We start from the raw sequence: 121896 nt of genomic DNA, 5'->3' as shown, positions 1-121896 counted from the left end.
ATTACACAGGGCACTCACAGTTACTATTTATAGTTAGGGGATGAAAAAGGAATTTGATTGCGCTAATACAACTTTAGTCTGTTGTTTGCGACGCATCATATTCAGTATGCAGGTTTTTAAACAATTTTTGAGAGACATTTAGAAGCGTTATTGAAATTCTAACGACTTTGGAAGCAAATACCTTGCGATTTGCTGTGATCCGCAATGGAAAGCTCAATGAAAACTCTTGATCACCGTAATAAAAAACCTTGGGTATGTTTGTTCTTTTATCATGTATGAGTCATATTAACCTTCTTGCATTACAAGGGATTCACTGCTAGTAAGAAACTTTGATAGAATAAGAGTGGAAGTGGAATATCCTAAAAACGCATGACTTTCAATGGATGTATAGCTAGTGGACACATTACGATCGGAAGTTACGGAAGTTTCGTAGGCCAAGCGAAAAACAACAAACTGATAGATTGTCGCTTGAATTCAGAGAACCATCGATTTTATGATGTCCGAATACTATCATTGTGTATTGTTGCTCGAAAACAATAGCAAAAAGGGATGAGAGTTCGGAAACTTTGGGTCAAGAGTTAGAATAATAGGGGCTCATTTACTGTCTTTTGAAGAAATTCTATCCCACAGATTCCAAATATACATAAAGTACTTTTCACCTTCACCGTCTTTTTATCATCAAGAAAGTTTTCTGTCCATTTTAAAAACCCTAAATAAATCATAAAATATTCGGATTATGGGTCTCAGTATACAACAGTTCTTACCCTTTTAGTTTAACCGACATCCGTACACTCCAGAATTCGCATTAGTGGGCAACATATTCTTATATAAGGAAGACCTGTCTGATTACTTGTTTGGAATGCAAATAGTTTACCGCCACTACGCATTATATTGCATTAGGTTTCACAACCCCAACTGTAAGAAAAATAAATTTTTAATAAATTCGAACTGGATTTATTTTTCGGTAAGTAGGACTGAAGAAAGTCAGCAAAACTTACATAGTTAAATAGCGCTGTCAGAAAAAGTTAACAGTCATGAAGTCATGTTAAATACTTAGAGAGTTAAGTTGAAAACTTATCTTGCAGCGATTTGTTTACAAATGGAAAGTATATGTACACCAAATGTGGTTGTAAACTGCATTTAATTTTTATTGTTCTATACGGAGGCTGTAAAGTTGGCCATTGACGAGAATAAAATGCTGAAAGTCGTAGTACTTTATATATAGAGTGAGAGTAGTATTGTTCGTGGTTTGAAACTACCAAACATTAGTTACGATGAATACTAATATGCACTATTGAGATCCTAGTTTTAATAAATTTCATAATATAAATGAATCGATCATAAACTGTCAATGTGTCTTTGACAATCTACGAGTTAGGCTGACTGAATTTGGTTTTAGTTAGAATTTTGGTTGTCATGAGTTGCTGATAAACATTACAAATGATTTTGTATATATGATTCATTTGTATTTATGTTAGTTGTATTAGTTTCTCTAGTTTTACTTCATGATGTCGTGAAGTCATTTCCAGTCAAAACGATTACCTGAAAAAGACCTACTAAGAGGATCATTATGCGCTATAAGATATTTTTACTAGCAAAAATGTGCGCTTTGTAGTGGGTCTATCTTCGTCAAAAAAACTGAGCAAAGGAAAAATGATATTTCATAGTCTTAAACAATAGTGGATTTTTCATTTCACCTGATCATCAAAGAGAGTGTTCATATACTCGTGAGACTCAAGCATGAGTTTGCAACTGATTTTCAGGTTGTAGTGCTGTCATAATATTTAATGAAAACAGGTCTTAAAAATGCTTTGTTTTTAAGATAAAACGGGTAAACCAATAACATCAACGTTTCTGGAAACTAATGTTATGTCCTCAGGAACTACGAAACTATGTGGAAATAAAACATCGTCCTATAACGTTTATATTTAGTAACAGTAGTCCCCACTAGAATAAAGTTAATAATCTGTTATGTATTTTTGGTTAAACTACTTTATCAGCATTTAAACCATATCTACTGCGTTTATTAATGTATACTGTTTTAGCGAGTGGGTTATTGTAGTCAAACCAGTTCTCTCAAATTTTTTGCAATAAAATACTGTTTGAAAGAATGGTAAATAAACTGTTGAAGTAAACATGTGTTTGAAAAACTAAGATGTCACAGATTCTAGTTAGAACTCATCGCATATTGTCTACATTTACTAACAACTCTAGAAAAATAATATGTTATTCAGCATTTTGAACATGTTTTAATGTAAGCATTGAAAAGTTGCTCGGAAAAATTGAACCATCTTTAATATATTTTTGAATATATACCCTTTTAAGCCATATTTAAAGCAAAGTGATTACTAAACATTAATGCCAAATGAATATATATTTTGCAAATATGGGAAACAAGCGTAAATTAACAAAATAATCAATGTAAAAGTTGATCGATTGAATGTCATAGGGTTGCACTTGTGCATAGTGAACAGATCAGGATTTCGCCGCATATGTAAAATAATTACTCGGTGTTTTATTAACCGCTGCCAATTCATACTAATTGGGTGACTGCTGTAGGTCATGTTAGCTTACCGTGTTGTATTTACCTCTATTTTTAACTAACTTACTTAATCCCAGATAGCACATTGCCGTTATCCTATGTCTCATTGGATGATCTTTTACTCAAAGTTTCTGTAATTTATTCGGACTAACCAAACAATATACTCCATTTACTACGAAAACTGACAGATTATTTTTAGAATACAGTTGATGGAATTGTGTGCTTAGCACGTGTTTCTAACCTCATGGATGCAAAATCTTAATTCTTGACTGTTACACTTTTGATTAATTCACTACTTGCAAGTGAAGTATTTGGCTGTATCTTTCACTTTGGAGAATATGATATAGAACACTTATTGCTACATTACGTTACACCAATCCATGAAATCACTGTTTGTTGGGGTTTAGGCATTTATTACTAGTGGTGACTGAGCACACCGGGCGAAATAACTCAGAATCAATCTCAATGGACCAGAAATGTCTATTCTCCATCTTTACTTAAATTTTAAGTTTTGAAAATATACTATACTTCCGTTCTTCAAGTTAATTCTTTCTTTTCAAATCATATTGTCTGTTCTTAGTCATTTTTTACGACCACTGATTTTTCTTCTACTGCTACTCTAACATTTTTGTTGTTAATCTCATCTTCCTGCAACAATGTGTTTTGGCGACTTAAACTAATGGACGTGTATGCAAGTCTCTATTTTTTGTTACTGACTGGAGTCATCTTGCTCTTATTTAATTTTAAGTGCATAGGGATTTTATTCATTTACAGTAATAGCTCTATAAAAGAAGATTTGATTATTCTACACAATGTTTAATTTAGAAATTTAAATATTTAATTTACCAAGTTGTTGAGTTTTTAAATACTAAACAAAAATACGACTTTTGGCTAAGAAAATGGTAATAAGAAAACATCAAATTGTGTTTGTTATTACGTCTTTATAAGAGTCAAATTTGTCTGAAATCCTATGAGTTTTTGGAAAATTCCCAACTTACAAAGACCCATAGTGCTGGATATTGATGATAAACATGGTATCTAGCTTAAGTAAATAGCTAAAACTGCTTAGATGCTTTATGTAAATTTATTTGAAATCACAGTAATTAAAACATGTTCTAAACAGCTGTTCTACCGAACAATTCGAATTTATTTTCCACTGATCTTAAAAACAATTGAAGTTTCGTACATTTCAAATATCCTGTCAGTGACTGGTTGAATTTTAAATAATCTAACATTTTGGAGAAACTTTATGCTCATAACTCTCTGTGTGCTGCAGTGTAACTTATAAAATGTCATGGTGCTTCAAATATGTGTCATATTTTTACTAGACATTCCGAAAATGGTCATTATTAGATATAAAATAATAGTATTTTCAATCTGGGCAGTTGATTTTTCTGAAAACATTGATTTCAATATTAGCTGATTCTTCTAAGTGAGGCACGTCGTATCTGTGACCAGTGGAAAAGGTATCTTACAACAGTGGTCTCTAACTGAACGTTAGCTGAAGTAAATCTCCACATGAAACTTATAGTATGGACTGAGTTTTGTTTCAAAACGCATAATCTCATGAACTACCTGTTCGTATATCAATAGTTTTCATTGTTATTCGGTTTTTCCTTACAACTGCTTTTCATAAATTGAGATTTCATTGAAACCGTTTTTAGGCCGATTTAATCACAGCTTTGTTAAAATACTTAACTAGGTAATTTTTCGGATTTTTTATTACTTGACTAATAAAAGGTTTAGCTAGAATAATCAGGATAATCACTTACGTTATCAAAAAGGTGAATGTAACAGTATGATAATCTAACTTTATGAGGTAAATTGGCGGCTTACTTGAACATCTGGGCTACCTGTTTCTACCCTCTAGATATTTCAACAAGTGATCTGTTTCTGCTAGTTCTAAAACATCATTATGTTTATTAATTGCACAACCTAATAAGGTGCGCTTATGAAAAGTTTACAACCTTCCCCCATATGAGTTACAAAAGGACATCGTGGTTGCTGGCAATATGCAGCGAAAAGAAAGAACATTATTCAGGTGTCGACTCCTGGACTGCTAACTTCTAGCTGGCGACCACTCAATATTTATTGTCAGGATCGACCAAGAAGTAAGAAACGGAAACTTTTTGAAATACTTTGTGCTGAGAATTCTGTACTGTACCAAAAATATAATGTTGAATAAAGCCAATAATAATAGTAATAATAATAAAGGACTCTTATTCAGGTTTAGATGACCAAATGCCTTAATTTTATGTTATTTTAAAAAAAAATTATCTTGCATCAAGTAGTTTTCAGTGTTTTGCAACATGTTATGTGTGAAATAAGATTTTATGTGAGCCAACGATAATTATTTATAAATATGCTTTTCAACTTTATTTTCCATCATAACTTCCATCTTGTATTCTCATTGTATTATAACTAAGGGAATTGTTAAAACATTTGTTATCCTACTCAGTCATAAAAGATGTACTCATTTTATACAACGGTTGAGTATAGTTATTAATAATTAGTTTCTATGCTTTCATGCACTAGCGTGAAATTTCTTTTAAATGACATTTTAGATGTCTTAATTAATGTTAGGCTTATTAGATATGTTAGTACATATTGATTTGTTGAATCTAAACTGTAACTGATAGTTTATACTACTCGTCGAAATGAATTATCAAGTTAGTTGATGTAATGAAAGCTTCATAACTCATATCAATATTGGTTATACAGCTAACGTTTTACAAATTTCTTTCAGGTGCACAACTTGACAACTGTTTTCCGTCCAGTATACGTCGTTATGTAGGACTTATTCTCTGTATTCTGGATTTATTCTTTTTTGGAGGATATCACTATGGATTTAATTCCCTAATTGGTATTTACAAATCCTTGGGTTTATTCGCTTACAACTGCACACAATCTGGTTGTATGTACGACGAAGATATGTTTGGAATCAGCTTTAACGTATGGTTTGTTTCACATTTGTGCCTCATTACATTGGCCGGAATATTTATGGATAGAGTTGGATTGAGACCTTTAAAATTGGTTTCGACGTTAGTGTATGCTGCCGGTACTGTTATGTTTGCTTTTACAACTGGCAAAGTGGCACCACTTTTCTTTACTGCTGGTGCTCTGGTTGCACTAAGTAGTATATGCAGCCTAATTTGTAATCAACAAATTAGTTCAATGTTCCCACATTTTCGTGGAATATGCATATCACTTATTTCCGGAGCCTTTGATTCGAGTACAGTTGTAGCGTATGCTGTATCGAAATATCACCCCTATTTTTCACTTCAGTGGTCATTTATATCTTTATCAATAGGTTCATTTATTATGGGTTTGTTCATAGCAATGTTCATTCTCACTATGAAGTCAGTAGATATGGAGAAATTTGCAAAAACTGAAGTAACGAAATCAGTTTTTCAGTCACGAGTAAGTAAAAGTTTATTATTGTTTAATCATTACGTATGACTATGTTATTAAGTTCCTACAATTGAAATATTATCGTCACCTGAAATCAATGTTGTCACAAATCCAGACTGCAAAACAACATGTTAATATTCTGTTTTCGTGAACTGGTTTTGTATGAAATATCAAAAGTATGGTGTTTAGGCTACGTGCAGGTCAGTTCGACAAAAAATAAGGTTTAAGCGACTCTATGTTCTGTCTTTTTAAGATGATGTTTAATATGTATAACATACAAACATTAAGATCTGACATGCTTTGCATCTCCATCCACCTTTCGTTCCAGAATCAAGAAATTTATTTAATCGTTATACGGCTAGACGAAAACTGAGTTTGTTTCCATTGTGTTATTTATGATAGAGGATGAACACAGTTTCTTCGCGCGTTGGTTATTAATAACAATGAGTGATTTAAGGATCATGTACAGGTTACTCGGAAACTTTATTAATTCTTAGATGACCAGTTTTACGATTGTTTATAATTAGATTGTGTTTATATGTTTAGAATTATTTCATAGTTTTACCTTTGTCAAACTGATAACGACATTTTATAGAGCTTTTGTTTCTTATTCAAAGGAAAGTTGTTTGGAAGAATCATCATCAGTTGACGTTGACAAAGAACTGTCGAATGTGATTGATGAACGTTTCCCAACACTGAGAAAATGCATCTTTTCAGCTTCGTATGCATTGATTAATTTATGGATTACTCTTGGCTTATTTCGTTTTGCCATATTCTTAAGTCAGTTATACAGACAACTAGTTCATTTGTTTCCAACAGATAAAAAACTAGTTGAACATCTGTTAGAAGTGTCTTCAGTTTTCTCAATGTGCGGCTTTTTCGCAGCACCTGTTTCTGGAGTAATTATTGATTTTTCTTTGAGGTGTTCACGTGATAAAGTGGCAAATATACTGATTAGTAACAAATTCAATGTATCTAATAGAAAAATGTATTATAATTACATTTGTGGCTTAGTACCTGCAATGACAATAATGTCCATATTTGCTGTTATTTTAAGTACAATGATGTTTATTCCCAACACGGTTGCAATTTATACAGCATTTGTCTGTTTAGTTATTGTTCGATCAATAATGTTTAGCGCATATGTCAGTTATTTGTTGACAGGTTTTCCAATACGTTATTTTGGCACATTAAATAGTATTTCAAGTGTCATATCTGGTTTATTCAGTCTGTTACAACATATTTTTCTGCACACAAGCGGTACTGTGGCTAACTCAGTGTCGATAGCAGCGTCTATCGGTTTATTTATTACACCTTTTGTACTACTGATGTTAAGACGTTAAATATGTTTTGCAAAAGGTTAATTTATGGGTTTCTGATTTATTTATTTCAAATATTTTACAAAATTACCTATGATTGTTCCACTTAGCTTTTGTTTTTGTTCCACTTGCACATATTTAATCAAATGGTTCATCTAATCCTCCCTCCCTTGATGCCCACTTCCAAAACTGCCCATTTTTGTGCTTCATGAGAGCATGAATTTTGTGATATTTAATTTTACTTTTAAAAAAATATAAATAAGTGAATGAGAAAAGCAATAACATTTTGTACCGATCTCTCTGGGATTTCAATTTAATTATCGTACTGCTTACGTGATTTCTAACCAATTATTCACAATATTTTTCAGCCGAAACATATTGATGGGTTCAATAAACATTGTTTTGAAGTCTTTATCACATCAACATTTCAAAATAACTTAAGAAACGGTCTCTCAATTTCTTTCGACCTCATGCAATTGTGTCACGTTCAGAATAATCAGTTCCGTACCGAACGCTTGATAAACTTATTCAGTATAAACTAATACTTACTTACGCCTGTTACTCCTAATGGAGCATAGGCCGCCGACCAGCATTCTCCAACCCACTCATGCCCAGGAACTTCTTTTCTGCTTCCATACAACTCTTGTTCATTCTCCTCATGTCTATCTCTAGTTCCCGGCGTAATGTGTTCTTTGGTCTTCATCTTATCCTTTGGCCTTGAGAATTCCAAGTGAGGGCTTGTCTTGTGACGCAGTTGGGTGCCTTCCTCAATGTGTGTCCTATCCACTTCTAGCAATTCTTCCTAATTTCTTCCTCCGCTGGGATCTGGTTTGTTCTCTCCCATAGTGGGTTGTTGCTAATAGTGTCCGGTCAACGGACCCGAAGTATTTTGCGTAGACAACTGCTAATAAGCACATGTATCTTCTGGATGATGGCTTTCATAGTTCTCCAAGTTTCCACCCCATACAGTAGAACTGTCTTGACATTTGTATTGAAAATCCTGACCTTGGTGTTGGTTGACAGTTGTTTTGAGTTCCAAATGTTCTTCAATTGTGAATATGCTGCTCTTGCTTTACCGATCCGCGCCTTCACATCTGCATCAGATCCACCATGTTCATCAATGATGCTGCTCAGATATGTAAAGGTTTTTACATCTTCCAAATCTCCGTCAAGTGTGATTTGACTGTTACATGTTGTGTTGTATCGGAGAATCTTGCTTTTCCGTTTGTGTATGTTGAGACCTACTGCTGCTGAGGCTGCTGCCACACTGTTCGTCTTCTCCTGCATTTGTTGTTGCGTTTGGGATAGAAGGGCCAGATGGTCTGCGAAGTCTAGATCGTCCAACTGCATCCTAGATGTCCATTGTATCCCGCGCTTCCCTTCAGACGTTGACGTCTTCATGATCCAGTCGATCACCAGGAGAAAGAGAAAGGGTGTGAGTAAGCAACCTTGCCTAACACCGGTCTTCACTTTGAACGACTTTGTCAACTGTCCTCCATGCACGATTTTGCAGTGTAATCCATCATATGAGTTCTGAATGATATTGACTATCTTCTGAGGCACGCCGTAGTGTCGAAGAAGTTTCCATAGTGTTGTTCTGTCCACGCTATCAAATGCCTTTTCATAGTCAATGAAGTTGATGTAGAGTGATGAATTCCATTCAATTGATTGTTCCACAATGATCCGTAGAGATGCGATTTGGTCTGTACACGATCTATCCTTACGGAATCCTGCCTGTTGGTCTCAAAGTTGGGCGTCTACGAAGTCCTTCATCCTGTTTAGCAATACCCTGTTGTAGAATTTTCCCGGTATTGAGAGAAGAGTGATGCCCCTGTAGTTATCACACTTGCTGAGATCGCCTTTCTTCGGTATTTTGATCAGGAGTCCTACTTTCCAGTCTGTTGGTACTTGTTCCTCATCCCAAATCTTATTGAAGAGAATGTGGAGTATCTTTTCAGTTACCGCTATGTCTGCTTTCAGTGCCTCTGTTGTAATGTTGTCTGGTCCTGCTGCTTTGCCACTCTTGATTTGTCTGATGGCCATGCTGATTTCTTCAATTGTTTGTGGGCCAACATCGATTGGGAGGTTCGTGAGTGCTGCTTTGATATTGGGTGGGTTAAGTGGGGCTGGTCGATTCAAGAGTTCGTTGGAGTGTTCTACCCACCTGTTTCGTTGTTCTTCAATGTTGGTGATTACCTTGCCTTCCTTGATTTCAACTGGTTGTCCTGGTTTACGGTGATTTCCAGAGAGTTTCTTTGTCGTGTCATACAGTTCTCTCATGTTTCCTTCTCTTGTAGTCTTTTCCGCCGTCATTGCTAAATCTTCCACATATTTACGTTTGTCGGTTCTGATGCTCCTCTTCACTTGTTTGTTTACTTCCGTGTGTTCAGCTTGTGCCTTGGCTTTCTCTGCTCTCGTTCGACTGGTATTGATTGCTGCTTTCTTGTTCCTCCTTTCTTGAATCTTATCCAGTGTATCAAGAGTTATCCATTCCTTGTGATGGTGCTTCTTGTGACCCAGGACCTCATGACATGTTGAAGTGATTGTTTCTTTGATCCCCTTCCAGATGCTCTCCATGCCTGTAAAACTCAGAATTGATAAATTATTTACATGAATTGAGACAGTTTTAAGCATCAAGTACAAAATTAGTAAAGCATGTATAATACGATCAAGTATCAATTTATTATTTCAGAATTGCCTATTTATGTGACATCTGTAGAGGAACTGACCGAAAGCGAGAGAGATAATTAAAATGCAAGACAAATATTAATCCGAAAAAACTGAAATGACAATATGCAAATAAGAGTAGACGAAAATAACACTTAGAACCAAGTAATATATCGGATGAAAAAATAATCACAACCGTTATGTGATGTTTTACTTCAGGCTTTCTTTTTGAGTAGCGACCATAAATGGACTTCATTCAACTATTAAATATTCTCCCTTTGGATTTGTCATTGACGGCATAACGAGAAGTATATAACCAACAACGTTAATTATATGTCATCTAGGTCACTAGTCCCAAGCACTGTAATGTGGTCTCAAAGGGCATTACAACATTGTTGTACTCTTCAGTCAATGGCGTGACCAATAAAACAGAAACAGAACTGTGTAGGCACTATTTGTTTAGATGCCGAAAGTAATGGAAGGATCAGTTAGGTAACAAACGAAGTCTATTCACAACTGATACAATTAAATTGTAAAAATATCGAACGTCAGTGTGTTACGTATACAACATCATGCAAAAAGGAGAGATATGATATTTTACTATAGTTATAAAAATTGTGTGTCAATATACATTGCATTAAGTGATGCACGATTACATAATTTACACAACAGATCGATTTTAGTAATACAGCCTTTTAAAACCAGGAAGCACTGGGTAGCTATCTCATCACAGTATTAGTTTACTGTGATATGCATTCGCAACTACTCTAGGGTTTGGACCCTGAACTTCGGACAGCTGAGTTTGAGTTCACGGGTTTAAATCTCTAATTTCAGTCAATTTAAGATATTGTGTGATCACCATCAATACTTATTATGTAGCTTAAATCATACTGAACATGTTTAGAATCCACCAATCATAGGTTTTTATCAGAACTCTGCTAACCTGATCTCGAAGTTTTTCATCAGTGAACACATGATTATTATTAGTTTGGGATTTAGAAAAGTTGATCAGCTTGCAGTAAATAACTAATATTTACGAATCGCTCTCGCCTTCAATTCTTAGAATTATCAGAGGTGATCTTTCGCTTAGAACAACATCGGTATGTACTTTGCGTTTGCTTGAGGAGCAAGTCGTATCGTCGACACAAAACCAGGTATTTAGAACGTGTCCGAGAACTATTCCAACTGGCTGTCAAAAACATCACGGCAGTTGTAAATTCTGGTCACGGTGTCCCACTAGAATAATCTTCTAAAGCTATCCATGATTAAAACCATTGACTCAAAGAGGGTACATCTTAAAAACTTACTGAATAAAAAAGCTTTGACAATCCACCAATTCAAGCCTAATATATATGTATAAGCGCTATTTGTTCAATCCCTCATCCCACCAAGATCTTAATCACTCACTCATTCTTTTATCCATATTCATCAAGTGAACAATTATGTCAAAACTGTCTTCACCTCAGCATTTTTCACTGGCTACGAGACCATTAGACAACCTCTTCTCAGCATTTGATATTTCCGAATGGTTTATGATATAATTCCACTCTATTTTCTAACCGACTACCATATTGTCTTAAATAAATATAAATACAACAGTATAACTTCAGTAAATTATGTTTACGGAAGCCAAATTTTCACTGATTAGTTTTTGTTGAATCAAATCGATAAACTTTCAAAAACCAATTTAATGTTTTTTCCTTGAAATTTTACACCAGCTTGCAGTAAGAAAAAACAACCAAAATTGTACTGATGTGAATTAAACACATGTTTTTATGTTTTTCAGTCTTCAGAGAAAATAACAATAGTGTGAGTCTGATTGAGATATTTTATCAGGGCTTCTTAAATAAACCATAATATTTTGATAACAATATGTGATTAACATAATAGTAGTAACTGTTATAATCTTTGTTGATTTCTTGGTAAAAAAGAATTTACGTTTTTAAACCAGAAATTCGTCCATGATAAATTATTTCACTGAATACAGTATAAAATTCACTGAAAGAGTTATCAAGGGAACTTAAATAATAAACAAGATATATTAGTTACTCTTTCAGATAAAAGAAACTAATTTCTGTAGGTATGAGATAGTGATCGAGAAATGATACTACCCATTTGTGTTAGGTTATCGTTTGCTTTCTTTTTTTTTCCTTACTAAAGTCACCATACCTCAATAGGTAACCTATCATAAATGTTTCTTGAAATCCTCATAAAAACAAGAGAAATCTCAAATGTAATGGAGGCCAAAAACCAGCATTTTACAAAATTATAAAAGCACAATAGTTAGGTTTATTCACGGAGAAAAAAACGCATTTATGACGAATTATATATGAACTGATGATAAGAACTGTGTTGAAAAACAAACATTTGAAATCTTAATTTGCGGACAGAATTCTTCATGAAAAATAAATCGAAGTATTCAACGGATGGAGAACAGTCGCGATGAGGTCATTCTTACGACAATAGAAAAACTAAATTAAAACTTTTTTGTTTGAGGCTATCATGACCAACAGATCAAACATATGAAAGCTTCAGATGCATATGTGCGGGGACTCAAACTATACAAATCAACTAGTCTATCGTGACAGTAACAACCTAACAAAATGTTGTTAGTGTATATTCCTTATTTAATAGAAACAACACTTCCTATAGCAGTATTATTTCACAAGAAAATAAACAAAATCAGGTTATACCTATTTCACAGTCAAATTACTATCCTTACAGTTTCACCAAATGTCAACTTCCACTAGATAAGAATCTTCAAAAATAAGAAAACAGATAATCTGATTGTATAGGAAAAGCGCTTCAAGTCATTCCTAGAAAAATAAGACATTTACTTAATTTAAAATATAATAGTCAAAGGGATTTGACAGAGAAGTAAGGCATTACTAACACTATTTAGAAAATAAATTTGGTTTACTGAGAGAAGTAACAGAGTGAATATAGATGACATCTCATTCACATATACATCAACGAAAGTAGATTAGAAGTTAGATGATGCTGTGTATCATTGTTTTAACAATGTGTGTAGGAAAATATGATTTCAATCTGGGATGTCCAAGATGTAGGTTGACATGTACATAAAATTGTCTTTAGGACTTTTGATCATAAGCCGCGATTTCAGAACAAATTAGTTTAAAATTTATGAAGAAGTTTAGAAAGACACTTCCATTTAAAGTTAATACTGAAAATGTTGCTTTTAAGTAGTAACAAAACTTTCCTTATAACATCTACAAGTGTAACGTGTTGATGAAAAAACTTAATGCAAGGATAATTTAAACTGGTGACAAACGAAACATGGATGTTGTAATCCAGAAATAATATTTTATAGGCAACATATGGTGAATATTGGTTTAAATGTACATGAATTCGTCTACAAACTTACATTAGAGGTAAATGAAGACTTTAAAATAAAGTTAACATAATTAAATAATTGAATTCATATGTTAGAAGGAAAATGAAGGTGGAATAGCCTTTTTAGATGTTCTAATTACAAGGAGAAAAGACAGGTCACTAAAGCACTTAATAAAATTGACACACTGAACAATTAAATAACCTATTTGATAAAAACCGTCACTAATAAAACACAATACCTAGATCAGTTAATCTTCTGGATAGTTTTTGCAAACGTACCAATTAATTGGCAAGTTATTTATTACATGTATGACGTTCTCCAGATACATCTCTTTAAACTGGCCATCCTTCTCATCAGATAATCGGTACAGAACAAACATCATAATTCTACCTGTTCAGCTAATACTTTTCTTGTCAGATTCTCATCCTTTACATTATTAATATATAGTATAACTAATCAACTGACCGGTTCCTCCATCATTACTGACAAGGAGCTATAATAAGAAATTACTTAAACCAAACAACTTTCTCCGTTTGAAATGACTTTGATACACTTTACCATAGTTCTTTTTAACTTGTTAACTAAGCTTATCACAATTTCGTCTATGATCATAGTCTCCTAATATATACTTGAAGTAAGATATTGAACAGACAAAACAGTAGAAATATATCATTTTCATTTATGAAAAAAATTCACAGAAATTCATTCCAATAAAGATGTGAAACATACCGCTACAACAAGAGGCCTCCTCGTGACGTTTCTGTGCCATGGGAGAAACCTCATGAGCTAAAGTGGGAGGTCAATGGAGATTGGACTAATCCACCACTTTGTTGCAACCTGGATTACTCGAAGACTCTCACTTCAAGGCACTAGAATCGTAAAAGGCACTTGTTTCTGCATGCTTACGTATATGAATTGCGTAAGTTCAGTTTGGGTCTGTAGGTTATATCCGAAGAGTACGTTTTGAACTTGGCTGGAATAAGCTAGAGTAGACAGCCTTCTATATGGCAAATAATGGCCTGTCATATATAAAAAAGAGATGTAGCAAATACGAGTGAAGGAAGTGGTGATCATCAGCTCTCCCATAAGAACACTCATCCCTATGTTTATGCTATAATGTTATGTCCTTATCGCCCGTTACTTATTATGTTTTAAGATCGATAATTAGAACAACGACGTACTGACCAGACCAATGACTCATAAACCAAAATGAACAGCCTAGGGTCAACTTTCAGTTCATATAGGTCCTCCGAAATAGTGGCTTCTCGCCGGTTCAGTCCAGAACACCAATATCAGCTACCGCTATATAAATCATGTATTTCAGATATACGCAGTTAATATACAAGCAAATGAGACCACATCATACCATAAAGTAGAAAATAACAATTATACAAGATCAGACCAAAAGTGGCTGTGAGTGTGAGATTCTACAACTAATAAATTTGGAATAACTTGAGAACGATGAATCGTATAATAGTAGTCAATATATAAAATAGAAGCTTATAATAAGAGGAATATGAATATATATAATGCATAAATAGATTCTAACAGTTACTATTCACTTATTCTTCGTCCAGATATAACAACCAATATCCCTACGAAAACATAGTCACGCGATAGTTTTATGCGCTTAAAAAACGACAGTCCTTCTAACAAAAGAACCAGTAGGCATAAGAACTTCATGGATAGTACACCATACCACTGTTATAAAATAGGATTTGCTTATAATAATTCTTGATTTCGAATCATCTAAAATAACACTTAAACAATTATGAACTCTCTCACTTATTAAATTTTGATTATTATTCTATTAGTTTAATGAAACAAACAATGAAGTTAAAATCAATTAATGTAACTGATATTACAGATTGTAGCTGAAACAATTATTCATAAGAGTTATAGGTTAAATAAAAAATATTTATCAATTTATCAATCATACTATCAATTGTCATTTATCTTTCCATTGAAATTTCGACGAACTTGAGTTTGTTCAAATTCGTCCCCCTTTAATTATAATGTAACGAGTATATATATATATATATATATATATATATATATAGAATATTTTAGTAATTATCATAATGTATTCTTAGCAATAAAACATCTTACACTGAGTTGAATGATTTGTTAGAAATTTACTTTAATTTGTAACTTGTCATCATTTTCACTTTTTTTCTTTTCTTTTTGATTTCATTATTATTATTATCATCATCATCATCATTTTTCGTCTTACTCTTGTTAATCGTGTGCATAATATTACTGATGCGTTTTATGAAAACAAAAAAAAAGCGAAGAGAAAAGGAAAGAAAATAGTATCAAAGTTGTATGATACAAATCACATAAACACGTTTTTTTTTGTTTAGTTGTTTAAAAAATTTAGTCGCATTTATATTCTATAGATGAATTATTTCGCATTTACAAAATGATTCATTTGAAAACAAAACAAAACAAACAAAAAATTGGGAAGTTTTGTTAAAACGTACATTATAATGAATAGATAATAATTACATTATGAAAAATATTATAAATGTAAGCTCCTTTTTAATCATTCAAATATTCCGTTTGTTTTTAGATAGTTAACATTTTCAATTTGACTATTTCAACTGTATAAAATAAACTTTTAATCATTTTATATTCTTACATCTTGATCTATTGATAAATGTAAATATAACGAGAAGAATACAATTTACAGAATAACACGAATTCATTATTAGATTTCCAGGCTTTTCATCAGCCACAAACGACTTAAATGTATTTTTTTTGCGTTAATATTGTCGTACAATGTGTTGACATACCATGATGAATGAAGTTTAGTTTGAAATGAAATAAGAAACTAGATGAAGAAACAAAATATTTAACATAATAGTTAAGACCGATTGGTATATCTATATTGAATATAGAATAATAGGAAGAAGGGGATAAGGTTATAAATGAAACAATGAATAAAAACAAATTATTACCAAATGAGTGATAATCAAGACATTCAGCTGACATGAAATGAAAATTAACATCGTGAATAAATGGCTGTGGAGTGCTTAGTTGTTTTTTTTAGTGTTATGGAATACAACAAAGAGATTATGTAATTGACTAACGTTAAAATTATCTGTTTTATCATGACAACGAGCGGTTTATCATACTTTTTTCGTGCATACAAAGGTCAGGTCAAAAGCATTTGATGGCGGTGACTTCTGTAAACTAGATTAAAAACGATTTTCACGGCTTGCTATTTCTCGTAGACGATTTTGTGATATCTATATTGCGTCGACTATCTATTAAATGCCTAGTGACATCATTGTTATAAATATTTTCTTTTAAATACAACTTTTAGAGAATATGTTCAGAAAACCATGTTAATGAATTTGTTTTCAGTCATTTCTATGTATTTACTCTCACAAGTACATAAAAATTATTAAATACATTTGAAGGTGAACTTAGAATGCTGTGGATCCACTGTCGTTTCGTTCGAGGTACATTTGTTATCTTACACTAAAGATAGTTGTGCTTCAAGCAATCTTCTTTTCAGTGCTGTTTTAATTTTTGTATTAAGTCTACTTGAAACCTTTCCAGCTTTGGATGTAAGATGGATAACGATAGGTTTTTGGCTAACCAGTTTTTTATTTAAAACTTTCCATAAACATCGTTCCATACTTCATGATGAATTTTTTAGACATCCATTTTTATGAGACAATCACCAATGTTTGGTATTTCTCACTGAATTTTGAATCTTGTTCGCCTTGATTTACTTAACATTACAATAGATATGGAATACTGTTAATGTGCTATATTGGCGCACATCCTATGACTAAAATATTATTTTAACTAAATGTGCATTAATCTAATTTGATAATTGGTTTTTCATAGTGTCTCTAATAATTAGGCACGGATAAATAAACAAAAATACTAGAAATATTGTTGAACTTGAAGTTTAAAAATAACTTGCTCAGTGATATTCATAATTGTTCTCACTCATATTTTAACTGCATAGAGTCCCCAGTGTGTTGTTTGAGAAATGATGTCTATAGATGGAAACAAATCATGTTTTATGTCATATTTTGAGTAAGTTACAACATTCAAGTGGGTAGAATCTATTCTGTCCTCAGTGGTTTTATATAAGTACGGGGATAAACTCGACATTTTCCAGTCATCTAAATGTATCATGGTCAGTAATTGCGGTTATGTTTTCGCTTATTTTGTCACTCAGTTGTATACATTTTGGAATAATTCACATTACAGAATTATTTGGAGGTATGTCTTTTTTATGTTGAGATTTTTCTTCCGTTATGACTGATTGCTTTACACCTAACACGTCCGTACCATGATGGAGTGGAATTTTAATCGTAGAAAACTTCACATTGTTCATGTGCGCTAGGAACGAAACACCCCGATCGAAGCTGCTACCCTTCCACGGTGTGGGCAGCCGGGAAGTGACATCAGCCCTCATACCCGTAACAACAAAGAGACCAAGGTGGTCACATTCAAATCCTTCCTACACCTCCTAATACCTCTCTTATCTCCATGACTAACCTTTCTCACGTCTCTTTATCACCTCGCACCGCTAGGGCAAACGATTCGAGTACGTGGAACGCCATTCCTGGTCTCCTGAAACCACGCTCTAAACTATACGTAGGAGCTTTTAACGTACGAACACTTTGCCAAATAGGACAGCAGGCTTCCTTAGCTAAAACTTTAGGATCTCGCGCCATCGATGTGTGCTGCGTTTCCGAAACGCGCATACAGGACCAAAGTAGCGTCATTCATTTGACCTCACCATGCCAAAATAAAGAACCGACTCGATTTACGCTTCGTGTATCTGGAAGCCATGATTCTGCTTCCCGTGGCTTCGCCGGCGTAGGTATAGCATTGAGTCCTAGGGCAGAACTAGCTCTCTTAGACCAGATACCAGTAGACAGTCGTTTGTGCGCTGTCCGACTGAACGGAACAGTAAGAATCCGGAAAGATAGGGACACTCGTCGTTGCCTCTTCGTCGTCTCCACCTATTCTCCCACTGACTGCAGCTCAGATGATGTAAAAGATGAGCTTTACAGAAAGCTTTCGGACCTTCTCCGAAAAGCTAAGCGCTCGGATGTAGTAATAGTGGCCGGTGACTTTAATGCTCAAGTAGGTAAACTAAGCGATAGGGAAAGACACCTAGGTGGATCTTACGGTGTCGTGGCTCAAAGAACAGATAATGGCGACCGTCTGTTGCAGCTATGCTCAGATAACCGCCTGTTCCTTGCAAATACTAACTTTAAGCATAAGAAAAACATCTTTTAACATGGCGACCCGCTAATTCGTCCCAACGTTGGACCAAAATAGATCACATCGCTATCAGCCACCGATGGAGGGGCTCGATAGAAGACTGTCGCTCATTCTGGAGCACATGCCTAGATTCAGATCATGCTCTAGTGCGAGCGCGTATTTGCTTGCGTCTTACTGGACGTAGGAAAGACGCTGCAAGGAAACCTCTTAGGGGCCTACTTAATGATAGTCAAGCTAAGAGTATATTTCAGGAACAACTAGGCAAACAGTTAGGCAGCCATTTATGTGATGCCCACCCCGATGCAGCATGGAGTGATATTCGAAAAGCTGTGGAAACAGCAGTGATATCTGCTAGTAAGGTAAACCACAAGGTTAGGGAGCAACACTGGATCTCAACAGCATCTATCTCACTGATAGATGCTCGGAAACTCATTCCACCTGGCTCTGAACATAATGAGGAGCGGAGTCAGCTTAAGCGCAAGCTGACAAGAAGTCTACGCAATGATCGCGAACAGTGGTGGGTAGCGAAAGCAAGAGAGATGTAAAAGGCAGCGGCAATAGGTAATAGCAGACAATTGTTCAGACTCGTTAAGGAAACCGGAATTAGGAACCCGACCATTAGCGAAACAATCTCAGAGAAAGATGGACATATTATTCATTCTCAATCCAGGAGATTGGATCGTATGGCAGAACACTTTAGGGATCAGTTCAACTGGCCTTCAGCCACACTTCGGTTTCCCACGATCTCCAGTCAACCTGAATGGCAAGTTAATGTAGGTCCTCCGTGTCTTTACGAAGTTGAAAAAGCCATAGGAAATCTGAAACGAGGGAGAGCAGCAGGCCCTGACAGGTTTACTCCTGAGTTTTTTAAGGATGGTGGTCCAGTATTAGCAATGAGGTTAACCGAGGTCTTAGGTAGAATTTGGGAACTGGACGTAATCCCATCTGACTGGTCTCAATCACTGATTGTTCCAGTTTTTAAGAAAGGACAAAAGTCCTCTTGTGACAATCACAGAGGAATCAGTTTGACTAATATAGTGTCTAAAATATTAGCTTCAATAATACTTCGACGCCTAATCAAAGCTCGTGAAGAGCAGATTAGAGAAAACCAGGCCGGTTTTCGACCTGGACGTGGTTGTATAGATCAGATATTCACACTACGTCAGGTTCTAGAACACAGACACACATTCAGACGCCTCACAATGGTAGTATTTCTCGACCTTAAGGCGGCATTCGACTCTGTTGATCGTGAGGTTCTATGGCAGTGTTTGTCACTGAAAGGAGTACCAAAGAAGTACATTAACCTTATAAAGGCTCTCTACTCGAACACAACTGGTAGAGTAAGAGCTTATGGCGAACTGTCATCATAATTGATTACCTCAAGTGGTGTTCGTCAGGGCTGTCCACTCTCCCCATTCTTGTTCAACTTTGTGGTCGACGTACTTTTAGAGATAACACTCTCCTCATCTAAATTTCCAGGGGTTGAACTTCTACCGGGAGGTTCACTTGTTGACTTAGAATATGCAGATGACAGTTTTATTTGGTGAAGACGCTGACAAAATGCAGAGTCTTCTGACCACTCTAAGCAACAATGCAAACATGTTCGGGATGCGATTTTCTCCCTCGAAATGCAAAATGTTGCTTCAGGATTGGGTTACATCGACACCCGAACTAGTGATAGGGAGTGAAGTAGTTGAGTGTGTCGACCGCTTCACTTATCTTGGGAGTCTCATCAACCCTTGTGGTCTGGTGTGTGACGAAATCTCAGCACGGATACAGAAGGCTTGACTAGCTTTTGCCAACTTGCGTCATTTATGGCGTAGGCGAGATATCCGTCTATCAACCAAAGGACGTGTTTACTGCGCAGCAGTTCGTTCCGTCCTACTTTATGGCAGTGAAACATGGCCGGTAAGATTAGAGGATATCCGTAGGCTACTAGTATTTGATCATAGGTGTCTTCGAAACATTGCTCGTATATCATGGGACCATCGAGTAAGTAACACAGTTGTTAGGAAACGGGTACTAGGTAAGGATGGCAAATCAATTGATGAAGTAGTGAAACTTCATCAGTTGAGATGGCTGGGACACGTGTTACGTATGCCCAACCACCGACTGCCTCGACGTGCTATGTTCAGTGGTATAGGAGTAGGTTGGAAGAAAGCTAGGGGCGGCCAAACCAAAACATGGCACAAGTCCATGAAGTCACTGACAAGTGAACTGAGTCATGTTGGTAGGTGTAGACTACCTGGTTGGGGACCACGAGATGATAGCAACCGATGGTTAGAGACCCTGAATGACATGGCTCAAAATCGTTTGCAATGGCGCAGGTGCATCCACTCTCTGTGTTCCCCCAAATTCTAATCTTCTGAATTCTTCATGTCCCTTTTTTTCCTCTTTCCAAATTTATTTCACTGTATTATACTCTTTAAATAACTTCTCCAAACCCTAATCTTCCCGATTACTGCTTATACTCTTATTACCTCTACCACTACGGGATTTGAATCGACCACTGCATCTCTGTGCTAATGTGGTGTGGCAACTCGAACTGATGTACGTACGTACGAAGTTCTACGTTGTTACTGACTGACTGAGGAACGAAACACGCCCTCCATTGTGGATTACGATAGTGTAAATAATGATTCCCGTTTCATTTTGATTATTCGCCAGGTGCAAGATCAAAACTGCGAACGAGAGTGGAACTTATCGTCATTTATAGCATCATATTCTTCACTGTTCATTACCATGTCAAATCCACATGGGTTATTTCAGCTTCCACATAAACCGATTTATTTATTCCTTTTGAGCCACATTTTGACGTTGTCAGTTATTCGTTTATAACATTGGCTTTTTTTATATGAAGTGTGTTTGTATCGCTTACTCTATTTATCACACGTTTGTAGTTTATATTTGTCTTTCTTTAAATAGTGAGTCACGTTTTATCAAATGAAGTTGAGGTTCTTACCTTCTTCGCCTCGCCTAGCTTTTCCGCTTAATGTCTGTCTGAGTAAATGAATGCCTGAAATAAGTTCATTCAATTCAATCCGTATTTAGCTCATTATTACCGCTGTTGTACAAACGGGGTTGGCATTGGTGTAGTATACAGAGTTAAATGGAGGGTTTAGATTCATGGCATATTTATTTGTTCTTCCAAATTGGAGTCAGATCGATGGGCCACTAAAACCCAGCAATAGACAAAAAACCCTAACTTTTATTTCTGACATGTGATCAATAAAAGTCTAACTGATGGAGACAAGTATTATGCTCTTCTACATTTTTATTTATTCAGCATTTGTAATTCGAAAAGTTCAATACAACTTATTTTGTTATTTATCCATTCTCCATTTCATTATTCAGTTCAGTCAAATCAAACCGAATTTCCAATCCACACGCAGTTTTTTAGTACAAGTCAATAAAAAAAATTGAGAGCACATTTAATTCATTTATATACCTTTGATGTTAATCTTTGCCTATAATGTCAAGATTATTTAGAAACATACGTTTTTTTACCCCACTTAATTATTCCGCCTGTTGAAATATTCAGTTAAGCCAAAGACATAAAATTTGTTTTTAGTTTTACTTATCAAATGAAGATAGACGTAATTAAAATTGAAGTGACAGTTTTTTACTCATTAACAATTAGGTTTTTCACTGATATTTTTTCATTTACCTAGTGAACAGTGCTTCATAGTTTAAATATGTGTAGTACGTAATTTCAATCAAATGCACATTTAGGTTCACAAAAAATATCTATTTAACGTACGTATAATTGTGGTGTATATTACTTATGTTGATATAAGTAGTTTATAACACCAGTCAGAAATGGGACATCTGATGGCAGAACGTTGGGAAGATCAAATTGAGAACTGAAACACAGTAATTGTAGTGGTAATGAAGGGACGATGAGGTTTGAGACAACTGAAGGAATATTTGCAAATGAAGTATTTTATTTGGGGTTCTTACATTTTAGCAAGGTACTCTGTGATCTCGTCTTAAAATACACTAGTTGTTCTTAACTTTCTTCTCATTCATCACATAACTACCTGCCTATTTTCTGTTCTTTCGTTTTGTATTTGTTGCTTGCAACCGGGAGTAGTGTGTGGTTTATTTTTTTCTCTTGGTACACTTGTTTGAAACTATCTACAGAGAAATGCATCAATAGCGTGAAGACATGTAGATCTTGTAAAGATGACGTGACATAAGATCTACCTCAAGGTGTTTCCGTGGATCTTTATGCTTAACTGTGGTTTTTATTGAGATCGTTAAAAATAAGCTCTTCAGTTAATGATCGCATTCAAACTTTTATTTTTAGAGCACAAACGATTGTGTAAACGTTTACTGTGGTAAATTACTTCACTTAGTAGTTGAATGACAGTACTATCACAGGAATGACTTATTGATGAATATAAACCAGAATGTTAGTTTTGTGCTAAAGGCTTTTGCTTTTAAAGATTCCCAGCATTTTATGATTGAAATGAATCACCGTAAGTAATAATATTTTATACAGGTATGCTATTTGAAGTTATTTTATTATTTTCTACAATAATTAGAGAAGTGACAAAATTAACAGATGATGGGGGTTGTTGAGGTGTCGATTGGATTTTTTCATTTGTAAGCGTAGTTTCTACGCTGGGAATCAATATCAAATTAGTTAACTCTATAGATCATTGCACCTGAATTGATCATTACTTATAGCTTACATAGAGCTAAAAGCGAAATGGATATATCGTAACCAACGTTTCCATAGTATAACTCTCAGTAATCTTTTAACAGTTTGGATCACGAGTCGATCTAAGCTGGACTACCATTTAAGGCTCGGAAGCACTGGAAGGCCGTTTCGTTCTAGTATGGGACTGTAGTGTAGGATGCTATGTCAAGCCCATATAGCTTATGCCAGCTTCCGGACAGGACAATTTATTCATCTTTCTTGAATCACATTTTGCCCTTGTTAATTATCCGTTTAACAACCTTGACAGTTTTTATATAGGCGTATATGTGTGCACTTCTTATCCTACTGTTATATGTATGTAACTTATGTTTGTGACTCTAAATATCGGTTCACGCTTGGTAAAATCGAGCTGGCTCACGCGCCTTCACACCGTGCACAATTTCGCTCACTTTTCTTTGTTTCTCCACTCGTTTGTCTGGATCAACGATTGTATGAAATATGTCCATTCAAAATCCATTCTCGTACAGTTCCATCATATTCGTTATATTTATACTAGTTGACTGAGAATAAATGAATTAAGAACTAGAATACTGATATTCATGAATGTATATGTAAGTACTTGAATTGACTTGCTTGTACGGCAGTAAGAAACAATCGAAGTAAAGTATGACTGAGTGTACACAAATGGACTGGGGAAATAGTATTATTTGGGTAACATCATGATTAGACCTCTTTTCATTTGCTTGAATGTCACTAGCATTTAGAATCACCAGCAACTGTACTACAGTGGAAATAATGAATTGAATTGTAGTAATGCATTTGGCAGTTACATGACCAATACATTATACACAGAAATGAAAATAAATTTGTGCACGTGTGTCTGTATTATACACCATAGTTTTTCTGATAACAACGTTGCAATGTTTACTTCTAAACACATTGTTTCACTACACAGTACGCTATTTCCCATTCTATAAAAAGGTATTCCGTGGGATAATGTTATGTCCTCTGGAAAGCTCAATATACTATTGCAACTGCATCTTTTGCTCTTGCTTGACAGACATTGACCAAAATATTGCAAACCGATGTCAAATATTTAGTAATATTGTAGTGAACGAGAACACTAATGAGTGCAATCGAACGTCCTTGAACACAAAATTACAGAATATTTAAGTAAAATCTGAGAGCCATACAGTAAATTCTTCATTTGCAAAATGTCCCAGACATTACTATTCCTTTGTTTTCACACGAACCACTCTATATTCTCTTTTATTTGACCTTCTTAACCTTCCGCCGTCAGACATTACACTTCCGATTGATGGTGCATACAACTTATATCTGTTGACATCAGTAGCACACACCACAATATGACGTCTATCTCGGGGATTAAAGCGGATAAACTACTTTTAAACGAGGTTACGCATTTTCTATCCACTGAAGGCGTTATTAAACTGTCAGAGTCATCCTAGACAGCAACAATCTGAGTCGTTACATACTACGACGCAGATGTAGTGTAATATGAATTCTCAGTATAACAAATTATCCAGATAACGTTAACACTAAGTAACATGAATTTCACTGTCTCCGAATAGTTTTACTATACACTATAAGCTTGTCACATATGGCATCACATAAATGTCATAATCATCCATGCGCGTTATTATTACCTTCCCACATTGTTGGTAATATGAAAATCAGTAATTAGGGATTATTGAACATTGTTAATACAAAACGTACTCTCGATCGCACATAATCGTGAAACATGTTCATATGATTCAGTTTTCTAGATGGTCGTCTGAGTATCTGTATAGCTAAGGTAAACAAACATTTTATTAGTAAAAACAATTAGCTATACAAGCATGTTGTACTGGAATCGGTTGCTGAATGGCATTCTTACTAAGATAGGTCACACGTAAACAAACTGCTTTATATGTGGACGTCATTATTATTAGCTTTATTCAATATTAAATTTTTAGTCTAACATGGAATTCTCAGCTCAAATTATTTCAAAGTGTTCACCAGTCAGATTCTAATAGTTCAGAAAACATCTGAATGATGTGCATTCTTCTCGATGGATATTGCCAGCAACTACGATGTGTCTGATTGAGCTTTTTGTAACTTATACAGTCTAAATTCGTAAAATCTTCACAAACGCACCTGAATAGGTTATGTGATTAGTAGACATGATCTGTTCAAAAAACCGATGACTTTTTGAATTATCTTGATGCCAGAAACAGGTAGTAGATAGTCAAGCAGGCCGACGTCATGAGTACATGTCATCCGCAGTTTTTAGAATTATGATTTCCTTTAGTTGAAAGGCAGAGCAAAAGCATGCGATACGCATGGCTATATATCGTTCGGCGTTTTCTGTAATATACAGGTCTCCTAAAGGCACACATATTAGCAAGTTAGGCTAGCCTACAAACACGCCACCGACGTGAGGCAGTTCAAGTACGGGATGACCGCCTTTAGGTACACCGCTCAAGGTCGCTGAACCGGAGGGGGTAATTTGAATTTCAAGCTAGCTTTTGTCCTATTTGTAAGCATGTTTTGGTTAAATAAGTATTTAGAGCACAACGCGTCTTTTATATACAAAGATGAACTACAAATACAGATTTTAAGTAATTTTTAAATTTAAGTGCATTTTTTGGCAGAACTATGTTAAAAAAGCTAATTAAGTACAGAATAATAAAATAACATACTTCTCTATAATTTATTGTTCAGATGAAGTTCTAATATACATAAAGATAACTAATTAATTTTACACTCAAATCACTTATACATTTTATTGCGTTATTCTAGTACACAATGTGTGTTATGGGAACATTTTAATGTAGAGTTGAGGTGTAAATACTCGAAAAATTTAATAAAAATAGATCTTATAACTATAATAATTTGTTATTCCCACTCGCTACAAAGCTCGTCAGACTGTTCCACTAGCACTAAATTTTCATTGCGTAACATGTTAGACATAAAAATATCTCCTTGCATGAATCACTTTTCATCAAGTTATAAACAAGCTGAAGCATATACTTATTACTCCAGTGCTTTCGGTTAGATTTCACCATATTTAAAGTCTTAGTAAGTGCATGGACCGAATCGCGACATTAAGGATCACCGTTGAACAATCAGTGGGATTGAATTCGTTACTATACACTAACTTCTTTGATTATAAGAAAGCGCTGACAATGTTAATTTAATCAAAATAGATATGAGGTTACTTTATGCACAATTAAAGCGAACTAAATGACAGACGAGGTTAATACCACGAGAAACATAATAGATTCCGTTTATTTCTCTCAGAAATATGGACGATTCAAGTCGATTGAGACCTATCGAAGCTGGAAATTAAATATATGCCAAGACAATCTTTGTTTGCAAAAATAATTTTCTATGATAGATGTATGGATTAAGTGCCAAATTACGGATAGAAAATATAAAAAATAAGTTACAAACCTATATAGTCAAATAGCATCTATCTTTAAAAATACAGAAATTCCAAGTGGCATAATACCTAAAAATTTAAATATTAAGCACCAAGCTGTCACACATCCTATATCACATAGTAATTAAGCGAGTTCATCGAAGGATTTGAGCACATTTTCAAACTTATGCAGACTTGAACTATTTTGCATAATTTTAAGAGGCATTACACATTGATAGAGAAATATGGAATTAATCATAAGTCAATTTTTTGGGCAGAATAAAAGTACTGACAAAATTCAGGAATCAAGGATAATACATAATCGCCACGTCAGATAAGACCGTCATTTCTTGACGGTCTGATGGAAGCTAATACTAAATCAGGTAGGCAAAACTGTTGGTGAATAAAGAATTGATAGAACGCTAAAGTAAATAGGCATGCTTAGTGTCTAACTTCAATCGATTCATGATTTTGCGCAACCCTTCATCAATTGTCTGAGGTGGATAACTATCACCATCCGACACCGATGGGACTCCACTGGTCACGGCTTCCCACTAGAACTGGACATTAGCACCGTTGGATGCCAGCTCAGTGGTCTAGACGTTAAGCATTCGCACGCGAGACCGAAAGCCCTAGATTCGAGTCCCGCGTGCGGGATCGTGGATGCGCACTGCTCAGGAGTCCCATACTTGGAAGAAACGGCCGTCTAGTGCTTCGAGGTTTTCAATGTTTGTCTAGTTTAGATCGACTAAAAAATCCAACTATTAAAATTACTACAATGTCCACAAATCCTCATTCTGATAAAGAATAGTTCACAAGAAATCTATCATCTAGCCATCAGTGGTCAAAAGTAAAAACATTCAAATGATTTGTTTAGATACTATCGAATAACCTAGGTAAGCAAGACAGAACTACATTAATATTATTGTGGAATACTCCGCAAGATTCATTCAGCTGAGGAAAATCAAAATGATGGTAATTCTGAACAAAGCAATTCTGTTCAAGTTTGATATATGGGCTATAATTTAGTATCATACTTTGCAATGCTAACCGACAGACAGGCAAAAACAAACTAGCACCTGGAAAAAAAGTTACCAGTATAATGGAGTCTCACAAGAAAGAATAGGTTGTGTCAAAATAAAAAATACAAAATGACATTATGTTCAAAAGCTAGATGTCAAAGAAGAGAATCGTCAGCTCCAGTGCAACCAATTTCAAAGAAATCAATGTTTTCACATAAGAATTTATAAAAATTCCTTGGAACTACAATACATAAAAACCAAAACTTTAACCTACGTAAGAACTAACTCCTCATAACTATGTCAATAATTTGATTATGATCAAGAATCAAGAAACTGCTTAAATTCCTACTGTTACGTCTTTCCGAAACAAAAGTTATGACATGTGTATGAACATAGAAGTAGAATTATAAGAATGTTTGAGACTAAAATCTTTTTTATAAGTAAATTAACAGTATAAATATATGTCGACAAAAAAGTCAAGAGATCGTGCTGTTCCGTTTGGCAATGAATGCTTATACCCAAGTAATCAGTGAAATAGACATACAACAAGCTTTTGAGGTGTAAGTGCTTTCTATTGAGGAGTTAGCTCTAATTCCATGCGTTGAACCCCATAATTTTCTGTAACTGTGAGTCAACTGATGCCTAGTAGAGATAAAGAAAACTTATTCCCAGCAAAAGAAACCATACCATTTGAGAAAGAGCATCGCTTAATTGTTTTTCAGCTTTTGTGGTATCCTAAAATGAAATATATTGTACAAAATTCCCAATCCTACGATATCAATCCCCATGTACTGGTCTACACGATTAGATAATATTGCCTTTCGTTCTTTGATTTCCTCAATTTCCTAATAAGAAGGACTGGTAAAGTGAATAGACAAATAGAACACACTTTCTTCCATGACATCAGAAGGCGCTGATCAGGTGCTTTTTCAACGGATGACAATAACTCCTATCAGTAACAAAAATGTCCAATTAGTAAAGCAACTTACACTTAATTGACGATCTGATTCACTAAGGGATTTCGATAAATTTAAATACTTTTCTTTAATATGCTGCATGGAACGCATATCTGACAGCACGCTTTCTTGAGAGAGACGCCAATCACTAGAAAACCTATGAAGAACAAAATAATACATTCAGTTTGAAATTACGATTTATTTGTTTTCGAAACACGAAATCAATCTGAAGGTAGTAATTACAAAATTCACTATAATTTCAAACATTGCCCGGTCTTTTTCATGAGTGTTTTTCCATATGGCGTTTTCATGAACATATACGAATGCTATTTAACTAAGTATGTTTTTATGTTTAAAATGATATACTTAGTTACGAAACAAGGAAATGTTCATTGCATGATCCCTCAATGGGACGAATTAGTCCAGTAACATAATTCTGATATTAGATAGTTAAACGTGCTTCATAAAAAACAAAGAGCAGAAATAATGAATAAAAACCTAGAAATTTACAGAAACATAGGATGACCAGCCTTGCTATCTGATTAATATTACAGTGAATATGGTCAACAAAAAATAACTATTATCAAAATACCTTAAGATTACACACACTTGTATAAAAAAGTTTTTGTTCAATCAAAAAATCAGACAACCATGTAACGCAACAGTTACGGGTGGTTAGCGCAAAAAGATATGATACCGAAAATACTTATAAAAACGGACACAATAATCTACCAATGTAGCTAATCATAGTAAATTCAACAATCTTACATGGGTTACATTTAATTAGAAGACGAAATTCAAAGACTATGGTGGGGATTCGCACAATGCAAGCTGGAGAGAAAGTATTACAATCGGGGAGAGGTGTTGCTGTACTCCGGTCATGAAGAAGAAAATGCTTTGCACACACAAGGAGTTGCACTGATGCTCTACAGAGAAGCATGAAAACCACTTATAAGATGGGAATCTCATGAGTCCAGAATCATCAAAGCAACCTTCAGAACAAAGAATATTATCCAGTATTATGCATCCACCAATGATAATAACGACGACGATAAAGACTAGTGCTGTGGGAGGGAACAAATCAACTTCCAGCTGAAGAAGCAATTAGGAAAAGACGCTCAATGTGGGTAAGATATAAATTGCGGAAATCCTCAAACTGCACTGACTTGGAATCCTAACGGTAACAGGCAAATTAGGAAAACCAAAGAACATATTGCGTCGGGAATTGGAGACAGGTATAAAAAAATGAATGGCGGTTGGAAACAGCTGGAAGGGAGAGAACAAGACAGAATTGGTTGGAGAATCCTGGTCGGAAGCTTATCCCCCTCCACGGAAGGGGATACAGGCGTAATTTCTACGTTATGATTGACTGAATTCGTGCTACTCAAGCGTAATAAGATACTGAGTTCATCAACGCGTCCAGCTTTTTTCAAATTTATCTACTATTCCACCCACCGAGACTTTGGTTGGTGTAAACAAGACTGATTCAATTCTTTAGGTGAGCTGTATTACTTAATTTCCCCCCTTAAACGTGATGTCTATGAAGTCTATATATTGATAGTCATCGGTTAGCAAGACTCGTAGTAGCAGTTTAAAAATACTAGCAAAAAATTTGAGATCCATCCCCTAAACATAACTTAGAGTAGTGAGTTTGTGAAAGAAATCGCAATTTAGGACAACCCAGAGTAAAAAATCAGTCTATGCCAGTCCAAACAGGAAACCTAGAGAATACGTACTTAACAAATACTTTTGTTGGGAAAGTCCAATCGATAGATTTTGATTGAGATCTGAGAACTACGAGTAACAATATTTATTGACCATGAAGCATTTAAATGAACTTAGGACCTTCTTGTTTAGTTGAATTACAATTATTCTTACTTTTTATAAGCGCTTGGATAATCAACAATCTAAATCAAGCTAAAGAAATCCTGCTTGCTTTACAGATTTCAATTAAAACAATAATCACGTAAACCAGTATTTCTCGTGACGCGTAATAATTAGCCGGAACGAATTAGCTGATATCCACTGAGGTTTATTGATGTTTAAGGAGAAAGAATGTAGTTGTAAAATCTCAGCGAATGAATTTGAAGTAAATCCAATGTTCCGCTTGGCACTCTGCTCCAAGCTTTTTCAAGGAAAGATAATCAAACACCAAAATTACCGAATATGAATAAGTTCTCTTGTCGACTGTTTATTAAACAGGTTATCCAATCCCATCCATAGTAACGTTGGATTTACTTCAAATTCTTCGCGAAATTTTACAAATACATTCTTCCTCCCTAATGTTTAGCATGAACTCAGCGTCCAAATACTGTGAAACTATTCGGTCAAATTTAGACGAACATACTGACTTGACATGTAAATTGAATTCAGCAGTTAATATCAGTTATTAGCTAATATGACTTCAAAAATCATATAAAAAGGGTTAAATGTAGCTCTGAACAAAACAGATATCCACGATGTCCATTGACAAAAGACGCTTGAAGGTTAATTGAGATATAATAAAACTTAGTTGTACTAGATATTTCTCAAATTAACGGGTTATTTTAAGCAAAATAATCTACCTTATTAAATTCCTTTCCATCGCATCGACCTCCATAATAATTGTCCTTAATGAATTGTATGAATTCTCTAAAGAGGTAACCAATGTTTCTAAATTATCCTGGTATTCTTTGGATGCAAGAACACGATTTTTGATGCTGGATAATATATACGGAACAAACAGATACCTGTGGATAGAACAACTACGACAATCGATTGCTGAAAGTCGCAATGCTAATTGGTTTACTTTGTGACGGATGTCATTATTAGGTTTAGAACCCAGTCTAGCGTGGAACCTATCCAACAGAGTTGAGAGGCGAGTTTCTGGAATGGCAGCATAGATATTTCAAAAACTACAAACCATCAGTAGAAAATTCATCTCTAACTTTCTTTTCCATCAAGTCAATGGCCTCGTGAGAGTTTCTGTGGATCGCTTTGAATTCATCATCAGAAGCGTCCAGCACATTTTTAAATTTACAGAATAATCCCCCATGAATGTATTTTGGATTCTGAAAGGGATATAAAATAGTGAGCATCTACCTCGTGATCCGATTCCCGCCGCATTTCCAAGGAACGAATTCAAACCTTTTAAAACAGATGCTGATAGTTCGTAGTCGAAATGGATTCAAGGATACCTGACGATAACCAAACTAGAGAAAATAGGAAGCAGACTGATCAGAAAACAATGTGAGCGGATAAACATGATAACCCTAAAACAGACTGTAAACAAATTTCGAAAACACTTGTAGGGGACTTAATTAACCGGAAGCAAATACTCCAACTGGGCATTATAATTCATGGGAAAACCGAACGTCAAAGTTGACAGCACCATTGGTGCCCTCACAGAAAGCGACGGGCTTAACAGGAAACTTGGTTAATAAACATTGATAGTATGTAATCGCGTATTCTTATGGACGGTGGAGAATGTCATACTCAGATTCCTATCAAAATATAAACGCCTCACGTAATTGAGCAAGTACAGTGATCGAGGGACTTTTGTCACTATCAACTAAAAAGTGGGAACAATTTGCTTTAAAATAGTTGAAATTAATAGAAATATCTACCATGCAAGCGAAAAGCGAATTTGAGATAGTCCTTAAGCTAAATTGAAGAACATATGTGCTCCTAATGCAGATTTCTTATTAAAGTACTTGATTTAAGTCAATGAGTAATCAAGTGTTCACCGAAGATAGATAACATTCTCCTCTTCTAAACCATACCTTACACCAACCAAAGTTTGATAAAGTTGTAAAAAGGATAAAGGAGAACTACTGCACTAGAGATGACGTCAGTTCGTGATGAAAACCTTGACTTCGTTTTGCAACAAAATTTCAGAACACCAGCATCTCTAAACACCCAGATCTATGCTTCCTGCATTAGGACTAGTATCGTTTTGTGGCAAAAACCACATGGAGTGATAGCCCTAAATCACAACACTAACCCGACTGCTAATAGGTAAACTTGATCTTAATCATTTAATACGTATTGTTGTACACCAGATAAATAGACATATGGGTTAATGATAAAAAACGCTTACTAATCCGTTGCAGTTTTATTGCTTTATAGTGCAAATTGTTTTATAACTAGGCCGACAAGTCACCTGACGTTTTCTGTGGAGTATGCCTTTACCAAGTTTTCGGTGAGACTATAACTCATGGACGAACTTAAGGCGACGCCACAGTGACCCTGAGAATGTTCACTCACTCACTAGGAATTAATGTTGGTTATAAGGCAGTGTGGGGAATTAGAATTTCGATTTACAGTTGACGGATAGGGTTAGACTTCGATTTAGTTTTCATCACAAACTGAAATCAGCCAAAGTGCCAAGACGCCATGAAAGCAAATGGGTAAATGAATTTTGCGCCCAAATCCAAGATCTGTTATCTTATACCTGATTGGTTTGTCCACAAATTATAGTCCCACCGAATTTGATGAGGAACTATAAGTAACCTACAGGTGACGTAGTAAACTGAGGATTATTCTTGAAAAAACATAGGAAGTTGAGTATGTTAAAAATTCAAAATTGTCTTGGGCAAAGATCGTCAAACTTATTCGACAAGACCTCACATTGACTACTTTGAGACACAATTCATGATGGGCGGCTAAATGCACAAGACCCAAACAGCGAATAAGACAAACAATAATACGCATGCCTAGTCAGAGGAATAGAAAACTGTTATAGAGGGAATGAAAGAAAGCGTTTTCAAATTAAAGTTCGTTTTTAGCATTATTGAGTTATGTATACTTCTGGACAGAGGTTAAGATAAATAAAACAAAAAAAGAAACCCATAACCCAATCAACCAACAGAGGGGAAATAAAGGCGAACAAAGGGGAATTGAAGTGGAAAATGCGTTGGAAAATAAAGAGGAGATAAGCGAGAAACTCGCCAAAATGTCTGCTTTTTCGCCTATCCGAGTAAAATGATGCGGATTTCCCCCTTTTTGTCGCTCTTTCGTTCATATGTCTCTGAATTGTCTACTTTTCGCCTAATTATACGCCGAATTGTCTACTTTTGCCCCAACTTTTAAAACACCATTGGCATAACCACAAAGGTCTCCTATGTTTGCCTCTATCCCCACAACAAACCACACTAAAACTGCAATCCACGGGAAAAATTGTATATGTTTAAATAAATTTATTGAAAAGGAGAGGAGTATTATTGTGCAACATTATAGCAGAAGCTTGAGCATAAATCGTTTTTCGTTTTCATAATAACTGCCAATTTATTGGTATTTAAAAAGATCTGCAAAAGAATAAACAGGTGATGTATTATTAATATGGTATGTGTATTTAATCGTAAGTTCACTGACAATCAAACACACCTCAACACTTAAATAGTTTCCCATGTAAGTAAGAAAGTAAGCCCATTTACAAAATAATGTTTATTGAAAAATAAGTAGAACATAAAAAACATTTCGCGGTTTACATCCTTTAGCCACGCATGTCCGGCCATTGAGAATGAAAATAATCTTCCTCTGAATTCTGAAGTGTAAAGAACGAAAGACGTTACAACAATATCCGAATGGCATGCTTCGGCACATCCAAATACTTGAAGCTTCACTTACGGTTATTTATATTAATAGACAACGGGTGAGACTGCTCGAACTGTCCAGGGGGATGTCGATTTCTAATATCTAGAAGACCATTAACAACTTTTAATAATGATGAAGTCCCATTAAATCCTAGCTAAATTATCCATCAGACTGATAATTGGTTGCCAAACAACATATCGCTCCTCGCCAAGTTTAAGGACAACCGTGATTATCAGTATAGACCACCTAAGTTGATGATCTACAAGATCAACGCCTCTCTATATTCCTACCTACTGGGGTGGACCTTCGGCTAGCTTAAGGTTTCCTTATGGTTTTTTACCGAACATAAGTTCATACGGTACAGGAAGTAACAAGCAGTAGTGCTAATAGATGTATTCATCATTTAATCTCAAACATTCTAAGGTCATCGCTGTCATTCTCTGTCTAAAATGAGCTTTGCTTTAGAGAAAATCAGTGCCGTGAGAGCTAATATTATGTGAGCCTAATCAATAATCTTTTTAGTAACTTTCTGTGAATGTTCTGATACTGACAGTATATTTTTCGACCGGGTGAATATCACTGCATGGACGGGGATATGCGGTTGAACCCATTTATAGTCACTCTCCTCTCAGTTGAAAGGCAGCAAAATGAAAGACTCGATAACTTTGGTATAACTAAAGTGTACCACATCGATAATTGTTCTTGTAGTCAAAAATGCTGACCAAATCAGCGTGCACATCAACCTGACTTGTACATGCATCGCATCATATCATTATGCCATATGAATTCAACAATTATATACACCGCCTTTACAATTTCCCACTAAGCCCATCGTAGTCTATATCGAAATGCGTAATTCCGTTTATGAATTGAACTATCATATTAAGCCTATAAAGGCATCGAAAGTAGTTGCGATAATAAAGTTATATAATTATGATCTAGTTTGGCTTTAGTACTGCTATAATAATAGACCTGATCCTAAAATTGTAGATTTGTCATGATGTGAATACCTAATCTACGAGATCTTACGCGGAAGTCCCATCATTGTCCACACTAACTCATCGCGTCGTAAGAATCGGAAGTATAACATCTTGCACATTTAAGCCGAAGGGAGAATAATATACTTGGTGTGAATAAAGACAAGTTATACAGAATGACTACGTCTGCGAGGCTGAGACATGCTATCCGATTAACTGAGTTGAATCTCTCCCGTACCCTTGCTGAACTTCTCTTCGTGTTAATTGCTGAATATGAATCTTCTAAGCAATGATATGCTCAACTTCAAGGGTCGTGTGGTTAGAAATCGACACCATCACAGAGTCACTGCAATTTGATGTTACCTTGCTGCATTGGAATAACAACTTAACTGACAAATCGTCGTTAGTCAAGTAACCGTCTAACACAAGATCTTTTGAGCCTACTGCTGGAATAAATACTAGGTGGGCAAGTATTTCTGGACAGTAATTTGCAATGTAATAAAACAGCTCGAACCAATTAAAGCTATAAACTTCTGATACTCCCAAATCACCCTAAACAACAATACCCATTTCCGATTGGCTAGTTCCCAATCAACACTGTAACTAGTTATCCATAATGGTTTCTAAATGTCATAATTAAGCGCCGTCGTGACATGACAATCATGTAATATGATTAATAAAATTGGTGAAACTATTAGCCGAAACTCTGTCGATAATCTAACTTATAGTTAGCATTAAATAATGTTGTTTTCTCATGGTTATCTTTATCTGTTATCGATTATTTTGGTATGAGCAGCTGAGCAAACCTCCTGCGAACTGAAAACATTGCTGTCGAACTTGCCACGACACTGACACATGTTCATGCCATTACCATAGACATGAGTTGGGAGTTGTAATGACCTTGGTTACAACTTATGTTCTCCATGGTAATCACATGAGCAGCACCCACTTTTTGCCATTTCGCAAAGATTGATTCAGGCGAAAGTATCGTACGACACCCCGTCACTTATATTCGCAGTGCATGAGTTCATTTGATCTCAACATCATACAATCACTTTATTTCAAATAAGTCGATTCCTATCTTATGCCAAAGACGATACATACAACGAACGTGTATGCACCGTCGACTGGTAAGTATGAATATAAATAATTTTACTGCATGTCAAACATTAGTTCTAGATCATGTCTCTCAATTACCCGCTCATGTTTGGATAGTTTCTGTTAGCCATCTGTTCGAAAATCGCATGGTTATCACTATTTTTGCGTAATATAGGCATTTTGATAATGATTCATGTGTATCAGTATTTATAGTAAATCCTGTTACAGTTAAACAATAATGAGGTCGGAAAATCTCTCCGTAAACAAATAAACGTTATTGAACCTAACAAGCAAACTGGAACATTGGTCACACATTAATCCATTCAGTTAGCCTACTAATGAACATGGAATTAGATATCAACTCATGTGGACAGCATACCGGCACAAATGTTAACTGACTTTATAATTTAAAACAAATATAACAATATCAACATTTCTATAATGTTGATTAGTTTTCTAAAATACTTATGCCGCCCATATGTTAAGTTCTTAACCAACGGTGACGCTGCGCATCCTGACGTGACTTCCCAAAATATTCCCGTACTATAAAATTCTTCATTTTGCTAACCCCACTTTGTTTGACGCTGAAATAATGTTCACGTAGTTTTTCATTCTGAGTGTATCAGAATTAAACTGAACATTTTGAAATTGATTCATGCATTTCCCAATCATTTGCTGCCGCCTTTTGTATTTACCCTTCACTTTATCAATACCCGTGGGGATTTTGTTGCTCTGTTGGTAACCTGCGGCACAAGACAACCCCACTCCATTTGGCATCGGACCATCGTCACGTTGATTCTGATAAGTAAGTTGAGTAGTGGCATATGTTCCTAATTAATGACCTTCGAAGCTAAACATATAGTTACTGAAAAGATTTATATTCAACATTCAGCATTGGAGAACGTGGGGAAAAAATCGAAATGGCATGTCTCGGTCATGCAGGCGTGGTCATTCCTTATAAACTCTTACATCGGTATCAAGTGCATTGTTCTCTTCTCAGCTCAAATGTGTTCGTCAAAAATGACTGACGTCATATTGCTGATCGTTACTATAGGATGAGTCAATATAGACAATGATGTAAACTTCACGTAGATTAGATTAGGTAGTAGCATTATGACAAATCTACAGTCAAACGTTTCGAGTGCCTTACACATTTTCAAGTAAAAATTTATATATACGAGTGATAGGATCATAGGAAATATCGTTTTATTGTGCTTCGTGAAAAATTATGTCCACCGATACTAGAAATGAACTGCATATCATTTTGAATGTTGGAGATCTTGTGAAAATGATGGAAGAATATATGGTGTAACATCTACAAAAGGTTGTCCTCCAACTATTGTGCATAGTTTAAAGTTCGTTTCAACATTTTGCTTTATTCGAGAACAAAACCTTTTACGCTGCACCTCAAGCTACATTAAAAATCTGTTAGTGACAGCTGCACTTTTGGAAACAGACCTACAGGGAACGGTCAATTCACTAACGCGATTGTATTTCAAGCAGGCACTGCTAAGTTCGGGCCTCGGAGAACCTCTTCAATGCACAACCACCCAGCTGACTATTTCAAACAGGGACTAACCGTGTGTCTTGGATACGACTTCTGGAAGCCGCCCATCCCTACTTATAATACATGTAACCCTCTGGTAATATCGAGGCAGTTTGCATAGAACAAAATTGCATCGAAAGAGACTAATAAATTTCAGTCTTAAAAATTTGTAAAAATAGCAAGAAAAACGAACGTAAACAAATTAACGTTTATCCCTACATGTCGAAAGAGGAACTATTGACATATTCCCCTCCTTTCTCAAAGAGTAGAGCAAACTATAACCATATTTTTTGTAGGCATATGGTTTTTTAGTGTATACTCTTGTGGTGTTTGTATAAACTAGTGATTCCGTACTTAATGTCCGCTTGATTTCGAATTCCAAATACAGCATGTTCGTCTGTGCTCATCTAGTTCTATTTGTTGTAAAATGCGCTATTTCGGAAATTCCTAGATCGTTTATTGATTCAAATACTTCTAATCATCACAATCCTTCTAGAGCGAGATAAAATCTTAAGTAGTGTGATGATAAGAAACAAATCTACTTACGACGACAACAACAGTAAATGTTTCAGACTGTGTCTATAGTTTCCATGGTGTTACGCATGGACTGTTTCAGTTTTTGTGGTATTCTTCAAGAGTTAATTATTTGGGCTGATTACTTGACATAGCTTTTCTAATCAGCAAAAAGACTAGCTTTGAAAGAGATTATCAGGAAAGTAGTTGCTGGTTGTTCAAAATGAACAACAAACCGTGTGGCGTTTTTGTGAGGGTTAACACAAGGCGTCGATAGGTGACCGCCCAAATTTGGTCCCATGGTAACTATCAGCTGCCTCATCCATTCGCTGAACAGTTTGTTTGTTTACTCTTCTTACAATACTGGTTGTTTTGGTTGAATTCCGTTCCTGGAATAAGTTTGAAATAACATTATTTTTTCCATTTTATTTATGTACTGTTATAAGTTGTTGAAATGACTGTATGCGAGTCGACTGGTTGTACGGATTTATTAGAAGATTCAGTTATATCTCAAACATAAGGTATGAGGTGTCATTTTTTGTTTCACTCGAAACTCGGGATTATTCTGTAGATATACATAATCATTCCGAAAGTTGATTTAAATATTTAGACTTCATAGGTAATCACTACAGAACTGAAATCTGTTGATTGGGATTAACTGAATCATATTCATTAATGGCTGTCTTAATTTCATTTTATTCAATCACTGAGATTCAGTGGCTACCAGAATGAGCGACAGTACCCTTGGTTGATTGAGTCGCCTATCCTTATGACAAAGAAATAACGTTCTGTTTGCTAGGAAGGTTAAATGCTGTGAGTTTACAGATAATTCGTTATCGTTCCAAATTTTCAGACAGTTGTTATCCTATAGTTGATTGTTCACTGTCAGAATAAACTGAACTGATCTGTCCTCATTTCTGAGTAGATAATGACTGTATGAGCAGGGTTAAAACCTGTTTGGCTATTGCATATCTGTACCTTTTATACCTAATATATTATTAATAGGACTACGTTACCGAGATATATTATTGTTTGTTTGGCGGTCATGTAAAAATCTATACTCGTTAATCTGGAGTTCTGAGAATCACAAGGGTATCATGTTTGAGTAAAACTGTTGGAGCAAGCATACAATCCTGTCACTAAAAGTTACATAAAAGAACAAATTAAGGCAGATTATAATCATGAAGCACCATTCCCTATCCCATACTAGTTAATCAACCGGCGTTTGGGATTATCGACCTTGGTAATCTATGATTAGCCACTGAACTTACACTGAGTAATATTTGTTTCAGGTTAATGTTGACTAAAGAGTAGTTGGGACGAGGTATATTTCTGTTTCACTGACCCTATAACTGAACTGCCTTTCAGTAAGCCATCGGTATGATGGTGAAGGAATTTCAACCCCTGGAAATGGTAAAAACTGACTCATCTTGTAAATAATTTTAGTTCCTATTCACGTTTTTCACGTCTTAGTTGATTTTTTATCGTGTACTAACCGTCATTCAAATTTGACCTTGAACTTTCTCTGATACATTTGCACTATGTGGATGACTCACTGATTGTTGTTCTATAGATACATTACTACTCATACATTCTTTGTTTTCATTCAGTCAGCTGCGACATTGATGGATCGTTTATATAATTTCTGCATCTGCTTACACATCACGTTTGTTTTTTCACTATTGGTTCATATATCCCAGACAAATAAAAAAAGGGAAATAAAGGCGAACAAAGGGGAAATAGAGGGGTAAATGCTTTGGTAGCGAAAGGAAAAATAAAGGGGAAAACGCATCAGAATGTCGTCTTTTTCGCCTGTCCGGGGGAAATAATGCAGATTTCCCCTTTTTTTCTCCGTTTTGTCGATAAATTACCGACTTACCGCCTAAATATCCGCCGAATTGTCAAATTTTCACCTAAATATCCGCCGAATTGCCTACTTTCCGCCTAAACATCCGCTGAATTGTCTACTTTTCGCCTAAATATCCGCCAAATTAACGACTTTTCGCCTAAATTTCCGCTAAATTGTCTACTTTTCGCCTAAATACACACAGAACTGCTTATTTTCGATCTATTGACATAACTTCAAACGTCTCCTATGTTCGCCTTTATTTTTAACAACATACCGAAATAAAACTCCGATGCACTGGAAAATCAGTGTACTTTAAAAAAATTTTATTTAAGAGGAAAATCGTATTATTGTGCAACATTAGAGCAGAAGCTTGAGCATCGATCGTTTTGTATATCCATTGTAATTGCCAATTCATTGTTATTTGAAAAGATCTACAAAAGATGAAACAGGTGATGTATTATTCATAAGGCATTTGCATCTAATCTAAAGTTAACTGACACAAATACACATTCTCAACACTTCTATAGTTTCCCAAGTAAGTAATAAAGTAAGCTCTTTGACAAAATAATGTTTATTAAAATGTCGGTAGAACATTAAAACAATCGCATGGATTACTCCCTTCAGCCACATTCGTTCGCCTATTGAGAATTGAAGTAGTCATCCTGTGAATTATTAAGTTTAAAAAACAGAAAAAGTCACAACAATCTATGAATGACATGTCTTGGCACAGCCAAATACTTTAAGCTAAACTTACGGTTATGTCCGTTAGTACTGATGACTGTAACTATGTAGCCTTAAGGAAAGTTATCACTTATAATTAATACATACCTGCCCTTCTTTCCTTCTTTTACGCTTCATCACTTTGTCTCTGACATCGTGAAAATAACCTTGTGTGGCTATGTCGTACAGCTTCGCAAGGTCTTTTTCGTTGACAGAGGATGATATAAGGGGATTTGTTGACGCACCTGAAGCTTAAATACTAAATATTAGTTACTTCGTATGCAGCCGTAAAACCGGCATTTTTGAAGTGGTCGTTTCGAAGAAGTTCCAAGTAACGTGAAGTTACTGGCGACTTCAGGTGTCAAGAGGTACGACAGAACATACTGCATCGACGTTTTCGGATCGTCACCCGATAGCCTGGTAACCATTGCCATCTGTAATCGTGACGAATTATTATGTTAATGTTTCCATGTTTGTAACTTACCTAATTCATGAATAACTTTACATTTCATAAGTGACCAATTGTCATTTGGTTGGTCGCACTTCTGCAGGTGTATATCTACCAGGTCGTTTGGAAAAAGGCAGAGTTCCTTGCCTACTATCCAGTCCTTCGATGCCATCATAAGTAGTTTTTTGCTGAGGACGTCAACAATGATGTATTTCTTGTTAGTGGGCTGAAAATAACATAAGACGTAAGTAAATGGTTTATCATCATTAACTAAACACTAATGAAACATTTACAATAAAGTATGCAACAATGGGATTACAACTATATAATTGATACAATTGATGGCTATACACTTACAATCAATGTCCTTAACCGATACCCATATGTATTCATGGCTAACTACGGAGCACATAAAGATTCCAATATCACTAGATGGGAAAGGATCTTCAAAGTAATTGCATGGGTCAGTGAAAGTCCTAAATTTTAGTAGTCCATCCTCCTCTATATCAGTGACTAAACCTGGCTGGCCGTTCACTACTACTACATTATCAGGCTTATATGAAGTTATTTTACTGTTGTTAAACATAATTACTTGTTTAGTGGAGACATCATTAGCGCCTATTGGGGTGGTATTTGTTAAACCACTAATTTGAAGCCTATCGCTGAAGGACATTCTCTCAGCATAACGCTGAGCTGCTTGCTTAGCTACTGCAAACCCACTACGCACGGAATTCTTAATTTGTCTCATATAAGACTCGAATGGAAAGGCTGAAAAACTATCCAAAGGTCCATGTGCACGAACGTCGTCAGGGAGGTGTTGTAACGAATGCACATTGTAAACTAAGTCTTCAGACCCATAACACCATTCGTATTCCTCCAGGAAGTTTAGTAAATCTATTCTGGCGGTTTCTACAACAGTTTTATGTAATTTGGGATGTGCAAGCAGATACATGGATAACGCTAAACGCCGGAAATTAAGATAAAAAGATTGTGACAATGTATTTTCAAGAATCACCGGGCCTAAATACAGAAGGAACAACCTACATTCAGAAGCTTTCCATGCCAATACAAAGTCTAGTGTACGGCATTTACGGGGAAAGTCAGGAGCACTTGCTACACAACCGGATATTAAATTATTTATGTCTCTAATTGCACATGAGTTAAATTTCAGCAGTCTTCGGCGTGCTAAATCTATCCATAAATTAGCCAGTTTTTTGGCAACACCAAGGTACACCATGTGCATAGGATCTAGAGGAAAAGTTATAATCATATTAATAGAAGGCGATTCCATTATAGAATGTCCTTGATGGTGAATTGATTGAGTCTGACGACGGAAGGTGTCGTCTGTTCTTAAAGTATATACTCCATTTGAAAAGGTCGTTTTCCCCTCCATCCTATAAGATATATATTCACGTATGAATTTATTATACACACCACTAGTATCTGGAAACCTTTGATTGATGTTGCTAGTGGATGGTGTAACAGTTGAAGTACTGTCATTACGACTGATTTCTGTCTACACTTCTATCAATTTAATAAACAACACTGTTGAACTCAGTTACCTTTTAGAGTGCTTTCATTAGCAAACTCACTGAACGAAAAGAAGTCATATTTTTTCGTGAAAGCAGCTCTCATTTTATTCCACCTCCTATTATAAGTGGTTCTGTGACAACCAAGAGAACGTGACAAGTTCATAGTGGCCCTACCTCTACAAACATTCTCACTGACTTCAACAAAACTCATATTATTGGCCTTACAAGTTAATTAGTCACAATGAACATGAAATTCTGAGAGCACGTCACTCACCTGCATCACGTAAGTTTTTTGTGATGGCTCCCAAGCATGTCGGAACACTTTAGCTAAACAACTAACGAAGTCAGTGTATATGCGTCTCAACCGAATGCCTGGTTCCGTAATTTGTACCTTGTATTTATGACATTAGTTTTGTTTTTTTATTAAGTGGTGCCTTAATTTGTCAAAGTTTATGAAAACATCAGTTCTGGATGCGGTTCATTCAAATACTGTACGTTACGTATAATCGTCGACATATTTCCCCCAAATACAGGACGTAAGGGGGAAAAAACGACATTTCCCCTAAATAACCGACGTAAAGGCGAAAAAGCGACATTTCCCCTTTATTTACGCTTTCGTCCGCTTTATTTCCCCTTTTTGGGTTGTTTGGGATATTGTAAATTCCATGCTAGGTTTGGAACGGACTGTCTAGATAGCTTAGGTACGCGCTACTGCATAGTTGGAACCAAAATAAGGTAACTGGAAAATTAACGATCCTAAATTACATTATAAATATAAATGTACAGCATTATCCAGGCAAATAAAACCACCCAGTTATTCACTCAATAATCGTCCAGTCAGTAGTCGAATATAAATTACATTAGACAGATAAGTTGGTAAGGAATGTAAGGGAATTACCAAGTGCAGCAAATAAATGTTATTCTACCCTTTCTGAATAGATCACGTACAGATTCGTTTGAAAGATAATATTTAATTATGTTATAACACAGAGTGTTTCCAATTCCGGAAGAGTGCTTCAACTCACAATCAAAAATTACACAATTCCAGTCAAAGCAAGTAACACAATCGAAAGGGGGGAGCTATAGCTCCCCCTTTCGACTGATTATAATCAATATGGCTACCGACATGACTATGTATCAACTAGAACAAAATAATTGTAGTTCAGCAAAAACATGGAAATTCAGTAAAGGCATAAAAAAAACAAGAACCACAATAAAATACAAATAGTACAATCTCAAATGGAATAAAAAAACTAACAAAATATACATATAAAGGAAGCAAGAGGAATAAATTGCAGGTGTATACGTGGAGGGATTTTTATACACAACCTTCAAAATGGATTTTATATATGGTATGCTACTGTGGGCCATATGCTATATTTGGGAATTACTAATTACATATTATGTTTGTGTATCTAGTAATCGATCAAACACGCCTCACCTAGCAGTTGATAAGTGACACTTCAATTTTGTATATGATTAACCGATTCCGCACATAATTATTGAATAACTTTGGTGACGTTTTAGTTAGTCATAAAACCGATGGCTAAAGAATGGGCAAACGTACATGTTAATTAAGGCATGATAAAATATTGTCAGACATAATCTGATGCAACGAACTGAATTATCAGAAATGAATATATATATATATATATATATATATATATATATATATATATGATTTCAGTCAGTCATCTTTTTTATATATTCTTGTCCTCGTATTAGAATGGTTCTACCTGCAAAACGTTCCAAACTGAAGAAAATATAGATCGTACAGAATCAGACAAAACTGTTCTTAAGACACCTTACAGATCTAATGAAAAAATGAATACAGAAGGCAGAATTTGTTAAGAACAGTAACTTTAAAAGTAGGCAGAAAAAGAGAAAACTAAGACTACTCACCCGCATATCGAGAGGAAAAGAAACGTTACACATAGAGTTGCGAAATAGATTTCCACGATATCTAATCTAGAAATTCAGGTTAGCAATATTAATTAGTACAAATGACTCCAAATAACGAATATTTCAAAAACTACTTATATTCGGCAGTAATTTACGTTTAAAATCTATTGACAAATGTACTATAAAAACATACACTGTGAGCGCTTGATGTTGTTTAGTAGTGAACTACAAGTCTATAGGTCGATAATAAGATTGCAAATACTCCACTTCCCAATAACATTTTCCATTCAAACTCAACATTCTGTTACATTATAGTATTTTCATTTCCAAATATATCAAACAATTTTATATTTATTTTGACAAACAAAGAGGCAGAGCATAAACATGGATCGAGTGGTTAGCTACTGAATAGTATAGACTGAAATCTGATTTCTTCCTGTATCGTAAAATCTGCTTCCGTTTATTTTTATTTATCTGACCTGATTTCAAAGTTCACGCATTTCTTGTTGAAAAAAAGATGATAAGGATTTATAATGTATATATTTCCGAATGTATTTAACAATAGTAATATTCACTTCATAGAGAATTCGTTACTAGTATCAGTAATAGAAAAAAGAGCTATTTCAGAATTGTTTCCGATGCCAGTCAATCATTTGGGAGTCATCTATGCATTTGAAATATCAAAAACGTCATAGTCAATGATAACATTGAAACCAGTTACTATACTGAATCCATTATGATAAAAGTCCAAATATCATAACCGAATGTACAGTGTAGTGGAGGACTAATCTACGTTGAAGATTGCTCCCAAATACCGTATACATTCGGTAGTATACTTTGTGAGGTTTCGTGACTTCAGATTTGTTTTCACTGGCTTATATTGGGTCTTGATATGTCAGAATATTTACAAATATAATTTTTCTACTCATTCGTTTATGATATATTATTTTTATCTATAGCTTTCTATCAGGTTATCATTTAATTTGAAATTATCGAGTATAACCTTGGTTATGATAGCTTTTTTTGCCTACAGATTTGCATTTTTTTGAGAAGTGTATCTATGTCTTTTGTATATAGCTGTTATCTTACAATCTTTCTGTTCCGTCATGTTTAAAAATTACTTTCCATAGTGCTATTGAAACTGGACTAGTATAATTCTCCTTGATATCACAAGTAAACTGAACTGATAAGTAACATATAGTAAACAAAGATAATGTACAGTTTTCTGTCAGCCTGCTGCCAAAGTTTAGCTCAAAATGGAATGCAGCTCAATGTTCAAATAGAATGTAGGCTTTATACCAGTTAATATCTACCATCAAAAATGCACAATACAAATAGAATTCATGGTATAAGCGCTAAGTGAAGAGGCTTCTAGAATGTCAAATAATTCCAGTTTTCAATAACTATTGCATCAATACATTGCATATGTGTTAATAGATTTTCGTGTGTAACGATTGTTTCGCAGATATTTTGAAGAGTTTAAAAATTTAATTCTCAATTTACTGATAGTAAGTAGTATTTACAAGTGGTGAAGTAGCACTTTGACCTTTTTTCCTGCTGCACAAATATGGAAAGCTCAAACATGGATTCATAGACGGCGTCAGCAAGACGTAGCTGGAATGTCATAGCTTTTGATTCGCCATTTACAAACAACAGATGGACTGAAGATCGTGTTGTCTGAATTTCTGGGTGTTAATCGTAATCCACCAACTTTAGCTAGAATACCATTGAAAATAGGGAGCAACAAGCAGATGATTTGTTCTGCTAGCTTGGTTCCGCAAACCTTTAATCTTTACATAACATTCATCATGACCTTTACTTGAAACAACTGGATGATATATCAAGCGACTGGTTGGTCATACCACCTTTTTAAATCCATTAGATATATCAAGACATCTAGGTGAGACCATAATTTATGGACAACCTTTGAGCAACGCCACAATAACCTTGAAAATACCCACCTACTTTCTAGGGTTAAATGAGGGTTATATATTAAAATTCACAGTTGGACGTTAGGGTTAGACATTAGATTAAATGTTTTCATCATAAAGTGACATCAGCTACAATGGCAAAATGATATTTGGTCAAAAGAGTGGGTGGATTTTGCGTCAAGATCCAAGACCTGATATCTAAAATCCGATTGCTCCTTCTATAAATTATAGTCTCACCAATATCTCTTCAGGGATCTGGATGATTGCTTTATTTTTAAAGAAAAAATGGCATACAAGAGATTCAATAACCACTGAACTGCGTGTGTTTCTCTAGAAGGATAGTCCTTTGTCATCATTACTGGTTGTAAATTACCACGAACTATTAGTTACGCTACGTTAACAGAGGCCTCCTGCTGCAGAGGCTGTTACTACATTGGCAGTCTCAACCTGCGCTTGTTTCTGTGCATGGGACAGAAGAGCCCAGCCATATGCAAAGTCCAAATCGACTCGTTGCATTCAAGATGTCAATTTTATTTCGTGCTTCCCCTGAGATGTGGTGTTCATAATCTAGTCAAAACTTCTACATCTCAGGGGAAGCACGCAATACAATTGACAGCTTGGATGCAACTAGCCGATTTGGACATCGCAGATGACCTAGCTCTTCGATCGGAAATTGGAGGCAGGCATCAACAGAATGAATAAAGATTAGAAATAACTGGAAAGGAGAGGACAAGGCAAAATTGGTTGGATAATCCTGGTCGGCGTCCTAACACGCCTAAGTACGTAAACATGAGCAATAAACGAAACACCATACAATAAAATTATTTTTCTCCAGAAATGTCCCGAAATACATTTAAAATCTATTTAACAGTTTCACTTTGTTTTTTCGTGAAATAGATGATTGTACATTGATAATTAAATATGAAATTGATGAATCATGTTCAGCCAAGAAAAAGTTAAACCGTAATCAATAATAATAATGTATTTAGTATTGGTGCAAGGTAATTCCATTGAGGCAAAGGAAACCAAATAAGGATTTTCGAACACTTGGTAGATTAAACGGTGGAATTAGTAGTTAGAATTATGACTTTTAGAAATTGACGTAAGAGATCCTTATATTCGAATTAAACTGGGACGCATTCTGTTATACCATTTTGTGTGATTAACTGAATGATACTTCCAGATTTAGGACGACTGTTAGCTTCTTCCAACCATGTAGCAAATAATCTATAAGAACAAAAGAGTAAGAAAAAATTTCAGTTTATCAAATGAAACCACATGTTCAAAGCATAATTTTAAAATGACACTAGTAATTCAAAACATCAGCAAAAAAGCATAAAAGTGGCTACTTGCGATCAAAGGATTTGTTTTGAAGTTAGTGTTTATCATAGACTGATATCATCTAAAAGCCGCGAAAACCACGAAACATTGGGCGACTACTTCACACTAATTTTAGGCATCACAGAAATGTACACTCATGAACCTATCGGAAATATGAAAAAATTTTCAGATTTCGACGGGAGAACGATAAATTTAGACCAAATTAGGACTTAATTATCTAACGTTTCATCTTCAGTCAATCCTATATTTCTATTTATATATAAATATATAACTTACTGTTTCCTTCGTGAAGGAACATAGGCCGCGTACCAGCATTCTTCATCGAACTCTGTCCTCAGCAACCCTTTCCATTTATTTCCAGTTTCTATTCATCCTCTTGATGTCTCCTGATTCTCAAAGCAATGTGTTTTTTGTCCTACCTCTTTCCCGTTTCCCTTCAGGATTCCAATTTAACGCTTGCCTCGTGATGCAGTTTGATGATTTTCGCAATGTATGTCTTATCCACTTCCAACTTCTTTTCCTAATTTCCTCTTCATCTGGAAGTTGATTTGTTCTCTGCCACATCAAGTTATTGACGATGATATCCGATCGACGAACATTGAGTATCGTACCTGGACAACTGTTTATAAATACTTCTCCCTTTTGACGATGGTTGTAGTAGTTCTCCATGTTTCAGCTCCGTACAATAGGACTGCACTGACGTTTGCATTGAAGATTCTGACTTGGATATTAGTTGACAGTTGTTTTGAGTTCCAGATGCTCTTCAGTTGTAGGAATGTTGTCCTTGCATTGTTGATCCTCGCCTTTACATCTGAATTAGATCCTCCATGTTCGTCGATGATGCTTCCCAGGTACGTGAGTTTCGAGCACTTCCAGTACTTTTCCACCAAGTATGATTTGATTATTGTTCTCTGCGTTGTATTTTGGGATCTTGGTTTTCCCCTTGTGTATGTTGAGGCCTACTGCTGCAGAGGCTTCTGCTAAACTGGTTGTCTTCAGCTTCATTTATTGGTGTGTATGGTATAGAAGAGCTAGGTCATTTGCGAAGTTCATTCGGTCCAGCCACATTCTCGTGAAAAACAATTCCTGGTACCGACAGTGGTGTGATGCCTCTATAGTTCTCACATTTGCTCAGATCTTTCTTTGGTACCTTGACCAGGCATTCTTCTTTCCAGTCTGTCGGCGGCACTCATTCTTCTTCCCAAATCGTACCGAATAGATGCATCTCTGCAGTTACTTCAGTGCTTTAGCTGGTATGTTGTGTAGTCCTTCTGATTTCCCACTCTTAGTTTGTCTGATGGTTATGCTGACTTACTCGATCGTTGGTGGAGTGACATCTGTGGGAAGGTCTGTGTATGCTGCTTCGGTGTCCGGTAGATTCAATGGACCTGGTCTATTCAAGTTCTTCCAATTGTTCCACACACCTGTTATTTTGTTCTTGAATTTCAGTGATTGGCTTTCCTTCTTTCTCATTGACCGATCTCTCTTGTTTACTACATTACCTTACCCGTTTCTTCGTCGTATCGTATAGTTGTTTCGTATTTCCTTCTGTTGCAGCTTTTTTCACTGTCGTTGCTAGGTCTTCCACGCAGTTCTGCTTGTTGGCTCTACTTCACTTGCTTGTTTCTTTCTGTGTATTTAATTTGTGCCTTGACTTTCTCTGCTCGTGTTCGGTTGTTGTTAACTGCTGTCTTCGTGTTCTTCATTTCCTGAATTTTGTCCAGGGTTTCCATGGAGATCCCTTTCCTAAGATGACACTTTTTGCGGTCCAGAACCTCCTAGCACGTTGACATTAGTGCTCCTTTCATCCCTTTCTAATTGTCCTCCATAGTTTTTTTAGTACATCTTACAAAACTTAAAACCTGTTGTTGAGAGTTATCTTGAATTCGTTGAGTTTCTCAGTATATCGAAGGAAGTCTGTATTGAACCTTTGTAATGCTGATTACCCAGTTGTCCAGTGCTTCTTTAGCTTTATTTTCATCCTGGCAATCACCAGTTGGTGGTAATCTGAAGCTATGTCAGCACCTTTTCTGGTTCTCATGTCTTCCATTGCCTTCTGACCCTTTTAATAATGCAGATATGATCGATCTGGTTTTCCGTGGTGTGGTCTAGTGACCCATGTAACTTTGTGTATGTATTTATGGGAGAATATAGTGCCATATATAACCATTTTGTTGAAGGCACATAAATTTGTAAACCTCTCGCCATTATCATTCCTTTCTCCCAGTCCATGTCGTCCTATAATATCTTCATATCCGGTGTTGTCTATTCCGACTTTGGCGTTTATGTCTCTAATTAGGATGGTCACGTCGTTTACTGGGTGCTTCTTCACGATCGACTGCAGCCTCTCATGAAACTGGTCGTTATTGTCTTCATTGTTATCACTGGTGGGTGCATAGAACTGGATAACATTCATTGTCATCCCTTCATTCTGTTTTGCAGGTTACTTTGATGATTCTGAACTCATGAGACTTCCGTCTTATAGGTGGTTTTTGTGCCTCTCTGGACAGCATCAGTGCAACTTCTTGTGTGTACGTAGCATTTTTTTCCCTCATGACCGGAGTACAACAACACCTCGCGAATCTAACCATTTCTGTCCAACTCACATCCAATGGGTTGTACTTATTCCGAGAACCGCCAAGTTGTATCTTACCATTCCCATAGCTATTTGATCAATCCTCCCAGTCTCCCACATTGCCCGGACATCCCATGCGCCTATATCGATTGTCGCTCTGGTTTTCAGAAGGAGCATCGACATCGTGATTTCCGAAGAATTTCAGCTTTCATCATGAGGCGTCATAATTGTTGCAAATGAAGATCCTTGAACTTTCAGGACAGAGTTTAAATAGTTTGAATGACTTTTTCCGGTTATCGCATTTTAACAGAGTTATCCATATACCGTATATGAATACATATTTTTGATTGAGTATTTGAAAAAAATCTAAACATGTAACATAAACACGTTAGATAGTAACGACTTTATGGGACCACCAATACCAATACATTCAATATGTCCAAAGTACTTACCAACAAATGTCAACTAAACTTTGTCGGGACATGATAAAAATAATTCTTGAAATATTAGTCAAAGATATGTAGTCAAGTAGGATATCAATGGTCTTTCTCAGAGATAAATCTGTGAACAAAGAATCCAGAACGAAAGAATACACTTTTTCCTTGACATTACCATCTCATAAATAGTCAATTAGCTCAAACAAATCCCCCAGAAAATACTTACATAAGCGAATTCAAATAAAGTGCAGTAGTCTTGTCAGTCCTTTCAGGATACTATGTAAAGGTGACCGAAATGTGAATGAAACTGGACGTAACAAAATGTTTAAATAAACCAAGAAACATAAAAACCTCAGAATTATATTGATAGATTTATTGTATCTGTAATGGAATATCACTCTTTCGAATCTTAGGTCATCCATGTAAAAATAAGTAACAAAACTTTGAATCCACGAGTTTCCTTGAGATTCCAGGTGAGATGTCATTACGAGTCCCAATTAGCAGGAGGTTTAGGTTTAATGTTTTCTGCCGGCAATCTCCAACAACCAAGTATCTTATTAAGCTAGTAAACTAACGAGTTTAATAACTTATCCTTGAATAACATCAGGGACATACAGATGGAAATTTGGGATAGTGTTCGACAGTTAAATGTTAATATTAAACAAAGTAAACATTTCGTTTTCCAAAAACTAGATGAAGAAATTATTGCGCACATCGCGATCCTTATTGTAGAATCATGATCTATATAGCTATGGATACAAACATCAATGAAATAATTAACATATTACGTCTTTAAAAATGTCTTAGTATGTTCTGTGGGGTCCTACAGATTTTGCCTTCATTTACGATTTTAGTTGGACCTAATTGAAAAAGCGTGTTGAAGCAATTATTTAGTTACAGATAAGAATATTTTATTTATTTAAATACATAAATAGAGGTCGAAATGGCCGCCAAAATAAATATTAGCCACACAAGAAAATGAGATTGTGGAGAGATAGAGGAAAGTGTATATAATTAAAAAATCAATGAGTAATTGACTGACAGCCGTAAATACCAGGAGAAGCAGTCCATTCAAGAAAAATACGACTAGGAATTCTTTGATTAGAGAAATTCCCCCTATTTTTATGAAGCAAAACAAAATTGCAACAGAACCGTCACTGGTTTCCACTCTTAGCTGTTTCTGATGTCTCAAACCACTAGGTTGCACCATCTCAAGGACCCAAATCAGGGAGTCGTGACGATAACAGTCCTATACAACTAACGTTCATATCCCTGTACGATATCACTAACTAACCACCTATCCGCTGTCTTCTAAACAGTCACTCAGTTGGCAATTAAAACACAGTATGGAAGCCACTGCGATAACACTCATAACACCTGTTCAAGCTACAGAAGCCGGTACTTCAAGATGGAAACAATAACTATACCTAAACATACATTGCCGGACCTCATTATTACTAACACATCGTTGTCACTGATTGTCAGCAATCCTTCAGAAACAGCGGTGATCGAACGAAGAGTCGTCTAACATCTTCAGCTCGGAGAGGCTGAGTTTCAGAAGCATGGAACAAACTGCCTTAACCCGCGCGTTGTAGCCTCGATCTTTCACAGCAAGACAAACACCACGGTAGCGAAACAGATGGCTCAGGTTGGCATAAGCAGTTCTAACCTTTACTACACACAGATTAACCTCATTAGTCACACTGCGGTGTGTGCTTCTGATGTCGACAGATATAAGTCGTATGTATTATTAATCGAAAGAAATACCTGGCAACAGAAGGTTAAGAAGGTCAGAGAGAACGAAAAGAGAGTGATTGGTGTGGAAAAGGAACAGTCAAGTTTGAGACAATTGATTGATATTTTGCAAATGAAGAATTTACTGTATGGTTCTCAGGTTTTACTGAGATTCTGTAATTTTGTGTTCAAGTACATTTGGTTGAAGAACTCTGTTTATCGTTAAGGACATCAGTGGGTTATACTGATTGGAGCCCATCAGCTTCACAGATTTTTCGACTCACACTAGACTTCTTGCTATCAGTGGTTCGGACGAATTGAAAGAGATTCCAATAGTGTATAAATGACATCATGATTGGGTAAACTTTAAGAATAGGGGTAACCAACAGTCTAAATTATCCATTGCTTTTAATGATTCGAAAAAATAAAGTCCTGAACAACCCGAGTTAATAATAAATTATTTCGGTAAAATAGCCAAACTAATGGAAATTTATCCTTTATTTTCCTTAGCAAAAAGTATTTAATTATTTTGATTCACGTAAACTGGGAAGATATCTTTAGTTTTGGTGTTATTTTCAAAATACTACCAAATATGAGGAATCCTGGTGTTTGAAGTACAACCATAGATTACAAAACATACAAAGAAATTTTGCTGAGTTCTCCCGAAATTTGTTACATTTCATTAACTTGCTGATTAGTAGTTTTCAGAGACTGTAGGACGAGACAGTTTGGTCATATTAAAAATCCTTTTAGTAAGTCCCAAATATAATTGATATAGATCGAACATCCACTATCAGGTTTAAGTTTTAAGGTTTGGTGAGATTTCTTGGCTTTGTGTTGTACGTATATGGCTCTGCCGTTTAATAATTACTACTTATAGGCTATTCACATAGTTTTAATGATTTTATCAAAAGCCAGTTGGAATCATAGAACAAGCGAATGATTGAAATTCATAGTCCGATACATATCTGCAACTACTTAATTTAAACTTACTCTGCGACTTTTTCTGTAGGAGTCCAAGACGAATGGTTGGCATTAGGCATCCACTTTCTGTTCATTGGAGTGTCTAAAGTTGCTCTAAAATAACAGACAAAGTTAGATCATTCACTTAAACAGAGTAAAACACACAGGTTACTTTATAATAATTCGAAATGTAAATCGTGAAATTGACAGATTATTAATACGGTAATTTATAACCTACATTTAATCATGAGAATCAGCACTAGCCCAAGCGTTGATCATAAAATACATGGTAATTGCAAACTAAGCTAATACGCTGTGGTATGAACATAGGGATTTACAGACCGACATTGATCACTATGTTGTTCAGCTTTCACATAGCCACAAGGAGTAAAGTTATAATGCGAAACTGAGCCATAGACAGAGAAACTAAACACCTAACAGGTAGGTATTTGTAAAAAATCGTTGGTAGACCTACAAACGATGTAACCGTCCTCTGAATATATTTGCTACAGAGGCGTAGATAACACTAATCTGGTACCTGGTTATATGAACAACTTATGGAAATTGTGAAGAACTGTTAGTAATCAAAGGTGATCTCAAATCATCGTTCCTATCAAACCGCATTTCTGTTAATAAAATGATAACAATTCACGAAGTGGTAGACATTGCTGTACATATATAGAATTATTGAGTACGGGAAAAAATCATCTGATATGCATGTACATGAAGACTCAAAAAGATTGAGTCAATAAACTCGAATTAAAACATATTAGCCTATGTGAGATACGCCGATGATTTGGAAGCAGCTACCAAAATAAAAAAATTGGAAGTGTGATTTATATCTACTACCAACCCTACATCAATGAGGCACTATTTGATATTCGACTTGAATGGGGAAAAGTAGGTTCACATAATTTCTTTCCTGACAATAAGAACATATGAACAAAATGATAATTCCTGAACCACTTCTGACCACACAATACTTTAAGGTTAGTCTGTAACCTTTAACCTCAGTGATTTCAGCCTACATCATCCAGATTGATTAATAGGCATAAATGTTCACTTAACCATAACTACTATTTAGAGTTCAGAATAATCACTTCAGAAAAATAAGAATCTTTACCTCACTAAGAAAACTATATCCAGTATTATCTAATATGAGCAACTGAAAATAACTTACGGCGAGATAGCAAGCACACAAGAACCATTCGGAAGCCCACTGTTTTGACCTGCCAAACTTTTTGTAAGCTGATGTACTGCAGCCTTAGCCATGCCATAGCCCAACATAGCTACAACACACCAAAAAAGACTACGTATAAAACTAAGGACAAATGTTGAAACCCGGCATACAATTGATGGACGTAACTGTGAATTAGAAATGGATTATATTACAACTACCGCTTTACTGAAGAATTAGACCTAATATATCTATACTACTCGAATTTTTTTACCAGTGGTGAAGTATGACTACTAAACCATCGTGATAATACCAAAGGACTGTCCTGATAGTACAAAGAAAAGGGACACAATCAATTAGTTTACGAGGAAGCTTATAACAAGTATTTGATTATGAATAACGTTAAAGGTGCTCTTGGGTACAGTTTGTCTTGATGGAAACTATGAGGCGATGGCAGATAGTTTCTATAGCATTAGTTCTAAATCTTTGTTCATTTGACACTTGCATTCCCACACCGCAAATCTTCGTGATCAAAAATAATGTGGTCTAGGTTTACTTTTACGAATTATTTGCTTAAACGTCTAGATTGAATTGCAGAGACTCATGAGCACAATATCAAACACCTGCGAACACTTTTGAAAAGTCAATGAGAGAAACGCACTGTATAAACAAGTATCTTTAGAGTGTATACAATAAAGTTTGATACAAATGAGAAGTTTGGTACACAATACGAAATAAAATCACAGTGGAAAATCATATTCACAAAAACCCCTTTCTGAGAATAATGAAAGTGTCAGTACAGTTCAGATAGAGACCCTATTAAGATTTGAAACCGTATGTAACTGTTGATGGGAGACAAGAAAATGGCAAAAAGTCACTAACATCTACTCTCGTCGGTTCGGCACTGTCACAACACAAAGTTGGACGACTTATAAGGACATCTTACATTACATCACAGAATAACGAAAGAAGACTCCCACCATTTTCAGTACATATCTGATACAAAATAAAACGACCGTTGGCAAATAGCATGTCCTGAACACTAACGAGTTCTGTGAAGAAAGCAATGGAAACTAAAGCATTTGCATTCTAAAAGAAATTAAGTCTGCTTTCTACAAATTTTCCCTTAACACACTTTATACAATATGGAACCAACATTTGATCCAAAAGCTGTAACACACTTCAATCCCGATTATTGTCACAATGTTTAGATCATTTTAGACTGACTAATAATTAGTTTTGGCGACAAAACCTCGGATTTAACACATCCTTTGCATTAGAACTGATTTGTAACAGTAAGTCTGGAACTGCTGTTCTACACACAAATGTTTTTAAAGGGGTTGGGGATAAATTAACAGCAAAACAGGCGTAACTACTTGGAGTGGCTTGTAAAGCAGCATGTGCGCCGGTAAGGACTAGTAGGCCACTGGCTAAAAGATACTTTGACGCCAACGCGGCAGCAATAGACGAGGACCAAACACACTTTTTCCACATTGCATCACAGTTCTCCAAAAAGTCTAGGAATTATGTGAATAAGTTATAGTATTTTTCATATACCATGGCTAGCAGCACTCCCACCGACCCATCCACCTGCAACACAGAATATTCCATCAACTTTTCGACCGCTTAGAAACGTATCTAAACCATTCTTCACCACTCTTTCTTGGGTAGAACTACTCTCCGAAACTTCAATAACAATATTTTCATCAGCATCAGAATTCTCTTGGAAATCGACAGAGCAAACCCACTAATGGTTACAAAACCAGGTGACTTACGTAACCTTTATTTTTAAAATGTTTGACGCAAACAGATCCCAAACACCCACGACCGCCGTACAACAGCACACGCTTATAGGACATCAGACTAAAACTAAAACAACTAACAGTCAACACGGCACGGTTTAAACGTTAGATCCTTTCGAATGTGCCCGACCTTTCGTTTCAACGACCTTGAACGGCTTGACTAGAGGCGGTCATTCCGTATTTCAATTGCCGTGGGTTGGTTGGATTTCATGACATCTATGTTCACCGTCACCATAATCAAGGTGAACAATATATAATGAGTTTTTCGACTTATTTTCATGAAAACTCAATCTGTGATCTATTTTCGACTAGAAAAATTGTAAGTTTTACTTGTTTGACTTTGTATTGTTAAAAATACCATATTACGCTAACTACAGATTTACTTAGGTGGTGAGCAAGAAATACGTCAAACTGCTAATAAATTGGAATAAAAACTATATAGCAAGCACAATCATTACGAAAATTCACGTGTGACGGAAAAAAGGCTGTTAGTAGCTGATAAATAACGACACAAAAAATCCACCACAATATGTTACATGTGAGCGAAAACCCGTGACTTAGCAGGCAGAGTGTGCCGTCAACACGAGTGTGACAATTTGAACTTGCGACAACCTTCAAATGGTTCAAATGTTTGTGGACGGAATAGAAGAAGTTTTTTGCTCAACAGGCTTCCACGTCTAGTAGCAGGGGATCACGAATACCTCCAGGCAGGAACCTAGGTATGTTAACGATAAAAGAGGAAAACGAAATTGGTAAATCATAGTATGATACTATCCTTAGACCTTAAGAATATATCAAGTTGCCTCTTAAAGGACTCCTGGGAAGTCGCTTGGACTAGCTCGGCCGGCAGCGAATTCCAGCATTCGACAACTGTAAAGGAGTAGAAGTTGTGCCTACCGTCCGTTCTGTTCTGTTGTGTCTTCAATTTCTGGGTGTTACCCCTTAGGTTGGTATTGGGACTAAGCTTAAGTAGTTGTTTAAGGGGATGTCCAGAAGTGTTAGGGATACTGTAAGACATTGAAAGGTCACATCTAAGACGCCTATACTTTAATGGGTAAGTGTTAAGTGATTGGAGACGCTCTCCATAAGGTTTGAATTTCAGTCCCCGAACTGACTTCATGGCTCGCCGTTGGATACACTCCAGATTGTCCTTATCCTTCTGGAGTGAGGGAGGAAATACTATATTTCCGTACCCCGAATGGGTACGCACAAAATTGTTAAAGATTATATGGAAAGTTCTACCGTCAAACTGGCCAAAAATGCGCTTCGATGTTACCAGTGCAAGTTTTGCTCGAAAGGTATTTTTGTCACAGTTAGCGTAAGACTTTAAATCGTAGGGCATCAGGACTCTTAAATATTTTTCGACTCGGGATACTAGTAGAGAGGAGTTTCTCAAGTTGTAACTATAGTCTGCAACATGTCGCAGATGGACTACTTTACACTTTGAAATCTTAAAGGTGATTCCGTTATTGTCTGCCCGACTTTGAAGTCGAGTCAGACTCCCCTGAAGTGCTTGTATATCGTCTTGGTTGCGTATCCCTCTCTCCAAAGTTTCACGTCATCGGCAAAAAGTAATAAGTCTGGCGTTACCTGTTGAGGGAGATCATTTATATAATTCAAGAAGAGAAGAGGTCCTAGTACTGAGCCCTGTGGGACTCCACTAGGACATTTCATAGCCTGAGATAAAGTGAGGTTAACCCTGACCTTAAAATGTCGATTTTTCAGATATGAAGTGAGCCAATCAATCAGAGGTGGTCTGACACCCAATCGTTTGAGCTTATTGACAAGACATATGTGGTTAACCCTATCAAAAGCTTTTGAGAAATCAAGGTAAATGATATCAACCTTCCCCTTGCGATCGAGAATGCTTGTGCATCTGTCCACCGCAGTCAGCAGGTTGGTTATACAAGAGTAATCCTTCCCGAAACCATGCTGTTGGGGTGAGAAGAAATTTAAGGTCAGTAAACAGTCCTGTATACAATCGCATATCAGGGACTCCATGATTTTTGAAGGTATAGAGAGAAGAGCCACCGGTCGGTAACTTGAAGGTCCTTTGCATCGACCTCCCTTGAAAATTGGTGTGATGTGAGCCAGCTTCCAATTTTCCGGTAGTTTTCCTCGACTTAGCGAGTGTGAGAACATCACGCTAAGCGGCGTTGCCAGGATTGAGGCTGCTTCTCTCAGTATAGCAGAATGGACCATATATGGGCCTGGAGAAATGTCCGTTTTTAGACGCTACGGTTCCCGGAACACCAAGTCAGCGTCCAGGTTCACTACGGAAAGTCCTATGCAGTTGCAAATGAAGCTGTTCACAATATAGTTGATGTGGGTTGGTTGAAATGTCCGGGGGTATTGTTCAGCCTAAGGTTAGCGGCGTCGCCGTCGTTATTAGTCGGGCCGTTAGGACCTAGAAGTTGGGAAACTCCAGTTTTGGCTTGACGAAGAGAGACTGCATAACGGAATAAGCTTTTCGGATTAGAGACAAATTTATCCATAAGCTTTGTCTGGTACTGAAGCCTTTCTCTTCTTATAGCCTTTGTGCATATGTTCCTGATATGCTTATATTGCCTGTACGCTCCGTCGTTGTCAGTTCGTCTGTATTCTGCCCAACAAATCGTTTTTCGGCTTAGCAGGCGAAGAGTGCAGTTCTTGATGACTGTAGGTTGCTTGTAGCTTTTGGGGACCGTTTGAGGAACTGACTGCTTTGTAGCACATGAGAGCGTGTGCAGTTAGAAGTCACAATGAGTATCCACATCGAGTTGAGGGTGAACATCCCAATCCACCTGTTGTAGATAGTCTTGTAGAGCTGACACATTCAACCGTTTGGAATTCCAGCGGATGATGTTGAGATAACTCAGCTCACTTTTGCTGACAAAACTGGAAGCTATAACGGCGTGATCGCTTTTTCCCAAGGGAGCCAGGATTGAGAGGTTTTCAATTGAGAAGTCTTCATTTGTAAATACACAGTCTAAGCGCGACGGTGTCTGACTGTTTCTCCAACGAGTTGCCGACTTCACATTTTCGTATAGTCCCGAATCCTCAATGAGGTTGAAGAACCGAGCTTCAGTTGAATTTTCACCTCCAATATACGTATGTTCCGCCAAGTTTACACTAGGGAGATTGAAGTCCCTTAGAATCAGGATATGAGTGAAACCGAGATGCGTAGAGTGGGACAGTCCCTCCAGCCGTACTCGATGTCGACCGTGGGCTTCCTATAGATAACCCCGACTAGGCACCTCGAAGTAGTAGACAATCTTACAGAGCACTATATGGATTCCTCAAGATTGTTAAGCTAGAGGTTATGAACTTGGTGTACCTCCAAGCACACCGTATGTATACGGCTACTCCACCACCAATTCTTGTTTTCCTGTTGTTGCGAAACAAAGACATCCCAGGTATTGCTAGCTCCTGGTCCGAGAACTGAAAAGATATCCAAGATTCAGATAATACTATCAGATGAGCATTAGTAGCATTGCTAAGTTCACGTAGCCCATCTATTTTGTTTGGTAGACTCGCGGAGTTCATGTATAAGCAGTTTATGCTTACAATTTGAAACGCGTGAGCTTCTTCCTGTTTGTCTATATTAGCCTTACGTAAATGGACAGGTAGTTTACCTATATAAGGTTTGCCGAGTTGGTAGGCCCTGTCCTTTACACGTTTTTTTATCATCAAGACATTCCACAAGTGGAATGATCAGCTCCAACTTGCCTTTGTCCTGGCTTCATATAGCATGTCCAGTTGCATGTGGATTCCAGTTGGCAACCGACGTCTGTTGGCACGAAATGCTTCCAGAGTTGCAGCCGCCATATGGTGGATGGGATAGTTATCCTCATAAGCCGGGATTTAGAATCACTGTCCTTCTTGTTAGTCTCGTCATATGTTGAGTCAGTATGTTTTTGAGCCCCAAGGTCTGTTTGATAAATTTTCGTTCTCTAATATCAGAGTTTGCTTGACTAAGATCCGTGTTCTCCGGTACACCTTGCACAGTGATGTTTCTTCCGTGGCAAAACTTTTCGTGAGATTCTTTAGTAATGTTCCGGATGAGATTGCGCTCAAAATACGGTATCTTGGGCCGTATTCATACGTTCCCATCTGATTTCAGTAAATACTAGCTAGCAGGACATCCTCTATGTCGGTAGCATTCTTAAGTGCTACACGAAGTAGCCGCGGCTGATTTTGATGCTAAGATTCCTTTCTTGAGTGAGCCGTGTGACCGTCAAAGGCTCTATTCCAGGAAGTTCAAGTTTCTTGTTCAACTCACCCCGGAGCATCCTGTCGTTTTTGTCCTGCAAATTGAATGCAAGGTCAGGGTTGTCTTTGAGGCTCATGATTTTAAGAGAGTCATCACGAACCGCAACTGTTTTCCCAGGTTTTCCGGTGCGTTCAGGTTCAGCACCTTGTTGTTTGGAGGTCAAATCACGTTTCTGAATCCTAGGCTCTTTGATGACCGGACGTACATTCTTGGGGGTAGACAATGCGACCAAATCACCAGGTGATTTCCGTACAACGCTTGGGATGTTCAGCTTAGACAGTGACGCCTGGTTCTTTTTAGCTCTGTTAACGTGGGTCCAATCACCTACAGACTTTTTGGAACAACACTATGGAAACTTCTTCGACATTGCGGCGTGCCCCAGAAGATAGTCAATATCATACAGAACTCGTATGATGGATTACACTGCAAAATTGTGCATGGAGGACAGTTGACAAAGTCGTTCGAAGTGAAGACCGGTGTTAGGCAAGGTTGCCTACTCTCACCCTTTCTCTTTCTCCTGGTGATCGACTGGATCATGAAGACGTCAACGTCTGAAGGAAAGCGCGGGATACAATGGACATCTAAGATGCAGTTGGATGATCTAGACTTCTCAGACGATCTGGCCCTTCTATCCCAAACGCAACAACAGATGCAGGAGAAGACAAACAGTGTGGCAGCAGCCTCAGCAGCAATAGGTCTCAATATACACGAAGGGAAAAGCAGGATTCTCCGATACAACACAGAATGCACCAATCCAATCACAATTGATGGAGAAGATTTGGAAGATGTAAAAACCTTTACATATCTGAGCAGCATCATTGATGAACATGGTGGATCTGATGCAGGTGTGAAGGCGCGGATCGGTAAAGCAAGAGCAGCATATTCACAATTGAAGAACATTTGGAACTCAAAGCAACTGTCAACCAACATCAAGGTCAGGATTTTCAATACAAATGTCAAGACAGTTCTACTGTATGGGGCAGAAACCTGGAGAACTACGAAAGCCATCATCCAAAAAATACAGGTGTTTATTAACAATTGTCTACGCAAAATACTTCAGATCCATTGGCCGGACACTATTAGCAACAACGTACTGTGGGAGAGAACAAACCAGATCCCAGTGGAGGAAGAAATCAGGAAGAAGCGCTGGAAGTGGATAGGAAACACATTGAGGAAAGCACCCAACTGCGTCACAAGACAAGCCCTCACATGGAATCCTGAAGGTCAAAGGAAAAGAGGAAGACCAAAGAACACATTACGCCGAGAAATGGAGATAGACATGAGAAAAATGAACAAGAATTGGATGGAACTGGAAAAGAAGGCCCAGGATAGAGTGGGTTGGAGAATGCTGGTCAGCGGCCTATGCTCCATTGGGAGTAGCAGGCGTAAGTAAATAAGTAAGTACTGTTGCATTGAAGGATCCTGAGCTGAGAGACCCGAGTTTAATGAGGGAGTCTATTACCGTCGACGTAATGATGGTGCTGAGTTTCAACATGTCATCATTAGTGCTAATGCATGCTCCATCGCTGGTAGACCTGTCGACATCCCTATTATTGTTTTCTTTGCGCTCCCTTGTTTGCCTACCCGTTTTATGACTGTCTTTTTCCAAGTTTGCTGACAACTTATTCCTCAGACCTGTCAATAGGACTATGATGTTACTCAGCAAGACTACAGGATCCGTGCTGCACGTAACACATTACCACTTATGATCCGAGTTGCTGAGTCTGTTGTAAGCAGTGGCTGTGAGATCTGTGCACGCTTCGTGGAACCAACCTTTGCAGTTGTTGTACTGCATGCTAGATGTAACAGCGAAACGGCATTCAGGTCGTTTGCATGAATTTTTTCATGACTATAATGACGTAAACTGTGTTATAGATCCTAGCAAAAGCCTAAGACCGTAAAAAATACACTAAAAAGCAGGCTGAAAACGGACAAAAATGGATAAAAACGGATGAGACAAACTGAACTAGCCTTTACGTGAAAAACTAAAAAAACTGAATGGTAATCTTGGGCAAAACCACCGTTAACTATTAAATTGGGTGAAACTCGAAAAAAGGTAATCTACCAAACGTATAGTTCAGAATAGATTCTTTCGATCAGAAATGGTACTTTTGTTGCGTAAGAACACGGCAAAAGTTCGATAAATGCAAATCACGTTAGGACTAAACTTCCCGTTCGAAAAGCCTTCGGGTTTGCAAATGAAAGTCTTCATATAGAAAAAACAATATGGTGTAGCTGTTTTTAATTTTCTTAATTACTGTCTTCAACAAGGCAGATTTTCATTGATATCGTTCTTCGCTGATTGACACTACTTAAGACCACTACAGTTTAGTCATGGTTTGTTTGGAAGTCATAGTTCTATGGAATCACTATATTGTAAAATCTGGAGTCAGTATGAGTGTCATATATTAAAGTATATTTACCCACTTTTAATCCTTAGTAATTACTTTGCACCCCTGCTGAACTTTACCCAGTTGCATTTATACTTTTCAAACCACTATGGTCTTTCCGGCTGCAAATGTTATTGTTCATGCTCCGACCATCGATGGTCGCAGTAGCCTATTACCGTCGTACGACGATTATTCTGACAAACGTACAAGAGTTGCGGTTGTTCCCGGAACACATCAAAATACTATTCCCTAGTCTTATCCACCCTAACCTGGTGGGTAGTTTAGTCTGTTTCTACTGCCCACTTAAAGAACGGATATAATCTTGCAGGAAAGTTTATAACTGTAAAAAAATCCTCACACTGAATGGCTGTGTAGGTCTCCGACATGGATGCTGACTTCACTCAACATATAGGACGCGGTCCTAGCATAACCCATGTGTTGAATAATGGGAAGACTACTCAAATCAAAACTGAATGGTGTGACCAACCATCTAACTTCTAAGCCATACCTCACAGTTAGTACCTAATGTAAACTACCCTTTCTTTGTATTCAGGTACTGTGTTTACTTTGATGAATATACAACATAAACGACGTTATTACAGAACTATATTAGCAAGAGTAGGTACAATAAGCAGAGTGCGACCACCACTGTGTTGGCCAGCCCAGGAGGCATTACACTAATAAGGTGTGGTGACCTACTTTTATAAGAGAAATCGATTAGTATAATGGAAACAATTATTATTATAACTAATTGTACCAGTGATTATATTACTATGCTTATTTGTTTTACTGTACTGAAGACGTACATTATTCCGCTGACTATGACTTCACACGCTTTCGGTTACTCTCTGTAGTTCCACTTGCTATCTTTGGCACGATCTCGATATTATTTTAATACCACGAGATTGCAAACAAATATATCTTATTACGACCATCAACCGCCTTCCGGTTTTTGGCCTACGGAGGGATTTAACGCAATAACTAGCAAGTAGTCTCAGTGTAGTGGGGATCATAGTCAACCGCGACTCAACTCCACGCTACAACACTACGAAGGAAAAAAGGTGAAAACCAGTAGGCAATATCCCATGCTTATTTTCTTGACTCATCTTGAAAGCTTTTGAAGATTAATTGACTTTTATCACTAATTCATGCCCAGTTGTGAACAATTAACGAAACCTCTGACAGATTCCCTTAAAGTAAAGCCTAAAGATTCTGCTAAGGCTATTAAAATGATTACGAACAAACTGATCAAGCATCTATGTTAGCCATTTTCTAACACCAATTCTACTCGCCTTATTAATTGACACCTCAAGCAGTGCAGTTGACAAAGTCCTCATTCAACTGCAATCAACTTTGTTCTCCACGGAAGGACATACTATTAAAGAAGCGAGATATTCTACTTTATGACGAGAACTAGTCGAGATCTATCTGACCCTTAGGCGTTTCTGACTTACATTGATAGGTAAGAGATTCACGATCCTAACGGATCTCCAACCAATTAGGATCCAAGTTAAAGCCGACTATTATTTTCCTGGAGGAATCAAACACCCCGATATTATGTCACAGTCCATCAGTGGTATATGAAATGTAGTACGTAAGGACGATAACGCAGCTGATCCGTTGACTTCAACAGGGATGTCATTAAACAATCGACTGTAAATTTTCATATTTCAGGGAGAAACTTGAGAAACCAACAGGAATTACAAAGTCTATTTTCAGAAGAGAACTCTGATCCCATACTAAAACAGCTGTCAACACCTAATGATGGTGGTTTGATCTATTCTGATATGACCAAAGCCATTCCCAGTTCCCCCGTCTCCAAAAAATAAATTTTTATAATTTCCATTCTTTGTCTCGTCTTTGTGCCAAATCTATTGCCAAACTAGTGATTATAACATGTTTACTGTCAAATTTTCGGAACGATGTAAATTGGTGTGATTAAGAATGTTCGACGCGTCAACTGTTGAAGGTAAATCGTCATAGAAATTCATACATTTTGTTTTTAATAACACGGATCATATCCAAATTGATGGAATAGCTTTGAGTTCACTTTTAGGTTCTATCCTCGCTAGGTTTTTTCTTGAGGGACTAGAAAGCGGACCTCCCAAAGAGGTTATAGATAAGCGTAACTTTGGTTTTTGTGACACTGTGTACCTTATCCAAAAGAATTCGAGAACACTATCCGGCGTGGCTAAGAAGAGGAAACGGCTTAATAAGAATTCCAATAATCAAACACCATGCGAACACGGGTCACTCAGTCAAGACAGACTCTGCGTTCAAAGCCATCTACAAGGTAAGAGGAATTCTTCGAAAGAAAATTATATTGAATCTTCCAAACAATAGCCATACATATGGGAAAACCAGAATTGTGTGTCCAAAAGAGATAAGTGCAACCTATTCTCCTACCACAGTTGTGATGTCTTATAAGTTTTGTTCTTCATAATCTTCTTCTTTTATAGCTATCTGTTTCCCCTTCCATTTTCCCCTTAAGTCTTCTACCCCCAACTGGTTTATTTCTGTTTCCGTGATCCTCCCGACTGCATTTAGTTTTAATTTCAACATTTTACCTTATAATACTGAGCAATCAATTCCCTATCTATCTTCTCATGAATATTTGAGCCATTATCAATCAAACCATTATTAGTTTCCCTTTTTAAATTTTTTAATACCTTTGTTTATTCTGCCACATTGTCACCATGTCTGATATGTTTATTATCATTATTATCGTAATAATTATCATCCTAAAAAAATATATATATATATATTTGCGTTTGTACCGCTTTGAAACTGGATTCGTAGAAAAGAGAACTATTTGCTGAACAAATCTATCTTACCTAATGTTTTAATAGTAAAATGGCATGCCTCATGTAACAAACAGTTATTTGAGAATAAAATATTATCATTAGTTGTATTCCGTTTAGATTGATTATACGTTCATTATTGCCGGCCAGAACATTAAAAAAGAAGAAGTCTAAGAACTACAAACATCCAGTAATGAAATTTACTAGTAAAGAAAAATTCGATAATAGACTACATCTTGACGTTTTGTTAAATAGGGACGAAAATGGTTCTATCAGTAGAAATGTGTATAGGAAATGTTCCAGCAAGACGGTACACCCTTTCTTGAGCTTTGCACTCATTCATTATAAGAGAAACCTAGTCAACTGTCTTGCATATAGAGCCAGGAGGATATGCTCAGTCGATACAATAACCAAGGAATTAGAGCTTATGCTGAATATGTTGATTGAAACCAGTTATCCACTAGGTGTTCAGAAAAAACGCTTGCGTGTAATAAACAAGAAAATTGCAACTTCATCGGTTAGTAAGGTACTTCTCTTCCTGAAGCTGACATTCAATGGAAATGTAGCTGGAGATGTGCTACGTAATATACTGACTAGGACAGTCAGGAGAACATTTAATGCAACTAACTTCTGTCCATCGTACTCGACCCGATTTATGGTAAATCCTCAGCTAATGGATAAGTTACCTGGTTTATCTACGAATTCAGCTGCTGATGTGGAGAAAGCTATATTGGACACACAACCAGAAGACTTAACCAAGGTGTTAGGGAACACCTCCCCTCGTGGTTAGGAAGAGGTACTATCAAGACAGTATGCAACTCGATTCTGTCACACTTGATCGATAGCGGTCATGTAGTAGACAGAAATAGGTTATTTAAAGTTATTTACGGTATACCTACTAGTTTTCCTTATGAAGTTCGATCTTGTCTCTTACAGATGGCAGAAGCTATAGGAATTCGAGCTAAAAATCAAAGGCTTTGTGTTCATAAGAAATTTGTAGTATCTTTATCTTTCCTGTGGCCTTAACAAATGATTTTATTTATGATTATTTTCCATACTTTTTACTCGTTTATTCTTCTCCACCCCTCCCCACCCGTTTCTCTTCTCAAATATACGCCTCACAATCCAATAATCTGAACATTTCTTATTACGTAATCTCACAGATTTTATGAATGTTATTCTAGTGTCTATATTTTTTTAATCACTGACCTGTTTTTCGCCATTAAAAGCCTTTATTATTCTTTCACAACTAGCACACCTGTTATCGTACAACCAATTTGTACTTTTCGCCTATTATGTTTAGTCGTGTAGCCTATTCCACTGTTACCATTGACTCACAGACTACCTTGGTTAGTTTAACATTTTGATATATGCATATAAATATAACTGTATATTAGAGTGAAACCTGATAAAGATCTAATCGAAAAAATATTGTCCGCTTATATATGTTTTTGTAAATCATAATATGGAAATTTTTCAAATATTAGTTGTTTGAAACAATTAAGGTAGTAGGCGATCATATAATCATTGCTTTAAGATATCGTTGCACTGCACTAATGTAAAAATGTAATATAGTTTGAGCCATCACAATTGATTGATCACTGGGTGGTGATCAATGTCATGCTTATCTAGTCCTTATTAGCGCAGATCGAATGCTATCGATCATGTACGGTACTGCTTTATTAGGTTTAAAACTAATATTATATATATTTCTTTATCATATCTGTAATATAACCAAGTGAGTCAGATTCATAAATGACGTCCAAATCAATTAAAATTATTGTCATTTCCGAATCATTAACTATGGAAAAACTCTGAACCATCAAAAATGTTGATCATCTAAAGCATCAACACCAGTCTCCATCATCTGATTTCCAGCCAACTATACAACTAGATATCAATAATGGTTTTCTAGCATCACCATTTGGCACTATTGTACCATAAAGAACACGTTAAAAATTAAATAAAAGAGGGTCGATTGATAAATTGGCTGACAAGTGTCACCATGAAAATGTGGTTATTTTTTCGCTGTTGTCTTTATCTAACGAAGATGACCTTAGATAATTTTTCCGTCAGCTGTCTTTTTTGTAAACAATGTTGCCAGTTTCATCACATATCTGTCCACACAGTCATTTTTGCAAACCATCAGTGCAGTTATTCTGGCGAATCCTCTGCTTACTAGGGGCATCAATTCCAAACTTGTCCTAAAACTGAAAATGTTCATTATATCATGATAAATTTTCGTTGGCAGTCGTGCTTCTGATACTTGCAATTAATTCTCTTTCTGATAACCCTCTATCCAGAGCTCATAATTTACCATTTCGTGCAAATTTTTCAACTAAAAAGAATGTAAATTATATCATCAATTTTTGTAACATACAGGTTATATTAATTTCAAAGAAATACAATCATGCAATTTCAGGTAAATTGATTGATAGCTTCTGTTTATCCTGATACTCACAACTAGCTTGCATGCACAGTAATTTCTAATTATACATCTGTTGGCACTATTGTGAGTAAATTTTTCACAATATGGTTAGAAAATTGGGTTTAGAGTATGTCTCTCGTGGCTGCACTTGTGTTCAACTAATTATTGCTAGTTATCCGTATGAAAATAATGAGATTATCAATGGTGTCTTGTGACAAAACATTTGTAACAACAATTCTTATAATAATGATATTTTGTTCTCAAATAACGATTGAGTACATGAGGGATACCTTCAAAAGACAGTGCCAAGTTGTTGTAAATACTACGGGATTTACAGTGACAAATTACTCAATTAATTGGTATGTTACAAGACACGTTGGCCATAGAAACGGCAGGATAAATTTTCATGCGTTAGAATATGAATGTCAGTAGGACTCTAGAATCCAACAGAAGAAATGATGGTCGAGAAAGAAAGTTCTGACTCCCTGCCGTACTAAAGATGACACGAGTTTTCGGAACTTGACAGCGCTTTAATCAGTCACACCCTTTATAGTCAAAATGTGCCAACCTAGTGAAATCAGAAGTCATAAGCGAAGGGGTCTGAAGGCATATTTGATAGACTATCGATGTATTGAGAAGTGAGCCCCCCAAGCTGACTAGTGGCTGTAGAAGATGTGAAGCACGGCGCAACCTCTCGTGACCTGGTAAGGATGCGTGACCGAATGCCTTCAGTTAGATGGGTCCACTAAAATTAATGCAGCCAGCATGAAATATCGAAGACTTGCATATCTATTGATATTAAGGATTTACTTACCGCCATATTAATATGCTAGTCCAGTGATTGGCTTTGAGGCGCCGATAATTTTTGTAATGCCACCTGGCTAGTATCTCAACTATAAATCCGTATCAAAATTAATTGACAATGCTCCTAAAATTGGCTTGCGCTCGATATGTCAGAAACACATTATTATGATATCATTATGACCAACTACGATAGTTGACAAATCCAATCTCAGTTACATAAATCAGGATGACTACCAAATTTTACTGTCACCCGTTTTGCGTCACGTTTTCCATGACTTCTGCATTTTTATTCCTGTCTAGCGGACAATTCGTTCACTCAGTTACTAACCAGGTCGTAAAAGTTTGTCGTCACGACCTCAAGGTTTTATATTTGATGTAGTTTGCTTGTGAATCCAGCTTCCGCCAGTTTCACGTTGACACCCGTTTTCAAGTAGCGACCTATTTTAATACACACTTGTTCTTTAGAGGTATATAATAATTTATTCTCAAATAACAGTTTGTTACATGAGGCATGCCAGTTTACAGGCAAGATCAAATTGATAAAAATGATACAATATCCACTGTAGTAAATTACATAGCTGGGTTGATAATTTATAAGATATGAATGTAGATGGTTTTAATCAGTACTACAGTTGGCGCGCTTCACGAAAGTTGCGTTGCGAATGTGCAACTGATGGTCAAGGATAGGTCCATTGAAGGTGGGAGCTTCTAAATGTCGCAACCTTATGTCCCTTTGGAATGTCTAAGGCTTTGAGGATGGTGCAGGATAAAATCTTTCGTTGCATATCACAAGGGGGCTGAAAGAGGGAGCAAGTAGAAGAAAACACGAGGGGCAGAGTAGCCAATATTCATGAAGGAATGTTTAAGGTATGATTACTCAGTCTAATTTTCTTTTATTAAGGTATTTGTCAAGAAAGAGCATTTTAATAGGTTAAAGAAAATAAGTGTTAACAAGGTGTGAGTGGACATACAACTGACAAATGGAGGCGATTCGGAAAGGAGCTGAGATTATGGGATTATGTGTGATTATAAAATAAAATATAGTGCTAGAAACAGTATTGTGATATACAATTGGCTATCTTCCTTTTATTATCGAAGCTATTAGAGCCCCTTTCGTTTTTTTTGTATTATTATTTTTTCTTCAGGTATTATAGGGTCTTGAGTAGGCTTCGTATATTAGCGAATTGTTTAGTTTGCTTGTAATAGGATTTCTGGATAGGAAGTGAGACCAATTCAGCGTTCGTAACACGATTTAAAGAGGTATTTTGCGTGATAAATCAGCATCAATACCATAAGCTCGTGACATCCCACTAAACCATAAGGAGCCGTAATTAAACAAAATGTTCTGCCCTACAGAAATGGGTGGATTGAAGTTATCTCCCCACCTTCATGTTTGCTGGTCAGTAACGCCACCCTCCCTCCTTTTGTGATGTTAGGCTCTCTTACGTTTGTGGTAAGTATGAATACTGCCTTTTGGTTCTATATTATTAATATTTCTTGCGAGATCTAACATTATTATCACTGCTCACAAACGGCTTATTGGTACATAAGGGCCGTGAATAAATCGTTCTGTGATCTTTCGGAAATGCAGTTATACATAAGTTTAAAAATGTTTGCACAATATTCCCCCTATTTAAACAAGTTCTGTAGAAGTTGGAAGAATATTAAGTTGACTTTGAAGAAAGAGAAAAGAAAAAATGTAGAAAATAAACGTGAAGCATGTGAACATTTTTATAAGCGTGTTTAAGAAGGTGGAATAAGAATAAACGATAATAAATGTATAATCAAGTGAATAAATAAGTTAATTTGTTTACGTGTACCAAAATATGATAGGCTTCAAGTTATGAACTTTGGATATTGAGGAATAAAATTTGTGTAAGAGGAAAAGAGAGAGAAGGAGGAAAAAAGGAAGAAAAGTAAATCTGATGTGTTAGAGGGTCAAGAACGGTAGTGTGACGGACCTAACAATATCTGAACTCAAAAATAGTAATAAAGTTATTGCATGGAAACAGTAATGTTATAATATATCAGTTATACTTTATAAACACAATAAAAATTAGGGAAGTTACTTAATTCAGCTTGCTTGTGCGTGTTAAGACTGAGTTTGGTACCAGAGTCCACAATTATAAATGACTGAAGATTCCAGTAAGATTGTTGTGCTTCCAGTGATATAGCCAAACATAGAGTATAATATAAATGTGGCTACAGTCTATAAATATAGACAGTAGATGATTTAGAGTTAAGTTATCACAACCCGAGCAATGGAGAACAGAAGTGCGTGTATAGTAATGTATTTGTTAATAATAATAATAATAATAATAATAATTTATTCTCAAATGACAGTTTGTTACATGAGGCGTGCCAAGTCAACAGGCACGATCAAATTGTTACAAATGATGCAATTTCTACTGCAGTAAATTACTCAGCGGGGTTGATATTTTATAAGATATGAATTCAGATGGTTTTAGTCAGTATCACAGTTGGCGCGCTTTATGAAGATTGCGTTGCGACATGCAACTGATGGTCAAGCATAGATCCATTGAAGTTTAGTGCTTCTAGAAATCACAACCTTATATCCCTTTGGGATATCTGAAGATTTAATGATGGTACAGGACGAAATCACCCGTTCCATATCTGTTTTCAGTAGCATATCTCAAGGGGGCTGAAAAAGGGTGCAAGAAAAAAAAATGATGGGAAGCAGAGCAGATAAATTTCCTTAACGAATAGTTAAGGTATGACTACTCAGTTTAAGTCTCTTTTAGTAAAGTATTTATTAAGCAAGATTTCAACCTTCCCACAGTCAACTGGACGACACATTCTGGCCCATTGTGCTTTGAAACCATACTCTAGGTCCTCAGACATACACAGTTGGCAATAACATAAACACCTGTCTACACGAAATCGCAACATTCTTGATTTGATATTCTGTCATAATGTCATACTAACATCAGTGGTGGTTGGCGAAAAGCTTCACAACAGCGATCATAAAATAGTCCTCTGCACCCTTCCGATTCTTGCCATGTGCGACAAATTAAAAACATTAAATACGCGTTTCCAATATAGAGACTGTGCAAATGCTGACTGGGAAAACTTTCGATTTCTAATAAAGCACTCTGGTTGGAGCAGTTTCTTTACCAGTGATAATCTCTTAGAAATATTAGAAATATTCAATACCACCGCCAAATCTGCACTAGACTCTACTATACTCTCTAAAATTGCTTTTAAAACAATTACTTCCTATACAAAACAAAAGACTAGGTCTAAACTGCAAACACTAAAAAGGACGCACTATATATGAAAAAACTTCAGTGCCCGGCACCACATATACTCTGTGCTTGATGGAGTACAAAGTCAACACAACAAGCATAAACAGACGGGGGAACGTACTCTGCTCACCGCTGCATCTAAAGCCCACGCCTCATGTTGTCTCCTCGTAAAACGCGTAAGAAAGAACGCAGATCACATTATTCGCTCCTTAATGCACCATGGAGTGACATATAATGACCAAATCATCATATATGAACTATTAAGTGAATGGTTTTTCGACAATGGGAATACCTCTCATGCCCCAGATATCAACATAAAGTGCATCAGCAAAAATTATCTTAGCACCATAAACTTCGACATTAGGAGTATACATACCTTCATCAAAACCCCTAAGCCGAACGCGAGTTCTGGTGCCGATGGCTTCCCTTCAGTCCTTTATAAAATGTCAGAACCGGACATACAGACGCTATTACTAACAATATACACATCATCCTTAGAGACAGATACATGTCCGGAAACCTGGGAGGTAACGTATGTTGTTCCCAAACACGAATCCGGACCGAGAAACCTGGTCGAAAACTACAGACCCATAAATATCACTCCAGTTATATCACGCATAATGAAAAAAGTGATACAAAATGAACTATCTAATCACTTACTTAATGAAGATCTAATAGACTCGTCACAACACGGCTTTATTAGAACAAGTTCGTGCAGTACATGTCTGATAGACTTTTTTAAGGAGGTTACTCGTATACGCGACCAGAAGAAACTAGTTATTATACTATACTTCGATATTAAGAAAGCCTTTGATAAAGTACCTCATAATCTTCTAATCAACAGGCTTAAGTCAGTTGGAATTATAAATCCCCTTTTGCAATGGATCAAGTCTTTTCTTACGAAAAGATATCAAATAACCAAGATTAACTCTACAACATCTACACCTCGACCAAGAACCAGTGGTGTTGTGCAGGGTAGTGTATTGGGTCCATTGCTCTTTAAAATCTACATCAACAATATATGCAAGTGCTTTTGCACAGGCAAGACCTACCTCTATGCCGATGACTTAAAAGTCATCTATAAAACTGACATTTGCAATTTAAGTAGTACTATGCAAACAATCCAGCATGAACTCAACATGGTAGACGTCTGGTGCAAACTCTGGAGGTTAGGGCTCAACACAGAGAAATGCGTCTGGTTATGTATAGGACACACGTCTCTTAAAATGAAACTAACACTTAGCGACCACACACTGCCCAGAATGGCATCAGTAACTGACCTAGGGGTACATTACTCACACAGTCTTAATTTCCCTGAACACATCTCAGCTAAAGCATCTAGAATGCGGAAATCGCTTGGCTTCATTCTCCGTAATTTCTATCAAAATGAATTTAAAATCCTTCGTTATAAAGTTTGTGTAAGACTTATCGTTGAATACTGCTCGTTCTTGCTTTCTAACCTACGCCTATCTGATATAGTAAGAGGTGGAAGGAATACAACGAGACTTCACCCGCAAAGTACTTAAGACTGACTCAGTCATTGACTACAGTTCACGATGCCAAGTCTTAGGAATAGCACCACTTTGGGAGAGAAGGCTTAGGTCTAATTTGATTCTCTACTTCAAACTACTCAAAAACCTTACTTATTCAACATGTAAGATAGTTCTTGCCCGAGATTCACATGAATACGAAATTCGAAACAAAGTATCTACCGTCAAAGTTGAAAAATACTGATCAAAAACTCGGGAAAACTTCTCCCCCGTCAAGTATGCGATAGTATGGAACAGTCTTTCCTCCGAAATACACATGGCAGATGAATTACATGTTTGCAAAATTGCTTGATCAAGCTCTCACTTTCACTAATCTAGCACTTAAGAACACATCTGCGCCCCACTCAGACATCATAGGCTCGCTTCATGTCTAGACTAAAACGGACTTGAAGTTCAGTTTGTCTTATTTTTCCTTCTTTGCAGTTGTATTAGTTACTTTTACCACACTACTTCTTCACTTAAAGTAACCAGGTAACTCTTTGGGTCTATCGATACTGTTCAACTAAACTCGGTCGATTGGGGGACACTCACTACCATCCTAAAACGTCAAGAAAACAGCCTACTACCAGTGATCTTGCATCTATGGAGCCTGTCACCCATCAGCTGGTAAGGACAACACAAAATAGCATCAGCACCAAGTTAGTGTGAGTTTCTTCCTGTTTATTCTTTATTGGCTTTTTACTCTTCTGTACACTATGTTGACTGGCAATTAATACTATTTATCCACTCGTTAGCTTATCTACAACTCATATACTTCTATACTTTTCCGCCTGCTTTAATAAACAACCATCCTACATTATACTCTTTTAAATGCTTAAACTGTAATTGGCGAACTATACTTTATACTGTAATCAATTAAAGCACTGCGTCGATGCCTTACCCATAGTCCATAACTTGTAACTGCCTGAAAAGCCTGTAAAATGGTACTTATAGAAATAGTGTTTTCCAACAGAGGATTGAGTGAGGTATGATATATATCCACAAATAAGCCTAAATGAGCCTAACATCACAAAAGGAGCGAGGGTGAAGTTACTGACCAGCAAGCATTGATGGTGAGGGTGATAACTTCAATCCACCTGTATTTGTGGGGCAGAAGGTTTTGCATGTATCAGCCTCATTATGTTTGAGAATAAGTCAATCAATCTGTGATATAGATTGTGTTCCTACGCTCACCACTCAGGCTCATGTTTCCAATTTTATGCTGGATTAGCTATTCTACCAAGACAACCTACAGTATGCTGACTCGGACTTTTACTGTAGGACTGTGTGGCTGGCAGATAGACAAAGAAAGAAAAGAAAGAAAAAATGAGACAATAAAAGATATGATCATTAGTATTCTTAACACCACCCTCTATATACACACTCCCTTCTAATGAACCGCTTTCCTTGTACCAACCTTGACTTCACTTCCTTCATGTGAGCCTACTTCAACTTCTTAAACAACACAACTCATTGTTCTTTATTACAACACTCTCTTATATGAAGCCTCTGACTTCATTTCACTCTAACAAGAGATAACATGAGTTTAATCTAATTTATTATAATTATGTCTGTTCTACTACACAATGTTAAGCAACGTTTGGCGTTCATATCCAAGTGCGTTGGTGCTCTTCTGTCTCTCTTTTTTTCTTCAGAACCTTGCTCTGAGGGCACACCTATGGAACTTCTGATGTCTGGAACAAACTTGACGTACGCGTCTCCTCAAGGTCATAGTTTACAGTAAGCGCTCTACGAGTCTACTTTATAACAACTATAAACTTAATAGGTTGGGAAGCATGCTGTGCGCCAACAAATGTTGTAATTTATAGATCATGCCTGTAAAAATGGAGTGTACATGCTCATGCAGAAATATATTATTATTATCATCATATGTTTTAATGTGTCTAAACTTCACAAATATTGCCACAATTGTTTAAGGAGCTCAATTGATAAAGGACATAAGATTATCACCCTCAGTGCCAAAAGTAAACGTTTTTATCAGTAAGGGAGCATTGTCCTACCTTTTCTGGATAGCTTACGTACGTCTTTTTTAGGAAATGATGTCTGACTGGATAAAAATATCAACAATAAACTTATGAAGGATTATAGACTTAGTTACTTGTTACAACAATGTATGTTTCCAGTTCTGAAGATTGGCTTCATTTGTCGATCGAAAATCAACACTTCTAGTCAGTCTGTAGTGACTCACATTTATCACGAGAACACGACTGGTTTAATAAAAACAATTATTATTATAACCAACTGTACCAGTGTTTGTTTTAACGTGCTTTTGTTTGACTGTGCTAATGACAGCTATATCGTGCTTCCATTCTTGTTCTGGCACTTCGATTGTAACTTCGCGCGAATTCGGTTACGTTCTGTAACCAAGCTTGTATCCTGGCACGATCTCGGTATCCTTTCGATGCCACGAGATCGCCAGCAAATAAATATCTCGACTTGGTCCATTAATTGCCTTCTGGTATTTGGCTTCTCGGAGATTTTATGGGTTTCTTTGGTTACGTTCAACCTACGCCTTCTGATTAATTTGGCACGTGTTTCTTTGTAGCGGTGTTCATAGTTAATCTCGACACGACGCCACGCTACAAGTTAAAGTTACAAGTAAGGGGAGAATAAATCAACATGGCCACCGTTATAACCAGAGTGTAGAGTAAAACAACTTTAATGTGATTTATGAGAATCATAGAAAAATGAAAGATTTTTGCACTAAGGTATGTGTTGTAGCAATGACTTTCTCACAACAGGAGGTAAATATTAGTACTCATTTTGTAGACATTATGACAATTAGAGAAGTGGATACCTTTAGCTATCAAAACAGATGGTCCCTGGTCAGATTCTGTAGTTTTTAAACTAAATTGTTTCGGAATGATGAGTAACTTCTAGGTTAGTTAAGATACGTGCTATCGTTCAATTGAAACCAAAACAAGATAATGGGTAAATGACAGTTCAATAAGTTATCCAATCAATAATTGTTCAATCAGTGGTCAAATTGGGTGCAACAAATAGATGCCATTCTACCTTTTCTAGATAGATCACGAACAGGTCGTTCGAAAGATAATATTAAATTGTGCTATAAAAGGCAGTGTTTCTAGTTCTTGAAGAGTGCTTCGATTCATGATCAAAAGATTCACAGTTCCAGTAATTACAACGAACACAATCAAAAAGGGAAGTGTTTAACAACTTGGATTGATTAGTTAAGAGTTGACCTCAAAACGATAGAGCTCAAGTTTTCGTTAACTTCTCTATTTCGTATAGGCATTATATCTCCTATTATTTTATATAGAATATTGAAAAGCTTTGTATTCTTGAACAGGTGACCGCTAACTGCACTGTGACTGTTCCACGATCTAAACAGAGACCTATTCACTACCAGTTTGGTTTCTTCTATCAATGGAACGAGGGTCAACTTCAGGCACGAAAAGCGACCCAATGTGACTGCCGACATGACTAATTATTAACTCGAACAAAATAATTGGGGTTCACGAAAAGCATGGAAATTTAGTCAATACGTAAGGGAAATTACAATAAAATAAAAATGGTACAATCTTAAGTGAAAACAAAAGGATTACCAGAATATATATCTGAAGGAATCGAGAGGAGTAAATTGCAAGTGCATGTATGAGGGGATTTTCATACACAACCCTAGAAAAGAATCTTCCAGGTTGTTGAGATATTCAGGAAAATATCCCAAGAATTATTATGTTAAGTCTAACTCTATCCTTGGACTTGAGATGGTGTCATTTTCTTATTGGTCAATATTTATTTCATGTGTCATTTTCCTACTGGTCAATATTGTACAATGTTATTTTCTATTTTGTGGTACGATGTGGTCTGTTTGATTGGTATATAAACAGAGTATGTCTGCGCGTCTTTGGTCTGATCGACAATTCGTTGTCCTCTAATCTGCCGTCGCAGTTATTGCACAGGTGCACTTACTTAATTAGGCATGTTACTCCTCGTGAAGGAGCATAGGCCGCTCACAACCATTCTCCATCCAACCCTGTCATGGGCAATCCTTAACAGTTCTTTCCAGTTGTTATTCATCCTTCTCATATCTGATTCTATTTCCCAACGTAGTGTGCTCTCTGGCCTTCTTTTCCGCTTCCCTCCAGGATTCCAATTTAACGCTTGCCTCGTGATGCAGTTTGGTGATTTCCACAATGTATGTCCTATCCATTTCCATCGTCTTTTCCTAATTTCCTCTTCAACTGGAAGCTGGTTTGTTCTCTCCCACAGAAGGCTGTTGCTGATGGTATCCGACCAATGGATGTTGAGTATCTTGCACAGACAACTATTTATAAATACTTGTACCTTATTGATGGTGGTTGTTGTAGTTCTTCAAGTTTCAGCTCCGTACAGTAGAACTGCATTGACGTTCGTATTGAAGATTCTGACTTTAATATTGGTTGAAAGTTGCTTTGAGTTCCATACGTTCTTCAATTGAGGGAATGCGGCCTTTGCTTTTCCAATCCTCGTCTTTACGTCTGCATCTGAACCTCCTTGTTCATCGGTGGTGCTTCGCAGGTATGTGAAGGATTCTACATCTTCCAGAGTTTCGCCATCAAGTGTGATTGGATTTCTGTTCTCCGCTTTGAATTTGAGGACCTTGGTTTTCCCCTTGTGTATGTTGTGGCCTACTGATGCACAGACTGCTGCTACACTGGCTGTCTTTATTTGCATTTGTTCATGTGTATGTGATAGGAGGGCGAAGTCCAAATCGTCTAATTGGTTCTGAGCTGTTCATTGTATTCCGTGTTTTCCCTCAGATGTCGAGGTCTTCATAATCCAGTCGACAACCAGAAGAAAGAGGAAGGGAGAGAGTAGACGGCCTTGTCTGACTCCGGTCTCTACTTGGAATGCATCTGTCAGCTGTCCTCCATGCACTACTTTGCACTGTGGTTCGTCGTATGAGTTCCGGATAATGTTGACAACCTTCTCAGGAACTCCGTATGTCGAAGAAGTTTCCATAATGTTCTCCTATCTACACTGTCAAGAGCTTTGTCATAATCAATGAAGTTGATTTACAGTGACCAGTACCACTCAATTGATCGTTCGACGATGATCCGTAGTGTCGCAATTTGGTCTGTGCACTACCGATCCCTACGGAATACAGCCTGTTCCAAGTGCATCTTAGGCAAATAAAACGACTTGCATTCTTCACCGCAAATCTCCTAAGCAATCGCTGTAATTCGTTTGTCAACCAGCGTTGGTTGTCAGGTGATTTGAAGAACTCTTCCAAACAGGCACGAGATATAGCTTTTATGATTGTCGTCGTGTGCGTTTAACCCGAGTAATTTTTAAGGTACTGGGAAATATTATTTTCACACCATTTAAAAACGTGAACAAAAGCTAGTTCTTTCTGAAAATATCCATAAAATTACTAGTAGCACTGTATATCACTAACTCAGATGATCTATGTAGAATGATTGGAGGTCTACTCGAGTTAGACGAAAAATGATGTGACGAACCAATCAAACTTCGCGGTCAGAATCTATCATGGATTACCCCTTCAATGTATCAAGGTACCATGGTTGCTGTGAAGACCGTATACTACAAAGGATGTTGTTGTGGAAATATATTAGTAAGAATGAGTACATAGAACATAGGAAGATCACCACCGCATGTTCCAGTTCATGGTATACGATTAACTGATGCGCGTTGGCTGCCATTGGCTTTGACAGGGATCGATGATCTATTCAATATTCAGCGACCCAACTGCCGAATGATTTGGCTAGGGCTCAGTGACATTTCACTGCCCCTACAGCACTATGAAGTTGCTGTGCTTTGAACTGTTAGGCGCTACCTATATAAACAAACTTAATCGATGCCATGGCTGGTTTCTACAAGGTCCTAAGTAACAAGTTGCTATCTATGGACTGTCTTTTCAAGACGAAACAAACCATACTACACTCATTAACTTGGTTTCGTCCTGTCACTTCGTATATACCATTGCGTTCTCAACCGTATAATAGTTTAGGTTGTTTAGTTTTCTTTTCTTGTTGACTGATATATTTTTAACTTATCACCCTTTAGGTAAGTCGTATCAGTCAACTGGCTGCCAAATGGTCCAAATATAGCTGTCTTCGTCAAACTTGGTACCCTCCGCAAAAATGACGCTCGAGAATTTGTCGGATTCGCTAGCATAACCTCAGTCAAAGGCCTAACAAACACTGTTAAATGCAGCCGATTACCCGCCATAGACCTCCTAAAGTCAACACATTGGCAGAAAGAACTAGCTGTTTTGTACAACCTTAAAAGTTCGTCATGTGATTTTTTTATTGGATCGCAGTATTGTCACGCTGAGTTTATTATCATTCATGTAGCGCACTGTTCAAATCATCTTGTATTGTTTCCCGTGCGGTAATAACTGTTACCTCTTGGCTCCACTGTTAGGTGTAAGTAAATTATGAGCTCCTACTTAGGGGCAAGCTCTCTTTTGTCTCATGTTGATATAGCAGCGTCCAGAGCCCCACATTAATGAGATATTTCCAGTTAATTGTTTCAACAAATTACCGGTAAACTTCTTGGCCATCTTAAAAATTTTCTGGTTTTGGGAGTTATATTCCCATAATGTAAGGTCGTAATGATTTGATCCAATGAATAAGAATTTAGGTGAGGAGAATTCGGGCGCATCTGCATATGGATTAATTCGACAAATTGATACCATTCTAATTATTTGGGTCCTGTTGCCATTTGGCACTTTATCTTTGTCTTCATTTTAACATTTGCATCATCCTGCTTAATCTGGGAGATTCCAACAGTGGGGTGTACACTACATCTCGATTATGATTTTTTTAGTTTGTTTAAAGAAACCGCTAAATTTTACACTATTGACGTAAAAAATCCACATAGTTACGTAATTTACTTTTCCAACCAACCCTAGCTCAAAAGGAAATAAAAAACGTAAACTATGTAGGGTGCTCAAATTCGATTGTTATTTTGTTACACTTCCGTCATTTAGGGCACGTTGGATATGGCACCTGGCTACATGAAAGCAATGTATCCCTATCATAATTCAGTATAGGTTTGTGTACTTGGCATTGACTTACATTATCTAAGGACGATTAACATTACAAAACTTCACCATAGAAGTATTCAGAATGAGGTTCAAACGTTTAATCTTATGGTCAGATGGTATGTCTTTTAACTACTGTGATGATAATCAGTAGAGATCCCTGGAAGTGCATTATATCTGTAGTGTCTAGACATCACCCACTAATTACTTGTTTAGTGACACATGTTGTGAATCAATAGTTGCCACTCTCGTTTGAAGTGGAATTGTTTCTTTTTAATGAAGCCTAATTACAATTATCATCTGACTCTGCATTTCTACCTGTAATAACCTGCTTCTGCCATACTTCGTTTGTTGCTATCATCACAATATCGCAAACACGACCATCATTTTAATTTATTATATATTTATTAGATGGGGACGGAGGTGTTTGAGATTTCATGTATTAGTTAACGTAATACCCCAGAATTATCAAGTTTCTGATTTGTTCGATTTTCTGTTTGTTTGTATTAAAATATTCCACAGCTGAACTCGACGAAGTTTACAAACTGGGCCAACTATTGTCACGAATACTCACTGTTAACTGCTTCTGTCTCTCCAACTGCATATAGAAATGGAGACTTTTGCATCATACATTTCAGAAAGGCTGGGTACGGATGTTGTGGCTGTTCGTCTACTTTTATCCATGTTCATGGGTTTGTTTATCGGCATAGCTCATTTTCGTTATTAACTTTTTTGTTAGGTTATCCTATCGCTTTTATATACAACATAAAGGCAAGCTCGTGGAAAATTTCCTATCGACATCTTTATTTGTTTACCTGTGGTGTCCTTTTGTTCCTGTGGAATTTCGGTAGATTCATGTTGTCTTTATTGTCTTTACTTCTAGGTTTTGATATTGTGCATATGTTTGTTGGGATTTTCGCGACACTGTTTGTTAATTATTTGTTTATGCACTCGAGAACTGCCGTCACCTTTGCTTTCGTGTTTAATATGGTTTGTTTGCAAATAAATTTTAATCGCTATCAACTAAAAGGGATATTTAATTATCGGCTCTCATATATGTAACCGAGGTACCTATGATATAAATTGGACAACACCGTATTGTGTTCTTTGTTTGCGAATGATTGGACTATCGTGGGATTTGTATGATGCATCTAAAACAGAAGTAAGTATCGGTCACCATGGGTTTTGGGATTGTTTCATTTTTTCAAACTATGGTAAAGTAAATTTCACTTAGTATAGCTACCTTGTCAGAATTTGGACTATATTGGGTTTGGGATATTAAAATGTTTGAAATTGCAAAAAGCCTCATGAATTTCTGGATTGGTTCATGCTCTTAAATTTTCAACTCAAAATTTATAAAGTTTTAGTTTTTCACACTTCTTTTCCACGAATTACTTAGAATTAGTGGTGATAGGTCTCCCAAAAAATGCTTCAGGAATCTCACATGAAGTGGTCAGGATGTCGGTCCGTAGTACATCTGATGTCTCAATATATTTTGGCTGAAATCAGTATTTAGAATTCGTTATCACGAAATAGGATAGTGAACTGGCGGGTTGCTAAATATCAGCTTGTAAAATAAACTCTTGTTACCGGTGTTTATTTTCTTACCGCTTAGATAAATTTTTAGGTATTAGCCCCCAAATGCCTTGGTACGCCCGAGAGTGGGGAGAGTCCTCTCCCTCTCGAAATGCTCTCACATGGCCACGCGTATATAGTCTCTGCCAGGGAAGTCCTCCTCACTGCCTTCTCGTGTCGGGGGTGTTGTTTACGAAATCGAGAAGACGAAAAGCGAATATCCGGCGCTTTAACCGGGTCAGTGAACATGGGGATTCCACCTAAGGGAGTTGGGAAACCCTTATTTCAAGCCAGTGGTGCACATGCGCTCCAGTACTCTGGGGGAACAAATAGCGTATGAACCAATCGTTGGTCACCGGCTACCATGGGACTGCATCTCCTTACGATGCTCCATTGCCTCGCGGACCAGAGCTTCAGGTTGAAGGCTCCGGGTGTGGCCCCCTAAGAAAACCACCTACTTCGGTTTGGGCACCCGAGCAGTATCACAGCCCTCACACATATCAAATGAGATCTGTGTGGTGCATATGTATTTGGTTCCTCCTTGTACCAATATCTATGTGTCAAAATAAAATAAATAAATTGTAATCCAGGATAACATTAATTTCCCTTTTTTGTGTTTTCTTAGAGTAAGCAAGTTTCAGCAAACCTAACATTTTTCATTCATGTTTATCATATGTCATGTGATTTAGTAGAGGGGAGAACAAATCACAGCACTTTATATTTTACTCACTGAGTCCGGAGAACAACTTCACTGATATCGATAATCTTGATCCAAATAGTGTTAATGGTGCACGCCTGAGACCATATTAGGTTTTAAATCTGGAATCTATACTTGAAGCATGTACTATATAATGAGCCATACAATATCTAGATGACGAGTTCTGAATGGAACAAAATGTCCACTCTAATTTTCAATTTTGACTACTATCAAAATTGTAACTAAGATAGTAGAATTTGAAGCATTTGGAGTCAAACGAATTAAATGAAGTTACTCCAAAAGCACTGATTTTAAGTCGGTTTCTAATACTACTATCCCAGTTATCTAACCATATTACTCAAATAATTCTTAGCTTTGTGATTTTGTGTCATTGGTTTTCAACTTGGTAGTTATGTACACATATCAAATCCACACAGTCATTCGTTGCATGTTTACAACAATATCCAATTCATAAAACCACTTTTTATTCATACTTTTTTCCTGTTACCTTTGTCACGCAATCAGTTCTGCATATATTTTGGCAATCGTACTCATGCAACATCTTACTATTTGTTTTCGATTTATTATTTAAACACAAAAGAATGTATAGGGAGACACCAACTATATATGCGCCACACTTCATTCTATTTGTTTGAGGGCTGGAATACTTCCAGGGAGCCAAAACCGAAGCAGGTGGTTTTTTAGGGGGCCACGCCCCACGCCTTTGACCTAGAGGTCCAATCCACAAGGCAGGGGGCAATATTAGATGCAGTCCCATGGCAGCCAGTGACCAACAATAGGTTCATACTTCATTTCCCCCCTCAGGATTGTGAAGCCCATATGCACCACTGGCTGGGAGCCAGGGTTTTCTAACTCCCTTAGGTGGATCCTTCATATTCATCGACCTGGTTAGAGCTCTGAACATTCGGTTTTCGTCCTCTCAATTTAGTAAACAACACCCTCAGCACTTGAAGGTAGTGAGTATGAATTCCATGACAGTGGCTGTATACTTGTAGTCATAAGAGAGCATTCGAAGAGGAAGAGCTGACTCTCCTCACTCTCGATTGTACCAGGGCATTTATATACATATATTATGGCACATGTTTCTTTTTTTGATTTTGGTAAGTTTTGATCCATTCTGGCACTAAATGGCTCGTCGATTCGTTGAACAGTAGTTTTCAGTAAAATACCAAACATTCATTCGATTCGTTAAAGATGCATCATATTGTTAGAGTAATCAAGGGGATTATAGTTAAGGATACCTGTAAGTGGTTCATATGTTCGCATATCTAAAACTACCAGAATATTAGAGTATGGGAGTTTTAACATTTTGATAAAACAGTTTTCATGTAGTCTGTCTGTAAGTTAATGGCGATACCATACAGAAATAGTTGTAAGGTAATCCTTTTACTTACTACAGCGTTTTTGCCGCAACGTTTTACAGATTTTTATTTTTAAGTTGTTGAAACGTCAGAGTTAATACTAGTTAGCGAGTACCATTCCAACTAAATATGAATTTGCCTTATTTTCTCTAGAGTCAACGTTCGGTTTCTCAACGAAAGTCAGCTTTATCTAAATTTCCTGGAGTATTGGAGACATTAGCTTTTTCTTTTACTCCAACAGCTTTTCTTACTGGACCCCAGGTGAGTAACTTTTTCTGTCAGTCGATTAAAGTAAATATATTTCGATCCGATTATTATTAATACCTATCTGATTCGCTTATGTAAATCCGTTAAATGATGTTTATATCCTACTGCTCAGACTACTGTTCATTAATTGATTCTTTGTTAAATACTGAGTATTCTTTAGGTATAATCATTAAAATTGATAAATGTTGAAGCGATCAGGGTAACATTATTTGATGGCTCCGTAGTAGTTTTTCCAGAACGTTATGCCGTAAGATTTATATTCTCAAATTAAATTTTACTGTTTCATTTCGACAGTACAAATGATTTTGTATTGTCGATAAATATAATATGATTGACAGAAAACACTCATTTTCTTTTAAAATAACGTGTATCAAGCTAGCTAATTATTCTTTTGTATTGAATTAAGGCATTTTTAGTAGCTGTGTTAAAACTTTCACTAGTTCGTTACGCAACACTGTGCACCAATTGTTATTATGTAGAATGACAATCTGAGCTGCACGATCAAACTAGTTAACCCAAAATATAAGCAGTCTGTTTATTTTTTTGTTAATATCATGACTAAGAAGTTATGCTCATTATACTTGGAATCAATCTGATTGCTTTCTTGTAGTTTTCAGGTTCAGACTTTTTTCCAGCTGCTTAATGTTACTAGTTTCCTTATGTATTGTGTGACTCAAATCTAATTCTACTAACTTGTACTTATTAAACCTCAAACGGTTCAGCTGTAACCATCTTCCCTCTAGAATACTCATAGTATTTTGCAAGTGGTTACTCGGTGTATTAAGATAATCGGTTGGATTATTTAACGGTTTTTTCAGCTAAATGCCTCTTCTCTATTATGCCAATTTGCTTATTGTAACTTCATATAGTTGCTTGGTTATAAATTGTACTTCACCAATTAAGTAGTTAACGAATATATTGTACGAATGACCCTAATTTACTTGGCTTAAAAACAAACTACAATGGGTTAGTTTTTTAATGTTCCAAGGAATATTCACTTAATGTGCTACATCTATCCACATGGTAATTTAATATTTCTAACCAATGAGAACCAACTTGACATCACAAAACATTTGGTTTAACACTACTACATCAGTGACAGGTAAAAAAAAAGCGTTTTATAACTCATTGAAATATACTTCCTACCTGCGATTATGGTATTTTTGTTTATATTTTAAGTTTCCCATGCGACATTTCCAAGCATTCATTGATGGATCATTAAGGCCAGTAGTCCACTTAAGAAAGAGCACATTTAAACACCGTTTCATCTATAATGCCAAGTAAGTATTTATGTTCGTTTTATTTTAACATTTTTTTCATTGTCATTGACGACATAGCATTTGTTGTCCGTTAAGTCCTTTAGTTTGAATAAATTTATTACAAGTTGTGCCTTAACTATCTCGATTTCATTACTAGATTTAGTGTCACCAGCCCTCACATATAGTATTGTTCAAAATAGAGTGAAGAGATCTGTTGTTAGTTACCGAGTTGCGTAAATTGATTTTAATAACTAATCACAACTCAGTAATAAATTAAACTTGGGTACAATCTATGCAAATGTGAAAAATATGACTGGAATATGTACTCTAAACGTTTAATCATACATATGTAGCAAAGGCTTTGTTGTGTATTAATATCATTAAACAACGTATTCCATAATGCACATCTCATTCGTTTTAAAACTTCAAGTGTACATGCGTCTAAACCATTCACAATCTGTCAGTATCACTAAATTTTAAGTCATATATAATTAATAAATACCTGAATTATTGTATCTTGGATTCCTCTAGTTGTAAGTTTTGGTTTGACGCACAAACCGTTGTTGTATGCTTCACATATCGCAAGTTATTATCAATTAAGTACAGACATATCATATAGTTGTTTTCGACTTGCGGTTTACATACTTACGTCTGTTACTCCTTGTGGAAGAGCATAGACCTTTCACCATCATTCTCCATCCAACTCTGTCCTCGGCAATCCTTTCCAGTTTTTTCTAGCTGCTGTTCATCTGTAGTGGCTTTGCTTCGTTAATCGATCACCCTCGTAACCGTTATTATATAAGCCTCGACTGTTTAAGATCAGAAGGCAAAGAGAAGTGGCAATTACAGTGTATTAGCGGATAGCACAGATCACAAAGCTATAAGCACATTGAGCGTATTTCAAGCGTAGAGGCGAATAAGTATATGCAAGCAGTTACATAGTCAAATTGCATAAGGGCGCAGCAAGGCAAAGCAAAAGCTAATAATAATACATGGAGAGAAGGATAATTCATCGAGTGATATTTAAGCAATCAACACCTTAGCTCGAGTCTGTCATGTGATCTAGTGAGCATGGCGGTACAATGAAATGTGCAAATTATTACTGTTCAAATAACATTGTCTGTAAGTAAGTCAATAAAATGGCTTAACCAGAATTAACCATAATCGATATTGATTGTATGATAGTTGCTATAGTCTGCTTCCGATACCCGACGCAGTGTGTTCTTGGGTGTTCCTCTTCCCCGTTCCCCCCTCAGGATTCCAATATAACGCTTGCCTCGTGATGCAGTTCGATGATTTCCGCAATGTATGTCTTACCCACTTCCAACTTCTTTTCCTAATTTCCTCTTCATCTAGAAGCTCCTCCACGAGGAGTAACAGACGTAAGTATGTAAACCGCAAGTCGAAAACAACCATATGATATGTCTGTACTTAATTGATAATAACTTACGATATGTGAAGCATACAACAACGGTTTGTGCGTCAAACCAAAACTTACAACTAGAGGAATCCAAGATACAATAATTCATGTATTTATTAATTATACAATAAAAGTATGGGTAATAATAACTTGTAGAAGAGTTCCAAAAGTTCAGCTGTGCTCAATATTTACCTCGTTAAGTCGATGGTGCACTACTATATCTTGTACTATACTCGATCTAAATCTCTCACTGCATCTTTAAAAAATCTAGACTTTGTCGTAGACCATTAACAAAAGTTTTCGTAAATAGATTTTCTCCAAATGAATGTAAATTAATTATTAAAAGTAGCTTGGGTAATTTAGAACGTCGTTAGTTGTTTTTAATCAGCTTGCTGCTAATTTTCGTACTGTTTATTGACGTTATATTGGTTATTAATAATTTGCCTTTACGATCCACGTATAAATACATCTTGTAGAACAGAAAGTAATTTTCTAAACCTGCTCAAAATTATGAATGTTTGGATGGATTATGGTGACAGTAAAACTATATACTATTTAAAGACGACTCAAGACAAATGCATAAATATAAAAGAAACAATGCAAAAAGGTATGAAGATAATTAAAGCTGAAATAGTGAAAACAACTGTAAAAATTAGTTTTTGTACGCACATATATGGGTTTATATTGTTTATTACTAACACTTCTAAATTCCAAAAGATATGTACCCATACACCTTTCGGTAAGTTAGACTCATTCTTATGAATAATATCGAATAATAAGCTTCTGGATGATTTTGGTCAACTACGTGTTGTGAAATGTAAAACAATTTACCTTCATATTACTCATGTTTTTTTTACCAATAAACGATTGTTCTAATATTGTTCAAATTCGTTCTCACTGTATCACGTGCATTCACTCTTCTTTTAGTTCTTAAGCTTCTGAATTACCCTATACGATTTTTTTATTCCACCAATTTATACTTTCTATATAAGAACTTTCGATCATTTGCAGTCTTAAACCTCAAGCCAAACAATACCAAATGAATTTTGATAGAATAGTTTCATAGTATTTGGGCGCCGAGTTGATGTGAGACATTAAAGAGAAAGAACGTATTTGTAAAATTCAGGCAATGAATTTGAAGTAAATCCAACATTTCGCCTGGCAATCTGGTTCAAGCTTTTTCAAGGAAATATAATCAAACATCAAAATGATCGAATATAAATAGGTACATGGTTCTCCGGTTCACTGTATACTGAATAGGTCATCCAATCAACGTTAACAATGTTTAAAGTAGGTATTTACATTAGTGTGTAAGAGACATGTGTGAAATGAAAAGTGTGTTAATATAACAGATTGTGTGTATACGCAAGTGAGAAGAAATTTCATTTACTATATATTGTCTCTGGTCGGTGAAGTTTAAGGAAATATATAATTTTTATAAATGATATGAATCGAAAATGTCGCAGCATGCATAAAATGAAGATAACTAAACAAGAAATTCACTTGGTATTGTTTACTTGAGTCAAAGAGGAAAAATGTATTTGTAACCGAATGTTTGTGTTATTTTAATGTTCCAGTTAATTATTTAACATATTCAGATAAGACAACTGACTGGAATCGTTGAATGTAATATCTGTTAATTAGTTAATAATAGATAGACAGAACGGAATAAGGAGTTCAGGTTTACTTATTAATTATTAGTTGCCATAGGACAGCTAGTTGTATTCCATCTCTCCTATTAATACTGTTTGGATTAGCCCATATATGTAGGGCTTCGGCTTTTTGTCTTTCTTTGTAAGAATTAACGCCTTTTTGAAGGATTATCGTGCCTTTGGAATCAATCGTATGACCCGACTCTATCGAGTGTAATGTTATTGCTGATTTGTTCTCTAGTTTTCTTACATCGTCTGAGGATTTACGAATGTCGTTTTTAAACATAGTTTGTGTTCCTTCACCCCCACATCCAGTTGTTCTGATGTTTTGATCAAAACTAGTAAGAATCAAAGATCGAATACACAAGGAGGAGTAACGAAATTGTGTTTATGAAATCAAATGTAGTGAGTGTAATGCAACGTATGTAGGTGAATGCTTTAATTTTTACGAATACCTACTTTAAACATTGTTAACGTTGATTGGATGACCTATTCAGTATACAGTGAACCGGAGAGCCATGTACCTATTTATATTCGATCATTTTGATGTTTGATTATATTTCCTTGAAAAAGCTTGAACCAGATTGCCAGGTCCCAACCGTAGCTACTACCTTGACGCGGTGGTCGAACTTGCCTATCATGATGGCCCAACCGAGCTATATTGGCCGGAACATATGTTCCTGTAGGTTCTACCATGCCAGGCAGGTCGATTGGAGAACGGTAAGACTAAAAGCAGCAACTCAAGGTCTGAGGGCGAAGTCGTACTGCTGACTGTAGAGGGGTGTGATAGCAGTAAGGTGTTCCTCTCGGACAAATAGCATCTGCGGCGTTGCTGTCTTCTCACAAGGAAGGAAAGGGTTAGAAAAGGTTGACCCTAAAAATGTCACACCTCAACTTACCTCACGGATTTCCATCTCCGGCGGTAAGGCCCTTTGAAGAACGGAGCTAACACATCAAAAACCTTCCACGAAAAGACCTTGCGCGACTGGCCTCAAGCAGTTGTCCCTTGGGCTCTGCGGTCACACTCCCAGGTCGTTAAGACCAACACTAATCCAACTTCTTTTTCAGGTTCCTCAAGACATACCGGGAAGTGACATCAGCCTCATACCCGTAGCAACACACGAGATCAAGTTGGTTACATTCAAATCCTTCCTACATCTCCTAATAACTCTCCCTCCTTACATTCCTTTATCACCTCGCGCCACTAATGCAAACGATTCGAGTACGCGGAACGTTATTCCCGATCTCCTGAAACCACGCTCTAAACTACATGTACTAGCTTTTAACGTTCGAACACTGTGCCAAATAGGACAACAGGTTTCCTCAGCTGGGACTTCAGAATCTCGCGCTGTTGATGTATACTGCACCTCCGAAACGTGTATACTGGACCCAAGGAGCGTCATTCATTTGACCCCACCATATCAAAATAGAGAACCATCTCGGTTCACGCTTCGTGTATCTGAAAGCCCTGATGCTGCTTCCCGTGGCCTCGTTGGTATAGGTATAGCATTGAGTCTTAAGGCAGAACTAGCCATCTTGGACCAGATACCAGTAGACAGTCGTTTGTGCGCTGTCCGACTAAACGGAACAGTAAGGACTCAGAAAGATAGGGACACTCGTCGTTGCCTCTTTGTCGTGTGTGCCTATTCTCCCACTGACTGCAGCTCAGATGATGTAAAAGATGAGCTTTACAGAAAGCTTTCCAACCTTCTCCGAAAAGCCAGGCGCTCGGATGTAGTAATAGTGGCTGATGACTTTAATGCTCAAGTAGGTAAACTAAGTGAAAGGGAAAGACACCTAGGTGGATCTTATAGTGTCGTGGCTCAACGAACAGATAATAGTGACCGTCTGTTGCAGCTATGTTCAGATAACTGCCTGTTTCTTGCAGATACTAACTTGAAGCATAAGCGAAAACATCTTTTGACATGGCGGCTCCCGAATTCATCCCAACGTTGAACCCAAATAGATCACATCGCTATCAGCCACCGATGGAGTGGCTCGATAGAAGACTGTCGCTCATTCTGGAGCACATGCTTAGACTCAGATCATGCTCTAGTGCGAGCGCGAAATCGTCTGCTTCTTATTGGACGTAGGTAAGACACTGCAAGGAAATCTCTTAGGGTCCTACTCACTGATAGCCAAGCTAAGAATATATGTCAGGAACAAATAGAAAAACAGTTAGGCAGCCGTGTAAGTGACGCCCACCCCGAGGCAGCATTGAGTGATATCCGAAAAGCTGTGGAAACAACAGAGATATCTGCTAGTAAGGTAAACCATAAGGTTAGGGAGCAACACTGGATCTTAGCAGCATCTACCACACTGATAGATGCTCGAAAACTCATCCCACCTGGCTCTAAACATGACGAAGAGCGGAGTCAGTTTAAACGCAAACTGATAAGAGGCCTACGCAATGATCGCGAACAGTGGTAATTAGCGAAAGCAAAAGAGATGGAAAAGGCAGTGGCAATAGGCTACAACAGACAACTCTTCAGACTTGTCAAGGGAACCGTTATTAGGAATCTAACTGTTAGCGAAACTATCTCGCAAAAAGACGGATATATTATTCACTCTCAATCCAGGAGATTTAATCGATGGGCAGAACACTTTAGGGATCAGTTCAACTGGCCTTCAGTCAAACTTCGGTTTCCCACGATCACCAGTCGACCTAAATGGCAAGTTGATGTAAGTCCTCCAACTCTACGAACCTGAAAAAGTTATAGGGAGAGTAGCAGGCCCTGACAGGTTTATCCCTGAAATTTTTAAGGATGGCGATCCAGTATTAGCAGTGAGATTGACTGAGGTCTTGGGTAGAATCTGGGAAGTGGACGTAATCCCATTTAGTAAAAATTCCCATTTTGCCATTTGGTAATCCCATTTGACTGGTCGATAAGGAAGGACAAAAGTTCTCTTATGGCAATCAAAGAGAATTCAGTTTGACTAATATAGTGTCTAAAATATTAGCTTCAATAATACTTCGACGCCTAACTAAAGCTCCTCAAGAGCAGACTAGAGAAAACCAGGCCAGTTGTCGACCTGGACGTGGTTGTATAGACCAGATATTCAGACTACGTCAGGTTCTAGAACAGACACATTCAGACGTTCCACAATAGTAGTATTTCTCGACCTTAAGGTGGCATTCGACTCTGTTGATTGTGAGGTTCTATGGCAGTGTTTGTCACTGAAAGGAGTACCAAAGGAGTACATTAACCTTATACAGGCTCTCTACTCGAACACAACTGGTAGAGTGAGAGCTTATGGCGAACTGTCATCAGAATTGATTACCTCAAGTGGTGTTCGTCAGGGCTGTCCACTCTCTCCATTCTTGCCTAACTTTGTCGTGGACGTGCTTTTAGAGATGGCACTTTTCTCATCTAAATTTCCAGGGGTTTAACTTTTACCGGGAGATTCAATTGTTAACTTAGAATATGCCGACGACATAGTTCTATTTGGCGAAGACACTGACAAAATGCAGAGTCTTCTGACCACTCTAAGCAACAATGCAAACATGTTCGGGATGCGATTCTCCCCCTCGAAATGCAAAATGTTGCTTCAGGATTGGGTTGCATTGACACCCAAACTAATGATAGGGAGTGAAGTAGTTGATTGTGTCGACCGCTTCACTGTTTCGGAAGTCTCATCAGCCCTTGTGGTTTGGTGTGTGACGAAATCTCAGCACAGATGCAGAAGGCTCGGCTAGCTTTTGCCAACTTGCGTCATTTATGACGTGGGCGAGACATCCATCTATCAACCAAAGGAGGGCGTGTTTACTGCTCAGCAGTTCGTTCCGTCCTACTTTATGGCAGTGAAACATCGTCGGTAAGAGTGGGGGGTATTCGTAGGTTACTAGTATTTGATCATAGGTGTCTTCGAAACATTGCTTGTATCCTTGGACCACCAACTTGGTAATTCAGTTGTTAGGATACGGATACTAGGTAAGGATGGCAAATCAATTGATGACGTAGTGAAACTTAATCAGTTGAGATGGCTGGAACATGTGTTACGTGTACCCAACCACCGACTGCCCCGACATGCGATATTTTATGGTGTAGGAGTAGGTTGGAAGAAAGCTAGGGGCGGCCAGACCAAAACATGGCACAAATCCATGAAGTCATTGACTAGTGGACTAAACCATGTTGGTAGATGTAGACTATCTGACTGGGATCCGCGAGACGATAGCAACCGATGGTTAGAGACCCTGAATGACATGGCTCAAAATCGTTTGCAATGGCGCAGGTGTATCATCCACTCTTTGTGTTCTCCCAAATTCTAATCTTCTTAATTTTTATGTCCTTTTTTCCTCTTTCCAAATTTATTTCACCGTATTACACTCTTTCAATAACATCTCCAAACCCTAATCTGTCTGAATACTGCCTATACTTTTACTACCTCTACCACTATGGGATTTGAATGGACAACTGCATCTCTGTCCTAATGTGGTATGGCAACTCGAACTGATGTATGTACGTACGAAGTTCTACGTTGTTGCTGACTGACTGACTGAGATTGCCAGGTGGAACGTTGGGTTTACTTCAAATAATTGGCTGAATTTCACAAATATATTCTTCCTCTTTAATTTATGTTTCCCAAATCTTATCTTCCATGCCTAACCTTCTCTATTACCTCTACTATTCTGGAATTGGTCCTGATAATTTCATCTGACAATGTTAATGGAGTATGACAACTCGAACCTATGTACATGCGAGCCAGGTTCTACGTTGCATAAGATTGATTGACTGATGAACAATCCTTAAATCACAACTTTTTTAGTCAGTTTGATTTTGTTATGATACGTGTTACTTAATTATACTCCTTATGTGTAACAGGTTCCATCGGACATTGAATCGCTTGGTATTGGGATATTTTGGCGTAATTGTTTTATCGAAATGGTTCGCAATGTACCCTGCCGATAAAATGTTAACTGATGAGTTTCAATATGTTAGTTTAACTGCACTTTAAATATACGATTAAATGGTTTATGTATGTTATTTCATATACACATGCTTTATGAAGTCGGGTTATTTTCTAATCTGTTTTATTTTCTTCTGAAAAGTTGTCACTGGTCTTCAATTTCATTTGTCTAAATTAAACTACCCCATCACAAGATTCTGGCGGAAAAATCTTATTCAAAACAGTTATCACTGTAAATTATTGATTTTTTACACTTAGTTTCATGTTATACCATTTCAGAGTAAGTTTATTCAAATAATACATACAGAAGTAGCAAATATCTTACACTAAGATTGCAACAAAGGACTACTATTTTTCTCTTGAGACAATTGTTTTGTACGGTTTCAATATCTTATTCTAATCATCTGCAGACATTCTTTGTATTATTTTATAACGCTTACAAATTATTTTGTTTTTGGCGGTATCTTGGGAGGGTAGAGGTTTGTTACTCAAATAAATGACAGGTGGAGTTTCGTTCTCCGAATTGTATGTTTTAATCATGAAGCGTTCATTGCTCTTTTGGAAAACATAATCAGCACAAAATGTAGGTGAAGGTGAACTATTGGAGTCTTCCCAAATATGTCTGACAGTTTTTCCCGTCGACCGTTCTCTTGCCTGGATATTTGTTTTGATTGTCTTCCATTTTGTCAACAATAACCAATCAAGATCGAGATCTACATGACAAGCTATTAGTTGTATATGGAGGAATTCGAATGACTTACTTCTGTTTGAATTTTGTACTAATTGTGTTGTTCAGAAGAACAGTGGGAGCCTCACAATCGAAAATTCCAACCTAGAGAAGGAAGCTTCATAAAAATTGGCTGTATCTGTTTCGTTAGTATTATCAGCCCGTTAATAATAAAAGTTTTGATAGTTGAATTAAATCTTTCAACTTCAACTGTCACGTCGCAATTTCTCATAATTGTTAATCTATTTTGATATGAGTAGTTGAATAATATAATAAGGTTTGCAATAAAATCCACCTTTAAACTGGTTACAGAAATCTGCTTTTGTAAATATGTTACATGAAGATTTAATACTTTTAAACCCTTCAATATTTATGTTTAGCTTCTCTTGTACTAAATTTTAATGGTTTTCTATCATAAAACAAATATATATTTTGTTATAGGAGCCGCTTAATCCACTGAAACATTTACAACCATCAACTCACTGCAGGCTGAAATTTTAATAATTATTTTTTCGAGAAGTATCTTAAACGTAGCATGTTTAGCTATAGATTAATGACGTAGATCCTAGGACAAGAGCTTTTATCTCTCAGTCTACTTCCAGTCTAGCACAGTAAAGAAACACAAATAAAAGTGAAATATACAAAACCAATGCAATACATCAAAAATAAGAAAAATGAAAATTGGGAAATTCAAAATACGAAATGGAGTGGATTGCACGTATCAACTTCTAAAATTACCCTTATTAATTAGAACTATGGGGAAGGAGAATTACTACCACGCTAGTAAAATAAATTGAGTAATTTCTTTTGACGTTCTTACCATAAATTTCGAAACATCGTGGGTATTATAGCATGTACGTATTAAACTGGAAGTTATTCTTCGAGGATTTTTATTGTGTCGTATCAGGTTTCTGTATTGATTTTAACATCTTTTACAAATGTTGGTTCTGGTTAAAATCATTGCAGTTTCATTCATTTCATTAGCCTAAAATATTTCACACATGTACTTCTGGCACATATATAGCCTCCAACTTTTTGTCCAATGTACTAATTTTATTCTGCTGTTAAAGTTGACCTATATCTGTTTATTTATCCTGTGATTTGATTTAAAATTTTGAGTTCACTCACAGTTCTTATTTATACTCATCCATAATTTGCCGTACAAAAATCTAGTCGAATAAATAATTCCATTTTAATACTATGTGTACATTTTTTCCTCATTTATTTGCTTGAGGTAAATTCTAAATTCAGGTTTATGGTCGATGGGAAATCAGTTCATTGATTTGTTTGTTAATGAAAGTCTATCACTCAAGATGGTTTGTAGTGATTTCGTATAATTTGATGGCAGCTTTCATCAGAGCCTGGGATCATCTAGGAAACCATCGTAAACCAGGTAGAACTAGATGTATATTTCAGTGTAGTTTGCGACTTTACAGTACCGTACAAACCCACTATCCTGCATATGAGGTTGAATTTCGGACATTCAGATCTCGGAATAAGGATGATACATTCAAACTTCTAAGTCAAAATACGGTAGTTTACGCTTCTAGTTTTATGTTAGAATTTAGTCAGTTGAGCGCCAATCATTTTTTAATGATAGTTTTGTATCATGAATTGACATAACAGTTAATTAACAATTAAGCTATATATATTAGTATAGCTAAAGATGGATTATAACTTTGTACATCCTTAGATTAGCAATTAGTGGTTAGCCGTATGATTTTCAGCCACTAAGTTACCAGCTCGAAACTCTGTCCACCTACCATGGTTTTGGCGATCAGTTAATAGCACTGGTCATTAGAACTGGGGTTGTGTCTCAAAGCCAAGTGTGCGAATCTATCTATGGTAAATAAGTTGATAGTAGTATATGTACGTAGTCCATATGACCGTTATAATAATTAACTTACTGCGCATGAATTCACGCTTTCATTTTTGCCTTTCATCCTTATACATTCGAATGACAATTTTGAATTTCTTTCATGCATATTATTAAGTGCTGCTATAATTGGATGTGTTTTTATGTTTTTTTTTGTTGAGTAATTGAAGTACAAATCAAATCAGTATATTACTGTTTTTTTTACTTTGTCATCCTTTATACTGTCACTTTCGTTATTGAAAACTTTGTTTGCAGGAATGGAGTTTCTTTTCACGTCTGCTTTACATGATGATATTTGGACAGTTAACGTTATTACGTTATGTATCAATCTGGCTAATAGCTGTAAGCCTGAATTTTGTGTTACTTTGATAATGATTATTTCCATTGAGATCATGAACCGATGAATGTTAGACCACCACTGTAAGCCTGGGAGGACTGGACGGCCGTTTCGTCTTAGTATTGGACTCCTAGTTTTAAATAATTCGACTAATTTATTGTGTCTAGTGTACATGTTTGCAACTAAATAGTATTTCGAAATTTGTTCACTAGCATATTTCGTCAGTTTACTATGATAATATCATGGACATGACAGTCTGTAGTCATAACTGGTTACTTCACCATAAAAATTAAATTGACCACTTTGGTCGTGGGAAAAAGGTCAACTTTTTATGATGTTCGCTGCTTACTTTTCACGAAGAGTTTTATCCTGTATTCTGCTAATTAAGTAGCATGTTGAACCATAATTAGAAAAGCAAAGAGATATCTTGAGTATAGTCTTTGTTGAAGTGAAGTGTTTTTTGGATACATCTTATTGAATTTTCTGTGGTTATTGTTGTTTTTAGTATTCGGTTACAAGGTTTCTCAAATTAACACTAAAATCCAAGGGTTACTGAGCAGCACAGTATGTTAGACCCGAGTTTTCGATTGTGTAGGAATATGCCGGGTGAGGGTGAACTTTTAAAATTAACACAATTTGATTGATAAGTATTAGGAGCTACCTCTGTATATTAAAAGATTTGAAGTCACTGTGATATTCTCCTATTTCTGTATTTCTTTTAATGTAAAAGGCTTTTATGAAAAACTAATTATCATGATTGATGACATCTATTCTGTTTTATTATTACATATCATGAAATTAGTATGTGTGGTTCAGAATCTATCAGCAGTACATAAGCTTCTCTTTTTATTTGAGTGCAATTCATTTCTAGCATATGTACTTAATGTGATGTATATGTTTGGTTCACCTATTCTAGTTTACACGATTTAATGCTACTTCATTTTACGAAAAGCCTGTTTTATCATTATTTTCTCCTAAAGGAAGGTTCTTGTGTTTTAATTGGGCTTGGATGTACTGGTTTTGTTCATATTAGATCTAAAGGATCTATTCAACTTCCCGATTTTATAACAAATAAGGATTCTGACACGGTTACACGTGACGGTCCTGTTTTAAAACGTCGGGATTCTGCTGTGGATTGGTCTCTTGTAGAAAACTATATCAAATCCCATGCAGAACTTTATGATCCTGCACAAGTGATAGTACGTGAAGCTCCTCATACAGCCTGTGCAAATATCTCTTTAAAACGATATATTTTCGCAACAAATACTGACGATCTTGTCGCTGGTTTCAACATCAATACCAACAGATGGCTTTTAGAGTAAGTTTGTTTTCTTTTTACATTTATGAAATACTGAAGCGACAGTCTGTGTATAAATGAATAGTAATTATTTATTGTTTTGTGTGAAGATATGTAAAAATGGTTCTTAAGATATCACATATTTTGGTACCAGCCTAAATGTATCGAGTGCTTTGTAAGTAGATCAGAGGTTTTGTTATTTCTGTATTTCTTTTAATGTAAAAGGCTTTTATGAAAAACTAATTATCATGATTGATGACATCTATTCTGTTTTATTATTACATATCATGAAATTAGTATGTGTGGTTTTTGGAGCTAACTGTCTAAAAGTGATAATTTTTATTGTTTGGTTATGGTATTTGCTGTCAAATAGTCAAGGATATTATTGGTAAATTGAACATGTATGATTTAATTGCGTTTTGTATCAAATTCCTTTTCTTTTATTCCGTCAAATATGATGCTCATTTTTATTAGTAGTCTGGAGTGTGTATCGTAAATGGTCTGTAAAATCAAGCATCTTGTGTTGTTCATTACCAGTCAAACATTAACGTCAAACTATTCGGATTCACCAATTTACATCTTTTATTCTATATAATAAATATGTGATGTGCAAACTATATAATAATTCATATGATGTACCCTAACTATCACATTTTCTCTTTTACGCAAAATAATTCACTACTGTTGTGATTATTTTTTTTTACATCTCGTTCTTTATTCTACAATGTGAACTGTTACACTTCTCTAGATATGTTATTCTTCCAGAATAGTAGAGTATGGGATTGGGTACTATCAAATGATCACTGGCTACTATGGTCTGTGCTTAGAGCTCTCTTGACTTCTTTAGTCCTTGATAAAAGGTCATTCTATTCACAAAGAAATCAAGCTAATCAATAGAACAAAAATTTCCCGTCAAGGTGATATTTGTTGAGTTATTGTAAAAAGTCATTCTGTAGCTTTGGGATTTCATAGTCATCCAAAATTTGGAATGATAATGTTGGAGTCTAAGACCTGCTTATTTATTGTGTAGTCATAAATTCGTCAAAAAACGTATACTTTATTTGTCATATTTAGGATCCATCTTTTAAGTATTCTAATCACGCTGTTATTAGGATGAATAAGATTTCCAAAAGCTTTCAAACAGTTAATGAGGAGTAGATCTGACAATCTTGATGTTTTTTGTCAAACCAGTTTTTTCTTGAGAAAATGCTTTCTTTGTAAGGCATCTTTGACTCGCATAGAGAAAGATCTACATGCCAATCAGTAGAAGTTGATATAATATCAATGATAGTGGTAACTAGTGGATAATTATGTCATTTAGAAATTCAGGAAAGGCTTCAAACATTGTACCCCAATGAAATTGATCTAAACAGCTTCATCTTTCCTGAAAAATTAGTTAAGTAAGATCTAGAATTTAATATAGTTGTTTTTATAAATTACTCAAATACACTATCTTCTGACGTCAATACATTAAAAGACCTATTTTTCAATAGACACGTATATGTTTGTATGCATTTTAACTGCTGTGTTTCTCCGTGCATTTCGTAATCATTTTGTGGGTATCGGTAAGAGTGGGTGATTAGCCCGATCTTCACCACCCGGGTTACCGCTGACGTTAGTTCATGAGTCATTCGTCCCATTATCCAGGAGGCACGACGCGGACGTGTGAGTCGGTTTGCACCATCCGTGTCTTTTTTGCTTCGATTTTTAATGCCTCAAATATTTTCAATGTCAAGAAATATCTAATTAATTACATTTAATATGTATGTGTGTTTCTGTTCACAACTGAAAATGGTGTTTAATTCTTTTGGTGTTCTCAAATATTTAGTAGTCATTAGTTCTTAAATTGTAATTGGATTCTATTTGAGTGTATTTTTAATTTTACATTAGTAGTAGTACGATTGTACCGTGTAAACTTGTTGGCATAGAAATACAACTGACGGCAACCTGATTCGCTTAGACTGTTTTTTTTCAGACTAATCATGGACAGTTAAATGTTCATGGGGTTATGTAATACGGTTACTTCATTTTTGTGAGGCATTGATATAATACGTAGAAAACAGGCACAAACATCCATACCTTATTTTTCAGCGTCTTCATAGTTATCCGTCAAATCGAAAATGATCATTGAATTTGTTTGTATACTTTTGGCTAATAAAACATTGATACTAAATATGTCTGTAATTATTACTTACTTACGCCTGTTAATCCTCGTGGAGGCCGCCCACCAGTACTCTCCATCCAACCATGTCCTGGGCAATACTTTCCAGTTCTTTTCAATTGTTATTCTTTTCATATCTGCTTCTATTTCTCAACGTAGTGTGTTCTTTGGCCTTCCTCTTTCCCGTTTCCCTTCAGGATTCCAATTTAACGCTTGCCTCGTGATGCAGTTTGATGATTTTCGCAATGTATGTCTTATCCACTTCCAACTTTTTTTCCTAATTTCCTCCTCATCTGGAAGTTGATTTGTTCTCTGCCACATCAAGTTATTGACGATGATATCCGATCGACGAACATTGAGTATCGTACCTGGACAACTGTTTATAAATACTTCTCCCTTTTGACGATGGTTGTAGTAGTTCTCCATGTTTCAGCTCCGTACAATAGGACTGCACTGACGTTTGCATTGAAGATTCTGACTTGGATATTAGTTGACAGTTGTTTTGAGTTCCAGATGCTCTTCAGTTGTAGGAATGTTGTCCTTGCATTGTTGATCCTCGCCTTTACATCTGAATTAGATCCTCCATGTTCGTCGGTGATGCTTCTCAGGTACATGAAGAATTCCACATCTTGGAAAGCTTCTCCATCAAGTGAGATTAGGTTGGTGTTCTCTGTGTTGTATCTGAGGATTTCACTCTTTCCCTTATGTATGTTGAGGTCTACTGCTGCAGTGGCTTCTGCTACATTAGTTGTCTTCACCTTCATTTGTTCGTGTGTATGGGATAAAAGGGCCAGATCATCTGCGAAGTTCAAATCGTCCAGTTGATTCCGTGATTTCCCTCAGATTTGTAGGTCTACAAAATCCAATCAACCATCAGAAGAAAGAGGAAGGGAGACAGTAGACAGCCTTGTCTGACTCCGGTCCTTACTTGGAATGCATCTGTCAGCTGTCCTCCATGCACGACTTTGCACTGTGGTCTGTCGTATGAGTTCCGGATAATGTTAACAACCTTCTCAGGAACTCCGTATGTCGAAGAAGTTTCCATAATGTTCTCCTATCTACACTGTCAAGAGCTTTGTCATAATCAAGAAAGTTGATGTCTAGTGACGAACTCCATTCAATTAATTGTTCAGCGGTGATCCGTAATGTTGCGATTCAGCCTGTGCACGACCGATCCCTACGACATCTGGTCTGTTGATCTCCAAGTTGGGCGTCTGCTGATTCCTTCATTCAATTCAGTAACACTGTTGAAAACTTTTCCTGGTATCGACAGTAGTGTGATACCTCTATTGTTTTCACATTTGCTCAGATCTCCTTTCTTTGGTACTTTGACGAGGTATCCTTATCTTCAGTCTGTCGGCGGCACTCGTTCTTCCTCCCAAATTTTTCTGAATATAACGTGATGCATCTCCGCAGTTACTTTCATATCTGACTTCAGTGTTTCGGCTGGTATATCGTCAGGTTCTGATCTTTTCTCGCTCTTGTGGACAAGACCTTTAGATCAAAGACTCTGGGTGTGGCCCCCTAAGGAAACCACCTGCTCCGATTTGGCCGCCCGAACAGTATCATGGCCCTCACACAAATCTAATGACAAAGTGTGCTGCATATCTATTTGTTGCCTCCTTGTACTAATGTTTATGTGTTTAAATAAATAAAGTAGTACTAAGCCCCGGATCAGGAGCCGCACTGATTGATGTGATTTTTATTAACAGTCATTTATGTGCTGCTAGATTAGAAAGCTGGATAAAGATGAGAAAAGACTGGTAAAAACCGCTGTTTCTTGATAATCCACACTCAGATCGATTTCATCCCGAACTCAATCAAATGTGAGTTCTGCCGTCAATCAAATGATCCGAAGAAAGTGCGTTCGAACGATACTGTAGTACTAGCCTGAAATTTGAATGCGAAAGCCGTGGAAACTGACTGAGTTGTTGAGTTGCTGACACTAGGATAAAGTGGAAACTGCAGAGATTTGGACAATTTATGATACTGTACCATAGTACGAAAGTAAGCTGGATGTAACCGGTGTATATTGGTCCATTACGACTCCTTAGTTAGAGTGCAAGAGACAATAAAACTCATTGACCTTAGATATTATCAGACATGATTCACAGTAGAGGCCGTTGTCGATGCTTCTGTAAATTTCCTTTACATTCTTTAAGATAAGATAATTTTTGTTAACTGAAAAAACTGTCTTGATCACATTTTTAGCCTACCTGTATTCTATTGTATACTATTCTCTTCCTAACTAAGTTTCTTTTTATTTGTTCACAATATTTTCTCTCTATATATATGGAGCACATTTTTTGGTTTTGTGTGACTCACTATGAAAACCACCTGCTTCGTTTTGGGCACTTGGGCAGTATCACAGCCCTCACACAAATCATATGAGATTTGTGTGGCGCATATGTATCTGGTGCCCCCTTGTACCAATATCTATGTGTTCAAATTAATAAAAGAAATAATAAAAATGGTGATCTGAAGCTATGTCAGTACCTCTTCTGGTTTTCACGTCTTCCATTGCCTTCTGACCTTTGGAATAATGCAAATATGATTTAAATAGAGCCTTAATGATGGCTGCTTTCCTCGCCACATTTTTAAAGCTGTCCGCGCCTGTAAAATACCTCCTTCGTTAAAAAATCTTCGACGTGTCACCAAATCCCAAATTGAATGCACTAAGGATCTTATCTCTAAACTTAAAATAGAATCCTTTGGTTATGACAAAATCGTTATGGATTTAAATATTGTATGTCGTATTAAACTTATTAACTTCATTCGTGATGTTCAGTCGAAAACCAGTCACAAATTCATGAAGACATTAACCAAAACACTTGTTAAAGAACAAAACCACGTGGCATTTCCTACCAATCCACGAAAATACATACAGAACTTATCTAATAAAAAACTAAGTCGAATTGAAACTGAAGTACTCTGCCTTGGATTCAAATTTCATATCCCTAGAAAATGCAGCAGAATAGACACTGAGACCTAGTTTGAATATTTATATCAACAATTGTCAGACCTTAAACCCATGAACGACGAAAAGCATAGTTGGTTTAAATCTAAGTTAGTGGATATCACAAACCAGTATGTTACGACACAAATCCCACACTCAAGGGTGTTCACCGAAGATCACCATCAAGCATTGAAAAAACTTATTAAAGACGAAACAATAATGCTACTTCGTCCGGATAAGGGTTCCAGCGTAGTGATTTTTAACAGAGATGAATATATTAATAAGGTAATGTCCATTTTAAATAACTCCACCAGATTTATCATCGACAATACCCAGAAAGACTTAACAAATGCGACAGAGAAACGTGTCTTAAGAAAGTTGAGAAAACTCTTTAAGAAAAATCTAATAGATAATCATACGTATAATGAACTCAAACCAAAAGGGTCACAATTGCCATACTTATATGGGCTACCCAAAACACATAAACCCGACATCCCTATAAGACCAATATTATCTATGGCCAAATCACCGTTTCATAAACTTGCCCGCTGGCTGACTAGATGCCTAGAACCAATCCGCAAGGAACTAGCAACCTACAGTTTGAAAGACAGCTTTGAATTTGTACAAAAACTTGATAACCTTAATGTCTCTGACAAATTCATGGTTTCATTTGATGTCTCTTCGCTTTTCACAAATATCCCATTGGAAGAAACGGCAGAGATCATATGTGAATATCCAGAACTCCTGCCTTTACCATCCCAGGAATTTAAACAGCTCCGGTTTTTGTGTACAAAAAACATACAATTTAAATTTAACAATGTTCTGTACCGACAGATTGATGGAATAGCAATGGGCAGCCCTCTAGGCCCAATTCTTGCCGACATATTTATGGGACATCTGGAACAAAAGAAACTGAAGCACGCAATCGACAGTACCACACTCTACTGCAGATATATGGGTGACACTTTTCTTCTCTGCAAAAATCACCAACACTCCACGTACCTACTTAGTCTGTTCAGTAAGGTACACAAAGATATAGAATTTACCATGAAACATGAAGTTGATGATAAATTCCATTTCCTAGAAATTGGAATTACGCGAACATCAGATGGCACACTACAAAGACACATTTACCGCAAAAATACTTGGAGCGGAGTGGGGAGAGTCCGCTCTCCCTCTCGAAATGCTCTCACATGGCCACGCGTATATAGCCTCTGCCAGGGAAGTCCTACTCATTGCCTTCTCGTGGCGGGGGTGTTGTTTACGAAAATGAGAGGACGAAAAGCGAATGTCCGGCGCTTTAACCGGATTCCAAATCAATGGTGCACATGGGCTCCAGTATCCTGCGGGAACAAATGGCGTATGAACCAATCGTTGGTCACCGGCTACCATGGGACTGCATCTCCTTACGATGCTCCACTGCCTTGTGGGTTAGACCTTTAGGTCAAAGGCTCGGGGAGTGGCCCCCTAAGAAAACCACCTGCTTCGGTTTGGGCACCCGGGCAGTATCACAGCCCATACACAAATTGATGAACTCTTTATGCCTATGGAAATTACCTTGCTCGCTTTGAAAAACAAACAATTGATTCAGATTATTATCATTACAATTATTGTCATTATTAATACTATTATTATTATTACTACTATTATTGTAATTATTGTTATTATTATTATTATTATTATTATTATTATTTTCCACATTATTCACCCTCTTTTATACTTATACAGCGGCTCGTCTTTGGTGGAAATTCGACTGTATCTAAACGTTCTCGAGTCACTGTCCGGTTGAAAATTGTATGTTACCACCGAATACGAGGACTGAAGCAGTTTTTCTGAAACCACGTGCACCATTCAAACTGGCTACCTTCAACGCTCGCACATTTATGCAGGTCGGACAACAGATAGGGCTGGCTATGTCTTTGGAAAGTCTTAATATTGATGTTTGTTGTCTATCCGAGACCCGTATTCAAGACTCTGGCGAAGTACTACAAATTCGATCTCCATCTGTCGCTTCGAAAAGCTTGTTTTACGTGCGCTTATCCGGGGACCCTGTGGCATCTTCGTCTGGTCTTGCTGGCGTTGGTGTCGCACTAAGCGCTAGAGCTGAGGCAGCACTAGTCGATTGGATCCCCATTAACAGTCGGTTATGTGCTGTTAGATTAGAAAGTTCCATCAAAGTGAGAAGAAATCGACGTGAGAAACGATGTCTTTTCGTCATCTCCGCCTATGCCCCGACAGATTGCAGCCCGGATGCAATCAAGGATGAGTTTTACCACCAGTTATCAGTTCTTCTCCAGAAAGTGCGTTCGACAGATATTGTAGTACTAGCCGGAGACTTGAATGCCCAGGTCGGGCGTCTAGGCACAGAAGAGAGTCGTTTAGGTGGCCGATGGGGACTCGTTGGTCGCAGGTCAGATAACGGGGACCGTCTACTGCAACTTTGCACAGACCACAACCTGTTTCTGGCTAGCACTAACTTTCGGCACAGTCATCGCCGATGTGCCACCTGGCGTCTTCCCTCTTCATCTCAAGCCTGGACTCAGATTGATCACATCGCGATCAGCTACCGCTGGCGTGGTTGTGTACAAGACTGCCGCTCCTTTTGGAGTACCTATCTGGACTCTGACCATGCCTTCGTCTGCGCCAATCTTGCCTTACTTTTCAGTGGCCAACGAAGTGACCACCACCAAAAGATTGATGTTAGCAAGCTGGTTGCAACTTCTGTTGCAAGTAAGTATCGAACCGAGCTAGCCTCTAGGCTAGCTACCACTCCACCGAAAAGTATAGACGAGCATTGGTTGCAATTGCATGACGCCATGAAAATGGCGGGATCAGTCAGTTGTGGGTTTGCGAAACGTCCCGCTTTTAAGCACTGGGTTTCTCCAGGTTCCTTACAACTCATTGAAGCCCGTCGGTCTACTCCGGGTGACCGTGAGTTTGACCATAAACGAAGGATGTTACGTAAGGAAATTGGGCAAAGCTTGCGTAAGGACCGAGAAGCCTGGTGGTCGATGCGTGCTAATGAGCTGGAAGCAGCAGCTGCATCTGGTAACTACCGGAAGCTCTTCCAGCTCATCCGAGCCACTGGCAGCAAGACGTCTGGTGTGAGTGAAACAATCTGCGAGGATGATGGGATGCCAATCACTAACATCCATCGACGTCTTGGACGATGGGCAGAATTTTTCGAAGGGCAGTTCAACTGGCCTGCTGCTCCGGCAACATCGGTCAGACTGTCCTGCCCTCCATGGCCGGTGACGACTGATCCACCAAATGAGGAGGAAGTCCGCAAGGAACTCCAACTCTTGAAACGCTACAAATCACCTGGCCCAGATGACTTACCTCCGGCTCTTTTTAAAGATGGTGGTGACTTTTTGACTAAGCAAATGACGACGTTGTTTACAAAGGTTTGGGAACTAGAGAGTGTACCAACGTCATGGAATGAGTCGATAGTTGTCCCTATCTTTAAAAAGGGTTCACGTCGTTCCTGTAACAACTATCGGGGGATAAGTTTACTTCCGATTGCGTCCAAGCTATTGGCTTCCGTCATTCTTCGTAGGTTGTTCAAAACCCGAGAAAGATTGACTCGCGAGGAGCAGGCTGGGTTTCGTTCTGGTCGAAGATGTATTGATCATATATTCACCCTCCGCCTAATGTTAGAACACCGCCATACTTTTCAAAGGCCAACAATCGTAGTGTTTCTTGACATCAGGGCTGCCTTCGATTCGTTGGACAGGACTACTCTCTGGGACTGTCTATTGAAGAAGGGTGTGCCTGAGAAGTTTATTAACATTCTAAAAGCCCTATATACAAACACCTCAGGCAGAGCAAGGGCATACAACCACCTCTCTCCATTGTTCCATTCGAGCAGTGGGGTTAGACAGGGTTGCCCAATCTCACCATTCCTCTTCAACTTTGCCATCTATGACATTCTGGAAACATCTCTGATGGATGTGAGTAATGGTGGTGTGGATCTGTTGCCTGGAGAAAGACTTCCCAACCTTGTGTATGCGGATGATATTGTCTTACTGCGCGATAATGCCCAAGGCATGCAATCCGCACTTAATCAGTTGGCAATCAATGTCCGTAGGTACGGTATGTGCTTTGCACCTTCGAAGTGCAAAGTACTTCTACAAGACTGGCAGGATTCTAATCCTGTACTCACTCTGGATGGTGAGCAGATAGAAGTAGTCGAGAAGTTCCTGTATCTGGGTAGTCACATAAGTGCTGGTGGGGTGTGAGTGATGAGATCAAAGCACGTATAGTGAAAGCCAGAGCGACTTATGCCAATCTGGGCCATCTTTGATGCCTTCGTGATGTTAGTCTAGCTGTAAAAGGTCGGATATACAACGCGTTGGTGAGAGCAGTTTTGCTCTATGCTTGTGAAACCTGGCCTTTCCGAGTTGAGGACGTTAGGCGACTCTCTGTGTTCGATCATCGTTGTCTCCGAAGGATTGCTGCCATACAGTGGCAACACCACGTTAGTAATGCAGAGGTTCGGGATCGTGTGTTCGGGCACATAGACGATCATGCAATTGGTGTCACCATCTTGAAACACCGACTTCGGTGGCTTGGACATGTTCTACGAATGTCGTCCCAGAGAATTCCACGTCGTGCATTATTTGCCGACTCTGGGACTGGTTGGAAGAAGCGGAGAGGTGGTCAGTGCATGACATGGTGTCGTGGTATGAAAGAAAGCTGCAAAGGACTGGCTTCTGTTGGTCCTTCACGACTCCCTGGTTGGGGTCTGAGAGATGGTGCTACACAGTGGCTAGAGACATTATCAGATATGGCTCAGAATAGAAGCCAGTGGCGATCCTGCTGTAACCTTTTACTTTCTTCATAAAAAAGTGGTTGTGTCTCCTTTACCTGAAAGATTTCTTCTGATTGTACCTTTTCGTTCCGTCGTTACTACCACACTACTTTACTCCAATCTCTTCGTCATTGTTCTCTTTTTTTTGCGCTCCTTAGCTTTTTTTTCTATTTCTCTTCGAATTCTCATTGTTTTGTGTGGCGCATATATATTGGCGCTCTCTTGTACCAATATTCATGTGTTCAAATAAATAAATAAATACTCCCCCCCCATTACCTAATTCTTAAAATAAATTCTATTCACACATTTCCACCACCTGATCCTCTTAAATCATCTTAACTTTCCAAACCCTATTTAATTATTATTACGTACTCTACCTTATCATTATTTAATTCAATTAATCTCTACAATTATCACACAATTTATGAACTTCACTAAATTATTACACCACCCACCCTGGATTAACCCCCCTCTTTTGACCTCTGACCTGTTTCTAGCATATATATATATATATAGTTATTATTGTAATCAAGTTATTTACACTCATTTATGTCGATTGTTTCACACTATCTCCATGTAAAAATTCTATCACAATTTTGGTTTGTAAGCAGCTGACGAGAAACCTCGAAATAATATGAATTCATACTATTCTGCATCAATGTTTGTTCTTGCTCTATTTAAATTCATAAAGGGAACCAATTGCATGAAATATGATTTATCTGGTTCTCCGTGGTGTGATCTAGGGAGATCCATGTAGCTTTGTGTATGCGTCCGTGTGCGAATATTGGGTACATAGATTTACAAGTCTATCACCGTTCTCGTTTCTTTCTCCCAGTCAGTCGCTGTCACTCCATGATATCTTCATATCCGTTGTTGTTCGTTCCGACTTTAGTGTTTAGATCTCCCATCAGGATGGTGAGGTTTTTTCTTAGGCACTATGATTGACTGCAGCCTATCATATAACTGATCTTTATTGTTGTCGTTGCTATCATTAGTGGGTGCATAACATTGGATAATATTCATTGTGATCCCCTCCTTCTTTGTTTTGAATGATACTTTGATGATCCTGGATCCGTGAGATTCCCATCCTACAAGTGCATTTCGTGCTTCCTTGGACAGCATTAGAACAACTCGCTGAGTGTGCTGAGCACTTTCTTCCTCGTGACCAAAGTACAACAGCATCTCCTAGATCTATCCTTTGCTGTTCAGCTTGAGTTCAATGTGTTTCGCTGATTCTGCGCAACACCGATTTGTATATCCTCATTTTCGTTGCTTTTTGACTGGTCGTCCCGGTCTCCCACATTGTCCGTACATTCCATGTACCTATAAAATTGTTGCTCTGTTTGTTAGAAAGGGCATCGGTCTCGTGACTTCCTAAGAATCTCGGCTTTTATCATAACGCGTCATAATTCTTCCTTCATCTCAGATGGCAGAGTTTAAATAGTTTGATTTGTTTAATCTGGATGGCGTTATTTTAGCGAGATTGTTTTCTACGGAGTGGGGTTGCTGACCACATGCCCAACCTTCCTCTTTTACCAGAGCTTGGGACCGGCAGTAGCTGTAGAAGAGCTACAGGTGAAGTTTCTGTAATTACAATATCTCTGAAACGTTTTTGCAAAATTGATATTACTCACTATGAGATGACGTATTACTGGGCTTTATTATGTCGGAGTACACCTGTTTGTGATCAGACCAATAATATTTCACAGATATATGTATTTATTCAATACATAAGCCGGTAAATTTTTAATCATGTTATCGTCAAGCTGACAGAAGTTAATTATTTAAAATGTTGGTCAAATTTGTTTCATTAGTGTTTTAGTATGTTCATTCTTTATTTAATTCCTAATGTTTAATATGCTATTATCTTAGTCTTATTTACGTTCTCTCTTTTTATATTCTAGTTAATTTGTACTTGTATATACTATTAGGTGAATACAGGAAATAATCATAGTTAGGGTCAGTATCAAGAGATTAGGATATAGTTTTGTCTATGGGATAGACGTCCTCTAGTAAAGAAAAATATCTCGAGAAAGTCTACCGTGGTTTCTATAATCCTTGTGTTGATGATATGAACTGATGATTCTGTCTGTGATCTCTTAGTTGGTTGTCTTAGAGAATAAATGTCATGTGATTTACATTGATTCGTCTGTCTATCTGGTGTTGATTTCGTGAGTCATTCTTTTTTCCTTGAGTATTCAGGAAAGATGAACCAGTTGTAGAGTATTACGTTAGAAAACACTTATGGGTGCGCATTGTTGTGGAGTTTAAAAGTAGAACGAAACGACTGTCTAGATCCTCCTCTTTTTTAATAGTTTCACGTCTGATATCAATCCATAGCGAACATCGTCATCTCATTAAGTTAGTCTTTACAACCAACTGAAACTGAAATATCTCTAAATTAATAACACATGTGCTTCATTTGAAGATATGCTATTGAATAGAAATGAAACTAGGTTGTAATTCTATTAAGAAATTGTATTCCTATAGCATTGTTACAAGTTTCTGTTATATTTGTTGATTGTGTTTTCTAGTTATGTTTATAAACGCTTACGTTTCTTGGGCAATAAAAATTTATCTCAAATAATATCATTATTATTTTTGGCACTTTGGCATGGTACATACAGTGGCTATTATGTCAATTTTGGAATAGAATTATTAGTAGTGACAGTTGAAAAAGATGTAAGTTTTTTTGTTTTATTATACACACATTTTTATATGTTTCGTGATCTTGATTATTTCAATGCTCGGTTATTCAGTTAACTCTTTATTGAACTGATAAAGCCAATGTTTGTATGATAAAGTAGTATGGAGGTGTTACGTGGCGTGAATCTACGTAGCAAATGTAGAAACAATTTAAAAAAATAATATTTTCGCATAATATTTAAAACTCACATAAGCGAAGAATATTGTTGTCCTGAATACACAGTTATATATATATATATATATATATATCCTGTGGAATGTATCGAATATTGACTATGCTTACTTAGCGATTACGCAGTCAATATCATAAAAACACCTGTGATCAAATTTGTACAGTCCGCATACTGTGTTATCCACTTGCAATAATTATGTTACAAATATGTGAAGCTATACAATGTGAACTGTTTTAAAGTATTTTTTTATTTGACAGATAAGAAACATCATGAATCTCTGCCAGGATTCATCGGTCGCTCATCTTTAAGAGATGATTAAACTCTCAAGGTGATCTGATCAGCACATGCATCTTGGGCGAATGATTTTAAAAAGCATAAGGCAATGTTCTAATCGAACTGATCCTCTTTTTGCTCGCCAAAGGAAACTGCTAAAGCAAATTACAATAATAAATTAAGACTTATTTGAGGAGAGTATTGTTTAAACTTCAAATTACTTTAGATAGTATCACTGTTTTCAATTACCACTGGTGAAAAATTTGCAGGTTCTAGTTACCTTGTTTCACATAGAATTAGTCACAATCTCGACTTTTCTAAAATCTAGCACTAATATATCATTTTTATATTCGTGTTTCTGGTATATACTAGTTTATTGTAGTGTCTCTATGTCATTTTAATTGTCTGTTTGAGTGTTTCACTCTAATGTTCAATCATTTAGCTTTAAAACAGAGTATGTTGGTTTATGTTTTGTTTTGAAAACAAAATGGGTATGTGATTAATGATTGTCTTCATTGTATAGTATCATCTAAAATTTAGTGAAAATTTTGGTCAGACTATAATTTGTTGACGAACCAGTGAAATCAGAGATAACAAGTCTTGGATTTTGGCGCGAGATTCACTCATGTATATAGTTAAATAGCATTTTGGCAATATAGCTGATGTCAGTTCGTGATGAAAACCCTAAGCCTAACTTCTGAATCTAAACCCTAATCATAATTCCTCACATTAATTTATGACCTTCTTTTGGCCCTAGCGGGTAGATGGATTTTCCGAGGGTCACTTTAGCGTTACTCAAAAATTGAAAACCGAATTTTCATATTTTAGCATAGAACAATGTATAATCTTTCAATTCTAATGTAGTTGCTAGTGTGACAGTTGATATGTTTGTTCGATAATAGTTTTTCTCACAATCCAATGAATTTACTGTACCTCGCTGTTTTCTCGTCAATCACATGTAACTCGGAAAATTTTAATTATCTCAAATGTGAACGAAGTAAAGAAATGAACTTTTTAAAAAGGTTTTTATACTTGTTTAGAATGATGATTCTAGAATGTGTCATTTAGTTTTTTTTTTACGTGATGTAACAAAATCTTTAGTATGTGTAGCAGAAAAAAAAGCTCGTGTGAGTTTAACCTACCAAATGGTCTTCATCAACGAACCAGGATTCATGGTTTGACTAAACTCAACTAGCTACCTACAAAATATAACGTTTAACCAACGGAATCATTCAAAGTAGTCAGTGAATTGTCTAATTTTATCTGCTTAGGATTTGCAAAGGCTATGGCAATCAGCAGGCTTAAGCCTAACCTTTATATTCAAAGAGTCGATGTTTAACCGTCAACTACCGTAGTAAACAAAGCGAATTAACCATTCCGACCTTTTTGCTTCAATTAATTATAATGAAAATTTAGTGAGTTACTTTTATTGTTCCTAGATGTCCTGGATTACCTGCCATATTACGGCAGTAAATTATCTTAAATATGTTATAACCATCGCACTAAACAATTCTAAAAAAATTTGATGGAGTTTTGTTGGTCGATGACCAAACCATCCAGCTCAGAGAACAAAACTCCATCAAATCTTCACCATCTCAAAATCCTAAAAATTGTTGCAAAAATGTATTTCTTAACTTCTTTTGCATTCCAAACGAACAATTCGTTTTTTTCTAATTGAATGGTACGTTTATATTTGAATATAGTTAAACTTAATAACCTGTATGTAGTTAAAGCGAAAGCAAGGAAATACAATGAATTCATCGTATCCTGCAAATACTGTTGTTTTTTCCATCTAAGTTTATGAAGGGAACCAATAGCATTAAATCAGCTAACTTGAGAACTCTTTTTATTTATGGCAAGTCATTGTTTGAAATTTACAGACTATTATAATATATATATTCCTTTTATCATTAGCTTTCTATTGACTTATCAACAACTGTTATACAATTTACTATTCTTAATCTGTTCCTAGTTTTTTATTTACTGTATCTCCTACTCATAACCACTTTTGGCTTATTCATGCATAATTGATGTCTTTCATTTTACGGTGTGATATTGTCTGATATAATCGTGTATACACTACTCATTAATAAAATATAATGTAGTAGAGGTTGGTTACTGACTTCTAAACTCAACGGGCAGGATAGAGATGCTACAGAATTGTGGACCGATAAGGACTTAGCAGTTAACTTAAGATTACTAGTGCTGATTGGACGCATAATTGATGAACTCAGGGATATTAAGTCATAGAAATTGCGATTCCGATTAGTGGCTTTTTCACATGATATGGATCAGTGGTCAAAAGTAACAATTATTTTCAGTTTTTTAAAAGTGTATTTAATTGCACTTCATAATTATAATTAGTATAACTGAGTTATTCTTTCTCAATATATGTACATATGCTATTGTTGTTTTTTGTTTCTAATCAGTTTTTATCCATACTGAAGAATTCAAAATACAATCATTTCTTTTATAAAACGTTTACTGGACGTGTAATCAGCAGTGTATGTGGCAAACTTCATATTTATTTTATTCTGTCTAGTCCGATGGTAGCGTTTTATTTGTTAAAATTTCATCTATGGTTCCCTGTAAGTGATTTTATTGTTAATTATTTTCAATTGTCAAATAATCCGAAACCAATTTTTTTATTAACTTAAATAATATTTAATAATTAGATTTACATATTCTTTTATCCTGAAGTGATATCAAGTGGGAAATCATTAGAAATTAGGGGGTATTGTAAGGTTGTTCTGTTCTAATTGGATATTCATCATCATTGAGTGAGGTATTCAGAAGATTTTTGGGTTGTAAACTGTATTTATATAAATTTTGGCAATTTCCGAAACAGTTACTATGTTGAGATTGAAAGTATTTTCTTCAATATTAGATAAGGAACTATTAACTGTACTATATTAGAAACGGTTTTGATTTATTCGATCCCAGTTTTCACGGTTTACTTCTTATATGTCTGTTTTGTAACATTATCGATGTATTTTTTTTATTACAATTATATATAAAGGGTTTAAATATTTACTCTATGAGAAATAAAAGTTTCTTTACTCATTTGAGTACAACTAACGTTGTATAGTTGTTTATTTCAAGCAAACTTCTTTGTTACCTTATATCTATTTCTCTCTCTCTCTCTCTCTCTCTCTATATATATATATATATATATATATATATATATATATATATATATATATATATATACAGGGCAGCCAAAACAATATGCACTGTCAGTTCATATAGTCATTGTCTGTTTTACTGAACTGTATAAGTAAGTTTAGAGTACCTGGATAGCATTCGGCCATCGTCGTAACGAATTGTTGTAGATGTTGTGTGATATTGATCAGAATCGGTCACAATAGTGTGGATGCTTTCACTTTTTATCTTTTCTTAGATCTTCAGTTTTGAAATTATCTTCTATTTTACTATCCCACAAATTCATTCTTCTCAAACCTTATTATCTATCTCTAGTCTCTTCTATTACCACTGATTTCCTTTCTATTTATACTACTCTGCCATCTCATTGTGATGTAGAGCATGTTGAACTAATGGACATATATGACAAGTACTACAGTGCACATGACTGACTGATAATATCCATATAATTTACTCCGTAACTTTGCTTTTACTATCCAGGCATTGAAATCAATTTATTTCATTGGTTTATGGTATGTATTTTGGCCATTAATAAGACCAACTGTCAAATATCTACTACCACCATTACCGAAATCTCAATCAGAAAAGTCATCTCAACTTTCAACAACAATGAATGGTGACGTCACTTCCGTCATTGATCAGTTATCATCAAGAAAACAACAGTGATACGATAGCACAATATAATTGTATTTATTTCCTTACCGTGTTCATTCAAATATGTTAAATATATACATATATGTGTACGTATCTATGTGAATACGAAGATTGAGAAAACATGAAACTGTGACTTTGTTATTGTTGATCTATTGTGCCTTTCTTCTATCATGAGTAAATTAAGATGACAAAGAAATAATAATGATTCGTTCATATTGTACCATACTATACGAATTTATATGTGTTAGTGTACTGTTCATCCTATTATTTCTCTTCAATTTACTCACTAAAAGGATAGATTGAGCACATTTATCTTTAAATTATTATTAGCAAAGATTTTTTAAATAATTAACAACAATCCATATCAGCTTTAACATTTCAATTCTTATTTTTTTTATATCCGACTAGATTTTTTCCATGTGTTTTTCATTAAGACTAATTGTCTATATTATTATAACTATTGCTGTTATTATCATTGTTATCTGTTAAATTTCTTTTTCTTTGATGAAATGGATATGATTTACTTTGAAACAACTTGTAACAGACAATGAATAGCTTGAATAATCAATCTATACTGTAGCAGTGCTTTTAAGTATTTTTGCTTCTATTATTATTATTATTATTATTATTATTATTATTATTATTATTATTATTATTATCTTTCTCTATGCTATATACTTTAGTTTTTATTTAAGCCTACACTATGTACTTCTACTTTTGTATGTATTTTATCTTGTTATTGGGAATCATCAAATTGTTAATTAGTGTTTTCCTCAATTCCTTGTCATTTGATTTCTTCCACTTTGTGTCTCTTTCTGTTATTTCATTTTTATCATTAGCAGATCTACCTCTAAATCTACACTTATTCATTTTTTCTATTACAATGTGATATTTTTTAAGAAAACAGTATCGCTGGCTACCAGTACTAATCATATAAAACAACTTCACGAGTGTATAGCAAATTTTTAATCGAGCGATGCCTTATATATATATATATATACCAGTCGGTTCTGTATTCCTCCATGTTTACATAATTTTTCCCCTAAAGTATCATTTATTCATAACTGTTACTTTTAGCGAATACCACAGATATATCAGCGAGAAACGTAGGTTATTTTCCATATTTTCAAACTTTCGACACATTTTGTTTGGTTGAATTATTGTAGGATAATATTCTTTCAGCTTTAGTTTTATACTATCTTTCTTCTCTGGCCTGTTATATTTTGCTTATTTGGAGGATTTAATATCATCTAAGTTGTGAAATTATCCGATCATTTATAAATTCATGTATGGTATTTTATAAATATAACGGAAATCATCATTATACATTTTTCCTTGCTAAAATATTTTTCAGATAAGATTCCTCACTTTTGTTCGAACTTTTAACGACGAATCCAATTAATTGGAAGTTTCTGGGCTATTTGCATGTGCAGTCCTTATAAAATTATTGTTACACTTAGTCCAATACATGAATCTTTACTTACGCCGTAGAATGTATTACGTCATATGGGTAGTCAGAATCAAGATAGCTTCTTTCGTTTTGTGCACACAACTCTGTGTGGGTTATGACCGGCTTTGTTAGACTACGAAACAGAAATTTCCCGCTTCGTCAAATATACTTGACGGTTTATGCGTTATGCGGTCACTGTGATTTTCCACACTTGATCTGGGATCAGCGTATTGCGAAGTGAAAATACGAGTTTAGAAGAAAACTGAACCATTCTCTGTAGTATTATGGTTAACTACCAGAACTAAATTTAGCCTTAAATCTTTCTCGATTATTTACTGACGGTCTGCTTCGAAACAACGGCGAATATTATTAAGCTTTCTATCAATTCAGCATGTAATACGCGTGTCTTGTGTAACGCAGTCTGACATGATGAATAAAAATAACAGTCACAATAAAATTCAGAGGATAATCTCGTTTTATAAAAAAAACTAATAATATGACGAATCTATTGACTATATGACGGTAAACATGACCGTTATTTCGGCCTATGATTCACTCATTTGACGTGACAACGTTGAGTATATTTTCACTATTTCTTGAGAACACATATACCTTAAGATAAGTCTTTAGCGGTTCGAAGATCGACGTCCACTTCTAAGCCAGTTAGCGCACGACGGTCTCAGATCGCGTGTCCAATATTTTATGAAACTATTTATGTTTTTATAAACGATCTAGAAAAATGTTGGTTTACATTTAAGTTAGTGGAGTTCTGTAGAAAAAACTACAAGTTAAAAATCTCTGCGAAAATTTACCAGTCATTTAGAATAACCACATCTGAGCTCTGTGACCTGTTCAATGAAAGGTCCTTGGTCTAAATTATGTATTACCTCATTGATTGGTAACAGTTTCAAAGTACTTTTTGAGTTACTCAAAGTCGGAAATATGTCTTTGACAGTCATATACTGTCCAATCCTAAATGTGTAGAGAAAATATTCTTAAAGTTACCGAGCTTCTCTTCCGTATACCAGATTTTGTGCAGTTTAATATTCGCATAATATGTCATACCGTGGTCTTGAGTCTATATTTTAAATATTTAATTCACTGACAACCCAATGTGAAATCTTTTTCGCATGTTGTTTCATGAATTTGCCTAGAAATCCTTCCATATATGTTTCCCATGTGACAGTATTTCTTTGTTTCTCCTTACATGCAACGTTATTCCCACAAGTCTCTCTACCTATGTATATTATATTTATATTTTAGTTGATTTTAAACTTACTGTTTTCTTTTAGTTTATGGTCTGATATTTTTCTGACTGCTAGTTTGTTTCTTTTGACCTTGAATTTTGGTGGCTACTGTATTCGGTAACCGTATTCTTGGCTATTCTTTTTTTACTGCGATTCATTTAATCCATACCCAAGGGTTAAAAACTTCGTTTTTTACTTGTTAGGAACATTGTTGATAAGTAATTAGTCGTGAATCGTGACTTTTCATTTAATTGTTACATTATATTTTGATTACTGACGTTTGGAGCAAAATAATTTTACTTGTCTCACTTTTCGGTTAGTACAGCGTTCGTTGCTTGACGCGAACGGTTTCTTCTATTTGACGAGTGCTGAGTCCATGCTTCTTAACTAATTAATTATTATATGTCGTATGGTTTGATTACACATGGTAGTTTTACAAATTATTGAAGGTTCCTGTTGTAAAAATTATTGTTCAGGTATATATTTGTACATATATTTGCTTTGACAGTACTGCTTTTGTACCATTTTGTACACTTTTATATGCAGTCATTGTCTGATATCATCTATTGATATTTGAAACGCGTAAATGAGGAATCCAAGGGTAAAGAATTATAGGAATTCTTGTCCTTACACCCAGTTTGTCATACTTCAAACGGTATTCAAAGTAATGGTTATATTTCGGAAGCTAATTTTGTCAATACTTTAAGTTACCGCATTTCATTTGAAAATTTCTAATCAAACACAAATATTTCAATAACTTTTTTGATAGAATACCAGTAACAAACATTTAGATTGATTTGATTTGACGTACCGTTTTCTAGCACGTTTTTCCGAAATTTTACAAAATAGTTATCATTATAAAGTATACCGTAATTGTTTAATCTCATAAATATTCGCCTAATAATATGTGGGGGTGAATATATAGTTTTGTTAAGACAATTAATACTAACTTTGGCAAGCAAAACAAAGTTAGAATCTGTGGTTGGTTTATTCAAAATTGAATGTTTCAATCAATAAATTTCAGTTACATGATAAAATTATTACCAGAATTTGTTTTGTGGAGAGTTTTAGAAATTTCACAGGTTGAAATCATGAGTCGATTGAAGCTAGACCACCATGGAAAACCTGGAAGCACTGGACGGCCGTTTCGTCCTAGTATGGGACTCCTCAGCAGTGCGCATCCACGATCCCGCATCACGCGGGGCTCGAACTCAGGACCAACTGGCTCCGTGCGTTAGCACTTAACCACTAGACCACTGAGCCGGCATCCAACGGTGTTAATGTCAATCGACTCATGATTCCAACCTGTGAAATTTCTAAAACTCCACAAAACCCATTCTGATAATAATCAACTGCTCACTAGTGACTGACTTCAAGAAAAACTACTGGAGTTCTAGTGAGAAGCCATTACCAGTGGAGTTCAACCAGGTCTGTTGTGAAATAGTAACTGACTGAAGACAATAGTGTACGGTGGCGCAACTTCGTGGATTGGTTGAAGTTAGACATTAACACCGTTGGATGCCGGCTCAGTGGTCTAGTGGTTAAGTGCTAACACACGGAGCCAGTTGGTCCTGGGTTCGAGGCCCGCGTGATGCGGGATCGTGGATGCGCACTGCTGAGGAGTCCCATACTAGGACGAGACGGCCGTCCAGTGCTTCCAGGTTTTCCATGGTGGTCTAGCTTCAATCGACTCATGATTTCAACCTGTGAAATTATTACAGCCTGTTTAAATCAATTTAAGAATTTATCTAGAAAATCAACTAACTCAAACGAAGAGAGCTAGAACACTTATTGTCTTTCAATTCACAAATGAAAATGAGGAAAAACACCTGCTTTATACAGGGATTAATTAGTAACACACAACAGATAATCATTCGCCTTACAATGTTTGTTGCTCATTAACAATCGTCACGCATGTAGAATATCACTCATGAATTACTAAACTCCATAGACTAATTTCTGAGTGTATATTTCCACAAAATCATAGGCTATTTAATTATAAGTATAAAATCCAGGAACCAATTTAGTGTTTATGACAAGTAAAATATCTTAATATGCTGTTATTGATTTTCTGATAATAATAATAATACTGGCATAGGTCTTTGTTGTAGCCTGTTCTCCTTTACTTTCTTTTGTGTCTGTTACCTGCCCATGTATAAACAAAAAAGCAGACTAAAGTTCTACTTCTTTATGGGAATTTAGCATATCAGTTTGTATATAGCTTCAATACATATCAATTCAACAAGTGAATCAATGAATTTGTAAGATTGATCTGGAGAAAACTAAAGGTCCTGTTTGTTTACAGGGTAGATATTGAGTAACCACAATGAGATTATTTCCTGTTCATGTTTTTCACAAAAGTGTGTCGTTTTTATAAATGTATAATATTCATAATCTACATTATGTAACAAAACGCTGTTTACTTCATGTATTAATAAAGAGCAAATGACGAGTGAAAAATTCAAGTCTAATTTCAAAACAGCAAAAGGCTGTAAATTTGGGACGAATTAAAAACTCAATACCGAAATATTTTTCAAGATGGCCATTTAAGTTAAAAAATATTCACAAATGTTTAAGTCATTGTTACGATGTTATTAGCAGTTCATGCTTGAGTTCCATCAGTTCTCAATCGTGCTCAATCATCTTCTATTGTATTCTGTGAATAACTACCTTACACCAGATACAATTGGATCCCTCTGATCATGACTTTTCACCAGAAATCAGGACATTTTCTCACAATAACATTCAGTGATTTCCACAAAAACCCCATACTCATAATTTAAATACTATTCCTAGCAGATTTTGATAAAAATACCAGAATTATTTCAGACACAATGCCAACATTATATATATGTCCGTTAAGAAATGACATAAATATTTAATGAGGTACCAATCGTCATTCAACTCCATCACAATACTAGGAAAGTTTTTGTTTAAACAAGTTAAGATTCCCGTAAACAGAAGCCATATTTATAGTTCCTAAATAAATAGAATAGAACAATGTTTACTGGTGCATAGATAATTAGTGCACGTAATTTTTAAGTATATCTTACATCTTATTATTAACATTTACTATACGTTATGTGAAAGGTAAGTAACTCATTAATAGCTTTGAATTGAGTTGATTTTCAAGGATTATAGTGGTCTGATACATATCTTTGTAATATTAAAGATTCCCATTGTGAAAATTAGAACAACACATATAAGCGAACAATTGTTTTCAATTAGATCGTCATCAGGCTTTACTCTAATATACATGAATATTTATACGAAAATTTTTAAACCAATCAAGGCAATATGGGTCAATAATCACAATGAAATAGAATAAGTCACTACACATAATAGGTAAAAGTACAAGTTGATAGTAGGAAGACAGGTGAACTGATAATAGTGAGAATAATAAAATACAATAATTAAACTCTTATCAATAGTTAAGCGTTCCTACTTTAGGTAAATTATTTATTAATACAATTGATCTACAAGTTTTATTACCAACTCACTATACCGTCTAATTATAAGTTTATCAACCTACTGGAATCAGAGATGTAATTAAATTTAGAAGTTTCTATTTACGTATCATCATTTTTAGCGTGAGCCAATGTAGATTTATTAACTATATACTATATAAGATATAAGTCTTGTATTATTGATCACAGAATATTTC

General features: G+C 36.4%; 4 protein-coding genes across 6 annotated transcripts; 2 read left to right on the top strand and 2 right to left on the bottom strand.

Annotated features, from left to right (window-relative positions):
- Positions 1-3698: 3698 nt before the first annotated feature.
- Positions 3699-8394, top strand: MS3_00006489 (uncharacterized protein). The gene is made up of 3 exons (XM_051214655.1): positions 3699-4653; positions 5289-5962; positions 6571-8394. The coding sequence occupies exons 2-3, from the start codon at positions 5459-5461 to the stop codon at positions 7294-7296; spliced, it is 1230 nt and encodes a 409-aa protein (XP_051067836.1). The 5' UTR covers positions 3699-4653; positions 5289-5458; the 3' UTR covers positions 7297-8394.
- An 18465-nt stretch (positions 8395-26859) lies between these two features.
- MS3_00006488 (uncharacterized protein) lies at positions 26860-33292 on the bottom strand. 3 transcript variants are annotated; one of them, XM_051214652.1, is made up of 10 exons: positions 33230-33279; positions 31703-31812; positions 31524-31671; positions 31351-31486; positions 31186-31320; positions 28655-28778; positions 28555-28614; positions 28439-28510; positions 28353-28400; positions 26860-28307 (listed from the first exon to the last, which is right to left on the bottom strand). In XM_051214652.1, the coding sequence occupies exons 2-10, from the start codon at positions 31724-31726 to the stop codon at positions 28254-28256; spliced, it is 801 nt and encodes a 266-aa protein (XP_051067834.1). In that variant the 5' UTR covers positions 31727-31812; positions 33230-33279; the 3' UTR covers positions 26860-28253. The 3 variants fall into 3 exon arrangements, with proteins under 3 accessions (XP_051067834.1, XP_051067833.1, XP_051067835.1); XM_051214654.1 differs by having other exon boundaries at positions 31186-31486; positions 33230-33292; XM_051214653.1 differs by having other exon boundaries at positions 26860-28510; positions 31351-31515; positions 31549-31671.
- Positions 33293-47340: 14048 nt separating this feature from the next.
- MS3_00006487 (uncharacterized protein) lies at positions 47341-57204 on the bottom strand. The gene is made up of 6 exons (XM_051214651.1): positions 56714-57204; positions 56496-56685; positions 56315-56455; positions 54942-55050; positions 53792-53875; positions 47341-47938 (listed from the first exon to the last, which is right to left on the bottom strand). Exons 1-6 carry the CDS (start codon positions 56795-56797, stop codon positions 47836-47838), a joined length of 711 nt encoding a protein of 236 aa, XP_051067832.1. The 5' UTR covers positions 56798-57204; the 3' UTR covers positions 47341-47835.
- A 23369-nt stretch (positions 57205-80573) lies between these two features.
- On the top strand, positions 80574-116859 carry LPCAT3 (Lysophosphatidylcholine acyltransferase 3). The gene is made up of 13 exons (XM_051219184.1): positions 80574-80623; positions 81766-81935; positions 81983-82090; positions 82127-82233; positions 82274-82405; positions 85051-85158; positions 86344-86444; positions 94319-94430; positions 97262-97348; positions 98324-98661; positions 111102-111249; positions 114149-114307; positions 115362-116859. Exons 2-13 carry the CDS (start codon positions 81854-81856, stop codon positions 115545-115547), a joined length of 1668 nt encoding a protein of 555 aa, XP_051067831.1. The 5' UTR covers positions 80574-80623; positions 81766-81853; the 3' UTR covers positions 115548-116859.
- Positions 116860-121896: the final 5037 nt, after the last annotated feature.

The sequence above is a fragment of the Schistosoma haematobium genome, chromosome 2 (genome assembly GCF_000699445.3).
Source record: "Schistosoma haematobium chromosome 2, whole genome shotgun sequence".
In the NCBI taxonomy this organism is placed as follows: Eukaryota; Metazoa; Platyhelminthes; class Trematoda; order Strigeidida; family Schistosomatidae; genus Schistosoma; species Schistosoma haematobium.
The sequence above is the reverse complement of the archived record's forward strand: the minus strand, read 5'-3'. Positions and strand labels throughout refer to the sequence as shown.

Coding starts and splice junctions, on each gene's coding strand:
- MS3_00006489 (XM_051214655.1), top strand. CDS start 5,459: ATGTACGACGAAGATATGTTTGGAATCAGCTTTAACGTATGGTTTGTT. Junction 5,963..6,570: donor AATCAGTTTTTCAGTCACGA/GTAAGTAAAAGT, acceptor TCTTATTCAAAG/GAAAGTTGTTTGGAAGAATC.
- MS3_00006488 (XM_051214654.1), bottom strand. CDS start 31,726: ATGCGGCGGGAATCGGATCACGAG. Junction 31,672..31,702: donor GGCGGGAATCGGATCACGAG/GTAGATGCTCAC, acceptor TATCCCTTTCAG/AATCCAAAATACATTCATGG. Junction 28,511..28,554: donor TTCTGATGTCATGGAAGAAA/GTGTGTTCTATT, acceptor CCTTCTTATTAG/GAAATTGAGGAAATCAAAGA.
- MS3_00006487 (XM_051214651.1), bottom strand. CDS start 56,797: ATGTCCTATAAGCGTGTGCTGTTGTACGGCGGTCGTGGGTGTTTGGGA. Junction 56,456..56,495: donor TGGGAGTGCTGCTAGCCATG/GTATATGAAAAA, acceptor CATAATTCCTAG/ACTTTTTGGAGAACTGTGAT. Junction 53,876..54,941: donor TGTGTGCTTGCTATCTCGCC/GTAAGTTATTTT, acceptor CTGTTATTTTAG/AGCAACTTTAGACACTCCAA.
- LPCAT3 (XM_051219184.1), top strand. CDS start 81,854: ATGGAGACTTTTGCATCATACATTTCAGAAAGGCTGGGTACGGATGTT. Junction 82,091..82,126: donor TTTGTTCCTGTGGAATTTCG/GTAGATTCATGT, acceptor CTTTACTTCTAG/GTTTTGATATTGTGCATATG. Junction 97,349..98,323: donor TATCAATCTGGCTAATAGCT/GTAAGCCTGAAT, acceptor TTTCTCCTAAAG/GAAGGTTCTTGTGTTTTAAT.